General features: G+C 37.7%; 8 protein-coding genes, 4 long non-coding RNA genes, 1 other non-coding gene and 1 pseudogene across 17 annotated transcripts; 11 read left to right on the top strand and 3 right to left on the bottom strand.

Moving 5' to 3' along the window:
- The first annotated feature begins 6193 nt into the window (after positions 1-6193).
- LOC131309402 (cytochrome P450 CYP749A22-like) lies at positions 6194-9858 on the top strand (annotated as a pseudogene).
- Positions 9859-13286: 3428 nt separating this feature from the next.
- On the top strand, positions 13287-14940 carry LOC131310544 (uncharacterized). 2 transcript variants are annotated; one of them, XR_009195250.1, is made up of 4 exons: positions 13287-13426; positions 13557-13718; positions 14157-14274; positions 14370-14940. It is a non-coding gene; the product is annotated as an uncharacterized LOC131310544 (long non-coding RNA). The 2 variants fall into 2 exon arrangements; XR_009195249.1 differs by having other exon boundaries at positions 14078-14274.
- Positions 14941-17626: 2686 nt separating this feature from the next.
- LOC131310541 (uncharacterized) lies at positions 17627-25199 on the top strand. Its single transcript, XM_058337615.1, has 6 exons — positions 17627-17779; positions 19989-20282; positions 22500-22863; positions 24037-24107; positions 24673-24771; positions 24882-25199. The coding sequence occupies exons 2-6, from the start codon at positions 20001-20003 to the stop codon at positions 24978-24980; spliced, it is 915 nt and encodes a 304-aa protein (XP_058193598.1). The 5' UTR covers positions 17627-17779; positions 19989-20000; the 3' UTR covers positions 24981-25199.
- LOC131312244 (small nucleolar RNA snoR86) lies at positions 22332-22459 on the bottom strand. Its single transcript, XR_009195811.1, has one exon. It is a non-coding gene; the product is annotated as a small nucleolar RNA snoR86 (small nucleolar RNA).
- A 133-nt stretch (positions 25200-25332) lies between the features above and the next one.
- Positions 25333-26056, top strand: LOC131310546 (uncharacterized). Its single transcript, XR_009195252.1, has 2 exons — positions 25333-25450; positions 25512-26056. It is a non-coding gene; the product is annotated as an uncharacterized LOC131310546 (long non-coding RNA).
- Positions 26057-28976: 2920 nt separating this feature from the next.
- LOC131310533 (cytochrome P450 CYP749A22-like) lies at positions 28977-32105 on the top strand. Its single transcript, XM_058337605.1, has 5 exons — positions 28977-29475; positions 30233-30456; positions 30548-30780; positions 30934-31312; positions 31591-32105. Exons 1-5 carry the CDS (start codon positions 29187-29189, stop codon positions 32017-32019), a joined length of 1554 nt encoding a protein of 517 aa, XP_058193588.1. The 5' UTR covers positions 28977-29186; the 3' UTR covers positions 32020-32105.
- A 4301-nt stretch (positions 32106-36406) lies between these two features.
- On the top strand, positions 36407-40474 carry LOC131310534 (cytochrome P450 CYP749A22-like). The gene is made up of 5 exons (XM_058337606.1): positions 36407-36876; positions 37302-37525; positions 38582-38814; positions 38934-39312; positions 39970-40474. The coding sequence occupies exons 1-5, from the start codon at positions 36606-36608 to the stop codon at positions 40396-40398; spliced, it is 1536 nt and encodes a 511-aa protein (XP_058193589.1). The 5' UTR covers positions 36407-36605; the 3' UTR covers positions 40399-40474.
- An 11510-nt stretch (positions 40475-51984) lies between these two features.
- LOC131310547 (uncharacterized) lies at positions 51985-53432 on the bottom strand. Its single transcript, XR_009195253.1, has 3 exons — positions 53134-53432; positions 52325-52352; positions 51985-52193 (listed from the first exon to the last, which is right to left on the bottom strand). It is a non-coding gene; the product is annotated as an uncharacterized LOC131310547 (long non-coding RNA).
- A 6712-nt stretch (positions 53433-60144) lies between these two features.
- Positions 60145-61297, top strand: LOC131309401 (uncharacterized). The gene is made up of 3 exons (XM_058336045.1): positions 60145-60274; positions 60396-60463; positions 60692-61297. The coding sequence occupies exons 1-3, from the start codon at positions 60145-60147 to the stop codon at positions 61295-61297; spliced, it is 804 nt and encodes a 267-aa protein (XP_058192028.1).
- Positions 61298-63678: 2381 nt separating this feature from the next.
- On the top strand, positions 63679-67664 carry LOC131310543 (clathrin heavy chain 1-like). Of its 4 annotated transcripts, XR_009195246.1 has the most exons (4): positions 63679-64506; positions 65069-65140; positions 65993-66105; positions 66197-67664. XR_009195246.1 is itself a non-coding variant. In XM_058337618.1 (2 exons), the coding sequence occupies exons 1-2, from the start codon at positions 64276-64278 to the stop codon at positions 65081-65083; spliced, it is 246 nt and encodes an 81-aa protein (XP_058193601.1). In that variant the 5' UTR covers positions 63679-64275; the 3' UTR covers positions 65084-65780. The 4 variants fall into 4 exon arrangements, 1 of the variants encoding a protein (XP_058193601.1); XR_009195248.1 differs by lacking the exon at positions 65993-66105; XR_009195247.1 differs by lacking the exon at positions 65993-66105 and having other exon boundaries at positions 63679-64680.
- A 9611-nt stretch (positions 67665-77275) lies between these two features.
- Positions 77276-82036, top strand: LOC131310535 (cytochrome P450 CYP749A22-like). The gene is made up of 5 exons (XM_058337607.1): positions 77276-77625; positions 78388-78611; positions 78709-78941; positions 79087-79465; positions 81444-82036. The coding sequence occupies exons 1-5, from the start codon at positions 77355-77357 to the stop codon at positions 81870-81872; spliced, it is 1536 nt and encodes a 511-aa protein (XP_058193590.1). The 5' UTR covers positions 77276-77354; the 3' UTR covers positions 81873-82036.
- Positions 82037-101545: 19509 nt separating this feature from the next.
- LOC131310537 (cytochrome P450 CYP749A22-like) lies at positions 101546-107166 on the top strand. Its single transcript, XM_058337612.1, has 6 exons — positions 101546-101778; positions 102359-102641; positions 104553-104776; positions 104952-105184; positions 105308-105686; positions 106423-107166. Exons 2-6 carry the CDS (start codon positions 102371-102373, stop codon positions 106849-106851), a joined length of 1536 nt encoding a protein of 511 aa, XP_058193595.1. The 5' UTR covers positions 101546-101778; positions 102359-102370; the 3' UTR covers positions 106852-107166.
- Positions 107167-108708: 1542 nt separating this feature from the next.
- On the bottom strand, positions 108709-110302 carry LOC131310540 (aspartic proteinase CDR1-like). Its single transcript, XM_058337614.1, has one exon. It carries the CDS (start codon positions 110231-110233, stop codon positions 108890-108892), a length of 1344 nt encoding a protein of 447 aa, XP_058193597.1. The 5' UTR covers positions 110234-110302; the 3' UTR covers positions 108709-108889.
- Positions 110303-114711: 4409 nt separating this feature from the next.
- LOC131310545 (uncharacterized) lies at positions 114712-116276 on the top strand. Its single transcript, XR_009195251.1, has 3 exons — positions 114712-114949; positions 115064-115141; positions 116233-116276. It is a non-coding gene; the product is annotated as an uncharacterized LOC131310545 (long non-coding RNA).
- Positions 116277-120446: the final 4170 nt, after the last annotated feature.

The following is a 120446-nucleotide window of genomic DNA, read 5'->3' as shown; positions in this document are numbered from 1 at the left end:
CACAGGTCATACGTCTAGCCCAACCAATCAACAATGCGTGATATGTGATGCAAAGCAATGCACCGGGCAATGTTGGGCCCCGTAACCCTCGCCTAGGTCCCACCAAGAAGGTGAACCGGGCTCCGTCCATATTGACGTGAATTCCGGGCGGTGTTGGGTCCCGTAACCCTCGCCAAGGTCCCACCAAGAAGGTGAACCGGGCTCCGTCCATATTGACGTGAATTCCGGGCGGTGTTGGGTCCCGTAACCCTCGCCAAGGTCCCACCAAGAAGGTGAACCGGGCTCCGTCCATATTGACGTGAATTCCGGGCGGTGTTGGGCCCCGTAACCCTCATCGACATCCCACGAAATGGATGCGACTCCACATTCCGGGCAGTGTTAGGCCCCGTAACATTCGTCGACATCCGAAGTTGGATACGACTCCATCTATTGTTCATATGCTATGACATGCCACACCATGATGCATACAAAATTCGATATCACACGTAGCCATAACACTCGAATCATAGTTCCATAAACATCCTTCATTATGCACAATCCATCCATAATCAATCTCACACCCATTATCGAGTCAAAACGATTATACAACATCATAAAAAATTGCATACTCAATATCTTTCAATGATTCCAACGCCAAAATATCACCAACTTACCAATCTTTAAAACCCATAAGGATCCATAACCAATAGCGTCGTTTAACCATGACCAGCGATGAAAAGAACGCAGCTCTATAAGCTGCCCAGATTTTCAAATTTGCAGGACAATCTTCTAAAAATCACTATAAATCAAATTCTTAATACTTTTGAGTGATTCCAGTCCCGATAGTTGCGCAATTGAACGAAGTACAAAAGATACAAAGGAACCCTAGTCAGATTCGCACTCAAAATCTGGCTAAACAAGCATTTACTGAAGCAACACGAATCTGTCGAGTAAAAACGTGACAGATTTGTGACCTGATTTCTAAAATCCACCATTAATTCAATTCTCAACGGTTTTGAGTGATTCTAGCGGCATTAGAACGGGCTTTAAGTCTACTCTATTTCATATGAAGGAACCAAAATTCAATTCTGAGCTTAAGAAGGCGCAAAACCCAAAAAACCGAAGACCCTGTTCTGCAGATTTTCGGAAATGACAGGGATAGCTTCAAACAACGAGTTTAAGCACGATTTGTCAACATAATCAACATATAAACACAAAACAAGCGTAAGAAATCCCTACCTCAAGGTCGTATGAACTTCCCCCGAGCCAATCGAGCCCTAGATCTTGAAATACTCCGAAACCGAGGCGAACCAACTCCCACCGAGCTAGACCCACGAAATTAAAGCTTGGAGGAGCAAGGATTGAAGGTTTTTGATGTAGGTTTTGTGGAGGAATTGTGGGAGATGAAGTTTGGAGAAGAGGGGTAAAGAGAGAGAGGGAGACGTGAGAGAGAGGGGGAGAGATGTTTTGATTTTTTTTTGTTTTTGTTTTGATTTCCACCCCACCCCCATACATATATACATATTTTCTCTCTCTTACACATTGGCCCCAACCCCAAACTAATTACACATTACCCCCAATGCCACAAGTAATATTGCCGTATTTTCCATGAAATAATTATCCGGGTCGCTACACCCCTTGCTTTGAACGATTTCCTACAAAACGAAACTAGAATACCTTACGAGCAAAAACAATTAAAAATCACTAAATTAACGAAAGAAATAACTAAAACTAGACAACTAGCGCACCCTTAATTGTATTATTGGGTGCTTATCATAATAATCCCAAAAAAATTGACGAAAAACTAACAAATACGAAAAAAAATTGAATAAAGATAAAAAAATAAGCCAGCTGGCTTATTTAGCCGAACGGGGCTGTGTGTGGTGGGTTATGGTCAAACTAGCTGTAGACACCTCAATTTGGACTTCCAGATTAGTTTACTTTTGGTTTTTGATTCCCCGATGATAAATTTTGATCAAGAACACCCCAGGCATGTCGAGTGTTTGAGTTTTGAGTGTTTGCAAAACTCTTGAATCTAACCTAACCTAAGCCACTTCATAAGCCAAAAACCCTACTGACGCGCGCTGATTTGAAGCCTGCGCGTGTAGATCAACTTGGCAGGTGTTGGTCAATGGTCAAAGCTTGACCGTTGACCAATGCGTGAGTAGGTGGAACACGTGCGCCAGGGCACAACCATCGCGCACCGGGGCGCACCATCGTGCGCCGGACTACCTCCTCATGCGCACCGGTCAAACTGCCAGGTGGTGGTCAACAGTCAAAGCTTGACCGTTGACCATCGCGCGCCAGGGCGCAACCATCGCGTGCCAGACTGACTCCCGCGCGCGATGGTCCAAGCTGTCCCTATCACCTTTATCAGCTGGGAAGCTTAGCCACCAAGCAAACCTCAGCCAACCTCGTGGACTGGCTGAGCTCCTCTCCTTGCACCAAATAGATTTACCACTATCTCTCCCTATAAATACCCCTCTCATTCTTCCATTGAAAGTGTTCAAAAAATTTGAAGAAAGGTTACGCACACCATTCTCACACCTTATCCAAGAACAAAGCTTGTTCTTCCATCTTCACATTTTCACACCTCAATCAAGCCTTCAAACATCAAAACTCAAACATGTTTCAAACTCAATTTAGGTATAGCATACCTACTGTTTTCTGTTCTGATCCCTGAGGGGGGTTGGCAGGGCCAAAGTTGGTAATCAATACCAGTCTTGATCCTAAAGCTGACAAGGTTTCAAAACTGTCATAATAGGAACAAGCGCGCGATGGTCCCACTCTCGTGCGACACTCTATGGTTGCGTACGCAGGACCGGGTGGGGATTGGTGTCCTACTGTTTTATGCTTTACTTTGTATAGATCGCTGTGAGTATGTAAATAACGAGTTTACTGTTTTCCTTTGTTAGATTTGTTAACTTAGTTCAATATGAGTTTCTGCTGTTATGGAGTACCCCTGGGATCATTCTGGATCTGTCCCAGAACCCAGAAATATGTGAACCAAGCACTGGTTTGGTTCAGTCCCCCTCGCGCCAGGGCCAACCCTCACGCGCCAAACTAACTCCATCGCGCGCCGGAGCTCAACCCTCGCGCGTCAGAGTTTTTCTGACCAGTGGCTGGCCTTGCATGGGTAACTTGGCTTTAGGCCATTATTTTGTCCCCGCACTGTTTATGTGGTGTTTTGTTAAATTGTAGGGCTTTTCAGCCTTTAAAGTGCTTAGAACTGTGTATATTAACTGCCTATAAACTGCTTGGTTTGTTCTGGGTGTGCAGTGGTCCTTCCAGAGCCCAAAATGGGATAAAATACAACCTGTTGGAAGGATATCAACTCGCGCGTGATTGTATGGGTTTGTCGCGCGATGATTGGGTTGCACGCACATAGATCCATGCATGCAAGTTGTCTATTGTCTGTGTCAAATTCATACAAAGGCACACTGTTTTGATATCCGATCGCAGTTTTGGATTTTATCTCATTTATTTTTCAATATTTCATCCATGCATGTTATTTATCACATTCTGCAAACATGTTACAGCTTTAATCCCCATTAAAACTGTTCCTCCGCTCCTAATTGGCTAAAGAATTGATTAATCAAATAGAGACCGATCTCCGGATTGGGCGAGAGGGGTGCCTTAAAACCCTTTTCCTCTCGTAACCTGGCTCCCGAACCCAGATATGGTTATGACGGACTGGCGCCTTCATCTTTTTCAAAAATCAAACAGCGTAGAGAGCGTTTCAAGTTCGGTTCCTTGGGTGTCGGACCTTCAAACCCAAGTGGCGACTCTGAATTGAGCGCTCGTCTGCCAAAAAAGCGCGCTCATCGATCTGCCCCTTTTTCCGGGCACGCTGCCCACACTAACCGGCCCTGCCCAAGAGAGAGAATAATGTCATTTCAAATGAAAAATATGGTTGCTTGCTCCCCACTACTAAGAGTATCCGCAGTGGAATACGCAAATGTGAACAATCAAAACATGCCACATCAGATTTTGATTATCCATTTAGAGGTTGCTAAAGTTAGCAATGTCAAATCCCACATTGGTTATTTTTTGCCCATAATCAAAACCGATGGGCCCTTCAAACTTTTTCCCTTCATTTCACGCATATTTTATGAAAAAGTGATTTTTGAAGGAAAAAAAAACAGTTTATGTTAGAAACAGTTAAAAAAAAGTTTTTCGAAACAAAAAACAGTTTTTCAAAAAACACACTTTGTTCACTTAAAAACTGTAAATAAAATTTTGAGAAATTTTGAAAGAATTATATTTACACAAATAGTTTTGAAAATTTAAAAACTATAAATATAGTTTTTTATAAACAGATTTTGTGTAAAATACAATTTTCTATAAAAGAGTTTTGAAATTTCAAAAACAGATTTTTGAAAAACACACTTTATTTACTTATAGTTATTTAAAGTTTTTGAAAAAATTGTTTTTTGTAAAAAAAAAAAAGTTTTTGAAAAAAATATGAAAATTACAGTTTTTTAAAATTATTTTTTGAAAACATTGTTGAGAGAGAGAGAGAGAGAGAGAGAGAGAGAGAGAGAGAGAATGGAAGAGAGTAGATTTTTGTGTAATGTTGGTGTATTTGATTGAGAGATAAAATTTGATTATTAACAAAATATTGCTAGCTTTGATTATTTAAGAGCCAAAATTTGATGAGTTGTTAAGAGGTTGCTAGGTTTGGTTATTTCAATGTGAGCACTTTTTTGATCCAACATTGCTAACTTTAACAATTTTTTATTTTGCTTATTCCACTGTGGATGCTCCAAGTATGTATCTTCTAGATAAATTCCAATTTTATCATAGAGAATGTGGATATTTTTATTATACTTTATTTGTGAGGAACAATGCATATAGACATCAATTTTCAAGTGACTAGTAGGGTCAAATATACTTATATACACGCACAAGATAGTAGGAGTATTCGCAACTGTCTAATTTACTGAATTATCTAAAGAAATTTTACCAATTTTGAGGGCTTAAATTTATAGAAAAATGACTTTAAGACCAATACTAATGTTGGAGAGTGGTTGAATTAGTTGGTCTCGTGAACCTTTTTGCTCAATCCATGATGTTCGGGCTAAACACACACAACCCGATTAATTTTGGAGACCAATACCAGCTGCCCACAAGTGGGCCCCACTTAAAATCGGGGTAACACACACACACATATATATATCATGTATATATGTTCATCTAGATCGATGCACTTATGTTTTTGTTAGGGCACAAGGTTAAAAAAAAAAAAAATGGAAGAATGTTGAACTAGGTGATGGAAAAATGGAAAAAGAAAAAGAAATTAATTAAAGAGACGTGTGAGTGTAGAATGGCTGGGTCAAAACCTTTTTCGAAAAAGGTTCTCTCTTTGTTGGGAGGAGCAAAGCCTATATAAACACCATTTCCATTTTCACCAAAAATAACTTTGATGAAGAGAACAAATAGACCCCAGAATAATCAGCTTAAGCAATCTACGTACGTATTTACCAGTTTTCTTTACAAATTGAGGTAACTCGATTGAGTGGTACAGAACATTCCCTAATTAAGGTCTTGTTTGATTCCGGAATTAGGCGCTTAGAATTGGATTGAGCACTCCTAATACCCGCGTACTTTCTTTGCTTCCTTTTTTTTTTTTCCATTTCTTTTGAAGCTTCTGGTTGGATTCGTTGACATCTTGTTAGAATTGTGGTGTGTGCTATATAAGTTGATATGTGCATGGTGGGTGGGTGTCATTGAACTGCATGTTAATTAGTACACGAACCTAAAAAAAGTTGTCAATAGTGGGTCAGTAGCCAAAATAAGCCACAGAGCGGGTTCAGCGAGACGGGAGAGACGGGTACATACTGGTCATGTACTAAGAAGGGCCGGAAATAAAGACCTTGATTTGTGGAAAATTTTATTTGATTTCATAACTATAGTTGGCTGGTATCATTTATTTTTGTGCACTCTAAACTTTTCGTATTGTATATTTTATGAATGATTTATTTTTCATGTTGGGTCCGAAGTTAAGGATTGGACGAGATTACGTATTGAAAGAGATAAATAATGAGACATTATTTTTATTTCTTATTTTGAGAGACAACTTGAATTTTGATTTTGTAAGTAAATCCCATATTATCGTTAATTTTTTTTTATATCTATTTTGTGGTGCTTGAGGTTTTGGGTCATTGATATCATAATCAAAAGAGTAGCTATATACCGATACACATGTCGATAAATGTATTCACTTAAAAGTTTATTAAACATAAGGCTTTGTTTGCCTGTGCAGGGCAGGAGAGCTATGATTATAACCTTCCTTTCAACTAGTATCTGCATCTTTCTATTACTAGCTCTTATAGGGTTCTTGCACAAGGTATGGTGGACCCCAATTCGAATCCAACACATGATGAGGTCGCAGAAAATCAAAGGCCATGCTTACAGATTCCTCTATGGGAATACAAAGGAGATCATCCAAATGAGAGAAGAATCCATCAGCAGTGCAATGGACTTCTCATCTCATGATGTTTTCCCAAGGATTTTGCCTCATATTCATTCTTGGAAGCAACTATATGGTATCAAATTATTTGTTTTACCTTTCATATAGGCATCTGTGATTTTTTTTTTTGTTCAGGGTGTTCTAACTAGCTTACACGATTTTTCTCTAAATATTCATGTCCTTCTCTATTGCGCTTCTTAATAATCTGGATAGCTAAATTGAGCTTTTTTTTTCCTTTGTAAATTAACCTATTGGAACAGGCAAACATTATCTAATTTGGCCTGGTCCTCAAGCCCAATTGGTTGTCACTGAACCTGAGTTGATTAAAGAGGTACTGAACAGTAAAGATGAAACATATAGCAAAGGAAAGCTCGATGTTTTCTCGAAGAAGTTATGGGGAGATGGGATCACAGTAGCAAAAGGCGAAAAATGGGTGAAGCTACGCAAAATAGCCAACCATGCTTTCTATGCAGAGAGCTTGAAGGTAAGCACTTTCTATTTTTTCAGCATTGCCTCGTACCAATTAATGAAAATTCCACAATAGTATTTAGTGTGGTACTTCTTCATCTTGTGGAGTATATATGGGCTAGCTCTATCTAGAATCATACCGAGTTGTCACCTTAATATTCTAAATTTATTAGGGAAAAAAATTACAGGCATAAAATACCTCGATTATATTTTGTCAGAAATTATGTAAACTTTTTTTGCGATTGTGATACTAAATAAAATGATGGAAACATGAATGGCAAAATCATAAATTGATAGAACCTAGCTGGAAAACCACATTAAAAATGATCAAGGTTAGTCTTTGATGCTATGTCCTTAAGACAAAGATGTCTCCGCTACGATGCTACGGATCATTGAACGTTCATCTCCAAGGATACAATCGATGGGCCTGGGGAACCAGCTTGAGTTTTGAACTCTCATATATGAAGACTCAAGACTCACACATGAAAATGGAAAATACAATCCAGAAACCTATGCACTCTCTAGTCTCATGTATGAAACAAGTGTTCGCGACTATTAATTCCGAATAGCCACAAATGGAAGAGACACAATTATTCATCCGATCGAACAAGTGTCAACGAAGAGACACAACACTAGACAAACTATTAATCCGTTAAAACAAAATAAAGTCCATAAAAATATAATCTTTAATACTAATAGACTTCTTCAACCAATAAAATAAATGAGATCAATGGAGTCAACATTTCATTCACTCCTAAATGGTTTTAAACAAACCAAGTATCTATTCTAAAACCATGTTTCCAATTATTAATTTTTAATTAAATTGCTCTTGCAACAGAATCAATCGTAATTTTGAGCTACTTGTTGCATGTTACGTAAGTTTCAAAGAAGGCCTTCTGTATATGTAGGGGATGATTCCAGCAATGATAGTGAGTGTGGAAACAATGCTAGAAAGATGGAGGCAAAATGAAGGAAAGGAGATCGATGTACACAGAGTACTCTAGGCTCTTGACAGCTGAAGTTATTCCCCGAACAGCTTTTGAAAGTAGTTATTTGGAAGGCGAGAACATCTTTGACATGTTGATGAAATTGGTAATGATTTCAGCAAGGAATGGTTTTAATATTCGCTTGCCTGGCATTGGGTAGGCTCCCCTTGTTCTCTCCATATTCTGAGAAGATTTTTAAACTAACTTAGAAGCTATTGGGCAAACTTGCGTATATATGTCAATTTATCGACTATTGTTTGCAGGAAGTTTTTGAAATTGCGCAATGATCTTGAGTCTGAAAAAATAGAACAAGCAATTCGACAATCCATTATAGGGATGATCGACAAACGAGAAGAGAAGATGATGAGAGGAGAAGAAAATAACTATGGGAGTGATTTTCTTGGATCACTTATAAAGGCCAATCATGATCCAGATGAAAAGAATAGAATTTCAGTAGATGATATGGTAGATGAGTGCAAGACATTCTATCTTGCTGGACAAGAAACAACAAATGGGGTATTAGCTTGGAGCATTTTCCTTCTAGCAATCCACACAGATTGGCAAGAGAGGGCAAGAAAGGAGGTGATTGAACTGTTAGGTCAAGAGAACCCAAATCCAGAGGGTATTGCAAGACTAAAGACTGTAAGCATTATTTAGCTGATCTCCTTTAAACCATCCTTTTTTTCCCATATCTAAGGGTGTCCAAGCCAGCTTCCATGCCTCGATTAATTTGTGGGGACTATCACCACCATTCATTAGCACGTGGCCGATTTAAAGCCAGACCAATCTAAGGTTTGTGTGGATAGGCCCCTAACACCCAAGAGTTTTCGAATTTATAAAATCTTAAGAAGGAGTAAACCATTAAGTCCAGACCATGACCGCTAGACCAATACCTTGGGATTAATCATTTATTTTTATTTGTAATAACTTTACAGACAAAGAAAGTTACTACAGAAGGGTTTTTTCAACATCATCCATGCATATACTTTCTCAACTGGTTTCTGTGTTGATAAGTTGTACTAGGAATGAATCACTCATGAATATTAAATGATTGATTGCATTAAAATTAATGCGGGGATAATGTTTTAAACGGATAAAACTAATGCATAAAAACAAAAGAAGAACATCAGTATAAGGGTGCGGAATCAATGAGCTAGCAATGTTCTGTAACTCTCAAGACACCCTTCGAACGTACCCGCGACTGTCGATCTCTAACTCTCATTAGAGATTGACAAAATCCTAAATAAGCCACTATACAGAACAAAGCAAAGAATACCGAGTTCGGTCAAAATAGACTTACAATCCAAATAGCTCGAACCAATCGATAGAGACACAAAATTCTGGTAGAATTTGAAAAAAAACATGAAGCAATTTTATGTTGCACAAATGTTGAACTTTGGACATAACGTTTCTCTTTGTCCTCTTTCTTTTTTTACCTTATAGATCAGCATGATCCTAAATGAAACTCTAAGGCTATATACACCAGTGATCAATTTGCTGCGAAGAGTTGAAAGAGAAGTCAGATTGGGAAAATTGGTTATTCCAGCCAATACAGAGTTATTCATTCCCCTTCTAGCACTCCACCATGACCCGGAGATATGGGGACAAGATGTGCACCTCTTTAAGCCAGAGCGATTCCCAGACGGTGTGGCTAAAGCAACTAATAACAATGTTACAGGATTTGTTCCATTTGGTTTCGGTCCTCGAATTTGTGTGGGCTTAAACTTTGCAACCAACGAGGCCAAGATATTGCTCTCAATGATTCTGCAGCTTTATAAGGTCACTTTATCTCCGAATTATGTTCACAGTCCTACTCAGTTTCTCACAACTGCCCCACAAAAGGGAATTCAAATCATGTTGAGTAAGTTGTAGTTTTGAATTGTGGCATTTCCATTTCATGGGTAGATTGATTGTTGGACCAAGCCATCGATCCGTTTTGGGTGAGGCTGTTTTCTTTTTTAACCGTAAGGTTTGGTTTGTTGATTGGTCAAAATACTATCTTGATTTCGCAGTGTTTGTCACCATTTTAAAGTTTTGGTCTCCCTATTTGCGTGTAGGACCGTAGGTGTTATTCCCTTGGCATTTGTTAGATTATTTCTCTTTTTAATGGGGCTATATATTAATTGGTTGGGCTTATAGTGGTTGTAGACTGATTTCCAATTTTTGATGTAATTTCAATACTTTGTAATCTCCTAGTACCGCTTGTATTCTCGTAATCATGAACTATGATATATAGCATTTAATTTTTTCTCCATTAATTTGCCCAAATGAATTTGCTCTCTACAAGTAATAGCTTTCACAAAATCTCGATGGTTAGGCAGATAGTCAAGGCATGGAATTTAAAGGCTTGTTCCTTTTCTTTAGTCTCATGTTCGAAATTTTTTAGATGCTATTAATTAACTTTGTGGGGGTAGAAGGGTCGTATGTGCATGTTAGTATGCACGCCTAGAGTTCGCAATCTGTCTTCTATGGTCGATCTGGATATTATATTGTTGGTGGGATAGAGAGAATTCACACATATAAATTCACAAACTTCATATACAAGGAACTCTTACAAAATTACATACAAATTTACTCATCACTCACACCCACTTACACCTCACACATACATCAATGGTGGCGCGGGAGACCCCCTCAAGGGTCCCGATCTCTCCTCTTTTTATATTCTTTCACTCTCTCTCACTCCCACAATTTGCATGCAATACCCAATGCACAAGTCACACAAATCACAACCACAAAATAGACTCTCAACCGCCCAACTTGTTATGACAACCACGGAATAGAGAATAAACAATCTAACAAGCGATCAAAAACAAAGATACAAATATTTATGTGGTTCCGGCCACTCAAGCCAAAACAAGAACGTACCCCATGGACGAAGAGCGAGAGAAGATGAACGATAAGAGATTACAAAGAGCCGGCTATACCTGTAACTTTCAAAGAAGCACTAAACAACATTTAGGAACAAATCTCTAGTAGAACCCAAAAGGAAGCACAAACTCTTGGTTGAACCCAAAGAGACAACTCAAAATCGTAATATCAAACCCCAATAACAAAATGAACGAAGAACTCGACAATAATACCCAAATGAGCCTCCCCTTTATGGATCTAAAAGGGATGAGCCACTTGAACCCCACTAGGTCTCTATTTATTGGAAAGGACCAGAATTAAGTCTAAACCGACCTAGAATAGAAATTCTAGTGAAATAAGCCTAAACCAACATAGAATAGGATTCTAGTCAACTTTCCAACAAATCTCCTTGATATGAATTCCATCGAATCCAACACCATATCGGGCTATATATCATCTTGCAAAACGAGCTTCAATAATATACCTGTAGACGCAGTCTTATCCTTAACCTCCCGCAAAAAAAATACTCTTTTTCTTCCCAAACAAAGCCTTGTATAATCCTTGTTGAACTAGCAAAAACGCACCTCCACAAGTCATCGACTAGCGCTGCTTCTTGCCCATCAAACTTCTCAACTTCGTATAGAGCTATCATTATTGCAATAAAAAAACGATCACCAGAAACAAGTCGTGGCGAAATAAACAAAAGCATTGGATAAAACTGTAAACTCTGATACCGGTTTACTATGACAACCACGAAGTAGAGAATAAACAAACAAACAAGTGATAAAAAACAAGGACATAAATATTTACGTGGTTTTGATTAAGTACAAAGCAATAACATACTCCATAGGTGAAGAGCGAGAGAGGATTCACTATAAGCGAGAAGAGATTATAAAGAGCCGACTATATCCGTAACTCTAAAAAAACACCAAACAATATTCAAGGACAATCTCGTGGATAAAAAAAAAAGGTATTTCTGGTGGAACCTAAAAGGGAGCATAAACCTTTGGTGGTACCTAAAGAGACAGCTCAAAATTCTAATATCAAAACCCAATGACAAAAGGAACGAAGAACTCCACAATAATACTCAAAAGAGCCTATCCTTTTGGGGCAAACCATAGAAATCCAACAATGTCCCTATTTATTGGAAAACACCGAAAATAATCCTAAACTGACGTGAAATAGGAATTCTAGTCAAAAGTCTGCTGCAGTTTTCTCAAGTGCTATAGATGCTGTGAAGTCCTTCACTATCTCTGCTGCTCTATAGTTCTTTACAAATATTGTATTCTGGTGGATTATTGGTCTTGATGTAAATCCGGGTTGGAACTTAGGTTTTTGATGAATTGTGTTGGCTATTTTTATCCTATATTGGGCCTATCCTTAATGAAGGTTATTTTTTATTTATTTTTATATTTATTTATGATGGAGAAACAACCTTGCAGTAGTACTCCCAAAGTTTGGCATTCAGCCAAACCACTGGGACAACCCTTAGGTGTGTCCTTAATGAAGGTTTTGCTTCCATTGGTGTACATTGTTTTGGTTGGCATCTTGCTGACTAGTTCTATCTCTTTTCAGGTTTGGAGTGGCATAGATTGTCGAGGGGTGGGGTGTCAGCCTCGTTGAGATGTTTTCCTTCTTGTTGTGATGCCGTTTTACTCAATATTTGTTTAATGTTTGTATCGTCTTCATATGTTAATAAAATTCTCTTTTGCTGTTCACAAATAAAAACATTCATTGATCAAATAAGAGCCATTGAACTGGCATAAACTTCATCAAACGATTGGTTGGATTATGAATAACCGTTGTAGTTGATTCAAATATAGTTTTTTTTTGAATGCCAAATATAGACCTGTTGTGGATTAAAATAAAAAATCTATTGGGATCCCAAAAAAAAATACTGCTGGGAACAATTAAAATAGCTGTTAGCATTTACTAACAATTAACAAAAAAAACGTAATGGCTAATTGACATTCAAATTTCAAAAACCATCCGTAATTAAACGAGATATCTTTACAAACTGTCTCTCTCACCAAAATCAGATGAAACAAACAAACGGATCCCTAGAAATAAGGAAATAACAAGTGCAGTGGGGACCACAAGTGGGGATCCCAACGGTGTCATATTTGATTACTGACACCGTTCTTCGCTCATTCTTCTTCTGTTCTCTCTCTCTAAATGCAGAGCGCTGCATTCCTTCTCTCTTCCGTCAATTCCTCCGAGGCTTTCTCACCGTACCACACCACATTGACGCACAATCCCATATCTACACCGCCGCATTCGAGATCGGTCGATTTTGCCGCCTCCATTAACGGCCTCTCTGGCTCCTCTCTTCGCCAGTTTCCGTTAACTCAATCACTTATCTACACACACTCCACACACCGCCACACCCAAACCCACGGCGGCCACACCCAAACCCGAAACCCGTCACAGACGAAACCCCCTCCTTTCTCCCTCTCCCTCTCCCATGGAAAGGAAGACTCCAAACTTCCATCCACCACCTCTGCTAATCGCGGCGATGCATCCTCCGTTCGCGCCACCGGCGGCGAGGCCGGCGCTGCGAGTTTGCTCGCCTCCAAGATCGCCAGAAAATTGGAGAAGACATCGCCCGAAAATAGGAGGCGACATTGCCACGGCCAAGGACTGGAAGGGTTAGGCATAGCTGTTTAGATAGGTGTGGGTTTTTAATGGAGCGGTTTGCAGTCAAGTTTCAATTTAAATAATAAAGGTTTTCGACCTCACATTTATGTACTTCTATTATGGTTTTCTTTTGATGCAAACATTGTTCTACAACAGAGTTTCAGAAATCTTGAAGGAATCTGGATGGGGAGGAAAAGAGGGAGAGAGAGAAGGAGAAGAAGACGGTGACGACGCAGCAAATATTTTTAGGATCGATTCTGACTTTGCACTCTATGTCGCCGAATCCGTGCGTTTCTATATATTTCCTCCTCTCCGTTAAAACACAGGTATCAATTCTTACATATTTTCAATAGTTTTGCTTGTAATGTATATGACTGGATGTCTCTGTCTGCTGCTTCATAATGTTTTTTTTTGGTTTACTTCTTCGTTTTCTGATTTGGTTTCTTCATCTTCTTTTGGGTCTAGCATGATACATGTTCGCAGTCCGATGAAAATAGGGGTATGTTATCCATGTTTTCAATTATCGCCAACCAAACAACCCAAAAAAAAAAAAAAAAAAAAGTGAAAGGAAGTTTCAAGTTGCTCTGATTTGTAGAATCCCCAGTTTGACCTCCGAGATTTAGTTCTTTTCCCATGATTATGTTTGGAATAAGTTGTGATTGGGGTGGGTTTTGTGTATTTTCAGCGGGTTCGCGCCTCTCTCTATCATGAAAGCTCTATTGTTATTTGTTGTTGTTTTTTCTTTGTTTGATCACGATGGGTAGGACTTAGGATCACGATGGGGTAGGAGATCACGAAGCAGTGCCTAGGAGATTACGATGAGCTGTTGCAGTGTCTAGATCTAAGGAGCCATCCAATTTCACAGTCAAGACAACTCGGTGAGTAGAATCGACTGACCAAACTCTGATCCATTTTGCTTTGTCCAGCTGACTTCTACTTTTGCATTATTTACCCTTTGCCTCTCCTTTGTTTTTCAGGGTTGTTGATTTGAGAGTAGAATCAACTTACCAAAATGTGCTATCGGTATCGAGTATCCTACGTATCCCTCTCTTTCTCTCTTCTTTCTTTCTTTTTCCTTTTTTGGTAAAGGTTTTACAAAAAAAATCTAATATGATCAGTCATGTAGCAGCAATCCATATGTTGGTTTGTGTTTTTTTATGAGTTTGGCAAACATCAAGCTTTAAATTGACGCATCATTCATGCAATGGATGTAATTGGTTTCGTCAAGGCATCAAGCCTAACATTTAAATTGATGCATTAATCATGGTTTGCACTAACTAGGCTATTAGCAGAATGAGTTTTATTTCTGTTTTTTTTTTTTTTTAGATGCAAAAGTGCATCTTGGGTTAGTTACTTTGTTTTGTCATCAACATAAGCTAAGGAGGCGTAGTTCCTTGTTAGAGTTATCTTCTTAATAGCTTTATCAGTTTGTGCTAGAATTTGGGTACCAATTGACTTGTCAATAAAGAAACCATGCTTAGGGTGATTATCGGAACGACATTTTTTGTAAAGACTTCTCCTAATATTGGTGGCATAGGCAATCTCTTTTTAAAACCTATCTCCATGTTCTATTTGTATAATTGTATTGAAGGTAATTAGTTACATTGATTATTTCCCTTGTGTTATTTTTCTTGGTCAAATGCTGTTTAAAAAAAATGCTGTTAAAACTGATATAACTAACACTCTTGACATTAAGGGAAAGTCACTTAAATAATATGCTTGTTCATTTACTTTACGGACCTATTAAATTAAATATATAATATATAAGAAAAAATGGAAGGATCTATCAATGGAACTTAGATTTTGAGGTTTCTAATTGTCTTGGTTCGTGGTTAACTTTACACATTTCTGGTTATTTGTGCTGATTATGTCACGTTCACTTTTAAAATTTGACAGGTTGGTATTTTAACCTTTTGTCAATATTTTGTCTTTTATTTCCTCACTGGATGTTATGTTGCCATGCATTTGTTGTTTTAAATCCATCGATTTTTAGTCAGTTATGTTGTTGTTGCTCCATTAACTATCTTGGTGACTTATTCATTTTGTGGGTTCTGGGATATTCATTATTGTTGCATATCTAGGAATGTGCAATATCTAGTAATTTAGGTTTCAGTGTCCTAGTGGTTTTGTCATGGATTCTGTTTCTTTTTTTCTCCTTGTCTTGCTTTTCTTTGCAGACACATTAGCATTGTTTTAGCTGCTACTCCTGGAGTGGTTTTTTGGAGCTCTTTTAGCATTGTTTTATCCTTAATTCTTGTGGGAAAGCAAAATTGTATTCCATTAAGATGATTGGTTTTCAGAAAAATTAAGGTGCCATGTACGTTGTACTTGTATCAACTTTAGTCCAAATTTAACATGAGGTGATGCAATATTTCACCTAGTTATAAAAGAAGGGTCATTTTATGACGCTATCCATCGCTCTAACTCATAATTTAGCCCAACAATCATTTTCTAATCTATATTGTACACAACCATGAAAGGTTAATTTTAACAGATCCGTGAGGTTAATGCATCTTTCACTCTCACTTGTACACATGATAGGGGAGCTAGACCACATGCTCATCCATCGATCGTTAGGAAGTTTTGCATGACTAATGATCAACAAAATTGACATGGATTTTTTTTTGATACATAAAAATAACAAAAAAAAGCTCTATATATAAACTTGCAAAGAACCGATGTTGATTGGGTTAAGTAATTAAACTAAAATAGTTGCAGGTGGATCCTCCGCCCAATAGAGCCTAGCCCGATAGACCGAGTTCTCCTCCCTTTGGGGCAGGAATCATGCAGAGTGTGCACCTTGACAGGGAAATAGTGTACGTGCGTCTCCCTCCTTTATCAACTTGATGGTCTTGGCTTGTGGATTGGTTTTGATGACGATTTTGTGAAGTCCTCTTTGTAGTAAGTAGTCCATGGCTGGACTTCTAAAGTTGAGACTATGTGCCAATTTGACAGGATAATACGATAACTGGAGAGATAGAGACGACCCGGCCTTTCTTGCAGAGCGAGAGATACATACATGATTATACGAACCTCGAACGATCGAGGAACGTCCTTGCAGATGGCCCAACTGTATCCAAAGAAATCGTTGAAGAAAGAGAAAGCTTGTAAGCAAGTATAAATCCTCCAACATACCACAAACCTACTCTAATTGTGAAGTGAGCCTAATCCATAAAAACATTGGGCCGAATCCACTGGATTAGGTTCCCAGCAGTAACAGTTGTGTCTGGGAAAAACGGCCCAAAAACAACGGTGGCCGTTCATTCATACAACTTCACCTTTGTGTTGATTAATTAATTTGGCAGCATTGAATTCAATTTTGTGTTTGATGCAATGTTCTGAATACCGTACCGGTCAGGGTACCAGTTTTTCTACAGGTACGGTACATACCGGTACCGGTCAAATACCGGGTACCGTTTTGGATTTACCGCAACTACAATATATATAATAATTATATATAATTATAATTCAAAAAAATCCTTCATACCATACAATTCATCATAAAACACTTATGTATTTGTCTTTTGTTCCACATTGCCTAGTTACAAAATTCTTTTCTATCTTAAATGACTTTGCACACTAATGGACTTGTGAATGAGGACCCAAGAAGAGTCTTGCGTGCTCAGGAAAATGGGCTGTGGTCAAAGGCAATTTGGAAAAATTGATTCGGAAACCAATTAATACATTACATCATACCCATACAAAAATTTCTGTCCCTTTATTTTTTTTGGTTAATACATCATACCCATAAAAAAAAAAAAAATTCGTTCTGCAAAATACCGGACGGGATTTCCTGTTACCTTGTCTCGGCCGGTATTTCCCGAGACGACGGTAAGATCCAGTATTCAGTCCGGAACGGTATTGGGGTGTTAGGGTACCGATTTTTTTTCAAATCCAGTACGTACCGACCGGTACAGTACGGGATTGACAACTATGGTTGATGTTTTAGATTCATAAACTTTTTAAAAAAATAAATACTTATTTGTAATTTTCAAGTTTAAAAATAATGAGTTTACGAAAATAATTTTTTTTGCATTGTTTGAAAGATCAATATAATTTTTCAAATAAGATCAATATTGTATATTTTTAGATTTTAATAAGCTTTTTATTTTTTAGTTTAAAAATTGAAAATAAGTACCTATTTAAAAACAAATACTTATATTCTTATATTCCTCTAGCTATTCTTGTTTTAGTGCAAAAAGACAAATTTGAAATTTCTGATCACTCTGGATTCATGTGTCCAATTAGATTACTACAAATTGAATCCAAAGGAAAACGTTGGTACTTATCAACGGAGAAACGCTTCTTATCCTTTCTTCTCCTTCATTCACTCTGAACGTTTTACAGACGATGATGCAGCCACTCGGTCTCTAGCTCTCATTACCAGGTTTCTCTCTCTCTCTCTCTCTCTCTCTCTCTCTCTCCTGATTCTCAATTTACTTTTTGGACCAAGAGTTGGGGCATATTTTTGGGGCTGTGCACGGCAGCGGGTGGTCATCGGTGCGCCGCTTGACTAGGAGCTGACACGGCGGGTTGGATTCCTTGGCATTTCGCCGCCGTGCATGGGTCTAGTGCGTTGCGAAGAAGACCCCTTTGTGCATAGCTGATAGGTTGTGTTTTCTCCTTGTTTTGGCTAAGGCCTGTCGTAATCCTTGTTTGAGCTTTATAAATATTCAAAGTTTACCAAAAAAAAAAAAGAAGACCCGCTTGTATCGACTAATATTAGTCCTTCGCTTTTTCAAACCCTCAAGTTTCTCTAATTTAGAGTATTTTCCGAATGTTGTCTTTCTTTCTTTCTTTTTTTTTTTTTTGAATCAGCCTAATTTTGAAACCCTATAAGTTTCTGTTTTTGTCCGATTTAAGGTTTATGGTACGTGCCTATGTGGTTTCTGTCTACAAAATGCAAACTATTTTAGAATGTTGAAGATTTTGAAAACTTGGCCATAATGGTGTGATTTTGATTTGGTACTGATTTTGCTATTTTGGGCCTATGAAATTGCATTGAGTCTTTTGGACAGATTGTGTTCTTTGCATTGTTCTGATTATGAGTATTGGAAGTCTCCTACGAATTCTTGTAGTGTAGTGTGTGTATTTACAATACAAATACGATGAAATGATGTTACTGCCTGTGTATGGGGGCTGTATGGGGTTCCATGTTGGTCATTTTACTGCTATTAGGGAACAAGTAAAGATGGGGCATGGTGTGGCATATGTTGAATAGTAAAGAGTCTTTTCTATGGCATTCTGTCGAGTCTGCATTTGGATGTTGGAAAAAGTTCCTTTTAGAATGTAAAAATACTCTTTTTACTTATGATACTATTTGTTCCACATGCTCTGAATATAACAAAAGCAAAGGCTAGCGAATCCTGAGGTAATTGTTTTCTGCTTCCTTAGTGTATCGGGTAGAAAAGTAAGGGGCTCTCAGTATGACTTAACTAACTTCATAAAACTTGAATGTTCATAAAAAAATTGAAGCTTACTAACATCTAGGTTACCAATATTGTTTCAATACATTTTTAAGTATGTGCAGTTGGTGCCTCTGATGCATATTTCAACTATATGTTTACATACATCATACATCTTTATTGGGTGGGCATGATCCCTGAACCTGATTGTCTACAAGGAAAATGACTTACATAAATATTTGTGAGCTCTTTTCTTCTTGTTCGTGAAAACCAAGTATTGTCTTTTTCGGTTTTACTAGCTATATACTTTTGCTTTGAATCAAGTTAAATCTGTTTAATATACAAACAACCAAAATGGTTTGAGAACTCAAAATATTTTTTATATGATTATGTCAAAGCCGGATAGGAAAATGGGATGCTGTTGTAAAGGAGGATATGAGTTATTTAATGTTTGGAATGACTGATTGGAATGACTGATTTCAGGTTTTGGATCCTCTCTTTTTGGAATGTGGTATGCATTATCTGCATTTACTGATTCTGTTTTTTTAATTATTATATAGATTTGGTGTTATCTTGTTAATGAATTTCTAGGTTCTGACAATAGTTAGTGGTTTCGACCATTTTTTATTATTATAGAGATGGTGGTATCTTGTTAATGAATTTCTAGATTCTGACAATAATTATTGGATTTTTTATCTTTTCGTTGTACGCAAACTTTATTATTCCGATATAATAAAGTTCTTTACGTTGTTCTTTCTGTCCTACACAGTTAGCAAATATTAAGTCCCCCACCGTTGTGTCAAACCACGAAACCAACATTGTGATCTCGCCCTTAAACAACACTTTCGCTCTCACGGTTAGAAGTCAGAAAGGGGCTCTTTCAGTCCTTTACTTTGGAAGCGACAAGTCCTGGCATGCCTGCACTCAGTCCTACGAACTTTTCTGTGCTTCCGTGCTAAACTCCGATAATATTTTAAAAATATCTCAACCATTGATTGCCGAAACGGACGGCTGAGATTGCACGGCCCCATGAATACTTATTCATTGCTCGTCCGTGATTAACTTATTCTCTTTTTACAATATGCAGTATCGCAACATATAAATTTTTGGATGCGGAAAATAGTTTTAAATAACCAATATTATTAAGGAAGTGAAGATGCTTATAGCTTCTGCTTGTATTTTGGCTCACAGTCAGAGCCTGCCATGGCCACTAGAGTGCTGTCTGCTGCCTTGGTCTTCGTTCCTCTGTGTCCAAATCTTTCTTCTTCTTCTTCTAAGGCGAAATCAGTGTTACTCACGCCAAACAAAATTTATACGTCTCTTCGCCGTGTATCTGGGCCATGTAATGGGGCTTTGATTGCAAAGGGATCCGTCAAGTGCCAAGCCTCAGGTGAAAGCTCTGATACTTCTGTGGACCCAAACTCAGTAGCAGTTTATCAAGGAATTTATGGTCCTTGGACTGTTGATCCTAATGACATTCGAGAGGTGCGTGTTCATCGTTTTATTTCATTCCTTTTATTTTAATTTATTTATCGAAACAATATATTTCCTGGTTGAAATAATGGGTTTGGGGTCTTACACCTCATACTATGCCAAATACACAATAATATCTATATGCACATTAAGTTATGCCTGAGACATTTCGGATATGCTCATTTTAGGTCGAGAGTGCAACGATAGACCAATGAGGTGTTGGTGTTGGTTTAGCTGTGGAAACTCAGATCTTTTGTTGGACAAAACCCAGATTCAAGTCTTGGTAGCGGGGGTTAAACCTATCCTAACACCACTTACATGCAGTGAGAGTTTAGTCTTGGCTCCGACACAAGTGAGGTGGGTCTTGTGCCGATAGTTGTTTGGTATGATGGAGTAATGCTCACTAGCGGAGGTGTGGTGTACCTTGACTACACGTACATATTTCAAGCAAAAAAGGACAGAGCGCGATGATAGGTTCGTTACAACAAGGCAATATTCCACACTAATTTTGCTTAAGCATTTTGAATGTTGCGCTTACATGTAAGACAACCTCTTACCCATGGAAATTGGTGGTTTTGTTTTAGGTGATGAAAGAAGATTTCTTTGTCCGATTGGTTAGCTACTTATTACTAAAATAAATCGCAAGTAATTAATGCAAATAAACCGTGCCAATGAGACCCTCCTTTTTTCAACATGAAAAAGCCCAATTGGTGGGGTTATAAATTGATCATCTACTTTTTTTTCAAGGCAAATGATGTCTAGAAAACATAGCGCAATAATATCAAACGGGTACAATGTGCTTTAGCTTACTGATCACTATTAACCCGAAAATCTATGACTTGTGTTGCTCGTGCTGAATACATATGAACGTAGCAATGAGTCCACAAGACGATAATCCAACAAAGGTCTTCACCAATGTCATTTGAATCCACCAGAGGTCTTTTACGGTTTTATCAATGCCCTTGGACTCCACCAAAGGTCTTCACCAACAAGGAGGTAATGAAGAACCAAAGCCTCGGACATGATGACTTGAAGCTCAATGGACTCTCTTAATCTCCATGTACTAGTGAAATATCCTGGATTCGCTCTATGGACTGTTTAATCGATCTCTTCTAATGTAATCCCGTGTGCCTTAATCCTGTGTGCCTTAAATACTTGATAAGAATGCTGGAGCTCCCAATTGACGGCTTTCCTGCAACCATGCTTTTGAGAAATACTTGCATAACTAGTTTTTGATGCTTGAACCTTGACTGTTGAGACTTCTTCTACCTTCGATGCTTGCTTGTCAATAGCACTTCTGTTTAAGAAAGGTACAAAACCAAAAACACATTGGTCCAAAGTCATTGGATTTTGTAATTGTTCATTGACTTCTCTATTTACCCCTTTTCATATGTTCAAAATGCTGTTCAGTGTGTACCTTCAGATGTTCAGGGGCCGATCTCCAATACTTCCTCACTGCCCAGGGGACCTCTCAATACTGAATAGGAGCAGCGGCCCCTTATTCCTCAACGAATTTTATTACTCCATAAAGAAGTTGACTATACGAGGTTGTACCCCAAGCCAAGCTAAAATAGAACTGCAAAGATATGCAACCGAGTAGTTTTTTTTTTCCAACGGATGCCAACATAGATTAGGATGTGTAATCTTAAGCAGAAGATTGTCTATCCAGAAAGTGCATCAAGTCATTGTCAACAGCCTTTAATCCTCATTGACTGCCTCAGCCCTTCTGTGGACTAAATTATCCTCCTCCAGCTGCGGAAGATTCATTATTTGGGGAATGAACTTAATTACGTAGTTGTTCATGAAAAAGTAAGTTCGAAGTACAGAATTTTTAGAACAATGTATTCTTCCTAATGTACTGAACTAAGATCTTGATAACTTTTGGAAGTTTATGGCAGTTCAAAAAAGAAAATTCAATCTATTCTTGGAATAGAATAAAGCAAGCTGCACAAATTAGGTTATGTTTGAGAGATCATTCCTTTATCACTGGAATTAGGTTATATTTGATACATCATGCCATCATAAAAAAATTTTGATGAGTGAAAGAGGAATAAGTATTGGAATGTAGCGATTTGTTCGAGGCCGTAATCAAAACGAGAGTAGATTTGAAAGGTACGGAGAATCGCTCAACGATGTTGCTACCATCATTAAAATAATTGCGGCTCATCTAGTTCACAGTAAAATTGCTTATTTAGTAGCATCGCAATGATACTTGGCCTGATGCAACAGGTGATTTTGTACAGATCAGGATTAGTGACTGCAGCTACCTCTTTTGTTATTGCTGCTTCTACGGCTTTCCTTCCCGATGACTCTCCATTGAGCGGCTTAATAAAGCAGAATCTTGATTTCTTTTATGTCCTTGGAGCTGGAGGATTGGGCTTATCATTGGTGTTGATTCACATATATGTAACTGAGATCAAGCGCACTATTCAAGCATTATGGGCACTCGGGATTTTTGGATCCTTAGCAACATATTTCAGCCTTGCTCAACCAGCTGGCGAGAATTTAGTGCAATATGTCATTGACAACCCAACAGCTGTCTGGTTTGTTGGGCCACTCTTTGCAGCATTGACAGGACTTGTCTTCAAGGAAGGTAAAGATTTCATGCATGTTTAGTACTTATTTCATGGTTCAGTTGTGAGTATTTCCAGTTCCACGTAGATATTCTTATATGCATAATCAAATCTATTCCTAGTCATTACCTATTTGTATGAAGCCACGTGGCATTCCCGTTTTACTGAAGACCAAACCTAAGTTTTGTGCTTGTGGTCTGCTATTTCAATCAAGATTTCCTACCTCCGTGGGAAAAGGTGCTTCCCTTTTGGACCTGCTTGTGGGGGGCAGGGAGGGATTGTAGCACGATACCGTGGTTCCTAGTCACATTGTTTAACCTTTGGAACTGTAGGCTGCACTAAAAGAATTATTAGAACTTGCAAGCCACATGTGTAAATTGTTACCTCTAAAGCTATTACTCCTATAAGAGTTTGGGAGCCTCTCTATTCACTGCCAATTGGTTTTGAGTCAGATACTTAACAAGAATTTTCACTGAAATTGGCTTGATGCTCATAGTTGGGAAGATTATATGAGAAATTTACAAATCCAATGCTTGACAATATCAAATTTTGCAAACACAAAGTTACGAGTCGATGACTAAGATTTACTTCGATATACTATATCTAAGGAGCGCCAGCAGCTTTGAGATGTAAATGTGGTTCACATTTGTTTGATATACTACCCTTGTTGACAAAAACTACATACAAACTTACCCAAAAACAAACTTCTGAGCTACGTTCTGTCTGTTTTTCATCTTTTTTACAACCAGTCGTAAACTTCTGTTTTCTGGATTCATTAAACAGTAGACACTCATCCCTCAGAAGGACTGAACCATTGCTTCACACTGTTTTGCCAAAGTGTGCATGAGTGCGTGTCTTATTCTGCTTCCCTTTTTACTCGAGTGGAGGTTAATACTTTTAGCTGTCTTTATGATTCTCATTTTTCAGTCTTTGTGCAACAAGAGGATAGCCCTGAATGTTTTTCGGTTCATTGAGAGAATTTATTTATTTATTCCTGAAAACCAGTTGGTTGGTTCACTGATATCTTATAAAGCTCTATATATATTGGACACTCAATTATTCACAGAATCACAGATAGTCAGATCTTGTTTGCCAATGAATGAGAAGCCCGTCATATCATATACTTCGTTTGAAAGTTCAGCACTATTTTATTGTGGGAATCCTTATATGTGGTTACTTTTATTATTGAACAGGCCTCTGCTATGGAAAGTTGGAGGCTGGTATCCTGACTTTTATCATTCCCTCGGTCCTTCTTGGGCACCTGGTACTCTCATGATTATAACTGTTTAGAGCCCTCTTTAACTCTTTTTTTGATTTTATCGCTCAACAAGGTCTTCATGGGTAACTTATGTTGCAAGGGTGTAACCCTGTAAGTTTTATGGCCAAGGTTTAGGACTATAGTTTGGTGAAAATTGAATGATCTAGTTTGGGAAAGCCAGGTAGCCTGATCTCTTTGTGACCAAATCACATGCCAAGGAATGTATGCAACCAAAAGGACCAGTACAAACAATTCCCAGCTTATTCCCTTGGGATTCTAATATCCTTCCAATTTCTACATGTATCCATTATTGTAATTGTCTTTTGAAGCACAACCCGGAAGATACGAAAACGGCCCATAAGACTAATTAATGGGTAGCATTGACCAAGTAATTGTTTCAATGGGATTGAGATTGTCAAATATTGGACTTCAGAAATGGGCATCTTGGAAACCATGAATATTTTTTTCGAGAACTCTACTTTATTGGTTCATGCATTAAGTATAGACGTACGATTTCGGATGGTAATGCTTCTTCCTCTCGATACTCATGAGCTTTGTTTGTACTGTATAGACTGGTATAATGGATGATGCAGTGAAGGTAACTCTACTGGGTGTGTGGATGGGACTCTTCGTGATTTTTGCTGGAAGGAAGTTCTCTCAGCCTATTAAGGTAGATCTTTTAAATCCCATTTAGTTTGCGGAATATTCTACAATGCAATTTGTTTATATTCCTGTCACATGTGATTGCATTCACTTGACATTTGGTTTCTTACTTCCCAGGATGATATTGGAGACAAGTCTGTCTTCACCTTCAAAGCTTTGCCAGAGGATCAAAAGAAGGCTCTTGTTGAGAAACTTGAGCAGCAAAAGTTCAGTTAGAATCTTAATTAGGCTGAAACGAAAACAAAAGAATGACCCTTGGTTCTTATAGAAAAATGGTTCTGTTGCGTCATAGGTGATGCTACTTTAAATTTAGCAAAAGAACCTCGCTTTGTAATGCCGTTATGTTCTGTAAAATCAACAATGCACTGTCACATATATCTTTGCCCTTTGTTGTAAGCTAATCTCATAGAAGAATGAAGTTATTCCTGTATTTAATTTTCATTGGTTCCATATTTCCTTCTGTACGGTTTAAAAATGGCCATCACATCCACCAGAGCTGGGGCTACAATTTCCTTCAGCCATCTAAAGGTCAAAGTAGAAGCATCGCTCACAATGGCGTGAGAGAATATCATACCGAGGCAGTCGTTGAGGAGGTTTGTCTTGAAAGCCCAAGCCGTCAAGGAGGTCCAATACCCGACCTGGTTAGCCAACACGGTCGTGTGAAGAAGAAACATGGAAAATGGCAGGTCTGTGTAGATTAAACGAATCTAAATGACGCGTGTGAAGAAGAAACATGGAAAATGCCAGGTCTGTGTAGATTAAACGAACCTAAATGACGCATGTCCAAAGATTGCTTCGTCCTGTTGCTCATAGACTACCTTGCGGACGCTACGGTAGGCACAAGAGAAAAGAAAGAACAATTGTGTGTGAACTTCTATTAAATGCATAGACTAGCTTGTGGACGCTACGGCATGCGCAAGAGAAAAGAAAGAACAATTGTGTGTGAACTTCTAATTTTAATAGAAGGAGAAACTGAAAACTTATAGCAATAGATCTAAATTTCTGTTTTTAGATGGGCTTTGTCGATGGTGTCACTTCCAAGTGGTTTGTGCTGGTTGTATCTTTGTGGGGTGACATAGGATTAGTGGGTGGATTGGAAGTGAATTGGTAGAAGAGGTAGATTATACAAGTGTAATTGATACTTTTGCTTCTAAAAATATAAAAAGAATAATATTCAAGTATGATCATGCGTTCTTATGATGACATGTATTTGTTAGTTTGTGATGAAATATGTTTTTGAGACTTTGTAGTTTGTGTTCTTATTACATAATGAAAGATGAGTACTTTTTATAGTTTTTCCTTTCCATATTGTGACTATTTGTTATTATTGTTGTTTTTTTTTGGTAGAACTTGTCTAGTAAGGGTCTCATTTTTAGGATTGGCCGAGGATCTCGAAAACCTTGGAGCCGGGCTTGATTGAGACATGTGTGTCGCCAATGGGCCACAAGCATAATTCGAGCTGAATTTGAGACGGCAGAATGCATCGAATATAAAATTCACTGCATAACTTTCCTCCTTTTGTTCTCTCTGTTATTTGTTCCTGGTAGATGAGCTTGATCCTCAATGAAAGGGGAAGTTGATTATTCCAGCCAATACAGATTTATACTTTTCACTTATAGCACTTCACCATGACCCTGAAATATGGTGGGTACAAGATGTTTACCAGATGGTGTGGCTAAAGCAACAAATAACATTGTTACAGGATTTATTCCATTTGGTTTTTGTCCTCCAATTTGTGTGGGCTTGCACTTTGTAGCCAACCAACGAGGCCCAAATAGAACTCTCAATGATTTTGCAACGTTTCAAGTTCACTTGGTTGAGTGAAATATTCTTCATGTATTTAATTCTCTGGTTGAGTGAAATTTCTGATGTTCAAACACAAACTTCCAGAGCGTCAATCAAACATGAATTCTCAAGTAATATATATCTTCCAAAAATTCAACTTATCCTAGAGAATGTGACCGGGGCGGACCCACCATAGGGCACGTGGGGTCACGTATCCCCATGCCCTTCAAATTTTTTTTTTTGCAATTTAATTTATATATATATATATATATATATATATATATTATTTATATCGAATGCGTGTACATAGTTGTCTATCGGTGCAGTGGTAAAGTGCTCTCTCTATAAACAAAAAGTATCTGGGTTCGAGATTGCCCCACACTCTTCTTTGGGTTATTTTTTTGGTTTTCCAAAAGGTAATAGAAAATAGTAGTGTGTATCTTGTTTTTTATACTATTTGTGGGTTCGAGTCTACGCCCACATTGCATTTGTATACATTTGGTCCCCAAAATTGTAATCGTAAAGTTAGTAATAGAAAAATAGATGATGAACATGTAACAATATTGTTTTAATGCATATAGTCGAGGTGCGCAAGTTTGCCCAAATAGCTAGTTATTAAAATACATATATACTTTAAAATTGTTAATTTATCATGAATGCTAAAATTATTTTAAAGTAAATTTGCTTAACTGTAACTCGTATATTACTGTACAAAAAAAATTGGCGCCTCCACTATGTCAAATTCTTGGGTCCGCCACTGAATGTGACAGTTTCTATATTATATATTATTTGCGAGGAATCATGCATGCATTTAGACATCATAAAAAAAACATGAATTCTCAAGTATTATTTGCCCAGTAGGGGTCGAATGCATACAAGCACAAGTTAGCAGGAGTGATAGCAACTGTCTAACTTACTGGAATATCTAAAGCTAATTTCCCAATCTTGAGGGCTTTAATTTCTACTAGAAACGACTTCAAACAAATACTACAAACTTTGGAGGGTTGTTTGGATTAGCTATATAGTCGGGTGAACTTTTTTTTTTTTTCGTAATTCAAGATGCTCAGACTAGCTTACGTACACCTTGATAAATTTCTGAGGACTAATTCCACCGCCCACAAGTTAAAATCGTGGTAGAAACTAGACCTTGATTGGTCGGTTGATAACACCTGAGATGCTTCAAACTTCACTTTGGATGTAGTGTGCAAGGTGACTTTACTTTCCACCATATGGCTCCACCACTATATTTGAGACGAACATGAAAGGTTCTTGTTTTTTCTTTTAAAAGTGCTAGGTAGAAAGAGAGTGTACGTACCTAGAAATACCCTCTTTTACACTTTCTTTGTACGTAGTATTCTCCTTTTTTCTTTTAAATTTGGGTTAATTCCAAATAACCCCCTTAAACTATCATCCTATTTTACATTGCACCCTTCGTCTAAGAAATCCTACATGCACCTTGCCTCCTTAATCTATCATTTAGTATCACTTTGCCGCTTGTGCCACTCTTCCGCCAAGTTTGAGCGCCCATATAACATGCACATGTGAGTAACTTATGGCCAAAAAATCTCTCTTTTTAATTAGATATTGCTATATATCAATCTATAGGGCTTATTCTTAATATATCTATAAGTTTGAATTTATTACTTTTTATAAGTACATCCTCTAAATCAAGGTACATACTTCTCTCTGACATTTATTCGCTCGATCTATGGGGCCATTACAACACCAATTTTTATGATCCGAACATTTCTAAAAATTTTAAATATGAGTCAGTAAAAAAAATATTACCGTAAAGATAGAATAGACTAGGATTAACAAATGGCTTAGGTATTAAAACTACCCTAAGCGATGTTTGCCACAAATATTAAAATTACCCTAAGGAACCCATTAAAGTTAGAACATGCATTCTCTCAGTTTTCCAAACATCGCTTAGGTATGTGATCTCAATGCTTGATAATCTTTGCTCCGGCCGCCACTTTACTGGTGGCATGGTTTTATGCGGTTATATTACTATAAAATTTCCCCAAGGAACCCATTAAAGTATATATGTTTCATCTTTCAATTGTACGTACACGTCACGTGTATTTTATATATATATATATATATATATATATATATATATTATATAGATGCATGCATGTTTTTATTGGTGGCCGGATAACATCAGAAAAATGATGTCCGCACATTTGTGCAAAAGACTTGCTACTAGATAAAAAAAAAAAAAATGGAACAGGCAAGACAAAGAAAAGAGAGAGACGTGTGACTTAATACCGCTGCGTAGCGTATTGGCAGCTACGTAGCAGTTTTGGGTCGTTTGATATCGCTACACCCCGTTATACCGATGCTCTTAAAAATTCACACCGGTAACGGTCGATTCTCACTAGTATTGCTTTAAAATATAGTTTTTTGCCCACCGACTGCTGCGTTGTCACTGTTTCATCTCATCCTTATCGCCTCGCACATGATGGAGGTGTTTTGGCACCTAGCTGGTTTCTCTCTAGCTGCCATTCATCACAAACGTTCCAACTATGGCTATGAATACGAATGTGTCTATATATAAGTTCCACTTGAGCTAGTAACCTACTTGGTTAAAGGTTCAAATTAAATCAGTCAGGAAAGATAAGGGTGTGTTTGGCCATGGTGGGTCGGGGAGACATGATTATAATCTCCTTTTCAATTGGTGTCTGCATCTTTCTACTAGTAGCTCTTATAGGGTTCTTGCACAAAGTATGGTGGACGCCAATTCGAATTCAAAACATCATGAGGTCGCAAGGAATCAAAGGCCCTGCTTACAGATTCCTGCATGGAAATACAAAGGAGATCATCCAGATGAGAGAAGAATCCATCAGCAATGCAATGGACTTCTCATCTCATGAAGTTTTCCCAAGAATTATGCCTCATATTCATGCTTGGAAGAAGCTCTATGGTATCAAAATCTTTGTTTTACCTTCCATATAGGCGTCATTGATGTTTTGTAATTCAAGGTTTTTAGGCTAGCTTACGCGTATTTTTCTTTGTCATGTCCTCTATTGTGCTATATTTGTAGTCACACAACAAGGTTTGAATCTCCCAACACATAAATTTTGAGGTATGTTCGTGTGACCGCCAATCCATTTGGAGATAAAGAAATTTCTTGCCGCAAATAAGTTAAACTTTGACGCATCTTATAATGAATACAAAACATAAAAAGTGAGCACCAAATGGAAGGAACGAATAAAGGGAATAACATTTAGAGAGTACTGGTCAATAATTCAGAGACTAAAGGCCTCCTTCGGCTAAATAAGCCTAGGTGACTTATTTTTTTGTCTTTATTTAAAAAAAAATCACTTTTGTTAGTTTTGTGTTAAATTTTTTTGGATTATTCATTTGTCTCGATGAGATGAATCGAAAAAGTAAAAAACTATGATCGAAAATTATAATTTTTTGAATAAAGACGAAAATAAGCCAATAAATCTCTCTTTTTGGCTTATTTTCATCTTTATTCAAAAAACGAGTTTTAGTCAAAATATTTTACTTTTTCTATTCCTCTTGTCAAGACGAATCAATAATCTACAAAAGTTTGACGCAAAACTAAAAATACAATTTTTTTTAATAAATACAAAATAAAATAGGCCACCTGGCTTAGCCGAAGGAGGCCTAATTAAGCTTTTTATTTTCTTCTGTTAATCAACCTGATGGAACAGGGAAAAATTATCTAATTTGGCATGGTTCTCAAGCCCAATTGGTTGTCACTGAACCTGAGTTGATTAAAGAGATACTCAACAATAAAGATGGAACGTATCTCAAAGGAAAGCTCGATGTCTTCTCAAAAAAGTTAATAGGAGACGGGATCTTTATAACAGATGGAGAAAAATGGTCGAAGTTACGCAGAATAGCCAACCATTCTTTCTACGCAGAGAGCTTGAAGGTAAACACTTTCTCTATTTCTTCAGTACTGCCTCAAACCAAACTGGAAGATTTTACAAAAGTTTCAAAGAAGGCCTTGTGTATATATGCAGGGCATGATTCCAGCAATGATAGCGAGTGTGGAAACGATGCTAGAAAGATGGGAGCAAAATAAAGCAAAGGAGATCGATGTATATAAAGAGTCTCGGCTCTTGACGGCAGAAGTTATTTCTCGAACAGCTTTTGGGAGTAGTTACTTGGAAGGCGAGAACATCTTCGACATGTTGACGAAATTGGGAATGATCGCAGGAAGGAATGTTTTTAGGATTCGCTTACCTGCCATGGAGTATGTTCCTCTCTCTCTCTCTCTCTCTCTCTCCCTCCCTCTCCCCTCCATATTCTGAGAAGAAAAATTGAAAAGATTTTGAAACAAACCGACTTATAAGAAGCTATTGCCAAACTCGTCTATATATGTCAATTTACTGACTTTTGTTTGCAGGAAGTTTTTCAAATTGCGCGATGATCTTGAGTCTGATAAAATAGAGCAAGCAATTCGAGAATCCATTATAGGGATGATCGACAAACGGGCTGAGAAAATGATGAGAGGAGAAGAAAACAACTACGATAGTGATTTTCTCGGATCCCTTATAAAGGCTAATCATGATCCTGATGAGAAGAATAGAATTTCAATAGATGATATGGTAGATGAGTGCAAGATATTCTATTTTGCTGGACAAGAAACAACAAATGGGTTATTAGCTTGGAGCATTTTCCTTCTAGCGATCCACACAGATTGGCAAGAGAAGGCCAGAAAGGAGGTGATTCAGCTGTTTGGCCAAGAGAACCCAAATCCAGAGGGCATTGCAAGATTAAAGACCGTAAGCATACTCTCCTATCATCCTCTTTCTATTTTGATATCTAATGTTGTCTGGGCATCCGGATGGCCGAGCTTACAAACCTCAATTAGTTTCTAGGGATCAAACTCACCATCCCGGAGTGGACGACCTATTTAAAGTCGGACCAAACTCCAGCCTCCAAGCCACCACTAGCCATCCCTTCGGAGAAAGCATCCCTGAACCCAAGCACACTAAAATTGCCAATTTTATTTCGCATGAATATTAAATTTAGGACATAACATTTCTCTTGTTTCTTGTAGATGAGCATGATCCTAAATGAAACTCTAAGGCTGTATTCACCAGCGATCAATCTGCTGAGAAGAGTTGAAAGGGAAGTCAGATTGGGAAAATTGATCGTTCCAGCTAAAACAGAATTCTACCTTCCACTTTTAGCACTCCACCATGACCCTGAGATATGGGGACAAGACGTTCACCTCTTCAAGCCAGAGAGATTTGCAGAAGGAGTGGCTAAAGCAACTAGTAACAACATTACCGGATTTATTCCGTTCGGTTTCGGCCCTCGAATTTGTGTGGGCTCAAACTTTGCAGTCAACGAAGCCAAGATAGCGCTCTCGATGATTCTACAGCGCTACAAATTCACTTTGTCTCCAGATTATGTTCACGATCCAATTCAGATTATCATAGTTAGCCCCAAAAAGGGAGTTCAAATCGTGCTGAGTAAGTTGTAATTTTGAGTTGGGGCATTTCTGTTTCGTGTTGATGATTGTTGGAACAAGCCATGGGCAAGGGTGGTGTTTTATTTTTTCTCTTTCCATATGATTGTGTTGAGTAAGACTGTAAGTTGTAAGCTCAAAGTGCACATGTGATTAATGTGCTACTTGTGCTACTATTATGTGATTCAGTGGTGACTTTAGGAGTTCGGGCACATGGGGTCATTCATAAGCATTAATACTAGTGCCAATTATAAATCAGGAAAAAAAAATCATAGTATTGACAATTAAAAATTTAGTTCCAAAAAAATTCACATTAAAGCTTGACAAGTGTTGCGACTAATACCTAAAAGATATTGAAGGCATATAATAATCTTCATTTTCGGCTCTCGACAAAAAAAAATAAAAAATAAAAATATTGCACGAGCTTCTACAATTGCATTCGACGCGGTTTCATATTTTGGATTGTTGCATTATAATCTTGTTGATAACATCAAATACTTCATTTTCAATATATGTGACCTAGCGATCATTAAACCTTTGGTCTCGCATTCATTACACAACCTATTTTTCACATATTTCATTGCCGAAAGCAATGCCAACTTCACACCCGATTCTAATGGGTCGCCGTTTACTTTCAATTAGGAGTAGAACCATTCCAGTAAAGAAACAAATTTTTTTTGTCACACATATAACCTTATATGTTAATGAGGTGGCGGATTTAAGAAGGGAAGAGCTCAAAAAAGGAAAAAAAAAAAGAAAAGAAAAGGAAAATAGAAATTTTTGTCACATATAACGTTATATGTTAGCATGGTGGTGATGGAGATAGAGTGGTTGTGGTGGCGGAGGTGGTGGTGGGAAAAAAAGAAAAAGAAAAGAGGATTTTTTGTCATACATATAACGTTATATGTTGGCGTGGTGGTGGTGGTGGCGGAGGTGGTGGTTACGTGATTACAACAAGATCGAGAAAAATAGAAGAAAATATATTTTTTTGTCAGCTAAGCAAGGCCCTCATTTCTTTTACATTGGGTAGTTTTGTCATTGAAATTATTAGTGAACTAGAGGGGTTAAAAACTTTAGAAGTAGACTAGTGGGGTTAGAAACATGATATAGTGGATCTCCGAAAAATTCTCCCGCTATGACAATGTTGGACTATGAAGATTAAATAAGGGGGTGGCTCCCCCTTTGTTGTTGTTGTTGTTGTTTTTTTTTTTTTTTTCCTTTTGGGCTAAGCAAAAAGATTTTATAATTTTTGGAGAAGAAAACAAATATTAAAAGGATCTCAGGCACACTGGCAAAATGCTACCCGAAGAACCAAAGTCAAAAGAAGGCAAGAAGCCAACCGCACCAAAAAAACCTGAAACCTACAAGGCTACAGCCAAGAAACCAACCAAACGCCAAAAGCACCCTAAGGAAAACCTGAAAAACAAGAGCCAATTAAAAACCAAACTAAAACGCCAAAGAACAAGAAAACGATCAGAGGAAAGCAAAGCAAAAGCCGACAATTCTCGAAGTTAAAATTCCAAGGAAAGAGAATCTTGAAATCACTTGTTGTTGTTGTTGTTGTTTTTCTCCTTCCTTTGTGGAGTATTTCTCTCATTCATGGAGATTTCGCACCCGTATGGAATTATGTACCTTGATCAGGAACTTAGTAGATTTCATTTTGTGCTTCTTCTTATTTACTGTATGTATTTGGGATATCTCCTATTGGTAAGGTCTCTATCCCGTATGCATACGTCTTGACTGACAATATTCCCGATCGAATTTTGTTTTAGCTAACTGAGCTTGAAGATCGCGTCCGTCTAGATTTAATTAGGTGGGTATTAAACATATATAATTATCTATTTACTTCCCTGGCTAGCTAATGAAATATTCTCCATGTAATTAATTCTCGATCTGGTGGTTGAGTGAAATTAATTTCTGATATTGTTTAAACAGAAATCCGGCCCAGAGCTAGCTAGCGTCAATCATTTTATGATATTGATGTGATAACCCGAGCGTCAATCATTCTATATGGTGACCTTGCTTGCTCCCCGCCTAGAGGTAAAATTAATATATACTCTTCCAAAAATTAATTCAACTTATCCTAGCGCGCTAGAGAATGTGACAGTTTTTATATATTAATTATTTGCGAGGAATCATGCATGTATTTAGGCATCAAACATGAATTCTCAGGTATTATTTAATTTGCCCAGTAGGGGTCGAATGCATTCAAGCACAAGTTTGCAGGAGTGTGATAGCATCTGTCTAACTTACTGGAATATCTAAAGCTAATTTCCCAATCTTGAGGGCTTTAATTTCTTCTAGAAATGACTTCAAGCACATCCAAATTTTGGTGGGTTGTTTCAGTTAGCTAGCTAGTCGGGTGAACTTTTTTTTTTTTTTTTTTCTGTAATTCAAGATGCCTGACTAGCTTACGCACACCTCGACAAATTTCTGGGGACTAATTCCACCGTCCACAAGTGGAGTCCAATTAAAATCGTGGTAGAAACCAGACTTTGATTGATCCAAAAAAGTTGATAACACTTGAAATGTTTCGAACTTCAAACTATGAATTTAGCGTGCAAGGTGACTCTGCTTTCCACCATGTGGCTCCACCACTATGACTATGTTTGAGCCGGACAGAAAAGGTTCCAAATTACCCCCTAAGCTATCATTCTTTTCACATTGCACCCTTTATCTAAAAATCCTACACCTTGCCCCCTTAATCTATCATAGCATCACTTAGCCGCTAGTGCCACTCGATCTTCCGCCAAGTTTGAGCGCCATATAACATGCACATGTGAGTAACTTATGGCCAAAAAATCTCTCTTTTTAATTAGATATTGCTATGTATCAATCTATAGGGCTTATTCTTAATATAGTTACAGATTTGTTGTGGGGCCCTCTACGGGTCCCACACAAATGATCCGAGCCGTTCATTAAATGTAAAACAGTTTTTCAAGGGTCCTCGCGAAAAATTAGTTCAATCCGATACTTATAGATGCTCGATCCAATCATCTAACTTTTGATTTAGATTCCTGGATAATAAAACATTATATGATTGAATCGAGCATCTATATGTATCGGATTGAACTGATTTTTCGCGGGGGCCCTTGAAAAACTGTTTTACATTTAATGAACGAATCGGATCATTTGTGTGAGACCCGTAGTGGGCCCCATAACAAATCTGTACCAGTAGACTTACTAAAATTTTATGATCCTAACATTTCTAAATTTTTTAAATATGAGTCGGTAAAAAAAAATTACCATAAAGATAAAGTAGATTAGGATTAACGAATGTTGGGCTTGTCCTATTTGGTGTTTGGGCTTAACGAATGTTGGAGGCGGTGGCGTGGCTTTGGGGCGGCAGGTGTTGGGGTTAGGTTTATTTCGGTTGGGCGCGCATATCCCATTTGGTGTTTGGGCTTCGGCCTTTTAGGTGTGTGGCTTCGGTCCTTTGGGTTTCTTCATTTGGTTTCTTGCCAATCAGGGATTGGGTCTCGGATTGAGCACATGATTTTTCTTAGCTTTGTTAGGATTATGATGCCGTTCTCCTTGTTCCTACTGATCTTTGTAACAATTTCAAAGATTAATGAAATTTTTTCGCTGTTAAAAAAAAATTTACCCTAAGCGATGTTTGCCACAAATATTAAAATTACCCTAAGGAACCCATTAAAGCTAGAACATGCATTCTCTCAGTTTTCCAAACATCGCTTAAGTATGTGATGTCAATGCTTGATAATCTTTGCTCCGGCCGCCACTTACTGGTGGCAATGGTTTTATGCGGATATATTAATTTCTCCCTCCGTCCTAATTTGTTTGTCCAATTTCGATATACGTACCCTTTAAAAACTTGTCTATATCTCACAATCAATCTATAAAATTTTATATAATTTCGAAAACATCATATTATAAAACTAATTGAAATTTATGATCTATATTACATATAAAAATTATTATAGATTGAAATATATATACAATTTGTAAGATGTTTCAAATAGTAAAAATAAGCAAACAAATTAGGACGGAGGGGTATAAAATTTCCCCAAGGAACCCATTAAAGTATACATGTTTCATCTTTCAATTGTACGTACACGTGTATATTATATCTATTTATATAGATGAATGCATGTTTTTATCAGTGGATAACACGTCACGAAAATGAAGTCCGCAATTTGTGCAAAGGATTTGCTACTAGATTAAAAAAAAAAAAAAATGGAACATGCATGCAAGACAAAGCTAGAAAAGAAAGAGATGTGTGACTTAATACCGCTGCGCAGCGTATCGATCGCTACGTAATAGTTTTCGGTCGTTTGATACCGTTATACTGATGCTTTTAAAAATTCACATCAATATCGGCCGAGTCTCATCAGTATTGCTTTAAAACAGATTTTCTAGTGGTCACTGTTTCATCTCATCCTTATTGCCTCGCACATGATGGATGTATTTTGGCACGTAGTTTCTCTCTAGCTGCCATTCATCACAAACGTTCCAACTACAGCTATCTATACAAATGTCTATATATAAGTTCCACTTGAGCTAGTAAGTAACCAAGTTGGCTAGAGGTTCAAATTAAGTCAGGAAAAATAAGGGTGTGTTTGGCTGTGGAGGGTTGGAGAACCATGATTATAATCTCCCTTTCAACTGGTGTATGCATCTTTCTACTAGTAGCTCTTATAGGGTTCTTGCACAAAGTATGGTGGACGCCAATTCGAATTCACAACATCATGAGGTCGCAGGGAATCAACGGCCCTGCTTACAAATTCCTGCATGGAAATACAAAGGAGATCATCCAGATGAGAGAAGAATCTATCGGCAATGCAATGGACTTCTCATCTCATGATGTTTTCCCAAGAATTATGCCTCATATTCATGCTTGGAAGAAGCTCTATGGTACGTATCAAATTCTTTGTTTTACCTTCCATATAGGCCGTCATTGATTATTTATAATTCAGGGTTTCTAGGGTAGCTTATGCGTATTTTTCTTCGTCATGTCCTCTGTTGCGCTGTATTTGTAGTCACACGACAAGGTTTTGAATCTCCAAACACACAAATTTTGAGAAAACACACAAATTTTGAGAGATGATCGTTTGATTGCCACTGCGTTTGGACAAGGAATGAGATGTTTGGAGATAAAGAATCTCTTGCCTCAAAATGAGTTAAACTTTGCCGAATTTAACAATGAATACAAAGCATGAAAAGTGAGCACCAAATGAAAGGAACTAACAGAATAACATTTACAGACTGCTTGTCAACAATCCAGAGACTAAGTTAAGCTTTTTCTTTAATTTCTTCTGTTAATCAACCTAATGGAACAGGGAAAAATTATCTAATTTGGCATGGTCCTCAAGCCCAATTGGTTGTCACTGAATCTGAGTTGATTAAAGAGATACTCAACAATAAAGATGGAAAATATCTCAAAGGAAGGCTCGATGTCTTCTCAAAAAAGTTAATAGGAGACGGGATCTTGGTAACAGAAGGAGAAAAATGGTCGAAGCTACGCAAAATAGCCAACCATGCTTTCTACGCAGAGAGCTTGAAGGTAAACACTTTCTCTATTTTTTCAGTACTGCCTCAAACCAAATTGGAAGATTTTACAAATGCGGGCACCATATAGAATAAGTGAGCATAATAATTATTAATACCTCCGTTACATTTTTTTTTATTAAATTGCTTTTGCGACTTAGGCTCCGTTTGTTTGACCGTAAAATATTTTTCGATAAAACATTTTTACCCATTTTCCGGCATTTGGATGCCTAAATCTCAGGTAATTAAATTATTTTTCCCCGTAAAATGTTTTTGGACTATGGGGGGGGGGGGGGGGGGGGGGGTGGGGAATGACTTATGATGGATTTCCCCATAAGTCATTTTTACGTTATTCACTGCTAATACTCTCACGGCCCAATTGAGTTCCTTCCCTATTTTGCTGCTTCTGATCTATCCGTTTCTCTCTCCTCTCCAAACTCAAAATCAATTTCAACCCATACATCTATTTGTTCTCTCTCTCTCTCTCTCTCTCTCTCTCTCTCTCTCTCTCTCTCTCTCACACACACACACACACACACACACACACACAAACATAGTTGTTAATACCAATTTTTTGACCACATCAATGCAAAAAAGTTCACACAAATCCCTTCGACGTACAAATTTTCCTTTCTTTAAAAGAATTGTTGTTAAAAGGATATTGACTCAACTGGGTATCACGTCCAAACTTGAAACGAATAACAGAATTGAGGCAGGAATTGATGAAATCTGAAATGTTTTGTCAATTGATCAGAGAGAGAGAGAGAGAGAGGGTGGGAGGGGGTGTTTACACCTTATTTTTGTTGTATTTATGGGAAGGTTAACTTGGTTGATATTGAACACTGGAGAAATGTTTTGCTGCCAAGAATTTTTTCAATTTCCAACCAAACACCAAAAATAGAAACAAAAAATTTATTTTTCACTGAAATCATTTTACATTTAAAACTTTTTACATCAAAAATTATTTTACTTCGAAACAAACAGAGCCTTAATCAATCATAATTTTGAACTACTAGTACATAATGGTGCAAAAGTTTCAAATTAAAGAAGGCCTGGCCTTGTGTATATGTAGGGAATGATTCCAGCAACGATAGCGAGTGTGGAAACAATGTTAGAAAGATGGAGGCAGAATGAAGAAAAGGAGATTGATGTATATAAAGAATTTAGACTTTTGACAGCAGAAGTTATTTCTAGAACAGCTTTTGGAAATAGTTACTTGGAAGGTGAGAACATCTTTGATATGTTGACGAAATTGGGAATGATTGCAGCAAGGAATGGTTTTAGGATTCGCTTTCCTGGCATGGAGTATGTTCCCCTTGCTCTCTTTCCAAATTCTGACAAGAAAATTTGAAACGATATATTTTGAAACAAACTGACTAAGCTACTGCCAAACTCATCTACATATGTTCAACTTTTGTTTGCAGGAAGTTTTTCAAATTGCGCGATGATCTTGAGTCTGATAAAATAGAACAAGCAATTCGAGAATCCATTATAGGGATGATCGACAAACGGGCTGAGACAATGCGGAGAGGAGAAGAAAACAACTACGGTAGTGATTTTCTTGGATCCCTTATAAAGGCCAATCATGATCCTGATGAGAAGAATAGAATTTCAATAGATGATATGGTAGATGAGTGTAAGACATTCTACCTTGCTGGACAAGAAACAACAAATGGGGTATTAGCTTGGAGCATTTTCCTTCTAGCAATCCACAAAGATTGGCAAGAGAAGGCCAGAAAGGAGGTGATTGAACTTTTTGGCCACGAGAACCCAAATCCAGAGGGCATTGCAAGATTAAAGACTGTAAGCATCATTTAACTCTCCTATCTCATCCTCTTTCGATTTTGATATCTAAGGGTGTCTGGGCATCAGAAGTTTATATAAGGAAACACGTAAGTTACTACTAGTACTTTGGGATTAAACTTTTTGGACTATGTGGTGTGACTTGTGGATAAAAATTGAAGTACTGAGCCGCTAGTCTGCTTGCGGCGTTACAGAATATTAGCGTAAGGGCAAAGAATCTAATGAGCTACCGATGTTCTGTAACTCTCAAGACACTCCTGGACCGTACCCTACGACTGTCGATCGTAATTGTCATTAGAAATAGGATTTTGATATTTCCGCTCCACTTTTTCCTGATAGCCCTCCACTAACTTCACATTAAAAGTAGGGCGTCATCAGTAAAAAGTAGAGCTTGAAAATTAGTTTCCAAAAAATAAACCAACAATCTTAAATAAGCTAATATACAAAACAACGCTAAAGAACGCTTAACTAATTTGGTCGAAACTAGACTTACAATCTAAATAGCTCAAACCGTTCGATCGAGACACATGGGTCGACCATTGGCTATTGATGTAATTTGGGTAGAATTTGAAACGTCGTAAAGCCAATTTTATTTCGCACGAATATTAAATTTAGGACGTAACATTTCTCTTTTTCCTCATTTTTGCTTCTTAATAGATGAGCATGATCCTAAATGAAACTCTAAGGCTGTATTCACCAGTGATCAATTTGCTGAGAAGAGTTGAAAGGGAAGTTAGATTGGGAAAATTGATTATTCCAGCCAATACAGAATTCTACCTCCCACTTTTGGCACTCCACCATGACCCTGAGATATGGGGACAAGATGTTCACCTCTTCAAGCCAGAGAGATTCGCAGAAGGAGTGGCTAAAGCAACTAGTACCAACATTACAGGATTTATTCCATTCGGTTTCGGTCCTCGAATGTGTGTGGGCTTAAACTTTGCAGTCAACGAAGCTAAGATAGCGCTCTCAATGATTCTACAGCGATATCAGTTCACTTTGTCTCCAAATTATGTTCATGATCCGATTCAAATTCTCATAGTTTGCCCACAAAAGAGAGTTCAAATCGTGCTGAGTAAGTTGTAATTTTGAGTTGTGGCAAATCTGTTTCGTGTTGATGATTGTTGGAACAAGCCATGTGGCAAGGATGTTGTTTTATATTTTCTCTTTCCATATGATTGTGTTGAGTAAAGACTGTAAGTTGTCAGCTCCAAGTGCACATGTGGTTAATTTGCTACTTGTGCTTCTATTATGTGATTCAGTGGCGACTCCAGGAGTGCGCATGGGGTCATTCATAAGCGTTAATAATTGTACCAATTATAAATCAGGGAAAAACAATCATAGTATTGACAATTAAAAATTTAGTTCCAAAAAAATTCACATTTAAATGACAAGTGTTGCAACTAATACCTAAAAGATAGCGAAACACATATACTAATAACCTTTCTTTTCAGCTCTCGACAAAAAAAAAAAAAAAAAAATACTACACAAGCTTTTACAATTACATTCGACACGATTTCATATTTTGGAATCGTTGCATTATAATCTTGTTGATAACATCAAATACTTCATTTTCAATATATGCAACCAAGCGACCACTCAACCTTTGGTCTCGCAATCATTACACAACCTATTTTTCACATATTTCATTGCCGAAAGCAATGTCAACTTCACACCCAATTTAGTACACTAAATGAACTCCTCTCTCTAAAAAACGGGACCTTCTCTCTTTAAGATTTTGAATCGGCTGCCCTTCTTCTAGGGTTTCCTTGGGGGGGGGGGGGCACCGCATCTCTCCTCCCCCGGGCGCCTCTTCTTCTCCCTTCTCCTTCCTTTCTTCTAGGGTTTCCTTGGGGGAGGGGGCACCGCATCTCTCCTCCCCCCGGGCGCCTCTTCTTCTCCCTTCTCCTTCCTTTCTTTTTCCCCTTTCCTTGCTCTATTTCGTTGCTGCTCCAGTTCCAATTCATTTCCTCCATCACCTGCTTTTGGCCTCATTTCCCGTCGCTGTTTTATCAGCCGATTTCCTTCTTGGGGGTTTTCGGTTTCCTAACGGGTAGGTTTGGTAACGGCGGTGGGTGGCTTGGCCTCGTGATTTCCCTCCGATCTCGGATGTTTGGGCGTTATCGGTCGTGCCTGACAGCTTGTTGGTGATCTCGTATTTTTCCGCAGGCGTGATCCTCTTCTCTAGCGATTATTTCTGTCTAGTGGTCCAGCTCTGTTTTGTTTCGGTGGTTGGGCGCGAGGGTGCATCGCCGCTCTTTGGGTTTTGGATCAGATCAGCTTTTGTGGCTGCTAATGGTGGAGGTTGGCGTTTGTGGTTGGGTTGCTGGACTGCGATGGAGGTTGGTGGTTGTTTGGGTTGCCTCGTAGATGTTGGCAGTGGGGTGGTGTTGGCGGGTTGGGATGGTGGTGATTTAGGGTAGGTATAGGGTTTTGTTTTGCAGGTTTTCGGCTGGTTGCTGCTGATGAGCACCTAATATTGTAGATATTTGGTGCGACTAGTCCCATTTTATGTTGTTTTAACTTGCATTTATCTAGCTTTTATTTGATACTGCACGTAAGGTAGAAATAAGGCGCGTTTGAACACCATGGACATGCCTCGAGGGAGTCCGAGCTTCCAAGACCAAGTGGCGAAGTGCCACCATTCTCTAATGAGCAAGATACGAAGCATCGGGTGAAGTTCGGAAGCGTTGGGTGCCAAGCTTTGAAGCTAGAGGCCATTTCTGCAGGTATCCATACAACCGTTTTGGTTGTATCCATACGATGGCCTTATATTTTGGACAGCTTTCTGCGTATTCATACACCGTTTTGGTTGTATCCATACAGCTCTTCTACGGAGCATTTCCAACACAGGCTTAACAACTCGGTATCCATACAACCGTTTTGGTTGTATGGATACAGATTGCTTACTGGCAGCTTTTCACAGTTTTTCAACCTTCCATATTTGGAAACTTGCTATTTGTAGTAACCTTTTAAGATATTTTGAGAGAGGAAGTTGGTTTTTGTATAGATATCCGTCTCCTCTCTCCCAAAGGGTAGTTAGCTTAGAGTAGTCTTTCTCCATTGTTGTTGCTCAAGTTTTCAAGCTTATTTTCCTTAGAACTCAAGTAAGTATTTGGTTTCGTTTAATTTGTCGTGTATTAATGTTGTAGTTACGGACTAGATTTTTCTTTAAATTAAGTTTATTTTCGGTTCTATCTGTTAAACATGTTTTCCAATTCAAGCATATTTTCTAGTCTTTTTGCTATGTGTGAGTAGTTGATTAGGCTTGGCCATGGGTGAATAACACCTTGTGACTTTGGTTAATCTTGCTTTTCTCAATCTTAGAACTTGAGGTTTGGTTTGTAAATGTGTGTGGTTCGCCTTTTATGTAACAAAACTTATCGATGTTAACCTCCGGTGATCATATGTTCGCTCATATGGTTCCGTGAGCTATGTCTCGACTCGTGTTTGCCAGAAGAACCAAAAAACTTGCTCGCTTTCCAAACCATGCTTCTAGTTCTTGACCCTGATATTTAGTTTGAATGCAAGTCTTGGCATTGTTAATCTCAGGTGATCATGTGCTCACTCATATGGTTCCGGGAGCTATGTCACGCCTTGTGTTAAGCTTGTTGTTCAAACTCTATATCAAGTCTAACTATTTTCATAGCTAAATCTTCCGGTTGATAGCCTATGCCGTGCGATTCAATCGTGTTTTCGTTGAGAATTGTTAGATGGCTTAAGTTACGGGCGTTAGTAACTCCATTGCCTTGCCGTTTTTAATTCTTAATCCAAACTCATTTTCTAGTCTTTTTCATAAGGGTATTTCTCCCATTTCAAAGGAAAACTAAAAGTTGGTCGTCTAAACGCCGCAAACCCATACATCTAATCCAAACAAGCTATATTCGAACTCCCTGTGGATCGACTCGGACTTCCTCACTATACTATGCAAATCTTTAGTTGTAGTCCGGTTAATAAATAATTGAATTTGACGGTCGTTTGGTAAACTTCAACGACTACCGAATGGGCTGCGATCAGCTGCGGTGGTGAAGGCTGTGGTTGTGGGGAGTTTGAGGGTGATTTCGGCATCAAGTTTGCAGGTAGTTGTAGGTGGATGTTGGAGGCGTTTGGGGCTTTGATTTGGGTTCGATCCAGACGGGTGTTGCAGCGGTGGCGATGCGAATGGGCTATGGTGGTGGGTTTTTGGTGGCTATGGGTGTGTTGTGGTGGAATGGCCTCCGGTGGGGTGGTCGGGCCGTTTTAGGGGTAGCAACAGGGGCTTGTTCCCCGGGCTCCGAGGACGGTGGTGGCAGTGGCCCGTCTCACTCCAGATAGCCGCGATTGGTGGTGGGTAGGGTTGCTGTTTAGGCTGGCCCATGTTGTCTATGGATTGGTCTCCAACTAGGTCTATGTTGTTTATGGGTTATGCCTTTTAGTTTTTGGGTTTGGGTTTCAGTGTTTTGGGCTTATTTGTTATATTTGGGTTTCTTGTGGGCTTCATTGTTATATTTATACCTTTTAGACCCCCTTTGGTGTTCTGGACTTGGCCCTTTGGGTGCTCTGTTTGTTTCTTCCCAACTTGAGTCTTGCTTTGTAATCATTTTTTCTTTCTTATCAATAAAATTTTGGGAAAATGACATCCCATGACGTGTTTTGATAATTAATACCCGTCAAGGACAAGCTAAGAATATTTGTTAACATTTGTTAATGCTGAAAATTCCTAACAGGTATTAATTATCAAAACACGTTATTGGCCGTCATTTTCCCTAAAAATTTTTGCTTCGCTGTTCAAAAAAAAAAAAAAAACTTCACACCCGATTCTACTGGGTTTCCGTTTATTTTTAATCAGGAGTAGATCCGTTCCAGTAACTGTCCCGGATAGTTGCTAGAGTTGTCACACGAATGTGTGTCTGACAAACATATCTTTTCATATATTCCTGCATTGTGAAAAAATATTGAACTGTCTGGAACAGTCATCGGAGAGGACCCTGTTCCTTTTTATGGGGGTCATATGCCCCTTCGCTACTGCTAGTTGCGCAATTTATGGGGAATGCCCTTTGCTCCTGTAATCGGTTGCTTCATTGAAACGTGAGTTACCAAAAATAAATACATACAAGTACAAGTTAGTAACTATCATTTTCGGGTTATGTATGAAAATTTTATTTATGAAATCCCATAATATTTTTTAACTCATCAAATTTTTCGTGTTATATTCGGGTCGTGTCATTTTCGGGTCGTGTTGTCCTGTCAAAAAGTAATTTTTATTTTTTTTAGTTGACAATTCATCAAATGAATGTCCAATGTATAAAATTACCCAAAAAAATGTTTATTTTTAGCTCAATTATATGAATTTATTTTGTTTTTCGTTTCAGGCATGTCCACCCCTATTAGTTACAACAACTCGATATCCAATTGTAGTGGAATATGTAAACAGAAAAACTTTTTTATGGAGCAACCCGTAAACTTTGTTTACGACGCTCAATCGTGCATGTCCAAAAGTGTTTTGAACTGTCCAGATTTTTAAAAAACTATTCGCGTGAATAGTTTAGTGGAATATGTAAACAGAAAAACTTTTTTACGGAGCAACCCGTAAACTTTGTTAGTTTACGACACTCAATCATGCGTGTCCAAAAGTGTTTTGAACTGTCCGGATTTTAAAAAAAACTATTCGCGTGAATAGTTTAACTATTCTAACGAATAATTTTTTTAAAATCTAGACTATTGATTACCGAAATGGACGATTGAGATCATTCAGCTTTGCAAAGAGCCGCTGCAGTAAATAAGTTTCTCTTTATCGATTTTGAGCGGTTAAATCTATGAAAATGACTTTAAGGAGGGTGGGATGTTTGATTAGGGTCTTTAAGCTTGTCTAATTTGAGTTTTTTTTTTTTATGATACACGTTTATTTTGTGAATTAATTATTTATATTGACGAGATAAATTTAAAAAGTAAAACACAATAACTACCAGTTACAAAATTTTTGTAAAGGCAGTTTTAATTAGTGTCTTTGGGATCGTCTTTTGTAAACTTTTACCGAATTCATGTCATAATTTTTTACTCGTCGATCAAGATATTGATTAATTCCAAAAATTTTCATAGAAATAAAAAATCATTAAACACTATTGATACGACTGTCTTAAAAGGAGAGACGTCCCAGCATCCCTCCATGTGCCGGTCTCTGTGCCAAACAAAAGGGTTTTTTTTTTGGGACGAAAGACAATAATATTAGAATAATTAGATTAACACCTGAGAAGAATAGTTAAACTTCTAGCCTCCTTTCTCTGCACCCCAATGCTATTGGAAGGTTGTATTTCATTTATTCAAGTTTTGTTATTTTTCCTCCGTCCCAAATTCTTTGTTCTTTTTCGATGTTTTTGTTAGTTTTCAATCGCTAATATCTTTTACTCCGATATAAATTTCAAAAAAAAGACAGAAAATGAGACGAAGGGAGTACAAAATTTCACGTGAACCATGAGTACGGAGATTGCTTTGATTCATCATTAATTACTACGGAGTAGATGCCAACGAAATTATTATGAATCTACCTTTACCCAAAAATAAAAAAAAAAACAATTTGAAATGCGGATTTGGTTCAATGTTTCCGTCAATTCAGCTGGGCTTGATATCTTTCTAGAACTTCTAAAACTTGAAAAGCGTAACCAAATTGATCGTTTGCGTGTCTACTTGTATTTTTTTTTTTTATAAATCTTTGAAACAAATTAAAAAATTTAAGGGATAACGGGCATACCGACGAAGCGTCCCCTGAGAATCAGATCTAAAAGAAGGCGACGAGCCAACCAAAATACCACAGAAAAAAATAATACCGAAACATCCACTGGAACAATCTGAACAACCAAATCATCCTAAAACCAAAAGAAATACACTGAAACTCAAGAGAACAAATCGAAAGGACAAAACTGAAATCAAGAACACAAGTCAAACCTGCCAAACCTTAGATGTTAAAATTCGAGAGAAAATGCTTTCCTTGTCATTATTACAAGTGTACAAGCGTAAGAAAAGATGGTGGCTTAAGAGCATTCGCAATAGTAATAATCAAAATCAATAACTAAAATGTATCACGTCAAGATTTGATTATCAATTTAGTCTATAATCAAATTTAACAACATTTACCTCCATATTGGTTATTTTTGCATTCTTAACACACACAAAAAAATCCACAATACACAATGCACATATGTCCAATTAGAAATGAGTTACAATCACGCACCCGACCACACCAAATTATTCATCTCAATGAGACGATTTCAAAACTGAAAAGCCGGTCGCCGGAAACATCCTCACGCGCCTTTACTCGATTTGGTGTGTTCAGTGCGTGATGCGAGTGGATCTCACGTGCATCCTCTTTAGGCGGCGCGTGATTGGAACTCGTTTATGAAAAATTCGAATTTGGTTATTGGTAAAAGTTGTAAAGTTTGATTATGAAATGAGTGAAATTTGGTTATTTGCTAAAAGACTTGTAACTTTGCTTATTACAATGTGGGGAGTTTTTTTGAGCATTTTTATTAAGTTTGTTTATTTGTTTATCTACACTCATTTGCTTATTACAATGCGAATGCTCTAAGAAAAGATATACTTGTCATCCCGCTAATCGCATGCGGTTTCCAATTCAATAATTCTAATTACCTCGAAAATACTCAAAAAACACTACAAGAAAATTGACGTTTTATAGCGTTTGAAAAACGCTATTGAATGATATAGACAGCGTTTTTGCGAACGCTGTATTAGCCGATGTTGTTAAAAGTCTTGAACCTTAAACAGCGTTTCTAAAACGCTATAATATGGTAGACTTTAGACAGCGTTTTTAAAACGCTATAGTATGACAAACTTTCTACAGCATTTTAAAAACGCTATAGTATGGTAAACTTTCTACACCATTTTAAAAACGCTATAGATTGTAAAATTTCTATAGCATTTTTAAAACGCTATAGATTGTAAATTTTTTATAACAATTTAAAAACGCTATAAATTGAAAATTTCCCACAGCATTTGAGGAACGCTATAAATTGAAAAGTTTCCACAACATTCAAGGAACGTTGTAAATTCAAGGTTTTCTATTATTCACCATAAATTTTCGCCCCGTTGTCCATTGTTAATTTTTTACAGCATTTTAAATTCCAACTGGTTTCTAGCAGGTTTCATAACTTTATACAACCTGCTAGAAAAAAGAAGATGGCGGCTCCAATGACATCCTTGGCAATATATTTTACAATATTCCATACAAAACCAACAAAATGTCTTCAAACATCAAAGCGATTACCATTACAAAAGAAATTCAATATAGTAAATGTCCTTCCAACATTTCTATTTAGTACAAGCCTTGTTACCAAATATCAACAAAAAAGCCTTCCAAAATATCTATGTATCCCAAAAGTGGAGTACAAGCCTTGTCACTAAATATCAACAAAAAGACTTTCCAAAACATCTATATATTCCAAAAGTGGAGTTCAAACCTTACGCCAAAATATTAACAAAAAGGCTTCAACCAAAACAGTCCTTCCAAAATCTCTCCATCCCATAAGTATCAACAAAAAGGCTTCAATCAACCAAGCGATAATGATAGCCATCACACTAGCAAGATCATACATATATCTTCAGCAAAAAGTCACAACACTTCTTTATCAACCCATAAACCTACATATGGGAGAAGCAAACATTTCAATTTGATTGAGTCATAACAATTTCTACTTAACATTTCAATTAGAAATAGCATCTTCTTTTAGATTGTTCCAAGGTGAGCTTGGTGTATCATGTTCAATTTTTTCCGTATCATCTTAAAAATTGCATAATAAAAAATCATCGTAAATGACCAATGAGACTGTGAACATATATAACAAGTAGAACACACAAATAACGAATGAGTGAATTTAATGCTCAAGCAGCCTCTAAAGCATGGATACTCTATTTTGGCCTCCGTACCACGTATCGGTATCCGTATCGGATATCGATACTCTCGGATACTCTCCGTACATATCGTGTCCGTGTCCCGTATCCGTATCTATGCTTCTTATCTTGGACTAATAAAAGAGGTGGTGGTGGGTATAACAAAGTCAAGCATGGCTCATGCATGCTAATTAATACTACAGTACGACTACATGAACAGCTAAGTCAGAATGCATGTATTTCGACAGTATGCATGTATTAGTAGTGTATATATCATCATCATCATCATGTAGACAGTGTGATAAATACTACTAAATAAGAGCAAGACTACGCCCACCGATTCCCAACTCAGCTAGTTTGGATTTTTTTTTCATAGTTTCCCCTTTAGTCTGATATATCGTGCAGAGAACAAATAGATGAATTACTTTCTGAAATACTTTCTTAACCAAGACTCAAGCCTATAATTCCCTTTTGGGGAGTAAGAGATACCATACAAGTCATAAATGAATTACTTTCTGAAATACTTTCTTAACCAAGGCTCAAGCCTTCAAAAATGAATTACTTTCTGAAATAAGAAAGAGCTGAACTAATATTTGAAAGAAAAACTTTTTGAAATCCATGCAACAGCGTTTAAGGTTTATGCAAACACCATTACTTCTTAGAGGTCTGTGCAAACACCATTAGTTCTTAGAGTTTTGTGCAAACACCATTAGTTCTTAGTATTTTGCAAACACCATCAGTTTAAGCACATTGCAACAATAAAATCTCCATTTCCAGCAGTTAGAATACCATATTCTAACTAGTGGGGTGGAAACAAAGAAACATATGTACACAAAGAAACAAGTTTTCATCTTTTTCCTACACTCTACTACTTCTGTTCAACAATGTTTGTGCTAGCCAAAGTCAAAACTAACCTCTTACTAGTTCAAACTTCTAATTTAACAAGTGCACAAATTCTATAACTGATTACTTTCCCCACTCACTAGTAATCTTCTTGTTTGCTAGACAGTAAAGTGGCATCTTATAAGGAGGGCTGTTAAAAAGGCCTAACTTATACTATTAGGAGAACTAGAGTCTGTCATACCTATTTAACCTTTTTGGCTCAATAGGTAGGGTAATCAACCTACTGTGCAAGAAATGGGATGTGCAGCTACTAACTTATACTATTAGGAGAACTAGACCTAACTCTGGCTTCTTTATGTGTCCAATGTTGAGTACTAACATGCCCATCACCGTAGTTAGAAATGGGACGTGCAACTGCTAGCACCTCATTTTGAGATGGGAAGCACCTAAATCATTGGGCTGATAGAGGGAAATCTAGGTTCAAGATCAGAATTGTTTGTGGGCTACAAATGCTTAGTGTGACTAAGGCAAAACTACACCATACCCTTACAAATACTAACCCCAACCTCAGCAGAACAACAACAACACCAGGACACAAAAAGAAGAAGACAGAATACATATCTTAATCATATATATAGCGAGAGTAGGGATAACTTTGCTACATACATAAATAGGTGAGAGTCCATACAAATCTGCATTCATGAAGCACTTTACTAGAATGGTGGAACATAACCATGAAATCACAAACGTATACATAGAACAAGTCCAACTGCATCAACAATGTCATGTCTAGACTATGTTCTAATTTAGGTTTAACATTCCCGATCAAGGCTTTTGCTAGGGGAAAAAAAAACTTCATAAGTCATGAGCCTTTTCTAAGCTATTTTACTAACCATAATCCAAGTAAATGCGGCATTTAGAGTACATTTCGAATGAATAACCAATGTGCTAATCAAACAGGACAATCTTCACAAACACCCTTTTAGCACAAAAATCATTCTAGGGGTAAAAGATAGCAACTAACATTCAGTTTCAGCAATTTGAATTCACAATCTAACACTCAAGGTCATATTTTATGCAAACAAGATACATTCCTTATTGTAACGATTTTTACAACTGAAATTCGTTGGTGTAGATATCTCATGGAGTGGTGTGTGCATATTATACATATCCCAAAATGGAAAAAATGCAAAAGTCATAATGGAAAATGAAGTGTCCAAACATGCCCTAGTACTTTTGTTAGTTTGTTTATGTCTTGGGTGAATACTAGTCTTTGCTTATTGTTCTGCACATCATATAGTCTTGCTTATTGTTCTACACATCAGACTAATAATCTGCACATCATGCGATAATGCACATCTAAACACGAGTGGGTAAGGTACCATTACCAACTAGTCGACTACCCACAAGAGATAATTGTGCAGAATGAGATACAAGCTTCAATTGTATTTAGTAACACAATGCCTATATCCAATAATCAGTTTCTACTTTCTAGGGACAACAGAGAGAAAGAAATACCAAGTGGATGGCATAACCGTTAGTCTCGTAGAGTTATTGAGGCGGAGAGATAGGTTTGAGATCCAACATTCTTGCAATTGCCGAAATCTTATACCTACGAAATGAATGGACACACTCAAAGACCAACAAATGAACTTCATGCATACACTTTTTTTAGGGTGAACAGGGAGTAAAACAATAACCATTGTTATGAAATCATGAAGATTTTATAAAGTTGTATGCTTACCGAAACTCGCTAGGAAAATGGTTGCAGCATTACAAAGGTAAATTCCATATTTTGAATGATGTTTTGAAGCTGCTGAGAAAGAGCGAGAGAGAAAGGGACAAAACCAAGGGCATATATTATAACAGGATGAAAAGATAATCAATTGGTACTTTGCAAATACATGCTGTTATATGGAAATTAAGGCTCTATAGATTGCATAAAATTATTTCGTAGGATGGGTTAGGTTATCCATATGCGCGTGTGCGTGTATCTTTCTCATTTCTCATTTCATCGAACACGTAGAACGCATACTTTTAAGAAATCCAAAATTCAGTAACAGCAAAATCATTTCAACGGAATTTGCAAGATTTCCGTTTCCGGATATGGTGGTCGTGTGATGGTTGCAAGAAGTTCTGAGCAGGTTTTGATTGCTTCATGAGATGCCGAAGAGAAGAATGCAAGAGATTCCATTGAAGCTTGTTTTCGATTGAAAATTGATACCTCAGATAAAGTAAATCCTAACCCTTTAAATGGATAACCTTGTAAACCCTAAACTGATTATCTCGTGCTAAGGAAGGAAGATTGAAATCGTACCCTTGTATTTGGACTCCCTGACTCTTTGCTTCAACTAGTGCGTTAGGTTTGAAAATGGTTTTGATTTTCCTCCGATTAAGAAAGGAGGGGGCAGAGAAACTTGAAGGTCGGGCTAACAGTAGGGAACAAAGGTTAATCGATCAAAAGAAATAGAGAACAAGAAACATACTTGATACTGAAGATTAAAACCCTAGAAATCTCCCCCCAGTTCTTGAGAAATCTCGCACCAGTTCATAGCTAGAGTACGACTCGTATTTCAAGATTCTGAAATCGATTGAAAACTTCTAAGGTCCGTTTGATTTTTGGGAGCGAGGAGACTGGTGCTTCTGATTTTCGCGGAATGCTGTGTATGGCTTTAATGAAACTCTGTTCAAAAGCCTTCAGTGTATTTCCTTTCTTTTAGCCTTGAAGAACGCTATAATGGCTACTCAATAATAGCATTACCAAAAGAACGCTGTAAAATTACGTTATAGAAAGCCATATGTGTTGTAGTGTTATAGAGAACAAGAAAAACAAATGATGTATTGCATGAGAAAGAACAATCATTATGGTATATATATACAACCAGCTCCATTGACAACAAAGAGTTTACCAGCAAGAGGTGAAATAGATTCATTGCTTGAACCATTTGAGCCGGCAAAAAGAAAATGTTATTTGAAAGCAAACCCGAATTTCAAACTACGGATAGCTCAAATACAAGCAACCTCCTAGTGCTTCCTCAATAGATCCAAGATAGTCCATGTTATAGCCAATCAGCTTCCCATCACTTGGTTTCTTGATCATGCAACTAGGTGCCCAATTTTTTTTGGTACTTCGGAATATTACTAACTGCCCCAATTGCCTGAAAGAATTCAACCACGAATTGCATATTATATTAGGCGAATGACAGTGAGAGATGCTAGACACACCTTTCCAAAATATAATTCGTCTTCGACTCTTCGTCATTGAACATGTAAAGGAATTGTTAAATACCTTAGCAATTGAAGAACTCATCAGCTACCTATAAGAGCCAAAGTTGTTAAGTGATAAGTAAGTTGTTCCTTGTAACTTGAATAGAAAATCTGAAAACAAAACTCAAGAAAATAACTATTCAAACATCATTTCCAAAAATTGGGACATCTGTTGTCCTATGATACAACTATTTTGTTTTATCCAGAGTTGCTTCCCTAGAGTACTGTCATTAGCTTTTGACTTTTAGCACTCCAAGACATCGAAAAATTTGAGTTCTACATTGCTTGCAAAGAGTCGGAACATAAGTAGCGCCTGGAGGAGGCGGTATAATCTCCTCTGCCTTTTGGATTCATATTAAGATGATGCATTAAAATGCCAACGCAAGTATGCAGAGTAGAAGCATCTAATGATTCTAATTAATATACACAAGCATCTATTCTCCTGCCAACACGATGACCAACATTCATAAGTAATTAAGAAATGAAAGTCAAACTGTAAGAAAACACTTCGGAAATTATTATTTTTTTGGAAGACTGACCTCGGGGATGTATAGCTTGATATTAAAACAACCCATTCAGGACCGAGATCTACAATCTTCAGAAAGCCAATCTATAGTCATCTCAAGAAATTAATATCGCTATTCACTGACCCTCAACTGCTTGGGTTAGGTATTCACTCACTTACTCAGAGACAGAGAGAGAGAGCGCTGATCCAAGGAAATGACAGTAGTAGTTGAAATACGACGGTGACGCGATTGTTCGCAATAATCTAAAGCTTTAATGGACTAGAAGTTGGGACCAGGTATAAAATCGAGTGTGTAATCGACTTACCCATCTTATGCTCAGGTCAGACAAGCGCAGGTCTAGTAGGCCACAGACGGGATCGATGTCGGATGGTGGGACTGCCGATGAGGGTCAATTGGCAACGGCAATGGTTTTGGATGACCCAGTTCTTCTTGATCTCGTGTGTGTGTGTGTGTGAGAGAGAGAGAGAGAGAGAGAGAGTAACTTGGCGGAGAGAATTGGGAAAGTTGGGGTTGGGAAAGTCTATACAGGGGGAATAGTGAAAAAGTAAGCTTTACATTTTCCCACGTTCAAAATTTTCACGGACACTTGGCGCCCAATCCCATGAACGCTATGAAAGTTTACCACCGAAAGTTTTCTATAGCATTCTTTAAAAAACGCTATGATATTACGCTATAAAATGTATTGTTTGTTGTAGTGAAAGAGAAATCAATGGTTTCGAATCACTGTGAATGTGAACCAATCTAAATCAATAATTTCTCTTCTCGAAGCATTTTCGAGGTATTTAGCGTTCCTCTTTTCTCCTATTACTAAGGGACACCTATTACTAAGGGACAATGTAGAACCTTCCGTGTTTCCCTTTATTAACCAAATCAGGACTCCAAAGGCGTATAACTCATCAAAAAAAAATTCCCAACCATCAGCAGAGCCCTCAAACATAGTCCTCATATCCTCAATCGTGGAAAATCATGGAAAAAGTAAGCACCACATAATTGCCACACATATTTTTGCTACGGGCAATATTTTGTAATCTCTTTAGGGTCTGTCCTATTGAGATCTTTCCATTTCGGTTTGGTTTGCATCTTGCCAATTTGCTTTCATTAATTGCAGTTCGGGGGTACAAAATGATTGTCGCGTGGTTGGGTAACAATATTGTTGGGATAAAAATCTGGATGCATACTACTTGTAAGAGCTAAAATGTCTAGAGAGAGAGAGGGAGGGAGTGAGTACGGAAAAGGGCAAGAGAAGGCAGGCGGAGTGAATGGAGGTCACGATGGAGGTTGGATCCCGGTGGTCAAAAACCACAGGGGCCAGTCAGGGCAGAGGATGAGAAACAAGGACACTTTCACCTTGTTTGTGGATAACATTCCTGAGTCAAAGGATCTGAAGTGGCTTTCGTGGGCTTTCAATAAGTTTGGGGTAGTTAGCGATGCATTTATTCCGTATAAGAGGAGTAAACGTACTGGAAAACAGTTTGGTTTTGTGAGATATGATTGTCATGTGGCGGTTGGCATGGCTATCTCCAAAATGAACGGGGTTTGGGTGGATGATGCTCGACTGTTCGTTAAAGAAGCATGCTTCGGTTTCAACAAGGAGCACACTAGGGTAAGAATTCCCAAGTTTCGTTCTGAACATGGCAAAGAGAGATGCTCAAACAAGGGGCCAGAACTGGCTCAGAGGCCAGGCAAACAAGCTTTGGAGGAGAAGGTAAAAAGGGAACAAGCCAGAAGATCTTATAAACAGGTTTTGAAAGGAGAATCATCCAAAATGGGAATCAATCCACAGCCAACGGTACATGTCAAACCTAGTGGCAATGGGTGGCTGTACAGAACCTAGTGGCAATGGGTGGCTGTACAGAAGCGCAGTGGCGGTGATGCATAGGGCAGTGTCTATGCCGATATTGCAGGTGAGTTTTAATTTGGAATCGAATCGAGTGGCCCAATTTCGTTCTCTGGGAGGAAGGTATGTGTTAATCACTTTCCAAAGTCAGGAGGTAAGGGATGATTCAATTGAGAGTCAGTGGATGCAATTATGGTTTGAGAATGTGAAACCATGGAGGGGAGAACCGGCGAGTCTTGAGAGATTCGTTTGGTTAACTGTTAAAGGACTTCCTTTAAATGCATGGAATGCTCATACTTTTAAGTTGATTGCTAAGTTATGGGGCTGTTTTATTATGGTGGATGAGAACACCCTTAAAGAATGTTGTAGACACCCCAATTTGGACTTGTCAAATTTCCTTAATTTGTGGCCCTGAGGCTCCCCGATGATGAATACGGATCAGAACAAGCCATGTACCAATTGAGACATTGCTCCTTAAAGGAAATGGCCAAAATCATTCCCAAGCGCTCCAAACTGTTTTCCAAAAACCACTGGCTTGGCTCATTCTTAAGCGCTCGAGAGTGAAGTCCCAAACGCTCGCGACCACTTCCGAGCGCTCGAGACCTCTCCCAGTGCCCAATGGGTGAAGAAGATTCCCACTATCCATGCAAGCCATCATTGCATTCCCCTTGAACCGGCTGAGATGAGTCAACACTCAATCTCAGTCAGAGAAGAGATCAGCTGAAGATTTCTTTCTTTAAAAAAGGGATTTATTTCAAAATCACTTGATTTTCAAAAACCATGGGTTATATATATACCTTGTCTTTTAGCAAAGAAAAGAGGACGAAAATTCTCTCTCTTAAAACTCCTCCTCTTTTCTCTCTCTTGTTCAAAGGAAAAAGGCTTAAAAACTCAAACTTCTTGAAAGGTTTTTTTCACTCTACATCCACCTTTCACAACCATCCAAGGAGCAAAGTGTCAAGCAAAGGTAGAAATATTTCTATCCTTGGTTCAAATCAAGAGGCTGTTCTCCCTTCTGAGGGAGGGGGGGGTCTCTCAGCCTGTCCTAGTCCTTAATGCTGGGTGCATGGTTGGGAGACCTTAGTGAAAAAGCAAGAGCAAAGAGTCCACGAATAATTTTTTCCCAAAACCCCTACTGGAAACACTCTCGAGCGCTCAAGAGTGCTCCCAAGCGCTTGGGACTATTTCCAGTCCCATGCATGGCATTTTGGTAAGTAGTAGGCTGGGGGTGAGGTGCACTTTTAAATAAAATGGTTTTATTCTGGCATGCAGACACAGAAGATCATTTTTCCTAAAACAGAAATGTTTCTTACAAATCTCAAGTAAGAACAAAGTTTTTCTAAGTCAAAAATAAGATCTTCTCTTGTTAAAAACTTAGATAAGGGTGTTTGCATGATGAAGTGGTACCATTTTCTATTTGAGAGTAAGCTGGCATGCAGCTCACTCCCAAGCGCTCGAAGCCATTCCCGAGCGCTCGGGAGTGCATGCATGCCATTGCATTCCATTTTCCCAGTTTTCTGTATCTTCTGAGCTTCTGCATGCATAGATGTGTACATTTGCTCTTTTAAAAGTGTAGATCTATTCGTGCAATGGCAAGAATACATGACTTGAAAACTTGAGGTCCTATCTCAGTCTTTCAAGTCCTCTGCTGAGCCAGTGGTTGTTTAATAGTATTTCATTTTGCAGTCTTTATATTATGTTTTGTCAGTACTAACAGAAAGTGCAGGTGGGGGTTCAGATGCTCCCAAGCGCTCGAGAGTGCTCTCGAGTGCTCTCGAGCGCTCGAGAGTGAAGTCAGTGAGCAGTGTTTCATTTCCTGTTATCTTGCTGTCTTTCATCACATAATCACCCCTCCTATACACGTGCACCAGCATACACTGTTATTTGGCATCCTATTTGTGACTAACAAACTCTGTAGGATTTGGTCAGTAACATTCCCAAGCGCTCGAGAGTTCTCTTGAGCGCTCGAGAGTTGATCCAGTGGCAGTTTACACAGCTTTGCCATCATGCATGTGTCCATCATCATTTCATCACTACTTGTACACAAGCATCAGCATACACCTTATGTTTGCTATACCTGTGGATACCTGCTACATGCTTAATGAAACAAAATCCCTTTAAAAAATCCCACAAATGTTTAGTAGAGACCGACATCGCGTCGGGCGAGGGGGGTGCCGTAAAAACCTTCCCCCTCGTAACATGGCTTCCGAACCCTCGAATGATCTCTGGTTTTTCAATTCAAATCAATCAATTTTCAGATCCAAAAACGGTTTCTCGGGTGGCGAACCATAAATCTGGGTGGCGACTCTTCAAAATTTCTCAAATCGGTACGGTGGAGCGGTATGTGTTTTTCGGACCGCCCCGATCTCACCCGGGGCTGTGGTAGCCCACAAATGTTCTTTTGCTGAAGGGAAAGTTTTAGTTGCAACCAAGGAGAAAAGCTTGATAGAGAGGTGGATTCAGTTCGAAATCACAGGGGTGTTTTACGACGTCAAGGTCACTGAAGCATCATCCTTCGTGAACCCAGATATAGTGGAAGCTTATATGCCTCAGTCCAAGAAATTAAGGGTGGAGCCCAATGCTCTGGAAAAAATGGCTATGGAGGTTGAAAAAAGGAAGGAAAAAGGGGATGATGGTGATGAGGGGAGAAACCAAGAAGGTGATACCAGTTGGAGAAGGTTGTCAGGGGTGGGATGGGACCTAGCGTCAGGGACAGGGGGCTCTAAGCATGAAAACGGTGGTGGGCATTTAATGCCTGGAAATGCAAAGTCAAATATGTAATCAGAAGAATCTTGGGTAAAAGATTCAGTGGAGCAGGAGGCGGAGAATGGCTCAGGAACTCTCTCAGACCCGTGAGAGAGTAAATGGAGGGTAATTGTTTTTTTCCCTTTCTTTTGAGGTGCTTGCTGTTGAGCTTCATGTTTTTTTTATGCAGTTGGGCTTCATGTTTTGTTTATGCAAATTATTTCTTGGAATATTAAGGGGCTGGGGAGTTCTATTAAGAAAAGATTTTTGTATAAATTGATCAAGAAGAGGAAACCTGAGGTGGTTTTTGTGCAAGAAATAAAATTGGAAAATTTAGATTTTGTTACGGTTCAGAGACTGTGGGGAAGTGGGGACTTTGAATTTGCCTTTTTTAGTTCTTCAGGGGCGTCTGGGGGTCTTATGGTGATTTGGAGAAAAGCTTTTTTCAGAGATGATACTATTGTTCGCCACAGATCGTTCATTCTTTTACAGGGAGTAATTAATGTTGATTTTCCGTGTACCATGGTCAATATTTATGCTCCAAATGATGTGGCTTTTAGGAGAGAAGTTTGGGAGGAATTGTTAGTGCTGAAGGCTAACTCGACAGTTCCGTGGTGCATTGGAGGTGACTTTAACGAAATCAAAGCGATTAGTGAAAAGGCTGGGTGCCAAAGGATGGAGAGGGGTATGAAGGATTTTCTTGATTTTGGCAATCGGATGGAACTTCTGGATCTCCCAATGTTGGGTCGGAAATTCACTTGGACTAACTACCAAGATCACGCGGTCCATAGTCGCTTGGACAGATTCCTAATTTCCCATCAGTGGCTTTCAAAATTCAGAGTACTTCAATGGGGGATTCACAGGCCAATATCTGACCATTGTCCCACTGTCCTCCTTGACGATGGTAGAGATTGGGGTCCGCGCCCGTTTAGATTTATGGATATTTGGTTGTATAATCCGAGATGCATGGCGATTGCTCAGGAAACGTGGGAGAACACTTCGGTCAGTGGATGGGCTGGGTTCCAAATCTTACAAAAATTAAGGGCAATTAAAGATAAGCTCAAGGTGTGGAATAAAGAGGAGTTTGGCGATATAAACTCAGCTTTGCAAGAATCAGAGGCCGAATTACACCGTCTGGATTTGCTAGCAGAGGAAAGACAGCTCAATGCGGAGGAAAAAGCTTTGAGATGCAAGATTAAGTCGGATTTCTGGAGACTTACTCGTCTAGTTGAATCGTTATGGAGACAAAAATCTCGACTAAACTGGTTGAAATTGGGGGATAAGACTACGAGATACTTTCAAGCCATTGCTAACAATAGATTTAGGAGAAATTTGGTGGGTTCTATCAAGGTAGATGGGAGGCTTGTAGAAGATCCAACGGAGATAAAGAACGCAGCTGTTGAGTTTTTTAGCAAGAACTTCAAAGAGGACAGAACTTCTAGACCAAGACTGGGTGGAGTCTTTCACCGAAAACTAACACCGGAATCTGCTGCCTATCTCAGTAGGATGTTTGAAGAAGGGGAGATTCTTACTGCTCAAAAGGATTGTAGCAACCTCAAAGCCCCGGGTCCGGATGGTTTTAACTTTTCTTTTGTGAAGCAAGGTTGGCGGTTTATGAAGGAGCTGATATGTCAATTCTTCTCCAACTTCCATGCTAACGGCAAGCTCACAAAAGGTATAAATTCGACCTTTGTTGCTTTGATTCCTAAGATTGATTGTCCTTTATCCTTTAAAGAATATCGTCCCATTAGCATGGTGGGTTGGGTGTATAAGGTGTTATCCAAAGTTCTTCCTAATAGAATCAAAATCCTTTTAACATTAGTAATCGGAGAAGCTCAAGCTGCGTTTGTTGGAGGTAAACAAATCTTGGATGGTGTCCTTATTGCAAATGAGGCTATCCATAGCTGGAAAAATAGCCCGCATGGGGGGTTAATTCTAAAATTTGACTTTGAAAGGGCCTACGATTGTGTCAACTGGGGTTTTTGGTTAGACCTTCTAGCGAAAATGGGATTTGGAGAGAAATGGTGCAAATGGATTAAGGAGTGTATTTCGACGGTCTCCATGTCAGTTTTGATCAACAGTTCTCCATCCAAGGAATTCAAGACTGAGAGAGGTCTCAAACAAGGAGATCCATGTCCCCGTTTCTCTTTAATATTGTGGTTGAAGGGTTGAACATTTTATTGGAGAGAGCGAAGGATCGGAACATTATAAAGGGAGCAAAAATAGGGGTCAATGGGGTGACGGTCACACATCTTCAATTTGCGGATGATACAGTTTTATTTTGCAACAATGACTTGGTGGAGATGTCGAACATCAAAAGAATCCTCAGGTGCTTTCAGCTCATGTCTGGTCTTAAAATCAATTTCTCTAAGAGCTCCTTATGTGACGTTACAATTCCTCAACAGGATGTGATTTCTTTAGCGCAAGTTATGGGGTGTAAAGTTGATCATCTACCTATTAAATACTTGGGTTTGCCTCTGGGTGCCAATCCTAAGAGGCTCAAGACGTGGGATCCGGTGATCGAAAAGATGGAGAGGCGGTTAAGTTTGTGGCGCGGAAGATACAACTCCACCGAGGCAAACTTACCTTGATTAATTCCTCCCTTGCCAACCAACCGATCTACTTCATGTCTATTTTCAAAATGCCAGCGTCAATAGCGAAGGGATTGGCGCGAATTCAAAGGAATTTTTTTTGGGGAGACACAATTGACAAGAGAAAACTCCATCTAATCAAATGGGAGTTGATCTGCAAAAAGAAGGAGAATGGGGGATTAGGTGTGAAGAACTTGATGATCCAAAATCTTTCCCTCTTGGCCAAATGGTGGTGGAGGTTCAACAAAGAGCCGGAATCATTGTGGGTGAAAGTAATCCAAGGAAAATACAGTTTAGAACAAAACTGTTGGCTTCCCCGTATGCCTTCATCGGGTAAGGTCTCGAACTGTTGGAGAGATATTTGTGCCATTGGGGAAGTTTCCTCATGCATAGGAAACATAATCCAGGAGGGCTTTAGAATACAAGTACGTTCCGGTTTGGAGATCTCCTTTTGGAACCAGGTATGGTTGGGGGACTCGACTCTTAGAGAGGACTATCCTCGTCTATACCTGATCTCTACTCAAAAAGAGGCGGTTGTCAATACATTCTAGGGTGGAACAGGAGTCGACAATTGGAACCTGTCCTTTAGCCGAATGCTACGAGACTGGGAATCTAACCAAATGGAGGAACTAAAGCAGAGGCTACAAAAAATTTTTCTGGATTCATCCAGTCGTGATTCCTTGAATTAGAGATGGTCCTCTGATAATCATTTCTCGGTAAAATCGGTGTACAATCAGTGGGAAAATAGTGGGCAGTCCGGAAGTTTGGGGAGAGAAGGCTTGTGGAAGAACATTAGTCCCCCGAAGGTAGAAATATTTGCTTGGATGGCTGTTCAATCCAATGTGGCAACTAGATCGGTATTGTTGGACAGAAACTTGATTTCCGAAGGCCAATCTACCTTGTGCCCTTTTTGTTCTCTGTTTTTGGAAACTCCGCACCACTTGTTTCTACACTGCAAATTTTCGTGGGAGGTTTGGTCGCGGATTTTGGAATGGTGGCATGTACAATGGGTGTGCTCCGAATCTCTACAAGATCATCTCAAGTGGTGGGTGGATAATAGATTCAGGAACCTTGAGAAAAGTTTGTGGGAAGCGTCTTTTTTTGCAACGTTGTGGTCACTGTGGTTAGTACGTAACGATTTCGTTTTTAACAACGCTTTAGTATTTGTTGAGGCCGTGGTTGACAAGGTAAAAACTAGAGTTGCTATGTGGGTAAAGGCAAAGTTCGACATCAAGCTATACACGGTTGAGGAATTTAAGGTTTTTTTGGATGGAATTAGGCTTCTAAAACTGTAAGTCGAGATCTTAGTCTAGTTGAGGTGTGATCTTCCAATGTTTTGTTGGAGGACGATGTTTGGTGGTTCCCCTTTTTTCTGTTTTGTGCTTGATTGTGTACGTTTTCTATGCTTACTTTGATTAAGCCCCTCGATGTATCCCTTCGAGCCTTAATATATCTCTTTCTTTTGCCGAGCAAAAAAAAAAAAAAAACAACATTGTTGGGATGCATCCTCTTCATTATTGTGACACAGTCATCGTTTAATAAAATATTTTTCTGCTATTCAAACAAAAATTTAATCGCCATCCATAGCTCTAACCCGGATATTGAAGAAACCCTCACTAATAAAAGAATCTCGTATAAACTCAACTGATCGATCTGAGAGAGGTTCCATAACGTAAAATATCCGGTCAAAGCTGCCCCTATATAAGGAGCGAAGTATTGTACAAAACAAACACGCCTGCTACATACTGTACTGGACCTTCGACCGGACATTCTACAAAGGTAGAAATAGAATCGGAGCCAACCCTCCCTGTTCTCCAAGGTTTCCTCCTCGGCTTTGATAGCCAACCCTCCCCATTCAATTTATAACAGTCTTCTCATTTGTCCAAACATTGCTTAGGTATTTGATCTCAGGCTCCTTTTGTTTCGATTCGATGTAAACCATGTAAAATATTTTTTTCGAAAAACAAACTTCAAACTTTTATTTTCCGGTATTTAGTTGGCACTTGAAAAATATTTTCATTAATCGACAAAAAAATGTAAAGAGAGAGAGAGAGAGAGAGAGAGAGAGAGAGAGAGAGAGAGAGAGAGAGGAGAGGCTTAAACGGTGGAGAGATATGAGAATATTGGAATTGAATATGGATCATGAGTGATAATCAATGAAACTGAGCAGTGAAAATTGCAATAGAAGGCAACGAGTTTATTTTGGAAAATAACTGACGGAAGATTTAAGGTTATGTCATTTTCATCAAATTTTTCCTCATTTTTTACACAACCAAACACCGAAAAATAGGTAAAATATTTTTTCGGAAAACATTTTACACCCAAACAAACGGAGCCTCGATGCGTAATAATCTTTGCTCCGCCACTTAGTGGTGGCATGTGTAATCAATTATCTTTTCTTTTAGTTGTACGTATGCCTCCAGTGTCGGCCCCAACATTTGGGTTGCCTAACCCAACCTTATGTTTTGTTGTCCATATAGTTTTAAGTCATACAAAAAAAACATACAAGTGAAAAAAAAAATTACGTCGTTCTTTTAACTTGAATAACATAAAAAATAAATCAATATCAAAATGTAAACCCCTAGTTACAGTGCTTTATGAGTAGCACAATCCGATTCAAAGAAATGACTTCTTGCATTTTTCGAAACAAATTTTTCAATTGAATCGTACTTTACTCATCTAAGAACTCTTGCCCGTTCCGCTAACTTTTGGTTATTTAACTTTTTGGGCTTTTTAGTTGATATATGTGAGGAGAATGACCTATCTCAAAAAACGTAAAAAGTTAAATAAAAAAAAGAAGAAGCTCCAAATACCCAAAAATACTCTTTATGGGACAGCACCTCATTTTCTTTTTTTGAAATCATAACCAATCTATTTAATCTCTCTTGTGAAACAGTAGTTCGAATGAACAAATAAAAACCATGTTAGCCCACTCGATTTATTTTAACTATGACTTTTTTTTAATCAAATGTAAGAACATATCACTTATACATTACTATTGTGTTTGTTAAATCGAAAATTTTCAGCAAAGTAATTTGATTTTCGTAATATTTTGGATTGGGTGGAAAACAAAAAAGGTAAAATAAAAGCAGAAAAAAAAAGTGGGGGCAGGGGTGGGCTTGGGAATTAGAACTGGACAACGGACACAAAACACGATAACACGACACGAACCGGACACGAAATTAGCGGATTAGGGTTGAATAATTCTGGCACGAAATACGAAAATGACATGACTCGATAAACACGAATTCTAAATGGGTCGGGTTCAGATCGAACACGGGAGACACGAAATTGACATGACCAACACGGTTACTAATCTGTGTCACCCATTAACACGAACATATATATATATATATATATATATATATATATATATATATATATATATATATATATATATATATATATATGTGTGTGTGTGTGTGTGTGTGTGTGTGTGGTATATCTGTAATTCTATATAGAGTTGGGCAACAGATATAATAACACGACACAAAGTTAACGGGTTAGGGAGCATTTCTGACACGAAACACGAAAATGACACAACTCGAGAAACACAAATTCTAAATGGGTCGGGTTCGTGTTGGGTGGCTTATGACACGAACACGACTGATATGACACGAACACGACTCGACATGACCTGTTACCAAGGTCTAGTCAGCATCATCTTTTAGGTTTTGTTGATAGTATGATGTAGTACTTTATGGCCCTTTCCCATCTATCGTGATCAGTGTGTTGTGTATATTCAATGGCTTGCAGTTCTTGCCAGTGCTAAATATGTACAAGCAGTTACTGGTATACTTGTTTATTTGTTTTCCTCTGTTGCATTAACTTAAATAATTTCCAATGTCACCTTATACGTGTACTGCTTTGCCACCCGTCTTTACTTTTGTACAGACAGCAACTTGTCAAAATAAATATGCAACTCTTTGTTGTGGATCAACAGCGTAGTCAAGCTCTTGAAACTCATGCAGCCACATTTGCCTCATTCAAAGTGTGTTTGGTTCCTTAAACTTATCTTGCATGCACAATTGATGCTCCTTTATGGTATGTTTGAGATTTATTGGGTCGTCTTATACAAATTCTGGGAAATGAGAATCCTTCCTTTCTTATTTCTTTTGCTACAAAATCGGTAAATGCTAGACAGATTACATCAAAGTTTCATGTTATTGAGCTCGGGTAAAAACGAATGCATGTATATGATCATGGAGCTACTGTTACATTGTGCTGCTGAGTTGTTTTTCACGACTGATTTTTTTTTTCATAACGATGCATTATGGCTAATTACGTTTCTGTATCTTATTTGCAAAATGTTCTTGTACAAGCTGGGCAAACACCACCTTTGTTGCAGTACTTTGGAGCACTTTGGACTAAAGGGAAGTTTAATGCATTTGAGTCATTGGAATTGTCACAACTTGTGATGAATCAGAACAAGAAAAATCTTTTGGAGAACCGGTTGGCTGAAGATAAGTTGGAGTGTAGTGAAGAACTTGGAGACCTTGTCAAGGTTCCATCCATTCATCCATCTCTATAATAAGGAAGCTCATATTTTTTGAATCCATGTATTTTCAACCCTTGGCTTTTGATCCAACAGCCTTCGTCTAAAGAAGAGCAAGCGACTCTTTCCTCTCTCTGTGTTAACCATGGGATTGCTCCATAAAGAGCCCACTTTAATCCAATGGTGAGGACTTCACCAGGCCACCAAAATCAAGTGAAAAGATAATAGTTGTATCTCTTTCTCTCTCTCTCTCTCTCTCTCTCTCTCTCATCAGATCAACTAAAACATGGGTTCCTGTCTTTCAAAGTTCAAACCACACACACACACACACACTCTCTCTCTCACACACACACAGTCAAAATCCCCTCTATTTCAGTGAGTTATTGTTTTTACAGACACTCTATGTGTGTGTGCGTGTTGAAAACCCCTCTATTTCGGTGAGTTATTTCATTGTTTCATATGTAGTTATAATTTTATTGCTCTTTTTTTGTTTGTGTAGTTAATACAAGCCAATTGAAATAGATTTAGTTATTGATCTTTAACCCTCTTAAGTTTTGATTCTCATGTATAGGGCTTTCAGATTTGATTTGGACTCACATATAGTCACAGACAGTAGCAACTCATTCAACCTATAGTACATGAGGTACCGACGTTTGATTAAGTACTCTTTTTTTGTTTGTGTAGTTAGAAGACTTGGAAGACTGGGCGATTGGAACTGATTTCAAATCTAGGTCTTTTCAAATTTGATTATGTGTTTTTCAAATCTGAACCAGATTGTTTCTTTGAGTTGATAATGCAGTGTAGTTTTTTGTTTCTTCAAGAAAATCATTACTAATAATGCAATGCTTGTCTTGAGGCTCCTTTGTTTCTTCTCAAATTTATGTTTTACGTCTGCTATTGTTACTGAACAATGGAATTGGGATCTTCACTATTTTGTTATATTTGGGATTTCTTTTTCGTTGTGGAAGTAGGAATGTATATGCATCATCAAGAAACATATTTCAGGAAATGGAGAAAGAAATGGTCTTCCTTCAATAACAAATTCTCTCTTTTCATTAGACGTAAACAAGGTTTTGATCTATGACAAAGTATGAAGTTGTTCGTTTGAATCAAAGTTCTTCGACTCTTTAGACCAATTCAAAATTTATCCTGTAGAGATTGTAGCATCATGATTTTTCTTTTGAGATTCGCTTTATTACAATTTACAAGTGATTTCTATACTCTATAATCGAGACTAACTTTTGACCTACCGTGAACCGGCATCACAAAAATCGATTGGCCATTTTATGTCTATCAGCTTCATAGATGTCCTCTTTTTTCTGTGGTTCACTTCATTTGTTATGATAAGGAGTGGGCACTGGAGTGCATGAAGGACCATTTGTTGGTTAACCTAAGAGGGAGCCTCCAGATAATTTTGCAGGTACACATTTGCCGTGTCAGTAGTATTTGAGCACAGTTAAAAAAATGATATGTTGACTATCATGTGATTTTGTAGGTTGCCAAGGAATAATCTGAGCAGCGGGGAGTTGATGCATGCATCAAACTCTTTGAGCAGTTCAAGTCATATGATGGGCTGTACTTTTTACTTGGGTCATGTTTGAGCTCCACGTAATCTGTTTAGAAAATTTTTTCAGTTATCTTTTATTAATATTCAATTCAAATTGCGATTATTTAATTTGGTTTTCTTTTTTTGTTATAGTGAGGATCTTGAACTTCACTTCAAGTACAATGAGGTTGCTGCCAAGATTAGACAAATTAAGGAGGTTGAACTTATGACAAGAGAATCGAATTTCTATATGCTGAAAAGTCAAAACTTCTTGATGGAAGCAAAGCTTCCCAATGCAAGTCCATTTATTAATGTATGCGATCGTTTTGAGTTTGTTCCAGATCTGACCCACTATCTTTATTGAAAAAATATGCTCCGCTACATAGAAGGTTACGTTCAGAAGGTAAGAGTACTGTCAAGGATCTTAGATACATTTTTGTCACTTGAAATTTCGAACTTCTACTAAGGCACAGTGCTGAACTCTTCTGGAATTTCTTTGTATAGGGTAACCCAAGAAAAGCTCCATTTGTGGGAGGGCAATTGCTGGATGATGAGGCCCTGAAGATTTTATTAAAGGCCTAATTATCTTTGTCCGTTCTCTGCTTCTAGTTGAACCATCGGAGTGTAAAATCGGTACAGTCTGACCCTCCTTCCTTGCAGGTCAGGAAAAGACTCACCATCTCATTGTCGGCATTACCCTTCCCCATCATCTTCCCTGACACTATCCACCCAAACAACACAACCCTCTCTGCCCCATGGTCCCGATCTAGAAATCACCCTCCACTATCCAGCTCCTCTTCATCTGTCCACTGTCACATCTCGTCGACGGCTTTTCCAGTAGCCCTTCCACTCTCCACTATCACAACCCCATCCATCCACTATCACAACCCGTCTCTTCCTCATCCAAAAAAATCAATATCGTGTGAAAACATCAGAAAACAGAAGGAGGGCTAAATTAAAGAAGTCAGTTGAGCTTAAAAGCCTTAAATGATCTGGTTTGTGACCTTCATTGGCTAATGAGGAGGGGATTCGGTGTCTAGAAACCTAAATACAGAGTCCCCACTTGGGTAAGAGTAGTGGTTGCTCTCTCTTTCTCTCTCTCATGTGCCATTCTTTAGACCTATGGCCAATAGCAAAAAATCGTTTGAAACGATCAATGGAGGCGGCCACCACTGCAGATCCGTGGACAATGGCATGCTCCCGGGCAAGTATGAATTTCCCGGGAGCTCTTGCTCGATCTCGCCTCCATACTCTCTCTCTCTCTCTGTTTGGGTCCGATTTTTTATTGTGAAATGATCAAATTATACAAGGGTGGCGATAATGCCACAAGATGTTTTTTTTAGAGCCACGACAACTAACTCGATTTCACAATTCTGCTATATTTATTTTCAACTTATGATTTGTGCATACTGACTAGTGCAATATTTCTATTACTTTTAAGCATTGGCTCATTTTCAATCTATTTAGGCAAGAACTTTGTGTTACTCACAACTTTTATGACAAGGTATGAAAATAAAACCCATTATTCTTGTATTGCCTCCAACATCATTTGCCCAATGTCTTATTTCTTCCTCTCATTGTGTTGTGAATATGTTCAGACCACTTTTCAAACCGGCCATCAGAAAATGAAGGTGAAACATCTCTTCCTTTCAAAAAAAAAATGAAGACACCATAGTTGATACATGTAGACACTATTTTTCGTTTATATTTCTATATTTATACACAATAGTTGATACATGCAGACAATTCTTTATGCCATCAAAACAAGCTTCAAGTTATGCAATTTCATATGGTTTACTCTTTTTTTGCCTTACTATTTTGGGTGTATGTTTTATAGCCTTATGCTACCATATGGATTTGGTACTTGTCGGGTTGTCACCATTGGAATGTTAAGGTAGTAAAGGATATGAAACATATAACCAATCAAGAGGAGACACACACCGTGTTCATATCTTTGGTGCATTTGATTAAATTGTGTATAAGCTGAAAATGTAAGAAGAGTAATATTCAAGTATGGTCATGCATATATTCTTATAATGATATGTATTTGTTAGTTTGTGATGAAATATATTTTTGAGACTTTGTAGTTTGTGTTCGTATTTTACATAATGAAAGATGAGTACTTTATATAGTTTTTCCTTTCCATATTGTGAGACTATTTGTTATTGTTGTTTTTTTTTTTTTTTTGATAAAACTTGTCTAGTAAGGGCCTCATTTTTAGGATTGGTCGAGGGCCTCGAAAGCCTTGGGGTCAGGCCTGATTGAGACATGTGTGTCGCCAATGGACCACAAGCATAATTCGAGCTGAATTTGAGACGGCAGAATGCAAATCATAAATATGTCATTCGAATATAAAATTCACTGCATAACTTTCCTTCTTTTGTTCTCTCTGTTATTTGTTCCTGGCAGATGACCTTAATCCTCAATGAAAGGGGAAGTTGATAATTCCAGCCAATACAGATTTATACTTTTCACTTATAGCATTTCACCATGACCCTGTTCATCTTTTCAAGCTAGAGAGACTCGCAGATGGTGTGGCTAAAGCAACAAATAACATTGTTACAGGATTTATTCCATTTGGTTTTTGTCCTCCAATTTGTGTGGGCTTGCACTTTGTAGCCAACCGACGAGGCCCAAATAGAACTCTCAATAATTTTGCAATATTTCAAGTTCACTTCATCCCAAATTATGCCCACTCTCCATCGTCAAATTCTCACACTTCGCCCACATAAATGGGATTCCGATCATATTCGAAAGTTCTAAACCATAATTGACATTCCAATCGTATTCAATAAGTTGTAATCTTGAATTGTAACATTTCCAACATCGCAGTTGTTTCACGAACCTTTAAGGTTGCCAGAGCGGTGATTTGAGGACCAACAGTAGAAATATAAAGTGCATTAATCCTCACAAATATTAGGAATCAAGTCATGTCTAGGTTAAGCTCCTCCCCAAATCCTCCATCCGTACTTCACCAAACTCCGCCACTCTTTCTCGGGCCAATAACAACAATTTGAACTGATCTTCTTTTCGTAAGTTACGCGCTAATAAAATTTGTGCAAAAAGTTAGCTTGATCGGTTATTGATAGCAAAAATATTTTAAAATTAATTATCTATGTTTATGATAATAGTAACCGCTTGTTTTATAAAGAAAAGTACAATTTGTTGTTTTGTTCATTTTAGCACACATGTTCTTGGATGCAGTATCTACGAGTAGGGGTGCCAATGTGTGGGTTTGGTCAATTTGGGTGTGTCGTACACTGGTTGGGTCACCATTTTTTTTGATCCGGTTGGGTCACCAATTTACAACCCATTTAATTAGATAATTAATAATTACTATTCATATCCAACCCGACCCATTTATAAAGAGTAAAACGCAATCACTCATTAACCCAATTATGCACTTTCATATAGCCCTAAGTTTTAGGTTTAGGCACTTTCATAGGGGTTTTAGGGTGCACTTTCCTATCATAGGGTTTTAACGATTTAGGCACTTTCATAGGGTATCATAGGGTTTAGGCATTTTCATAGGATACCTTATGGTTTACGCACTTTTATAGCCTAAACCATAGGGTATCCAAGGGTTTGAACACTTTCATAAGATACCCTAGGATTTGGGCACTTTCATAATTTAGGGTTTTAGATAATTTTATAGGATTTTGGTGTTTCATTAATTGAAGATGACCTGATGGGAAATACTTTTTATTTTCTGTACATAATGGTAAAAATCCCAATGAAATATATATTCTCCATGTAATTAATTCTCTGGTTGAGTGAAATTTCTGATGTTTAAACAGAAACTCCCAGAGCGTCAATCATTTTATGATATTATTGATGTGACAAGCCGAGGGGCGGGGGTCCTGGTTCCAATTAACAAGCATATCAGGATTGCCATTAGTCCATATATGGCGACCTTCCTCCCCACTAGGAGTATATATATCTTCCAAAACTTCAACGTATCCTAGAGAATGTGACAATTTTTATTAGAGGTGGCAAATAAACGGAGTTGGGCGGGTTGAAACGGGTTATAGGTTGAATATGAGCTGGTTGAATATGGGTCAATAGTTGGCGGTTGAATGCGGGTCGGGTTAAATATGGGTCAGTTCATACCCGACCTAACCCGTTTCCTTATTTTTCTATCCTTTTTCAAATATAACCAAGACCATGATTTTTTTTATTTTTTATAAATCCCGTCAAATGAACTCGTTGGTCAGGTATTGCTCTGGTTGAAGGAATCGAAAAAATAAATAAAAATTGATCGAAATTCATTATTTTTTAAAAAGACAAAAATAAGTCAAAATAATTATCTTTTTTACATATTATTGTCTTTATCCAAAAACAAACTACAAGAAAAATGAAAATTGGTGACGAAATTTAATTTCATTACTAAATGAGTATATTTGGCGACGAAAAAAAAATCGTCACTGTTTTGACAATTTCCGTGACGAAATTATTTCGTTACGAAAGGTACCCATTTGGCGACGAAAAAATACATTTTTCGTCGCCAAAGATAATCATTTGGTGACAAAAAATATATTTCGTCGCCAAATGAGACCAATTTAGTGATGAAATATTTTTTTCGTCACCAAATGCTTTACTTTGGTGATGAAAAAAAAATTTGTCACCATTTTAATGCTTTCAGCGACGACATATATATTTCGTCATCAAATGGGTACCTTTCGTGACGAAATTTATGAGTTGCGCTTTGTCTCTAAATATATTTTAGACATAACTCTACTAAAAACTCCGATTGAGATTATTCAAATTGGGTTTGAACAATACTTCTTCCGTCCCAATTTGTTTGTCCAATTGTCGAAATACGTGTCTTTCAAAAATATACTTATATCGTACAATTTATAATATTTTTTATGATTTTGAAGATTGTGTATAATAAAACTAATTGAGATCTATCAAACAATATCCATATTGCATATTAAAAATATTACGAATTGAAAATTATAGCCAATTCTTTGAGAGGTCAAACGCTCTCAAAAAGTCAAAAAATGGACAAACAAATCGGGACGGAGGGACTCAATTGCCTACAACTTTCATGTTTATCAAAATTGCTAATTTTAATGTTTAAATATTCAAAATTACATTCGAAATATATTTTCATGTTAAACATATATGTTATATATTAGATATTTCAAATATTTATTGAAAAGTGTGTGTGGTGCAGTTGATCGAAGCTTGGGCGAAAAACTCAAGAGACTCGGGTTCGAAACCCAATTGGAGCAAAGAAAGAATGATTTTTATCCCATATGAAAACGTCTTTTGCAACGAAAATTTTAGTCACAGATGTGACCCATAGGCGACGAAATTTTTTGTTGCCAAAACGAATAATTGATGACAAAAAATTTCATCATCAATAAGAACAATAAGCGAGGAAAAAAATTTCGTCACAAATTATTCATTTTTAGGTGACAAAATATTTCGTCATCAAAAGGCACTATAGATGACAGAAAATAGATTTCATCACCAGATAGAAATCCTCGACAATCTTTAGTTGACAAATTTTTTTTCGTCACCTATACTATTTGTGACGATTTTCATTCGTCACCCAATGTAATTTTTCTTGTAGTGACACGAGTTTCGATCAAATTTTTTTATTTTTCCGATTCCTCTCGACTAGACGAATCAATAAATCACAAAAATTTAACACAAACGAAAAAATGCAAAAAAAAAAATTTTTGAATAAAGACAAACAAAAAGTTTAACTTTTTAATCCAAACCCATTGTAGGTTCTCGAAAGAAGTATTCTAAAAAAACTTAAAGATTCAGTTTTTTTCCATTTCCAAACAGTAACATAATTTCAACGAGGAGTCAGAGGCCGCGTCGGAGAGAGAGACATCTAAGCCGTGGGAGAGAGAGAATAGTGGATGTATACAATCTTGTTTTTTTATATCCAAGTCTAGGAGAGTTAGGCCTCGTTTCCGAACGTCAAATAGGTACTTAATATTTTTTAATAAGACAATTTCAAGCTAAAAAATGATGAGCTTATTGAAATTTAAAAATATGCAATATAGATATTGTTTGAAAGATCTCATTGAGATCTTTAATAAGGTGCAAAAAATCGAAAAATTATTTTTCATTTACATTATTTTTTAGTTTGAAAATATTAAATAAATACTTATTTTTTAAGAAGGTATTTTAGAACGGGCTCTAATAGAGAGAAAGAATAGTGGACTGAGAGTTTTGGAGAGAGAGAGAGAGAGAGAGAGGGGGGGGGGATGAATTTGATCGAGAGAGAGAGAGAGAGAGAGAGGAGAAGCGAGAGAGAGAGGGGGGATAAATTTGATCGAGAGAGAGAGAAAAGAGAAGAGAAGGGGATGAATTTGATCGAAAAATGGTTTTGTCTGGTACAGGAGGAGGAGGCGAGAAGCTTGATTTTCAGCTACAATAATTCACTCTTGTGAAGGAAATAAGTTTTTTAATTTCAACTCATATTGAATCCATTTTCAATCCATCTAAATTCATATAAATATGGGTTGATATGGATTGTATACAATATGGACGGATTGAGTTGGGTTATAAATAGACGGATTTGAACGAGTTAAAAAATATGAATTAAAATTGTCACCCCTAATTTTTATATATTATTTGCGAGGAATCATGCATGCATTTAGACATCAAACATGAATTTTCAAGTATTATTTGCCCAGTAGGGGTCAAATACATACAAGCACAAGTTAGCAGGAGCAACTGTCTAACTTATTTTTGGAATATCTAAAGCTAATTTCCCAATCTTGAGGGCTTAAATTTATAATTGTAATAATACCTTCAAGCACGTACAAATTTTGGAGGGTTGTTTGAGTTAGCTAGTCTGGTGAACTTTTCCTTTTTTCGTAATTCAAGATGCTCGGATTAATTTACGCACACCTTGATAAATTTATGGGGACTAATTCCACCACCCACAGTGGAACCCAATTAAAATCGTAATAGAAACTAAACCTTGATTGATCCAAAGAGGTTCATAACACGATGTTTGGAACTTCAAACTTTGGATGTAGCGTGCAAGGGGACTCTGCTTTCCACCATATGGCTCCACCACTTTGTTTGGTTGTCACAATTTCAACTTCTCATTTTTTTGTTTTTTACATTTTGGATGTTTGGCAGCCCATTTTGAAACTGTATTTTAGAAAATGTGGTTTCTGTTTTTGGTTCTCATTATTGGCTTTTTACATTTTTCTTGTTTGGCACCGACTTTTGAAAATGAGTTTGACCAAAATGAATTCATTGATTTTTCTTAAAGAGGGCAAAAGTGAGAAGTAGGGGAAAGGTGTTTTTTGCGTTTGGGGTTTTTTCCATTTTAGGAAAAATTACCAAAATACCCTCATTGATTTTAACTAATTATCAGTTTACCCTCACTTTACTCTTATAGAAACCCTACTCACTTGGCTAATTATTTTGAATTAGAAAGTAAAAAAATTTGAGACTCAAAGTTATGAGATATTTGTTGTGTAATACTCAAAAAAATTATTTCCAAAAAATATATTTTTACTTGATTTAAATAAATGAAAAAAATTATTCATACGTCTTTTAATATAATAATAAGAACAAAAGGCAACATGGCAAAAAACCAACCCATAATTTATTTTCATCATATATCTCTCAAACACTACTCCATTTGCAAAATAAATTCTAACCATAATCTAAAAAGTAAAAAAGCTAAAAAACTAAAAATGAAAAGCTAAAAAGTAGACTCTCAAACACTTCCACTAGATTTAAAATTTTCTAATCATAATTCAAAAAATTAAAAAGCCAAAAAGCTAAAAATGAAAAGCCAAAAAATAGGCTCGCAAATACTCCCTATATGTGAGGATAGAAGTGATTAGCACCTAAGATTGTGAGATCGTGGTGCTAAGAGTTTCCTAGCTTGTGGCGTTTTCATTTATTATCGTCGTTTTTATGTGATTTTACTCGTAAGGTAGTTTGTTAAGTGTTTCAGGTAAAATGCCCTTAAAAGGCGTATTTTGATCACGAGCCTAACTCCCAAGAAAGTTCAAGTATCTGCGCCCGGTGGTACTTCTGCCAGGATGGCCCAAGAGCGAAGGCGTGAGGCGTTGGGCAAGCCGTTGAGGCGTCGGGTGTCAAGTCTGGGAGACTGACCTAAAGACCTGGAGATAAGCTCCCCGTAATACAGCCTTAAGCTGTATCGATACGCGTTTGCTTAGTGGGAGATCAGAACAAGCTGTATCGATACGACCTTAATCCGTATCGATACGGGATCACTACGGGGAAATGGCCCTTTCCAACTTAGTAGCGTGGTATCGATACTTTTCGTAATCCGTATCGATATCAAGAGCCATCGGCCAGATATTTGTTGCTTTTTGGACTTTTCACTTTTGGAATAGTTGCTTCTTTTAGTATGCTTTTTAGATATTTGATGAGAGCGAAATCTATTGTGTATAAATAGGAGCCTCATCTCTCTCATTTGTAGCCTAGCACATTATGAACTTTAGTGTTTTCTCCATTAAAGCTCTTTAAGTTTTTTCAAGTGGATTTTCCTTAGAACTCTAGTAAGTACTTCTCGTTTATTGTTTTCTCGTTTATTAAAGTCGTTCGTACGGACTAGATCCTTGGTAATATCAAGTTTATTTTCGATTTCTTCAGTTAAATTTCATGTCTTGTTTTTATGCTTTCTTTTATGCTTTAAATATGTGTGAATAGTCGTTAGGCTGAGTCTCGGGATACTCTTTCTCGAGGACTTAGGCTGTCACTTGGTTCTCGAATCATCGGGTTTTAAAGCATGATTTTCAGAATAGAGCTTAACTTGTATTTTTGGTCTAAACAAGGGGTGTTAACTCTTTGGTAAGATGTTTAGTCAAGCGGTCTTGGCAAGCAGCTCACCAAGAGCTCGTGGTCTCCTATGTGTTCGACCAATATTAAAAACAAGTCGGTTCGTCTCCGTTTAATCACATCTTTCGTTAAACGTAGTCATTAAAGCTAAATTCTCCGGGCGTGAGTACGCAGTCGTGACTCTTGCCTGAGTTATAATCGAGAACCGGTAATGGCTTAAGTCAAGGGTTAGACAATCCCTAGACTTGCCTCTTTTAGTTTATAAAGCTCTTATCTAATCTGTTGCTTTAGCCTTTCCATCTTTCAAAGCAAAATCAAGTTGGCCGACTTAAACGCCACAAACCACCTTATAAAACTTACAAGCCGATTAAGTTATATTCGAATTCCCTATGGTACGATCTCAGTCTTACCGGTTTATTATGCTACTGACGATCTAGCTCTACGCTTTGGGTTTTCAACCTTATATTTGAAAGCGAGATTTGAGAGTAAACAAAAAGTGGCAATTACCAGATTTGAGTGAGGGTATTTTGATAATTGAAGACAGAAGAATGAAAAAAGCCCAAAATGTGAAAAGGACCTCCTGGGTTCTTTTTACCTTCTGCCTTCTAAAGTAAAAAACGGTGAACTCATTCTGACAAAATGGGTTTTAGAATGAATGAACCAAACAACCATAATACCCCCTCCGTCCATTTTTAAGTGTTTTGTTTCGTAATTTTAACTTATTAAAAAGACAACATTATTATACCTTTCACATCAATTTTTTTTCTCTATTTTCCATACTTATCCATCATCATTACACTTTTACTCACTAACTTTTTAAAATGGAATCTATTTTTAGGGACAAAATAAATAATGCACCAACTTTTACCCACTAACTTTACAAAATGGACATTTATTAAAGGATGGTCCAAAATAAAATACTGGACTCTAAATAAGAGACGGAGGGAGTAGGATAATGTAAAAATGAGGAAATCAAACACCCCCTTTGAGCCGGACAGAAAAGGTTCTAGATTTATCTTTAAATTTTGGGTTAATTCCAAATTAGCCCCTAAGCTATCATTCTTTTAGTATCACTTAGCCGTTTGTGCCACTCTTCCGCCAAGTTTGAGCGCCATATAACATGTACATGTGAGTAACTTGTGGCCAAAAAATCTCTCTTTTTAATTAGATATTGCTATGTGTCAATCTATAGGGCTAATTCCTAATATATTTATAAGTTTGAATTTATTACTTTTTATAAGTACATCCTCTAAATCAAGGAACATACTTTTCTTCGACATTTATTCACTCAATGGGGCCATTACAATACCAAATTTTATGATCCTAACATTTCTAAATTTTTTAAATATGAGTCAGTAAAATAATTACCATAAAGATAAAGTAGATTATGATTAACGAATGTTGGGCTTCTCCCATTTGGTGTTTGGACTTAACGAATAGTTTTATGCGGTTATATATATTATAAAATTTCCCCAAGGAACCCATTAAAGTATACATGTTTCATGTTTCAATTGTACGTACACGTGTATCTTAAATCTCTTTATATAGATGCATGCATGTTTTTATTAGTGGATAACGTCAAAAAATGAAAGTCCGCACATTTGTGCAAATGATTTGCTTCTAGATAAAAAACAAAATGGAACATGCAAGACAAAGCTAGAAAAGAGAGAGACGTGTGACTTAATACTACTGCGTAGCGTATCAGCATATCAGCAGCTACGTACCAGTTTTGGATCATTTGATACCGCTACACTCTGTTATACTAGGTGCTTTTAAAAATTCACACCAGTATCGGCCGGGGCGTATCAGCATATCAGCAGCTACGTACCAGTTTTGGATCATTTGATACCGCTACACTCTGTTATACTAGGTGCTTTTAAAAATTCACACCGGTATCGGCCGGGTCTCATCAGTATCGCTTTAAAATAGATTTTCTGCCTTAGAGGACACTGTTTTTTTTTTTTTATCAACAAAAAGATTTTGTTAATCTCCGAATCCGAAAATTACAAAAATTAAAAGAGCAAAGGCAAAATGAAAATGAAAATTACATTTTCACAGCTACCCGAGACCCAAACGGTCGAAGACTAACAAAAACCCAAAAACAAACCCACTACCAACTAGAACCCGACATTGAATGAATCCGAAATGCTGCCACCTCCGCAGCGAGAAAACCCCGAGAACCAGCCGAATGAATTGATGCCGATCCTCGAAACGTCCCGGGAGACTATATCCGCATACTCCTCGCAAACCAACCAGTGACCAACCAACCTGCGTGGTCACTGTTTCATCTCATCCTTATCGCCTCGCACATGATGCACATGATGGAGGTATTTTGACACCTAGTTTGTCTCTAGCTGATCCCATTCATCACAAACGTTCCAACTTTATCTATGTATACAAATGTACGTCTATATATAAGTCCCACTTGAGCTAGTAAGCAACCAAGTTGGCTAGAGGTTCAAATTAAGTCAGGAAAAATAAGGGTGTGTTTGGCTGTGGAGGGTCGGGAGACATGATTATAATCTCCCTTTCAACTGGTGTCTGCATCTTTCTACTAGCAACTCTTATAGGGTTCTTACACAAAGTATGGTGGACGCCAATTCGAATTCAAAACATCATGAGGTCGCAGGGAATCAAAGGCCCTGCTTACAGATTCCTGTATGGAAATACAAAGGAGATCATCCAGATGAGAGAAGAATCCTTTAGCAATGCAATGGACTTCTCCTCTCATGAAGTTTTCCCAAGAATTTTGCCTCATATTCATGCTTGGAAGAAGCTCTATGGTATCAAAATCTTTGTTTTACCTTCCATATAGGCGTCATTGATGTTTTGTAATTCAAGATTTCTAGGCCAGTTTACGCGTATTTTTCTTCGTCATGTCCTCTATTGCGTTGTATTTGTAGTCACACGACAAGATTTGAATCTCTCAACACATAAATTTTGAGGTATGTTCGTGTGACCGCCAATGCATTTGGAGATAAAGAAATTTTTTGCCGCAAATAAGTTAAACTTTGACGCATCTAATAATGAATACAAAACATAAAAAGTGAGCACCAAATGGAAGGAACGAATAAAGGGAATAACATTTAGAGAGTGCTTTTCAATAATCCAGAGACTAAAGGCCTCCTTTGGCTAAATAGGCCAAGGTGATTTATTTTTTTGTCTTTATTCAAAAAAATTCGCTTTTGTTAGTTTTGCGTTAAATTTTTATAAATTATTCATTCGTCTCGACGAGATGAATTGAAAAAGTAAAAAACTATGATCGAAAATTATAATTTTTTGAATAAAGACAAAAATAAGCCAATAAATCTCTCTTTTTGGCTTATTTTCGTCTTTATTCAAAAAATATGAGTTTTAGTCAAAATATTTTACTTTTCTCATTCTTCTTGTCAAGATGAATCAATAATCCACAAAAGTTTGACGCAAAACTAAAAAATACGATTTTTTTTAATAAATACAAAAAAAAAAAATAGGCCACCTGGCTTAGCCGAAGGAGGCCTAATTAAGCTTTTTATTTTCTTCTGTTAATCAACCTGATGGAACAGGGAAAAATTATCTAATTTGGCATGGTCCGCAAGCCCAATTGGTTGTCATTGAACCTAAGTTGATTAAAGAGATACTCAACAATAAAGATGGAACATATCTCAAAGGAAAGCTCGATGTCATCACAAAAAAGTTAGTAGGAGACGGGATCTTTATAACAGATGGAGAAAAATGGTCGAAGCTACGCAAAATAGCCAACCATGTTTTCTACGCAGAGAGCTTGAAGGTAAAAACACTTTCTCTATTTCTTCAGTACTGCTTCAAACCAAATTGGAAGATTTTACAAAAGTTTCAAATTAAGAAGGCCTTGTGTATATATGCAGGGCATGATTCCAGCAATGATAGCGAGTGTGGAAACGATGCTTGAAAGATGGGAGCAAAATAAAGCAAAGGAGATCGATGTATATAAAGAGTCTCGGCTCTTGACAGCAGAAGTTATTTCTCGAACAGCTTTTGGGAGTAGTTACTTGGAAGGCGAGAAGATCTTCGACATGTTGACGAAATTGGGAATGATCGCAGCAAGGCATGTTTTTAGGATTCGCTTACCTGCCATGGAGTATGTTCCCCTCGCTCGCTCTCTCTCTCTCCCCTCCATATTCTAAGAAGAGAAATTGAAAAGATTATGAAACAAACCGACTTATAAGAAGCTATTGCCAAACTCGTCTATATATATATGTTAATTTACTGACTTTTGTTTGCAGGAAGTTTTTCAAATTGCGCGATGATCTTGAGTCTGATAAAATCGAGCAAGCAATTCGAGAATCCATTATGGGGATGATCGACAAACGGGCCAAGAAAATGATGAGAGGAGAAGAAAACAACTACGGTAGTGATTTTCTCGGATCCCTTATAAAGGCTAATCATGATCCTGATGAGAAGAATAGAATTTCAATAGATGATATGGTAGATGAGTGCAAGACATTCTATCTTGCTGGACAAGAAACAACAAATGGGTTATTAGCTTGGAGCATTTTCCTTCTAGCGATCCACACAGATTGGCAAGAGAAGGTCAGAAAGGAGGTGATTCAACTGATTGGCCTAGAGAGCCCAAATCCAGAGGGCATTGCAAGATTAAAGACTGTAAGCATACTCTCCTATCATCCTCTTTCTATTTTGATATCTAATGTTGTCTGGGCATCCGGATAGGCTTACAAACCTCAATTAGTTTCTAGAGATCAACCGGAGTGGACGACCTATTTAAAGTCGGACTAAAATTCCGTATGAACTGTCCCTATAAGTTTTTTTTTTTTTTTTTGTGTGGAACAACAACAATAATATTTTAATCTTTGAGCATTATGTTTACGAAGACTAAAGGGTTAAATTTAGGTGTCATACTCTTTCCTTAATTAAAGTTTTGATGGGTAGAAATAAGAACATAAGAAACAATAAACGGATAAAATGCATAAAAACACAAGGATGGACTTGGTTGCCTCTGGGTCTACATCCATGCATTCACATCGATGAGCAGAAGAATACATGATATACCCTGATCGAAAGTCTACGGGTGTGATCCCGGGTATATAAGGAACTAGGTAAGCTACTTCTAAGACCTTGGGTTTAAGTATTTTAGGTCATGTGGTGTGACTTGTTGGTCAAACTCAAGATATTGAGTTAGTAGTCTACTTGGGCCGTTACATGTGCTATCAGAGCAACCCTTGGACAAGATAGAGTGGGCTCTAGTCAGGGAAAAGACTTGTGAAATATCATGTGACTTTACCCCTCGTGAGGCCGTAAATGTGGAGAGATTGTGATACTTATTCCCCCATCAGAAGTTTATATAAGGAATCACATAATCTACTACTAGTTCAAATTTTTTGGGTCATGTGGTGTGATTTGTTGATAAAAATCAATGTAGCACTGGGCCAATAGTCTGCTTGAGGCGTTATAGAATATTAGAATAAAGGTAAAGAATCTAATGAGCTACCAATGTCCTGTAACTCTCAAGACACTCTTGGACCGTACCCTACGACTGCAATCGTAATTCTCACTAAGGCTCAGTTTGGATGGCAGGAAACTTGAGGAAGAATGAGAATGTGAAACCATGCTTTCATAATTCCGACATTTGGATGAAACAAGAATATGAATGTGAAGTCACACTATCAGGATTTTCATGTTTGGAAGAGGCAAGAATATATAGGATTGTGATTCCTGATGACACATCCGATTAGGATTCATATTATCAGATTGAGTGGGAATCTAATCCCTCTCTTACCCAATGTAAATCTTAGATTCCTGGCTCAATCAATAAAAAAAAAAGAGGAAAATTTGAGTTTGATAAATTTCCAAAAAAATTGATTCTTGCATAATATTACTAAATTAATCCAAACACTGGAATGAAATTACTTCAAGTATTGTATTCCTACGAATTTCATTCCTAATAATTATTTTCTTATTCCCACTCAATAAAATTCCAAAAAATTTGATTCCTAGTAATCACATTCTTATTTCTATTGAAGATTCCGATCATCCAAATTGAACCTAGAAGTAATCCAAAAATCCTAAATAAGCCAATATACTAAACAACGCTAAAGAACGCTTAATTAATTTGGTCGAAATAGACTTAAATCTAAATAGCTCAAACCATGCATTCGATCGAGACACGTGGGTTGCCCATTGGCTATGGATGTAATTTGGATTAAATTTAAAAGCCATAAATTCTTCTTCTTTTTTTATTGGCAAAGTAACATTTTATTAGGAATAGAGAAAATGATTCCAACCAAAAGTTAAAAATAAAGCTTAATGGACAAAGCCCAATATATCATCAGAAGGCCTAAAGTGTACTGATAAAACAAATACAACTTAAACCACCACAAAGCCAAAAAAGCACAAATCTAACAATAAAGCCTAGCCTAAAAAAAATCCAAAACCTAACACTAAGAATAACGTCCTGCCTATCCCGATTAGACAGACCAACCTCCACCACCAAACTCCGGCCTCCAAGCCACCACTGGCCACCCCTTCGGAGAAAGCATCCCTGAACCCAAGCACACCAAAATTGCCAATTTTATTTCGCATGAATATTAAATTTAGGACATAACATTTCTCTTGTTTCTTGTAGATGAGCATGATCCTAAATGAAACTCTAAGGCTGTATTCGCCTGGGATCAATCTGCTGAGTAGAGTTGAAAGGGAAGTCAGATTGGGAAAATTGATCGTTCCACCTAATACAGAATTCTACCTTCCACTTCTTGCACTCCACCATGACCCTGAGATATGGGGACAAGACGTTCACCTCTTCAAGCCAGAGAGATTCGCAGAAGGAGTGGCTAAAGCAACTAGTAACAACATTACAGGATTTATTCCGTTCGGTTTCGGTCCTCGAATGTGTGTGGGCTCAAACTTTGCAGTCAACGAAGCCAAAATAGCGATCTCGATGATTCTACAGCGCTACAAATTCACTTTGTCTCCAGATTATGTTCACGATCCGATTCAGATTATCATAGTTCGCCCCAAAAAGAAAATTCAAATCGTGCTGAGTAAGTTGTAATTTTGAGTTGTGGCATTTCTGTTTCGTGTTGATGATTGTTGGAACAAGCCATGGGCAAGGGTGTTGTTTTATTTTTTCTCTTTCCATATGATTGTGTTGAGTAAGACTGTAAGTTGTAAGCTCAAAGTGCACATGTGGTTAATGTGCTACTTGTGCTTCTATTATGTGATTCAGTGGTGACTCTAGGAGTTCGGGTGCACGGGGTCATTCATAAGTATTAATATTTGTGCCAATTATAAATAAGGAAAAAAAATCATAGTATTGACAATTAAAATTTAGTTCCAAAAAATTTCACATTAAAAATTCAAAAAATTTCACATTAAAAATTCACAAGTGTTGCGACTAATACCTAAAAGATATTGAAGGCATATACTAATAACTTTTCTTTTCGGCTCTCGACAAAAAGAAAAAAATTAGTTCATGAGCTTTTACAATTGCATTCGACGCGGTTTCATATTTTGGATTTGTTGCATTATGATCTTGTTGATAACATCAAATACTTCATTTTCAATATATGCGACCAAGCAATCATTAAACCTTTACACATCCTATTTTTCACATATTTCATTGCCGAAAGCAATGCCAACTTCACACCCGATTCTAATGGGTCGCCGTTTGTTTTTAACCAGGAGTATCCATTCCGGTAATTGTCCCGGATAATTGCTAGACTTGTCTCACAAGTGTGTCCGACAAACATATCTTCATATACATCCCTGCATTGTGGAAAAATATTGGACTGTTCGAAACAATTACCGGAGAGGACCCTGTCTCTGTATTGTGAAAAAATATTGAACTGTCCGAAACAATTGCCACAGAGGACCCTGTCCCTTTTTATGGGGAATGCCCCTTTGCTCCTGTAATCGGTTGCTTCATTGAAACTTGAGTTACCAAAAATAAATACATACAAGTACAAGTTAGTAACAGCAACTCAGATATCCAATTTTAGTGGAATATGTAAACAGAAAAACTTTTTTACAGAGCAATCCATAAATTTTGTTTACGACGCTCAATCATGCGTGTCAAAAAGTATTTTGGACGGTCCAGATTTTAAAAAAACTATTCAAGCGAATAGTTTTTTTTTTAAATTTGGATCATTGATTGTCGAAACGGACGGCTGAGATCGCTCAACTTCGCAAAGAACCGCTTTGCAACGGCTTCGTAAATAAGTTTCTCTTTATCGATTTTGAGGGGCTAAATCAATGAAAATGATATTAAGGAGGGTGGGTTGTTTGATTTAGGGTCACTTTGGCTTAAAATTAGGTAAGAGTCTTTAAGCTTCTCTAATTTGAGTTTTTTTTTAAGATACACGTTTATATTTTGAATTAATTATTTTTATTGACGAGCTGAATTTTAAAAGTAAAACACAACAACTACCAGTTCAAAGTTCAAAAAGTTTGTAAAGGCAGTTTTAATTAGTATCTTTGGGATTGTCTTCTGTAAACTTTTACCAAATTCATATCATAATTTTTTACTTACCGACTGCTCTCGTCAAGACATTGATTAATCCAATAACTTTTCATAGAAATTTAAAATCGCTAAACACTACTAATACAGACTGTCTTGAGGTGAGATGTCCCAAGCATCCCTCCGTGTGTCTGTCTCTGCGCCAAACAAAAGAGTTTTTTCTTTGGGCGAAAGTCAATAATGTACGTTAGATTAGCACCTGAGAAGAATAGTTAAACTTCTTGTCTCATTTCTCCGGGTACGTAACTGCACCCTAATGCTATTGGAAGGTTGTATTTTGTTTATTCAAGTTTTGGTTTACTCCCTCCATCCCAAATTCTTTGTCATTTTTCGATATTTGTGTCAATTTTGAATCGTTTATATCTTTTATATAAATCTACAAAAAAATATAATATGAATCTTATTTGATAATTCTCGATTAGGTCCATGATATAAAGTTTTTAAAATTATGAAAAATATTATAGAACGGAACGTATAAGCATTTAAAGATGACATAAATATCAAAAAATAACAAAGAAAATGAGATTGAGGGAGTGCAAAATTTCACGTGAATCATGAGTACGGAGATTGCTTGATTAATCATTACTCTACACTAGATGCCAGTATCATGAATCCACCTTTACCCAAAAAAAAAAAAAAAAAAAGCGATTTGAAATGTGGATTTGGTTGAATTTCTACGTCAATTCAGCTGGGCTTGATATCTTTCTAGAACTTCTAAAATTTGAAAAGCGCAGCCAAATTGATCGTTTGCGTGTCTACTTGTAATTTTTTTTTATAAATCTTCCAAAAAAATTAAGAGCCCGTTTCAGAATGCCTTCTTAAAAAATAAGTACTTATTTCACATTTTCAAACTAAAAAATAGTGTAAATGAAAAATAATTTTTTGATTTTTTTTGCACCGTATTAAAGATCTCAATGAGATCTTTCAAACAATATCCATATTGCATATTTTTAGATTTCAATAAGCCCATCATTTTTAAGCTTGAAATTGTATTCTTAAAAAATAAGTACTTATTTTACGTTCCGGAACGGGGTCTAAAAAGATTTAACGGATCACGGCACATCGACGAAGCGTCCCTTAAGAACCAGACCCAAAGGAAGGTAACTAACCAACCAAAACACCACAGAGAAAAACAATACCCAAACATCCTCTGGAACAACCCGAACAACCAGATCATCTTAAAATTGAAAGAAATAAACTGAAACTCGAGAGCATACCGAAAGGATAAACTGAAACTCAACAAAGTAGTCTTTTCTGCTGTGTTTCTCCTGTTGCAGTCATGCCCTTACAGTTACGCTCACGGTGGGATAAATGGCTGTCTTTTGGATGATCCCTCCTCTTTCCAACCCTGGTGATGGGGGGCTAAGAGGTATAGTTTTTACACTAAGGAAGGCTGTACTATGTGGAAGAACCCAAAAATGGTAAACTGATAGGAGTGTGCACTGATATCTGAGATTGAGTACACTCATTGTTTGATGGCCGCTGTAGGACTGTGTCCCGATTTTGGTAGGGGTGTGATATTGCTGTTGTTGATATTTCTTTCTAAATTAAAGCATTCTGCCACTGCTTGGAAGAGGTGTAATTACAGTCACTATGAAGATGCTGTAGGCCTGCAGGATGTGAGGAATGGTGGTTTTATATCTCCCCAAGTATTCTAGGCCTTTCTGACTGTATTTGTGGAATGGTGCTTTTGTATCACCCCAAGTATTCTAGGCCTTTCTGACTTTATTTGTGGATCCGTGTCTCTACTGCGGGTCTGTGGACTTATTTTTGGGCTTACTTCTGTTTTTTCTCTCAGCGGTTGGATCGATGTCGCCACCCTTACTTTGTGGTTTCATTCAATTTCGCATTGGATGTAATTTTTTTTTCTTTTCTTTTGGTCTTCTTTTTTTCTCAAGTTTTCTCTCTTGAGCTTAGAGCTTAGTCGCCTCGATGTACCTTTTGTTGAATTCTAATAACATCTTATTGCCTATAAAAAAAGGATAAAACCGAAACTGAAAACACAAGCCGAATCCGCCAAACCTCGATATTAAAATTCCAGAGAAAATGCATGCGGTTTCCTTGTCATTATTACAAGTGTACATGCAAGCGTAAGAAAAAGATGGTGGCGTAAGAAAAAGATGGTGGCGTAAGAAAAGATATACTCGTCATTCCGCTAATCGCATGCGGTTTCCGATTCAATAATTCTAAGTACCACCAAACAATTACCACGAAAATGCTCAAAAAAGAGAAATCACTGGTTCCGATTCACTGTGAATCTAAACCAATCTAAATCATTAATTTCTCTCTCTGGGGCATTTTCTGGTTGCGTAGCATTCCTCTTTGTTTTTCTTCGAATTTGCATTGTATGTGTCTTAGATGGAATACATGCATCTTCGTTGAGACATTTTTCTTTCTCCTTTTCGTTTTATTGAGAGAGAAACACAGAGAAATTCAACGAGGGGCAAAATAGGAGTAAACCAAATAAGTCATAAAAACATTCTGTATAAAAGTTGTAGTACAATATGTGTGTACAATTCCATTCTCTGTTTAGACAAACCTGCAAAATCTGTAAGGAGGCGGCCACTGGTAAACCTGCCGGTGGGAATGTGATTCAGAACTTTCCAAAATTTATTCGAGAATAGTAGCTAACAGTTGCAAAACAAACAATGCTGTTCTGAAGAAAAAACATGTTTCATTCATGTATCTACGTACCAATATCCAATCGATCTGAATTTTCTCAAATCTTACCAACTCAACGAGCTGAGCAATATGGCGGTTCGGATCGAATCAATAGGCCGGCGAGGGCCTAGAAATAGTCCTTACAGGAGCCTGCAAACCCAGTCAATTCTTTCGGACTTAACCTCTTAAAGCTCAGGTAGACAAAGTACTTGGAGTTATGATGTTGGGCCAAACCATTTCTAAAGCCTAAAATGAGCGTTAATTAACTCAAAAAATTCATGACCACACCATTATTAGATTGTTAAACACCAACTCATATAAAAGCTTAAGCTGTTAAGAAGAGAAGCAACTTTATTATTTATTCTGTTAGTGTTATTGGCAATTTCCGGAGTCCAACAAAACCATTGGGTTTGTAATATTTCTTTTTTCATTTGGGTTTGAGAGGTAGCTTAGTTGATTGAGTCTAGACACTCCACCCGATAGTTGAAGATTTGGAAAATTGGTTGTGCCTCAAGTCAATGCCGCACCGAAGTTTGAGAATCGATTCGAAAAGGTATAAACATACATTTCATTGAAATACATATTTCTCATGCATTGCATTTCAGTCAAACTAATATTTTTTTATATTCTCTTTATTTTCCATTTGCCCACTAAAATGTGTAATCACTTTTTATATATAGGTTCCTTATCTGAGGGGGAGTCCACGTTTTTGGGGTTTAATTGTCTTAACATTAGTAAAAGTGTTGTCTATATCTCAATTAACTTGTGTGTCCACCACATTCAGGAGAGTTAGAAGAAAGTCCAAAAATTTAAGTAAGAAATTGGCCTTATCTGATGACTGATCAGTAGCAAGCAATAGCCTTGCGCTTCCTTAGTGCTTCCACGCTCATCACCAGCACCTCACGTGACTCAACCAAGCATGCTCTTTCCTTACCCAATCACTGCCTTGTGCTAGCTGTCCTCAGCCTTATCCGATCTTCTCTTAATTTGATCTGGCCATTCTGGGCCTGGCCGTTCATTTCCTTACGCGCTAGCAAGGCGCTTCCAGCGCTAGGTAGCGCGTACTCGGTATAAAACATTCCAACCCTCATTTTCTGCAGGCAGATCGAAAAATCTTATTCTCTCTCTAGGGTTTTCACACTCAAGCACCCACTTTGCATTTTGGATGACTTAGATCTTGTATCTTGTTCATCTTCATTTTAATCTAGAGAAATACTTTCATTCCCATGTATTCTCTCTAGGTTGAATTAGTTTTTGCAAAAATCTTTATTTTACAAAACCCACTTTTGCATTAGCTCACTTACAGGGAGAAAATTTTTTTCTCTTTTGTTCTTTGTGATTTTGATGCATTAAAATGATTTAAACTTTGTGTTTGATTATTATTTTTTTTTTTTTGTCAATCTAGAGTTATTTTCTAATACTCCATAAATACACTCTAGATTGATTATTTTTATCAAAAATCATCATCATTACCATATCATGGATTGGTGCCTTTGTTCCTACATGAGCCGGATGGGTCCGGTGCCGAGTTGATTCGGAGAGCAAGATGTTGGAGCTTGTGGAGTCCATTGAATCGAAGAAGGAGTACGGGGTACTACATCAAGAGGTGGAGTTAGGTGTCGCAAGGGGCTTGTGGGTAATCCCTAACTTGGTTATCTCTTGTAAACCTTTTTGATTAATGGAAATTTGTAGGACTAGGCTGTGGTTTTATGCTTAGGGTGTGTTGACCCTAAGTAGTTTCCACGTATATCCTCATATTTGCGTTCTTTAGATTTATTGCTATTGACTTTAATTGTTAAATTGTTAGAATAGCATAGAACTTGGTTAATGGATTAAAATTGGAGGTTGCGTGAATTTTTAATTGGCTGTCCTATTCACCCACCCACCCCCCAAGGACTTAATAGCGCATTACATAATTTCATATTCCTTCAACACGCCTCCTCACGTACGTGTAGCAATGCTCTCCTCTATGAGCCGGCTAAACACGTGTAAATTTTTTAACATTAGTTAGGCGGTGGAATTCGAACACAGGATCTATTGTCTGCTCTGATACCATATTAGATTGTTAACCACCAACTCATCTAAAAGCTTAAGCTGTTAGAGGGAATGGCAACTTTATTGTTTATACCTTCAACAACTATGATCTATGCATGATTTATGTGCACAATTTTTTTTTTTTTTGCCACAACGATAACAGATGGTTATAGATCCAAGAATCACATCAAGAGGAAACTTTATCTCTAAACAAGGGATCAAGAAACCAAATAGAAGAGGATTCAATTCAAAGACTACACTCAATTCCAACTAAACCCATCGCTCTAAACAGATGGAGTACTGCAGAAAATAACCAAAAACACCCACACAGGGGTGATAGAAGCCCTACAAATTGGGAGAAATCCTACACAGGAAACACCAAAGAAAATGACCAGAAAAAAAAGAAAAAGAAAAACAGGTAACGGAACCGGACGAAATCTGCCGTACTGTAACAGACTTCATCCACCTACCTAGATCTCCCACTTCGGCGGAAGGAAGATGCCTCTGGCAACCACGATTTACAAGCCAGTACATCCAAAAGCCATCGAACTGCACAGCGAAAGAAGCGGAGGAGGGGCGGCGGATGGTGGTTTGGAGAGGAGGAGGATGGTGGTGAAGGGAGAAAGAGAGAAAACCTCCGAAATCTAGAATCAAGAGATTGAAAATCCCACGAGGGGAAAAATCCCCTCCAGTTACACATTAGGGCATCAAACCCTTGGGGGGGAGGGGAAGGAGAGAGATGGGGGGTGACGACTTCTTTGGGGTTAGGGGGGGTGGTGGTGGTTGTTGTTGTTGTTGTTGTTGTTGGAAAGCGCTAATTTATTTATTTATCCTATATGTGCACAATTGTTGTACATGTAGAGTAGTCTTGCTAGGGGTGTTACAAATATTAGTATACGGGTAAAGAATCTAATGAGCTATCGATGTTATGTAACTCTCTCAAGACACTCTTGGACCGTATCCTAGGACTGCCGATCGTAATTCTCATCAGAGATAATCCAATTAAGAATCCTAAATAAGCCAATATACAGAACAACGCTAAAGAACGCTTAATTTGGTTGAAATAGACTTACAATCTAAATAGCTCAAACCATTAAATCGAGACACGTGGGTTGCCATTGGCCATAGATGTAATTTTGGGGAAGGGATTCCAACTAAAAGTTGAAAAATATTGCCTAATGGACAAAGCTCAATACAACAACTGAAGGTCCAAAGTGCCCAGATAAAACAAATACAGCTCAAACAACCAAAAGACCTAAAAAAATACCCAAAGAAAACCCAAAACATAGTTCTAAGGATTACCTCACTGCCTACTTCGATCAAACAGACCAACCTCCACCACCGAACTCCACCAAGCCACCACTGGTCACCCCTTCGGAGAAAGCATCCCTGAACCCAAGCACACCAAAATTGCCAATTTTATTTCGCACAAATATTAAATTTAGGACATAACGTTTCTCTTGTTTCATGTAAATGAGCATGATCCTAAATGAAACTCTAAGGCTGTATTCACCAGCGATCAATTTGCTGAGAAGAGTTGAAAGGGAACTCAGATTGGGAAAATTGATCATTCCAGCTAATACAGAATTCTACCTTCCACTTCTGGCACTCCACCATGACCCTGAGATATGGGGACAAGACGTTCACCTCTTCAAGCCAGAGAGAGATTCGTAGAAGGAGTGGCTAAAGCAACTAGTAACAACATTACAGGATTTATTTCGTTCGGTTTCGGCCCTCGAATGTGTGTGGGCTTAACTTTGTAGCCAACGAAGCCAAGATAGGGCTCTTGATGATTCTACAGCGCCATCAGTTCACTTTGTCTCTAAATTATGTTCACGATTTTATTCAGATTCTCGTAGTTCGCCCACGAAAGGGAGTTCAAATCGTGCTGAGTAAGTTGTAATTTTGAGTAGTGGAATTTCTATTTCGTTTTGATGATTGTTGGAACAACAAGCCATTGATGCATTTTGGGCGAGGCTGTCGTTTTATTTTCTCTCTTCCCATATGATTGTTCGTGTTGATTGGTTAAACCCATACTAGCTTGATTTCTCAATGTTTGTACCATTGATTGGTTAAGTCCACTTTGACCCCCTATATTTTGAGCTATGTGCGAATACCTCGCTCATAGTTTAAAAATTAGCACATAACCTATCCGAAGTTATTTTGTACGTTTCTTTAAAGGCGTCATGGTCTTTATCCTTGATTAAAAATTAAAAAGGAATATTTAAATATTCATCCTCTTTATCCATGTCATGTAAGAATTCATCCCGCCCTTTTTTCATAGTTATGTTTTCATCCTTTTAGTGTGTGAATTACCTTTCTTACCCTTTTCACTATGATATACATATATTATGTTATATTGCTTTCCTAATTTAGTGGGATTGGATTTGATTGTTTTCCCAATTTAGTGGGATTGGATTGGATTATTTTCCTAATTCAATGTTATATTGCTTTCCTAATTTAGTGGGATTGAATTTGATTGTTTTCCCAATTTAGTGGAATTGGATTGGATTATTTTCCTAATTCAATGGGATTTGGTAAATTTCAATATGATTGATTACTTATTTTTAGGAATATAACATGATAAGTTGACCACGTATTTGCATTTTTTCTTCATTTTTCAAGTTGGCCAACCAGATAATAGAAAGTCATATTTTTCATTGATCTTATTACATGGAACATGGCTAAATTACCGTAAAAATATATATAACATGACATTCAAACCGTTACATGGTTAAATTACCATGACGATTACTTCGTGGACACAATTAATATCCCATGATTCGAACAAATATTTCATAGTAAATGATTCAAATAAACAAAAAACCATTCAATCTGTGTATTGTCAAGGAAACCTTCATTAATAATCATGGTAAGAATACCCAAACAAGCCATAAATAAAAAAAAAATCAACGAACAAGATGAGAAAAAAAAACATGAATACTCAATCGCCAATTCATGGTTAATCACTACAACACGAATGGGCTATAGCGAGGAAATATGGCGAGAAAAATGAATTTCCTTGCTAAAAGTATATTATATGAAAGGAAATTCAATTTCGTCGCCTTTTCTAGCGAGGAAACAAATTTCCTCGCCAAAAAGCCTTTTTTAGCGAGGAAAATAGTTTTTCTCGCAAAAATGTTACATTTGGCGAGGAAAATCTGTTTTCCTCGCCAAATGTAACCTTTTTGCAAGAAAATATTTTTCCTCGCCAAATGTAACTTTTCGATGAGAAAATATTTCGTCACCTTTTTTAGGATTCATTTTTTTTATATATAAGTTATTATTAATTATATTCCTATGTATTTTGTAATATCACGACGGTATGACATAATAAACTATACCATTATGATATTTATTAAAATAAAAAAGTGTTAAAAGGGAACAAATAGTTTTCATCACCAATCGCATTGAATTGGTGAAGAAACCTCGTATTTGTCACTTTTCGTATTCTAGTTATCAGTGAAAGATATCTTGAAGTGTAGGTATCGATGATTTTTTCATAATAGTGAAAAACTCAACAGAAGATAAAGTTAAAAATATCTTAAGTTACTGATGTTGTATTTAAAATATCTCAAAGTTGGATCATCACAATTCTATTTTCAGAACATCTACATAAAAATGCACTATTTCACAAAAAATACACTATTTCATATGTATTGTGCATTCATGCTGTAATTTTTTTTTCCCCTGAAAATAGTTTGTTGATTTTTATTTAAACCAACTTAGGTGATTGTAATGGCATTTCTTTATAACCAGATAAATATGTTAAGTATTAATTTCAAATGCAATTTTGTAAGTATCATGGATAATTTTATTTATACATATACATATTGTGTGTGTGTGTGTGTGTGTGTGAGAGAAGAGAGAGAGAGAGAGAGAGAGAGAGAGAGAGAGAGAGAGAGAGAGAGAGAGAGAGAGAGAGAGAGAGAGAGAGAGGCAATTTAAAATTTTAAAAAATTTATTAAAGATTAAAAAATTAAAAAAGTATGTTCTTTAGTGCTTTTAGGATGATCTTATATGAATATTTATAAATTTTGTTCATATTATTATAGCGATGATGAAAAAAATTACAAGTCTACAATACCCTTTGTATTTGACAAAAAAAAAAGGTCAAACTCACTTTTAAAATTAGAAAATGAGGGTGATGCTTCTTGTTATTCATAATCTGATATTAAAATATTAGTACTAAGTACAAAAAAAATTTACCCTGAAAATAACAATTAGTGGTTGAGATTCACTTTGATATATAGGGTCCCACACATCAAACTGAATCTCAACCACTAGTTGCTCTTTTCGGGGCACTCTGAGGTAAATTTTCTTTTCCCTAACTTTTCGTTGAAATATATCTCAAGCTTATGACGACAAAATTAATCTCATTCCATAAAAGTTAGGATTATCCCATAAAAAAATGAGAATAATAATACATATTATTAGTTCTTCAAAAGTTGTTAGATAAAATTGTTGTGCTAGCAAAAAATTAACTTGTTCAAATAAAGTTTAGACACTATAAAACTACAAAAAGTAGAAAGGCCAAAATTAATGTTGAAAAAATTAATTTGGAGTGGTGAAAGAGATAATATATAAATAAAGTTTCACCTATTTCACAGAAAGTACAGTGTAGCGTGGTTGGTAGTTGCTTCGCGTCTTATGGGAGAGGTCCAAGGTTCGAGTACCAGCAGCTGCAAAAAGCGCGGAGAGAACTTCTGTTTTGGGATTCTTTTAGTTTAGCGAGGAAAAAATTTCCTCGCCTATTGATAAATTCGTAGCCTATTTGATGACAAATGGTATTTGCAAGGAAAAAATTTAGCGAGGAATTTAAGCATTTAGCGAGGAATTTATTTTCCTCGCTAATACTTTTTGCGACAGTGTTTTAGTGAGGAAAACTGGCGACAAAATTTTTCCTCGCTAATACATTTTGCGAGGAAATCAGATGCTTTTGTGAGGAAACTAAATCCTCACTATAGCCCTTTCGTGTTGTAGTGAATAAACCATGAATACCCAAACCATATAAACAAAAAAAAAAACTTCAAATCATTACATCTTGAAGATTTGCTCCGGCGACAACGATAACGCCCACTTCTCCGTTAAACTTCATTGACGATAGAAGATGATTGATTGGCGAAAGGGATGAGGGAATCGGTCGACAGCAACGGTACCGAAGGAAGATTTCTGTCGGCTTCATTGATGACGACGGAGGATGATTGATCGGCGAGAGGGAGAAGGGAAACGGCGGCGATAAAGCGGAAGACGTCGGACGACGAGTGGATCGCCGCCCACCGGAGGACGTGTGAATGGCGGCGGTTGTTTATGGAGGACTTTGGAGAGAGAGAGAGAGAGAGAGAGAGAGAGAGAGAGAGAGAGAGATGCTTACTTATATATAATCCCACCCGAATTTTTGGGATCCATAATTTTAGGGATTGAACGGAAATTGTGGGACGGGATGGAAAAGATTATGTTTTGGTCTCATTTTCTGGTATATATATATATATTAGGGGCACTTTTGGTATAAAAAAAACAGAGATGAAATCATAAGTATTCAAAAAATGGAGGATGAATACTTAAGTTGGATGAGATTTGAGAATGGATAATTAAGTCTCCCAAATTAAAAAAGGCAATGCATGCACCCAGACGACCGCTATGAGCACGGATAAAATGAAAAAAAAATCTACTAAGCCGATAACAGTAGTCACTTGTCTGGAAAGATTGAAACGAAAAGCCAACAAAGGAGTCTTGAGTAGTTGTGCAATACAAATTTTTACACAAAAAAGGGTGCCATACTCAAATACAAAGTGTTACCAAAAAGGTATCCAAACTCAAACTCAAATACAAATTGTTCCAAGAAATCATCCCACAACAAAAACATACCATCCATGGTATATACAACTTGTTTTCTACTTCATGTCTGGATCCATGACCAATAACATCCAAATTTTCATAATCCAAAAGAGATAATATTTAATATATGTCTTCATTTGGGGGCCACAGTTCGTTAATTACCGATATGAATCATTCATCTTGTAGGACCCGCAGAGAAATATTCGTAATTGGAAAATTAGCTTCACCAGACATCATCGATAGGTGTATTAAAATTAAAATTTTGGTTTATAAAACGGATGGTCATGGACAGTTTAACTTGACAGGATCAGACCGTCCATTTTATAAACTAAAATTCAACTTTTGATTGATCTATCGATATTCAATCAAGCTAGTTTTTTGCGTGAATAAACTACACTATGGGCCCTATAAGATGAACGGTTTGAATTATAATAATAAACGCATGGTGGGGTCCATAACGGGCAGTGGTGGAAAACCCACCATTTTTCCACCACCAGCGGAACAAATTTAATCTCAATCCAAAAAGGTTATAACTTAGAAGTATGTTTCAGCTACCATTGTAAACAATTCAAACAACTCAGTGGAAAAGAAATTAAAATCTTTATTCTTTGATAACAATTTATATTAAATTTGCCGTAAAATTTTCTTACATCAACAATTTTGCCAATAACCAAGGAAAAAATCATCTACACATGGTCACATTGAAGCTCATGATAAGCACTCAAATAGATGGTTTGATTACCTAATTTAACATAACCTTAAAAATTTCAAAGGTGAAAGCTTTTGCCGAAAGATAAACCGCTCACCCTTTTTCGAGAGTGTAATTACCCAGCTCAATCATACCAGCTAATACAAAAAACGAAAACAAATAGGTGATCAGACGAACAAAGAACGAAAACATTTAATTAGCAAAAAATGCAAAATATCAACCATTTCATAACTCATTTCGTACATGCCCTAATCATACAAAACATTTCAAAATAAAACACACCCGAGATTTTTTGAAATCAGCTTTGTTGAAATACTCACAGATCAGTCAGTCCCCTAGCTTCTTTGGTAGGGCTGAAAAAAACCAAGCTGCTCGCGATTAGCTTGTGGCTCGACTCGTTAAGGTTTGATTTGACTTGTTTAGTAATCGAGCCGAGCTCGAGTTTTAGGCCCATTTACTAAACAAGCTCGGCTCGACACGCATCTACTGACATTCGCAACAGAAAATCTATCTTTATCAAGAAAGCTCGTATGACGATGGATACTAGTTCTCTATTTAAAGTGATAGTTCTACCACCATTTGGTCGTTTAGTGTTTTGCTACAGTTAGTTGTAAATAAAATTTTGCTATTGTAGCCACTCCCTTTTTTACTTGTTCAGCTTCGAAATTTCAATTTGTTAAGATGATATTATCGTTATACCTTTCACATCGGCTTTCACCTTAACTTTTCAAAATTATTTTGTCACTCAGTATATTTTTAAAAGGACAAAATGATAATTGTACAAAGTTTTACCCATTAAATTTTTAAATGGGGTCGCAAACGTGTTGACATATTGGCATTCTGGTATGATTCTTTCATTTTGTCCGTCTTCTCCCTCTCTCCTCTCTTTTTTTCAACACCATTCCCCCTGTCTGTTGCTTTTCTTCTCTCCCGGCTCCTTTCCCTTGCACCTCCTTTCTCGGTTGTGGCTTCTCTTTCCTTTCAATCTCTAGTCGGCCTTCTCCTAGGTGTCCGATTTTGGCCCAACGGCAAGGTGGATCGGGTGGTTTGGGCAGCTTTGGTCGGCATTCTCCCGCCATGGTTTTTGTTGGGTGTCATGGTCCTCGCCTAACGGCATGGGTACGTTGAGCTTCCGCGACAGCTTGGTACATGGTGTGCACCGGGTGTCCCTCAGTCGGGGTTTCAGTGGCAGTTTGGTGGCTATCGGAGGCGGCTGTCTGGTGGTGGTGGTGGCCTTGCTGTCTATTCAGGTGGGTAGCAGTGGTGGCCGTGAATGAAGATTCTCAATAGATTAGGGTTATGTTTTGGATTTTCTTGGGCCGGGCTTAGCTCACTTTTGTGGACTAGATTTTTTTTTTTTGCTTAATTGTATAATATGGGCATTTTAGGCCCACATGTGTTTTGGCATCTTTGATTGAAATCATCTTCCCATTTTTCCTAATAATAACATGTTATTTTGCCGATAAAAAAACTTTTTAAGACGGACATACATTATGGGACATTCCAAAATAGAAAAATGGACTCTTATTTGGCGACTGAAGGGTATAATTTTCTCTTAGAGAGCAATTGTTGTTGGTTACTACATTTTCAACTCTTTTTTTTTTTTCTGTTAACTCAACAAAAACGTCTAACTGTATGTGTGTTTATACCCGTTTTTGTCATCAAATTTCGGACTAGCGCTGGAGGGCCATTTAATTAAATATTAATTAAATTGAGCCGATATTTATGAGTTTCTCAAGCTAAAAATTAATAGACTATATTAATTTCATGATTAGGAGCAAGCCCGATTAATTTAAGTCCAAGTGAAAGCCCCGAACAGTGAAGTTATTATTCGGAGCTTTAGAAAAGAGTGGTGGCAACTGGCATGTGTTTGTTCCAAAAGGGCAATGGCCCACGATGCAAGAGCAGTTGGGTTTTTACTTGGAAGTTACAAGCAAGTATGGACACTTGGCATCCAAAGAGCTAAGAAGGGAAGTTAATTGTCAAAGACATGGGACACTTGTCATCATACAACCACTCCCCATATCTCAATTTATTCGGCCATTCTTCCACAATTTAGGCTACTTCTTTTCTCTTTTCTGCACCACCTTCGAGCCTATAAATAGCAGAATCATAGACGAAGAAAAGGGTCCAACACCAATTAAAATTCAGCGCTTCAAAATATTTTCTTACTTTTAGCAAAGTAGACTATCGAATACCTTATATTCACCGGCCCTTGTGCCACCCCTTTTACTTTTATTTGTACTCAAACTTTATTATCACGGTGTAATAAAGTTCACAATTTACGACCTTCGCATTTTCTATACGACTAGAAAATTCTAAGTCCACAATAGTGTGGCAAATCACGAACCGACTTGTGATCATTATCCTTTGGATCACACACAATCGCTCTACAAGTTAGAAGTCACGATTCACGGTAATCGTCATCCGAAGTTAGGCGCTACAAGTCTTCGCATGCCCGCACTCAACCAACAAACGCTTGCAAACGTATCCGCGCCTTGCACGGCGTACGTGTGTCAAAAATGATAGTTTTCATTGGTACACCCAATGGGACCCTAGTCATTTCAAGGGGCATTACGTTGATTCATTCACATGTCAATTCAATACGTTGAATTGGATGTTGAGATTCGGCATTGTAAAGAAGAAATTCGTTGGTGCGATGAAAAAGTACATTGACAAGCTTGAACACGAAAGCTATCGCCTTGATTGTGAGAGGCGTCGACTCAAGCCTACAGAGGATTGGTTTCTTGATGCACAAAACTGCTACAACGATGTCATTCGAGGGCTTGAAGATGAAGTTGACAGGTTTGAAGATGAGGATCGCCAATATTTGCGCTATGAGGTAAACCGTCTTTTTAGTGCCAAATCACATGGCTATTCAAGTATCATATATTCAGCCCTGCCCGAACAACATGAATTCCAAAACGGTGGGCTTGGTGATTCTCCTATTGAGAGCTTTGAGGGCCATGTTGAAGAAAATATGAGCATTCAGTCTTGTACAATTGCATCTGACGAAGAACTCTCACAGGAGTTCATAGATCCCTTGCATGCATCTTTGCCTAAGATTAAATAATGGGTAATCAACTCCAATAAGTCCCTTGAGGACTCCAACAAGGCCATTCAAAAATTAATGGCTAATCTCAAAGATAGGGAGTCAACTCCTATTCCACCACGAATATCACAATTTAGCACTTTAGGCCAAACTTCAAGCTTGAATGTATCTAAGCAAGCTTCTAGTGAGCACTCCAGGCCTTTAGGTTTCTCTCAGTCCTTAACTTCTGAAAGCCCTATACTCGGGGGGCAAAGAGGCCAAAGAATTGAACTCGGGGGGCAAGAGTCTTAACAAGCTTCCAGCAAGCACACTAGGCCTCCAAGCTTCTCTCAGTCCTTAACTTTTAAAAGTCCTGCATAGGGGGGTAAAAATCTCAGTTCAGCCCTTTGAGGATTCCCGAACAGCGGCAAGGTCTGGATGATAAACATCAAAATGATCAAGGCAACAGTCTTAGATCTGAGCGCAACAGCTAACATTCAGGAGTGTTCCAAAAAAATTTGGATGATAAGCTATTTCCATGCCTAGAGGAGCAAAAAGATAGGTCTATTTCATTGCAAAGGGAGCAAGATCTCAGACCTGTAATAGGCCAGAACATAGAAAGTCCTATTATGAGGAAAGATCAAACCATTCTCTCCTCTTAAGAGCTTTCTCAAGCGTCTAGAGACCTACCACATCCAGATTCACTCCTAGGCAGTGTGCAAATCATTGATGCAAGTCAGGAAGGATCCAGACCTACTATTAGCCCTATGGGCAGGACTAAATTGCATGTTGTACCCGTTCTAGAATAGGAGGAACAAAATGAAGAGGAGGAAAGCGACGGCACTCTAGGGCTTGATCACGATTCATTTGTAATCGGAGATCCCCCTCCTCCCCCGGTTAATGAAGGCTTTTTTGGCATTGTCCAAATTGACAAAAGGCATTACAAGCATAGGCCAATGGTAGGCCTTAAAGTTGTGGATCTACGTCAGCATTGGATTTGTGGGGCAAATCAAAAGCAGGTCTTATTCACTTGACTTACGCAAAAACATCATGGTTGTAAAAAGGGCTAAGTAGCCAATGAAAAGTCCTTCAAAGGCTGAACATATATCTCTAAAATGTTCGGCCAAGGCCTATCAGTCATTGAGTAAGCCCCATTAGAGTTTTACTAGGCCTTTTCCGCAGAGGTGGAGGCCTTTTCATTTCATTGAGCAGGCCTAAATTATTATCATACGAGTTCAAAGCAGAGGTTTAGGCCCTCCAATCTATTTTTAGTCCTTACTAGGTCTTCTCATGGTTCTATGGTTTCTCTATAACCGGGCTTGGACACAGGACTCTATTGATTTACAAAGGCCTTTTCCGCAGAGACGAAGGCCCTTTGAGCCATTTGTTTAGTCCTAAACCACTATTATAAGCAATCCAAGCGGGAGTTTAGACCTTTCAACATACTTGAAGGCCTTTTTGAGCTCTTTGGATAGGACTGAATCACTATTATAAATGCTCAAAGTGGAGGTTCAGTCCTTCCAATATATTTTTAGTCCTTGCCAAGGCCTTTGCATGGTTCAATCATTTTCCTACGATTAGACCTGAACAGAGGCCTTTGTTGGTGTAAATAGGCCTGATAAAAGACGATATTCACACCCTTGAAATTCAGCTTTGATATAGGAGTGAGCATCAACCAATCACTCTAAATGGCCTTGGAAGATGTAGATTGAGGCTTTTATCTCTAAGAGAGACCTTTGAAAGGCCTGTCCAAAGATAGCCAGTAGACTCCTTCCAAGGTATGAATTCAGAGGATTTTGTCAAAGGCCTGAAGAACATATGAAAGATGTCTAATGCCTAATAAGTCCATAGGCAAGGCAAACAAAAGAAGATATGCTAAAATAGGATTCAAGGCTTATTTGGATGCCATAAACAGTTTTCATTTTTTATACATGCCTTGATCCTAAAAGTAAAGAATCAGGGCATGGGGGTAATGTTTATACCCGTTTTTGGCACCAAATCTCAAACTAGCGCTAAAGAGCCATTTAATTAGATATTAATTAAATTGAGCCGATATTTATGAGTTTCTCGAGCTAAAAATTAATGGGCCACAAGTCTTGGCATACCCGCACTCAACCAATCAACGCTTGCAAACGCATTCGCGCCTTGCACAGCATACGTGTGTCAAAAACGAGAGTTTTCAATGAGTTATTTATAAAATATCCGATTTGGTCTGAAAAAAATTCACAAAATCAGACTTGGCTGTTTGCGTTTAATTACAAGTGTACAAGCGTAAGAAAAGATGGTGGTGGAACATTCAAGGAGGAGGAAGAACACGGTGTAATTGTAAGCATACAACCGTAAGTAAAGCATGGTGTAATTTCATGGTGTAACTTACAAGCAACCTTTAGGGAGGAGGAAGAACACTGTATAATTACAAGCGTACAAGCGTGAGTAAAGCATGGTGTAATTTACAAGCAACCATCAGGGAGGAGGAAGAACACAGTGTAATTGCAAGCGTACAAGCGTAAGCAAAGCATGGTGTAATTTCGTGGCGTAATTTACAAGCAACCTTCAGGGAGGAGGAAGAGCACGCGCGGTATAATTACAAGCGTACAAGCATAAGTAAAGCATGGTGTAATTTACAAGCAACCTTCAAGGAGGAGGAAGAACACGGTGTAATTGTAAGTGTACAAGCGTAAGTAAAGCATGGTGCAATTTCGTGGTGTAATTTACAAGCAACCTTTAGGAAGGAGGAAGAACACGGTGTAATTACAAGCGCACGAGCATAAGTAAAGCGTGGTGTAATTTCGTGGTGTAATTTACAAGCAATCATGCCATAGACACACTTTTTAGCCACTCCCCAAACACTTGTCTCTCATAAGCAGTGGAGGTCGCAGATATGTGGAGCCCACTCAGGCCCTTACACATCTTCGCCACTTCCAGAACTTTTACTAATATTATATATGATATAACTAGTATTTGTATAATTAGTATACAAATGTCTTTTGAAAGTCTAAAATAGTTTTGATTTGATCTAGTCAAAAATTAAAATTATTCTACATTGTGATGTCAAATTTTTTTCATAGACGAAAATAATCACACATGAGCGTAGCAATTTTCGACTAAAAAACAAAACGTCGTCATATATGCAACATACTCGATATGCTTTTGTAAAATTCTGACTCCGCCGCTGGTGTCTGGCAAGTAGCCGAGAGGCGTGCTCCCAGTATTTCGCAATTTACAACTGTACAACCAAATTGATCGTTTGCGTGTCTACTTGTAATTTGAAGTCTACAAGCGTAAGCAAAGAGATGGTTTGTTAAGAAAAAGGTTTACTACTGTACTACTTGTCATCCCGCAAATCGCAAGCGGTTTCTTTTCTTTTAGTTGCAACTTGCACGTATGCATCTATATTATCATATTAGTATTGTTACAGTCAAGATGTCCGGATTTTAAATTTTAGTTAAAATCCAAACCACGATCTCAGTCAATGATTTGTGTTTTCAATGATTCGGATCTGCGGAATGTTAGACCGGTCATAAATTTTCCGCAAATTCGGACCATTGAAAATCCAATCCAACGACTTAGAGCAAAAGTCCGGACGTCCTGACTTGAACAGCCATGATTATCATATATACTACATATGTTCATGTATTAGGTTCAAGCTACAATTAGTGCGCACCCCCTTTTCACCGTAACGAAGCGTAACATTTTACCGCAAAAAGATGTAATGTTTATAAATGTGTATACCATATGCATCCCTAGCAATATTATGGCATGACATTCACCAAAACAAGCAGTAACTACACCTAAAGGGAGAGAGAACATTTCATGGTGAATGGTTCAGATTGAACTGCACATACTTCTCTGCAGTTGACTGCAGATAAGCCGGATAAAAAAAAAATGGAACAAGACAAATATAAAAGGAGGAGACGCTTTTGTTTTCCTTGGGGTTATTACCCCCAAAACAAAAAGAAAGAGACGTGTCACGTGTGTGCACGAGGACGGTGCATGGTTGGTTCAAACTTTCAAACCCTATTTTCTAAAAGGTTGGATTTCTCTTTTTGAGGAGTGGGAAGGAAGTCTATATAAGCACCACTTTAATGTAACTTTGAAGAGAAGAAAACAAAGAGAGCCCAGAATAACAATCGGCATGGAATCTCAGTTTTCATTACTAATTAGTTAAGGTAACTGCAGTGGTACTATATATCTGACATTGTCTAAATTTTTTTTCAGGCTAATCAGTTTGCTTTGGGTTATTATTTTTTTGAACGGTTTGGATCATCAAAATATAATCTAATAATGGAAAGTCCACGTCTAAGTTAAATGAGGGATCCCCCATTAGAAGTTTGGTGCGTGTATATATTTATACTTGAACTTGTAACCTAGTTGGTATTACTTATATATTGTAACCTATATATTTTACGCGTAACCTAAATATATGTTGTAGATATTACTTATATATTGTGTTTGCATATACATAATATTTATGTTTTCTTTGTATATAAATAATACATGTTTATTTATAAACATATAGTATGGTTGTATATATGATTAAAGAATCAATGGAAGATTATACGTAGTGTTTGAAAGTTAGTACCCATGTTACAAATTTGTAGAGAGAGAAGATGGATTAACATTAGTTTGGTATTTTCTAATTATAATTCTGCTATAGCACCCAAAATCTATCAAAGGCAACAAATTTGGTGTGCTGAGATGCGCTCTAAAGGCTAGTAAGGAAAATTAAGGCTGTGTTTGGTTGTGCAGGGTAGGGGAGACATGATTATAACCTTCCTTTCAACTGGTCTCTGCATCTTTCTACTAGTTGTTCTTTTTAGGTTATTGCACGAAGTATGGTGGACCCCAGTTCGAATTCAACACATCATGGCATCGCAGGGAGTCAAAGGCCCTTCTTACAGATTCCTCCATGGGAATACAAAGGAGATCATCCATATGAAAGAAGAATCCATCAGCAGTGCAATGGACTTCTCATCTCATGATGTTTTCCCAAGAATTATGCCTCATATTCATGCATGGAAGCAATTATATGGTATCAAATTCTTTTGTTTGCCTTTCATATAGGCGTCAGTGATTTTTTTTATAACTACTCACGGTGTGCAAGCCAGCTTACACATATATTTCTCCAAATATTCAAGTCCTTCTCTGTTTGTGATGTATTGGTAGTCACACAAGCTTAATTTGAACCGACACACACTACTACAATAATAGATATGCGTCACGCTAAGGAGATTCACAAAGATCACGATTTTCAGTGAAAGCATGATAAAAAGTAGTGCTTAAAATTTTTTATCTCAGTTTAAGTCCAAAGCTGAGATAAAAAGTGGGTTTTAGCACGAAATAAAAGACCTCGCTCTTGCAGTGAGATAAAAGAAAAACAACCTCACCCTTGCAGCGTGATAAAAGATTTTAGAGCGGAAAAAAAAATGAGATAAAAGATCTCGCTTTTGTGGCAAGATAAAAGAAAAAAGACCTCACCCTTGTGGCATGATAAAAAAGAGAAAAGATCTCACCCTTGTGGCGTAATAAAAGATTTTAGGGCGGAAAAGAATGAGATAAAAGATCTCGCTCTTGTGGCGAGATAAAAGAGAAATGACCTCCCCCTTGTAGCGTGATAAAAAACTTTAGCGCAAAAAAAAAGTGAGATAAATAATCTCACTCTTGCAGTGAGATAAAAAGCTTACCTATTTAGGCGCGCAGTCTGAATTTCCACGTGGGCGGGCTAGTACTTATTTAAGCAGACTTTGAAAAGTTATGTGAAAAAACGATATCGTTTAAGAACTTCGAAAAGTTTTTTTTTTTTTTACAAAAGGTAAGAAGATAAGCCCTAATTACGCTCATCCCAAAAAATCTTTACGTTTCATTCATCTTCATGCCCAAAGAGAGATAGAGAGAGAGTGAGAGAGAAGACAAATCCCACAACTAGGTTCCACCAGTGCCTAGTTGTTTCTTCGACGATGGGCGAACTATTGCGCTAGTGCCCGATTTTCACCTAGGCGAGCCGTGATCTTTATAGTTTATTGTAGTAATGAAATTTAGTTATTTTGGATATCTTCTAAGTATACGTTTGACACATTAGGTAAACTTTTTTTTTTGCCCCAAGAAAATTTTTTGGTGACCAACAATTAATTTTGATTGGCAAAAGATCTGTTGTCGTATTTTTAAAAATTTTTAAACAATGTTTATATATGTATTTTATATATTTTAATATCATGTTAATTGCATTTCAAAAAATTCAAAAAATTTTAAGGGAAAAAAAAAGTTTTCACACTTTAGGAAGTAAATATAAATATTTTTGTTTTCCTAATGTAACAGAAGTTCTTGGCTAGCTTAGTGGTAAGGGCTTGGGAAATTAACTAAGAGTGCGTGGGTTCGAAACTTGGCAATGACAAGAAAAGATGGTTTAGTAGATACAAAGAAAAGATCACGCGCAATGGTTTTTCATCTTTGTTTATGGTGGTGTGATCATTTTGAACTTTCAATCACGGTTTATAACCGTGATAAAAGAGAAACGATCATGCCTTTTGGCCGTGATTGTTTCTCTCTTTCAATCACGGTTTATAACTATGATAAAAGAAAGTGACTTACAATCACACTTAGATCTATCACGGTAGCAGGAGTGTGATGAAAAACTTACAATCACGGCCAATTACTGTGATCTTTATGATTTATTGTAGTAGTGACATTAATTTTGAGATATGATTGTGTGATCGCCAATGCATTTCGACAAAGAATGAAATGTTCGGAGATAAAGTTAAAGAACCACTTGCTGCGAACTGTGAAATACAGTATTTAATAATGACTGCAAACCATGAAAATTGAGCGGCAAAGGGAATAAAAGGACGGGAGTAACATTTAGAGAAGGCTTGTCAATAATCCGGAATTCAGGATAACTAAGTTAAGCTTTTTATATTTTCTTTTGTAAATCAAACTATTGCAACAGGGAAAAATTATCTAATTTGGCATGGACCTCAAGCCCAATTGGTTGTCACTGAATTTGAGTTGATTAAAGAGATACTCAACAATAAAGATGGAACGTATATCAAAGCAAAGGTCGACGTGTTCTCAAAGAAGTTACTAGGAGATGGGATCGTACTATCAGAAGGAAAAAGATGGTCGAAGCTACGCAAAATAGCCAACCATGCTTTCTATGCAGAGAGCTTGAAGGTAAACACTTTCTATTTTTAGTACTGCTCCATCTTGTGGAGTATGGGCTCCATCTAGAATCTTACAGTCTTGTAACCTATTATCTTAATTTACGGAGAACTACGCGCACGCAATATATTGTTATTTTTTAGATACAAAAGTTTCAAAGAAGGCCTTGGCCTTTGTGTTTATGCAGGGGATGATTCCAGCAATGATAGCGAGTGTGGAAACAATGCTAGAAAAATGGAGGCAAAATGAAGAGAAGGAGATTGACGTATATAAAGAGTTTAGGCTTTTGACAGCAGAAGTTATTTCTCGAACAGCTTTTGGGAGTAGTTACTTGGAAGGCAAGAACATCTTTGACACGTTAACGAAATTGGGAATGATTGCAGCAAGGAATAGTTTTAGGATTCGCCTGCCTGGCATTGAGTAGGCTCCCCTCGCTCTCTCTATATTCTGAGAAGAAAATTTGAAAAGATTTTGAAACGAACTGACTTAGAAGCTATTGCCAAACTTGAGTATATATGTCAATTTATCAACTTCTATTTGCAGGAAGTTTTTCAAATCGCGTGATGATCTTGAGTCTGATAAAATAGAACAAGCAATTCGAGAAGCCATTATAGGGATGATCGACAAACGGGAAGAGAAAATAACGAGAGGAGAAGAAAGCAACTACGGTAGTGATTTTCTTGGATCCCTTATAAAGGCTAATCATGATCCTGATGAGAAGAATAGAATTTCAATTGATGATATGGCGGATGAGTGCAAGAACTTCTACCTGGCTGGACAAGAAACAACAAATGGGGTATTAGCTTGGAGCATTTTCCTTCTAGCAATCCACACAGATTGGCAAGAGAAGGCCAGGAAGGAGGTGATTGAACTGTTTGGCCAAGAGATCCCAAATCCAGAGGGTATTGCGAGATTAAAGACTGTAAGCATCATTTAACTCTCGTATCATCGTCTTTTTATCTTGATATGTAAGGTTGTTGGCCATCCGAATGAGCTTACTAACTTCAATTAATTTCTGAGGACCAACCCCTACTAACGGGTGGTCCATTTAAAATAGGACTAAAATTCCGAAAACTCCGTATCAACTGATCCCATAAGATTTTCTTCTTCTTTTTTAACAGAACGGGTGGTCCATTTAAAGGGTTAAATTTATTGGTGTCATACTCTTTCCTCAATTATCAATATTGATGAGTAGAAATATAAGGACATAAGAAACACTAAAAACGGATAAAATGCATAAAAACACAAGGATGGACTTGGTTGCCTCTGGGTCTACATCCATGTATTCGCATCGATGAGCAGCGATCAGCAGAAGAATATCAGTTTAAGGGTAAAGAAGTTAGTGATCTACCAATGTTCTGTAACTCTCAAGAGACTCTTTGGACCTTACCCTACGACTGCTGATTGTAATTCTCATTAGAAATCCAAAGATCCTAAGTAAGCCAATATACAGAACAACGAAAAAGAATGCTCAATCTGATCAAAATACACTTAAAATTTAAATAGCTCAAACCATTCAATTGAAACACGTGGGTCGCCGCCATTGACAATAGATGTAAGTCGGGCAGAATTTGAAATGCCAAAAAGCCAATTTTACGTTAATGTTCAATGTAGAACATAACGTTTCTCTTTTTCCTCATTTTATTTGTATCTTATAGATGAGCATGATCCTAAATGAAACTCTGAGGCTGTATGCACCATTTACCAATTTGATGAGAAGAGTTGAAAGGGAAGTCAGATTGGGAAACTTGATTATTCCAGCCAACACAGAGTTGAACATTCCACTTCCAGCACTCCACCATGACCCTGAGATATGGGGACAAGATGTTCACCTCTTCAAGCCAGAGAGATTCGCAGAAGGAGTGGCTAAAGCAACTAATAACAACACTACAGGATTTATTCCATTCGGTTTCGGTCCTCGAATGTGCGTGGGCTTAAACTTTGCAGTCAACGAAGCCAAGATTGCACTCTCCATGATTCTACAGCGCTACAAGTTCACTTTGTCTCCAAATTATGTTCACGATCCAATCCAGATTAATACAGTTCGCCCACAAAAGGGAGTTCAAATTGTGTTGAGTAAGTTGTAATTTTGAATTGTGGCATTTCCGTTTCGTGTTGATGATTGTTGGAACAAGCCATTGATGCCTTTCGGGTGAGGATGTCGTTGTATTTTTTCTCTTCCCATATGATTGTGTTGAGTACTAAGACTGCAAGTTGTAAGCTCCAAGTGCATGTGGTTAATGTGCTACTTGTGCTATGCTCTTGTTTTCTATTATGTGATTGCTACTGCTAGCTAGTAAGGCAATTTCTGGGGAATGCCCCTTTACTCCTAAAATCGGTTGCTTTATTGAAACTTAAGTTACCAAAAATAAACACATACAAGTACAAGTTAGTAACAGCAACTCGATCTCCAATTTTTGTAGAGTATGTAAATCATTTTTATCGATTTTGAGGGGGGTTTTGTCATTCGTTAAACCTAATATACTCTATCCTAAGAGATTTGGGACGGGGGAGGGATGCTTACGGGAATCAAACCCTGCCCATGTGCATTGGAGTATAAGAGAGGCACCAACTGCACTCCACTCCACTTGCCGATTTTGAGGGGTTAAATGTAGGAAAATATATGAAAATGAATATAAGAAATGCTATATGTCGGCGGGCTACTATTCACACTAAATCACTGCTTGGTTGGATGCTCGTGATGGGTTTCATGTTTTGAAACAATAATATGATCAAAGAACCCAGTTGAATCATATCTTGCCACATATGAGCTGAAATAGAACAGTGATACAAAATTGGTGATTTGGAAAAGTATTCCACTCACGTATAGCTCGTATAAGCATAGGTTATGAGCGCGCTGAAGCAAAAAAACCCCAACATAGGATAGAATTCTCCTGAAATTTTGGATCTTTAATATCACCTTGCACCCATCATACAGCCTCATCATGATTGATCATCTGACAAAGTACGAAAACGAGTGTATCGCTAAGAATTAGAAAAAATAAAGCATATTCGTTGAGACATTTAAGCAAACACCCTGTGCGCTTGGAAGTTTCCATTTGTATTACTAACACCTGGTGCTAATGGATTTTCTAGTCACAGAATAAACGAAAAGCTACCAACATTGTTCTTTGTTTTTCGTCGAATTCGCATTATATGTGTCTTAGATGGAGTACAGGCATCTTCATTGAGACATTTTTCTTTCTCCTTTTCGTTTTATTCAGAGAGAGAGAGAGAGAGAGAGAGAGAGAGATTCAACGAGGGGCGAAATGGGAGTAACTGAAAACAAGAGAGAGGGAGAGATATTCAGTACCCTTAAATTACGAAAAAGGGCATATCCCTCAAATTACGAAAAAGCGTTTTCTCCTAGGAGGATCTAAAATACCCAAAACTCATACATATATCCCTTAAATTACAGAAAAGGCTTTTCTTCTTGATTAAGTAAAGAAAGACCTAAATATACTGTATAAAATACCCAGTAAATAGTAAGGGTAATTTTGCCTTTATACGTTGTGGCATGGCTTGCCACTCTTTTCTCTTACTACTCCATTGTACTCCACAACTGTATTGATAAACCCAATTAGACCCTTTAGCCATAATCCTCCTGCATTCTGTGGCTTCCGAATTTACCCCAAATGAAACCTATGACTAATTTTGATTCCTGAGGGTAGGATTGTTATTCTATCATTAACGCTAGATTAACGGAGTTCAGTTCAACGGGATCACAAATTGAATCATCCGCACCTTCTGTTGCAACGAATGAAACCCTAATTAAGCAAAGAAGGATTCCGTCGGTGTTGGGTTTCCATGGCTAGAGTTGCGTAAGTACTCATCTCTCGAACCCATAACCCAATTTGATGTTCTTGTGGTAGTAGGCATATATGCAAGGAGTTTCTCGTCAGAAGGGATGCATTAGACTTGATTCTGTTGTTGCGGACCTGTTATTGTCAAATATAATTTTCTTACCGCTTAACTTAAAAAAGAACATATGAATACATTACCGATTCCATGTAGCATGGAATAGAATTTACTGGAATGATAATTGATTCACTTCTGTTGAGTGATTATGTTTCCTATGTCACATTTATTAATTTCTATAGTATTTGATGATTTCCACCATTAACCTCAACTAGCTAGTTTGTTTTTGCTGCAATTAGTTGGCTTAAAAGAAATTTGTTTCTTCACAAGATCATAACCTATCAAGAAATTCTCCTGAGACAAATTCCCAAAAACAGCCACGTCATCAGTAGGGGCCATCGCCAAACACAACAGCTTCCCAACCTGGAAAAACGTAATCAGTGCAGGCAATTCCACTTCTGCCCCTTTGAATTTGAATGTCAGTGAAGGGTAATGATCAATATTATCATCTCTGTAACATAGCTTGAAAACCCCACCTGGGTCCTTCATTGGTTGCTCTTTGATCACTTTGCCCAAATGAGATTCCAAATTCGCAAAAATTCTGCTTGGTAAAAATGTCAAAACTGTCCCTGAATCGATGATGATATTACCCTCTCCGCTGACGGAACCGGATCTCGTGTCCGGGGGCATTTTCGTCTCGTAACCCAACCTCTTGTTTCCCACAATTATGCTCTCCAGCGTGAGATAGTAATAGTTGAATTTCCCCTTGAACACAAACGGAGTCGAGACCACGCCCGGCCCGGAAACCACCGCCTTGTCTCCGAAGCTGATTTTACTCGTGAATTTATCATCGACATTCGTAACCAAACAATAGGAAAATTTGCCACCGATGGAGTCGCCCAACTGCCTCACTAGTGAGAGGGAACCACCACCGAGGCCAATTACCCCGGTGGTGGCCGCATTATAGGTGCCTCCATTATTGTGACCGCACCCGAAAACTATTTTCCCGACAGAAACGGGCCTACCCGAACTAGACCCGAAAGTGAACGTATCCGTAGCTACATCTCCAATAGTGTACGATTTGTCCGCATACCCATATCTGTACTCGCAAATTCTAGCAGTACCATTTTTACCTGCCCCCTTACAAGTAGATTTACGTAGCGCTTTGCAAGGCTGAGATCCGCATGGTAACTCTTTATAGGTCCAAGATTTCTTGGGGTCGAAAATGGTGGAATTTTGCTTGAAACACTTGACGCAAGGCCGGCACTGCGTCCACGAGAGGTCGCCACCGGTATCGGCCAATAAGGTCGTTTTTAGAGGCGGGGTTCCGATGGATAATTTCATCAGATACTCCCCGCCGGAGGGAAATAGCGGGGATTGTATGTCGTTGTTCGGGGTGTACCGAGAGAGTTCGTTGAAGCGAGCGACACGGGAGAACGAGCGTCGAATGGCGTTGGCGAGGCGGTCCGATTTGCTGATCGAAGGGTCGTAAAAGGGAGACTGGGGGGAGTCGCGGTGGATGAGGTCGACGGTGAAACCATCGGCTTCGATTTTTGTTGGAGAGATTAGAAGTAGAAGATGAACGAAGGTGAAGGCTAATAAAGGATGCATGGCTGAGTTTTAGAGTCTCAACAAGTCCAGAATGGAACTATTTAAAGAGGGTGGAGGGACGGAGAGAACAAAGGATGCTGCCGAGCGGGCTTTTTTGCAAGGCGATGCAGACTGGCCGATCCAACTGTTAATCTCGAATGGCTCGGATTGAATCTGAGCGTATACAAACCTAAATCATCTATTGCTCGATTAAGATCCGAGCTATCGATTGTTGAAATGAGCAGCTGAATCGACCACTCTGCACCGACTTTGCATGAATTGCTTGGCAGCATCCCCATCCCGGGAGCCCAGATGGGAAATCAATGAGAATTTGGAAGGAAAAGCCAAGTTATTTTTCATTGCGCATGCACAAATTAACGTTGATTATGTTGTCTTGGTCAACAGTGGCAACCAAGTTCTTGGTGCCAAGTTGGTCATAGTCAACTGCAAGATACTCCCTCTGCTCCTATTCTTTTGTCCCTCGTCTTATTTCAACCAGATAAAAAACTAATTATAACTTTTAATTGGTAATACTATTTATATGTAATATAGATCTTATTTGATAGATCTCAATGAATTCTTTTAAATTATATTTTCAAAATCACCTACAAAATTATAAATTTCAAGACATAATCAATTGAAAAGTGCCACGGACTCCCAAAAATAACTAAAGAATGGAGACGGAGGGAGTAATGCCTCAAAACTATTCGATATACGTAGATCTCGTAATTTCATAGAGATTCACGTTCATCGAAAGATATTTGTGTTCGGATTTGTGCATACAAATTTGTGGTCAGACTTCCCCTTGTACTGTGTGATATATAGGTGCATGCGATCACATTGATTAAGGTAAAGGACCACAAGTATTAATGGAAATTTTCCAAAAAGAAGAATGGGTCAAATATGTGAATTTGAGTGCCCGCATTAATTTAGTTTCTAGATTAAGGAGATTCGAGTGCTGGTTGAGGTGTTTCATGTCTGATTGAGTGAATCGTGTGGATGCATAGAATTGATTGTTGGAACATTTTGATATCGAGAAAACTTTTTTCTTTCTTCATAATCTTCTCTTTGTTTGACCATGACAAAACTTATACGGTACCTATTAAATTATTTTCTGTTACAAAATTTAACAAGAGACTTATTTCTTGTAATTATTAGGATAACTACGAATTACTTCTAACAAATCTGTTAGATGTCAACAAAATCTAGATGGTTGATCCGAGCACTTCGATAAGACTCTCACCAAGTTTGAATGATAACCTTGACCCTGAGAATCTTGGAGAAGGATTCCAAGAAGGATTCCTTGCAAAACAAGTCCAAGGACCGGTAGTGTTCCTAGTCGTGGATCCTCTGACGATCAAATTAGTAGGTGGATGAAAGATAGAAAGTATTGTGAAAGAGGGAAACAGAGTGTCTGGTGCACCAGTAGTGGGATAGTGGAAGGCAATGGTGGGAGTCATATGCGTGTCATGGGAGAGTCATATAAGCAACTCTCTCTCTCTCTCTCTCTCTCTCTCTCTCTCTCTCTCTCTAAATTGCCACCTCATCTAATTTATGATTATTATTGGTAAATTGTTTATTTTTTGGACAAAGTGGGTCTTTTAAAGTTTAAAAAACATGATAAAAAAAATTTAAAAATTTCAACTTGCCACATGGGAGATCACCAAAGTATATGCTCCTATTTGATATAAAATTTTGTTTCTTCTCTTGAAGATGCTCTTATAGCACAGGAAACCCGGTCTCTCTCTAAGTTATTATTATAAAGGAGAGCCGTTTTGGTTGAAGATGTCTAAGCATATAAATGAGAACAATCTCTATAACTGTTAGATTAGCTCCTTTAAATTTTTAGCCATCAAATCATTTCTTTTTCAAAGATACAGAGAATGTTTTTCTAATAAATACATATCTTTATTCTCACATAATAGGCAATGTACATCTATGTAAATGTTGCCTACTATGATGAAATAAAAAAAAATATCTCTAAATGCTAACCCATGCTTTGTGGAGATTATATTCTAATTTATTTAAGTTTAGACTATGTTATATTCCAATTAATGTGTCTTTGCGCCTTTAGATACTTCTATAAAGTACGGAGTATTTTGTTAGCTTTTGTTTGAGATAAACGTGGGCAGTGGTTGCGTAGATTGGGGCTTGTTTGGAGGGTTCAAGTATACGAGACTACGTTTGAGAGAGCAGAAGCCAAATATACGGTAATCCAAATCCAATGAAATTTGAACTGTAATCCAAATCCAATGAATTTTGGTAAATTCAAGCCAAAATTTACCGTATTAGTAGTAAACTTTATGGGCAATCAACGCTATGCCTGTCCTTGCTACTTTTATTATTCAATGGGCATGGGAGGTGCCATAGTCGTAAAAGAAATGCTTAGCAAAAAAAAAAAATCGATTCATCATACATTCAACAAATGTGCTAGTTTCCCATATATTAACCAACATCTAACGAATCGTCCCGAAAGATAGGTGAAAAGAACAGAAAACGAACGTTGGTTAAAGCCCAGAGGGCTAAAGGGATTGATAAAACCTCCCTCAAAGTCCCATACAAAAACAAATTATGTTTGAGTGAGGGGAGATAAAACGAACGTTGGTTAAAGGCCTAAATATTAGTGATAAACCAATATTGGGTTTTGAGAGTGGTTTTTAGAGTAATGAGTGAAGAGAGATAGAGAAAATTTTGTAAGAATCGTGTGCAGAAATTTGGGGTTGGCCCAATTTTGTCGAGGGATTTCCTTCTAACCCCGTCGCATGTCAATTCTATTCCAAATAAGCCCTATCTAATTAAGTGAAGTATCTAAAATACCCCTTTTATTAGAGCATCTCCAATCCAATACTCTATTTGAGAGTATCAAAATACTCTATTTTATTCATAAAGTGATTTTAGAGGAAATCACTATTCCTATTTACTCCAACAACATACCCTCTATTTATTCATAAAGCGATTTTAGAGGAGATCCTCCATATTTTCTCCCATACTCTAAATATGGAGGATCAAAATTCCATCCTCTCAAATAGAGGAAGCTTGAGAGGATGGATTGGAGGAATTTCATACTCTAAAATGGAGGAATAGAGTATGGGTTGGAGATGCTCTTAGGGGCTTCCAGAGCTTCATGAGGGAAAGGAGTACTCGACGAGGGAAGAGTATGTGCGCCGCCTTGGGATATTCGCCAAGAACCTGGTCAGGGCAGCGAAGCACCAGGCGCTGGACCCCATTGAGGTGCACGGCGTCACGCCCTTCTCCGATTTGTCGGCGGAGGAGCTTCGCCAGCTTCTGCGACGTCTAGTGGATCCCGAGCCCAATTTTCGAAGCCCTCCGTTTGAACTCTGACTGAACCACGACTGCCGATCTCGGTCCCTCCTCCTTTGAGTTCGAACCAATTCCATTACTACTGTTGCTACTTGACGGATTCTGCACCGACACGCACTACAAGGAAATGTGGCTTTAACGGCATTTTTCTTATCGGCGGTTCATAAAATGCCGGTAAAACTAGTTATTCCCGGCATTAATAGTAATGCCGGTTAAAATCACCTTAAAAACGGCATTAGATATAAAATGCCGGTAAAAAGGACTATAACCGGCTTTAATTTAAAAAATGCCGTTTTTAGTCGGGTTATGCACGTCAATTATTTATTCCAGAAACACTCAGCGAAATCTCATCCCTCCTAAAACGACGTCGTCTACTTATTTCCCACCTATTTTTTCGCTTCCTTTTGAACTACCCTCCTAAATTTCCTCCAGACTCCACATCAGTACTCTCTGAGTCTCAGCCCCCAACGAAGACCCCTCAAACGAAAAGCTCCAAGTCCTAATTTCTTCCTAATCGTCGTCGGTCTCTCATCGGCATCTTCACTGGTCGTCGTCGGCCTCTCATCGGCATCTTCGCTGGTCGTCGATCTCTCACCTCTCGCAGGTACACACGGTTTCTTCCTGATCGATCTCTCTGTGTGGCCGTCAGGCGATTTGGAGCACACACAGGCACGGAGTTAGTTCTGGGTTTCGATCTCTCTGAACCTCAAATCCCCTCTCTCTATTCAGAGTTATGGGTTTCGAGATTTCACTTTTCTTTCTAGATGTTTCACCGTGCATAGGGTTTTAGAATCGTATTTGAGTGCTAAAAAAGCCGAAATTAATGTATTGCATGTGTTCTCCTAAATTTTTTCTCGGAAAGTTTTTCTTTTTAAGTTGGTAACCTTAAACATTCTTCAATTGGGACAGTTATTCATTGCCCTTTCCAATTGGGATCTAGCGGGACCAATTTTCAACTGGCTCCACAAAAGTTTACAGTAACTAGGAGATTTTGTATGACATTATCATTATGATGTATAAATTATGCAATCAGACACATATATGCGTGCTCATCACTTGAAAGGATACTCCTTTAGTTTGTTTATCAGGTTTCTCTGTAGCAAGTTACTTATTACCTTGATACACGTCAAGTTTGGTAGAACCTCTCAACTGAATATAAGAGTGGTTTGTGCTGCTTCGTCGGCCGCAGGAACCGCAGGAAGTTCAAGTTCCGAAGGCAACTTCAACCCCGTATGAGGTAGTTTCAGATGGTGTTACGTTGAGCGATTCGTTTGCTTCATCAAGTTCTCCCTTTTTAATACTTTTTTTCAGGTGCTTGGTGTGAGCCCCATTGCAGGATTTGAGGTGGTCAATGAGGCATATGCAAGAAAACGCAAGGATGCACAGGAGAGAAGGGATGAAGCAACTGCTGCCCAAGTTGGTTACCCTTTTTTCCCATACTATCCTGCTTGTATTCTATTTATTTATTTGCAAAATGGTGTTTATGCAATTATTTTTGGGATGTGTGTGTTCTACATGTATTATTTGCAGTTAGAAGAGGCGCATGACAAATTGTTGATGGCAGAATTGGAAAACTGAAAGAAGGGTGTGACATCTGGTTCCTTTGAGGTATATTTTACAAATCTCGGTTTGTGCCTGCTTCAAGTTTCTAATCTTGAAGGATGAAACAAGTTATTAAGTATTGATCTCTAAAGCTGCTGATGTTGAGGCTGGGATCTTCCTTGTTCCATGGACTGTTGAGGGAGATCACAGGGTTATTTATGAGGCTGTTGGCGTGTTCATTAGTTTATTCTTTTTGTAGAAAAGATAGTGTCACTGTCTTCATTATAAGATGTCTACCTGCCATTTTTCTAGTGCAATATGATGCTGTTAAGTGTTGAATTTTGGGAACCAAAACAAGGAAGCCCTAAAGATCTTTTTTTTTTTTTAATTTTTGGAGAAACTTATGCTTATACCACCTCATTCGCCTGGGGGAACTTATGAATTTGCCTTGTTTTTCTCAATGTTATATATGCTGTTGGCCATGAGTTTCAATGTATACCCTAACAATGAAGCCTAAAGAGTTTTGTTCAGAAAATTTATTCTTATATCCCATCTTTTTTGTGGGATAAATTCTCAAACCATTCCATTGCTTCTTTACTCGAATGCTTTTTCAGTTTGCTGGCCGTCCGACGCTTAGTTCCCATGCATCAGTGTTTTACCATTTATCATGTGGTTCTCTATCTTGTGATGCTTCATTTAGATATTTCTGTTGGAGATAATTTAGATTTATTATTTAGGATAGAGTTGTCTAACGCATGGTTCATGTATTAAGGTTATCGAAGAGTCACATTCATGTATCTTGGTATATGTGTGTGTGGAGATACATGAATGTATTAAGTATTGAGAGTCCAAGCGATATGTTTGTGCCCTATATAAATGGGCTTTGGTCTATGGAGTTGGTAAGTAGAAAAGTTAAAGAGTATTGAAATAAAGATTAGCTTGTTGAGTGTTTAAGGTACTTGTGCTCCTTGGGAGCTCTGTGCGGCCTTAGGGTCGTACATCTCCGGAATGTTTATATTTTTGTTATCTTCCACATTTATGTTTAGTTATTTTATATATTCCGCTGCGTTATGGATTCCCAACAATTTCAAGACTTATGAGTGGTTATATTCTTTCTCATAATGTTTGATTATTAGTCTTATGGTTCTATCATTCAGGTTTCTAAGTATATCAAGTATGCCGATAAGTAGCCAATAGTACCATGGTGGCCAAGATCTGTCTTTGCATTTCATCATAGCATTATAGCGTAGTGCCGTTACGAACTCTTCTTTGCAGTCCGATTGTATACTTTACCAATTTATTACTGTGCGTTGTATATTATTATTGAAGATGCTTTGGTAGTGTAACCAGGCCGATGATAGAATTTTTTTGTCCCATATCTATGACAGACTTCATCAATACTGATATACTGATGGGTAGTTGCATATGTCACCGAAATAGGTGATGTCCTTCTCTTTCTTTCTGCATTGTGTGAGTGTGAAACATTGGAGCTTTTGTTTGTGAAAATTATTTTAATAACAATGACAAGTGATTCCACTCAAATGGAGGAAGGAGTGAGAAAGGAAGAGAAAATCTTCTGTAGTTATTATGCATGTATTTTCCATGACTACTCCATTGTATTGATGCGTCGGTTTTTTGTTCAATCTTATCCTGACCTTGTCCACTCAACATTCATTGCATTTTATGTTTGGTTGAAAAGTATGACTACTAGAAAAGGAAAGCACATGATGAACTGTACTGCTGATGATGACGAGGGGTATCAACTGGCTGACGGTGAGGATGGAATGAGTTCTTCCTCTGAAGATGTTGACTCTTTTGGGGCTCGATTGAATAAGGTGATGTTGACTCTAGCTTTGGGTTCATTTTGGTCTGTTGGCAACAAGGAATATGTTGCGGGTTATGCTATGGTCATTTACGTATAGCTCTTACCACTTGTTAGTTGCTGGAAATATAGTTTTAAGGCATAAATTTACCTCTGTCAATGTTGAAATTAAGTGTTAAGTGATGATACTAAAACTCAATTACTGCAACTACATTATTGGGTGTTAAAACTGAAATTTATTCACAGGAAATAATGGTTTAAACGTTGGAAATGAATCAGCTATGGAGCAGCAACCACATCCACAATCTACCAGTCACAACACTAATTCAAACTTGCACTCGTTGGAACAAAGGGTCGAGAACATCAGTTGGAACAGGTACCTTCAGTTTCATATTGGAAAGCCAAAGTATGGCTGTACCTTCAGTTGCATTCACAATTTTGAGGGCCAATGTACCTGACTGAAATTGAATAGCCATCTCACATCACAAACTTTGCCATACGACTATGCGAGAACTAAATGATATATATCTAGCACAAAATTGCCTTAGCGCAAAGGATAAGAGAGCACGTGTATTAGAAGTGTAGAACATTCACATTCAAATAGGGACTACAATACCATTGTTGCAAAAAGATAAAACTAAAACAGAGTAGGCCCATTATACTTTCAGATTTGTATGTCACACTCTGCTCCATGTCATACACAGAAAACCATTTTGACCATAATCAAAAGCCATGCAATCTACTTTTTTTGTTATTCTTTTCCTCCTTGGAAAATTTACTGGAGGCTTCCTATTATGTAGGTTTCGTTTCTCATGTACTCTTGAGAATACCTCTGATGTACTCCTATTAAATATATGTACTTTTTAGACTTAACTCTTGATGTGCTATTCCTATTAAATGGGTGTTTTGAGAAAAATTGATTGGGCTGGAGAGTACTCTTTGGGTCCAAATAGAATTCAACTTGTTTCAATGTTGCTTTTATTTTGGAATGGCAATGCTGCCCGCTTGCTGCTGCTTTGAATTCTGCTAGTTATAGTTTTGGAATGGGAATGTTACTTGTTGCTGCTTTGTTTTCTGCTGGAGTCTTGTCTTCTTTGGATTATTTCATTTATGAATTGGTAGTGTGCGTGGCCCTAAAGGGATTAATGGTGCTCTGTACTCTCCATGTTGTTTCGATTTTTGAATGGGAATGTTACATGCTGTGTTTTGGTGCTCTTGATGATGCTTTGTTACTAAAATTTGCTCTTTTCTTGCTACTGGACTCAACTGTCGATGGACAATATGTGACGGCTACGGACATGATATGACTCTCCCCGAACACGTGTCAAACATGGCTTAGTACTTGTCCATCTTTATTATATTTCTTTTTCTCAAACACAGTGTAGATATTCTAGGACACGTAGGGTACCCATTTTACATTTGACGTGTCCCCGGCGATCATATTGGTTTGTTGGTGCTTCGATCATAACTTCTAAAATCTAAACCAACATAAGAGATTTTTTTGTTAAACTCTTTGAGGCACACCAACTTAATGCAACTAGTTAATGTCATTTGCTAAGGCCATACAGATATTGTTTGATATTTTGATATTCCATTTGTTAATCATGATCACTTAAGTTGAAATTTTTATATACATAGTTATCACGAGCCAATTTAAGTTTTTGTTATTTTCTTCATCATAAATGGCAGAGCTTAGTTTCTTGCATTTATCCATTATAGTGTGATATGTTTGATGCATGTGTCCTGTATTTTAAATGTATAGGATGTCGTGGGCTATATTAATATTATATATATACACACACGTATAACCGTGTAATTATTTCTTGAATTTGCAGGTTGATAGGACGTAGACGGGCATGCATATGCAATGGGAATGATGGGAAATCTTCCTGATTAGGACAACTATTTTTGGTCTTTTGCTTTGGAGATTCGCAACCAAAAGCATGTTTTGGGTCTTTATGGTGCTTTGCTTAGTATGATCTTTTGTTTCTGGAGATATACATGCAATTAAAACTTGTAATTGATGCTTTGGGTTTGATTTTCACATTGGCATTCTATGCCATACCTTGTTATTATTTGTTACTTTGGGAATTGTCTTTTAAGATGTCCAATTTACTTATATACGGAACTTGGATTTTGGTAGTTGAACTTCAAATTGTTATGGGCAATTACAATTTTGTATGCAGGAAATATAGTGAAAATCATGTTTTAACAAATTGAAAATGCAAAAAAAAAAAAAAAAAAAAACTTTTTAGCGGCGATTTACAAATGCCGGTAAAAGCAATAAAAAGAAGATACCAAGATATAAAAATGGCATTTGGAAAATGCCGGTAAAAGTGATCAGAATTACGGCACTTATAAAATGCCGATAATACTACCTTTCCCGGCATTTGCACCAAATGCCGGCAATAAATGTATATTCGGCTATTCTTTTGCCGGCATTTTAGAAATGCCAGGAAAACCAACAATAAATGCCGTTTTTATTTTCGGCATTTGTAGAAATGCCGTTTTTGTATTACCGACACTTACCTAGACGGCATTTTTCACTTTTGTCAACAAACGCCGGTAATACTATTACCGGCATTAATTTAGCCTTTACCGGCATTTATAAAATGCCGCAAAAAGCATAATTTGGCGTAGTGACGAACGATTTGAGTTGCTTCTCCGCCATGTTCAGGAACTCCTCTGGATCGTCGTTACCGTCGTCGAGACCTTGGCTTTGGTCACCATGTTCTGCTATTTCTTCATGTTTCTGTGGCTGTAATGTCCAATTAGGGTGTAATTCCTTAATCTTTTTGATTTTCTCCCTCTCCCTATATTTGTGATGTGTATATATGTATATATATTTACATCCACGAATTTGTCTGTTTGAGAAAAGTTGAATAAAAATTCCAAATCCATGGGGTAAGATTTTGAATTTGGGGGAATTTGGTGGTTTAGTGGTTTCATTTTCTTATTGCAGAGAGATTTGATGGTTTGAGACAATTAAACTGTACAAAATGCAGAATTCACAAGTCTCAAATGTAGAATTCACAAGTCCCAAAATGCACAATTCACATGTTTAAAAGACAAAATTCACCCTTGATCCAAGGATGTGAATTCTGTAAACAGTGTGAATTCTGTAAAGGCATGTTAATTCCTGCAAACGGATGTGAATTTTAGGAGTGTGAACTCTGTGGGGTGTGAATTTTGGACGGGATGTGAATTCTTGGGGGTGTGAATTTTGTGAGGTGTGAATTTTGGGCGGTGTGAATTCTGGGGGGTGTGAATTTTGTAGGGTGTGAATTCTGTGGGGGGTGTAAATTCTTGAGAGGTGTGAATTTTTTGGGGTGTGAATTCGTGAGAGGTGTGAATTTTTTGGGTATGAAAAGTGATAGGGGTAAAATAGTAAAAGTATTTTTAAAAAGGGTCTAGATGGGATAGCATTTAAAAAAAGAATTTGCATGGAACCCCATATAAAATTTAGAACCGGCCAGGAATTTCCCCCAAAAATTTTGAGATCCAAAACAAATAAGCCAAGTTTCAGAAAGTGGATCAAAAAAGTGTTTC

The sequence above is a fragment of the Rhododendron vialii genome, chromosome 12a (genome assembly GCF_030253575.1).
Source record: "Rhododendron vialii isolate Sample 1 chromosome 12a, ASM3025357v1".
NCBI classification, from domain to species: domain Eukaryota; kingdom Viridiplantae; phylum Streptophyta; class Magnoliopsida; order Ericales; family Ericaceae; genus Rhododendron; species Rhododendron vialii.
This window is presented reverse-complemented; position numbering and strand designations above follow the sequence as displayed.

Excerpts from the sequence above, each read along its gene's own strand:
- LOC131310541 (XM_058337615.1), top strand. The coding sequence starts at position 20,001 with ATGGCCACTAGAGTGCTGTCTGCTGCCTTGGTCTTCGTTCCTCTGTGT. Across the intron at positions 22,864-24,036 it reads AGGACTTGTCTTCAAGGAAG|GCCTCTGCTATGGAAAGTTG; the intron begins GTAAAGATTTCA and ends ATTATTGAACAG. Across the intron at positions 24,772-24,881 it reads AGTTCTCTCAGCCTATTAAG|GATGATATTGGAGACAAGTC; the intron begins GTAGATCTTTTA and ends CTTACTTCCCAG.
- LOC131310533 (XM_058337605.1), top strand. The coding sequence starts at position 29,187 with ATGGTGGGTCGGGGAGACATGATTATAATCTCCTTTTCAATTGGTGTC. Across the intron at positions 30,781-30,933 it reads ATTCGCTTACCTGCCATGGA|GAAGTTTTTCAAATTGCGCG; the intron begins GTATGTTCCTCT and ends TTTTGTTTGCAG. Across the intron at positions 31,313-31,590 it reads GCATTGCAAGATTAAAGACC|ATGAGCATGATCCTAAATGA; the intron begins GTAAGCATACTC and ends TGTTTCTTGTAG.
- LOC131310534 (XM_058337606.1), top strand. The coding sequence starts at position 36,606 with ATGATTATAATCTCCCTTTCAACTGGTGTATGCATCTTTCTACTAGTA. Across the intron at positions 36,877-37,301 it reads TGCTTGGAAGAAGCTCTATG|GGAAAAATTATCTAATTTGG; the intron begins GTACGTATCAAA and ends CTAATGGAACAG. Across the intron at positions 37,526-38,581 it reads TCTACGCAGAGAGCTTGAAG|GGAATGATTCCAGCAACGAT; the intron begins GTAAACACTTTC and ends GTGTATATGTAG.
- LOC131309401 (XM_058336045.1), top strand. The coding sequence starts at position 60,145 with ATGGGAGTTGATCTGCAAAAAGAAGGAGAATGGGGGATTAGGTGTGAA. Across the intron at positions 60,275-60,395 it reads CGGAATCATTGTGGGTGAAA|GAAACATAATCCAGGAGGGC; the intron begins GTAATCCAAGGA and ends CCTCATGCATAG. Across the intron at positions 60,464-60,691 it reads AGATCTCCTTTTGGAACCAG|AGATGGTCCTCTGATAATCA; the intron begins GTATGGTTGGGG and ends TCCTTGAATTAG.
- LOC131310543 (XM_058337618.1), top strand. The coding sequence starts at position 64,276 with ATGGCTAATTACGTTTCTGTATCTTATTTGCAAAATGTTCTTGTACAA.
- LOC131310535 (XM_058337607.1), top strand. The coding sequence starts at position 77,355 with ATGATTATAATCTCCCTTTCAACTGGTGTCTGCATCTTTCTACTAGCA. Across the intron at positions 78,612-78,708 it reads TCTACGCAGAGAGCTTGAAG|GGCATGATTCCAGCAATGAT; the intron begins GTAAAAACACTT and ends GTATATATGCAG. Across the intron at positions 79,466-81,443 it reads GCATTGCAAGATTAAAGACT|ATGAGCATGATCCTAAATGA; the intron begins GTAAGCATACTC and ends TGTTTCTTGTAG.
- LOC131310537 (XM_058337612.1), top strand. The coding sequence starts at position 102,371 with ATGATTATAACCTTCCTTTCAACTGGTCTCTGCATCTTTCTACTAGTT. Across the intron at positions 102,642-104,552 it reads TGCATGGAAGCAATTATATG|GGAAAAATTATCTAATTTGG; the intron begins GTATCAAATTCT and ends CTATTGCAACAG. Across the intron at positions 105,185-105,307 it reads ATTCGCCTGCCTGGCATTGA|GAAGTTTTTCAAATCGCGTG; the intron begins GTAGGCTCCCCT and ends TTCTATTTGCAG.
- LOC131310540 (XM_058337614.1), bottom strand. The coding sequence starts at position 110,233 with ATGCATCCTTTATTAGCCTTCACCTTCGTTCATCTTCTACTTCTAATC.